Here is a 144,179-nt window from a genome sequence, read left to right on the forward strand (position 1 = left end):
TTAACTGCGGAGGCAAGGGCCATATAGCTAAAGACTGTACTAGTGCTCCGAGATATGGTCCAGCTCCTACTACAGCCGAGGGATCTATTCAGAGTCCTGCTCCCAGAGGTTCACAGTCTGTTGGCAGAGGTAGAGGCAGAGGTAGAGGCACTACTTGAGCGATCGGCACGCGATTGGTCGATCAGGACAAGGAAGTGCTTCAACCAGAATCTACACAATGAGACAGCGAGAAGAGGCTGAGACTTCTGATGTGGTAGCTGGTACATTCTCTATCTCTGATCAAGAAGTATTTGTGTTGTTTGATCCGGGTTCAACCCATTCATATGTTAGTGCTAGCATAGTTAGTTCACTTGCTGTTCCATGTGTGCAAATGGATTTTGAAGTGCTAGTAACTAGTCCGTTAGGACAAGAGGTTCAGGTCAACAGAATTTATAGAGACTGTCCTTTAGTGATCCAAGGACATGTTTTCCTGTCAGACTTGATTGAAATTCCCTTCAGAGAGTATGATATCATCTTGGGCATGGATTGGTTAGCCAGGCATCATGCCATGATTGACTGTAGACTGAAGACAGTCACTTTTGGTCTCCCTTTATACGGTGATGTGGTAATACATGGCGAGAGGCATTTACTGCCATCAAACATCATTTCAGCTGCATTAGCAAGAAGGATGATCAGAAAGGGGTGTGAAGCATACTTAGCACATGTGATAGACACCTAAGTGGGGAGTCCAGCACTAAGGGACATCCCTACTGTATGTGATTTTCCGGATATATTTCCTGATGAATTGCCAAGATTACCTCCAGAAAGAGAGGTGCAGTTTGAAATTGATGTTATGCCTGGTGTGGACCCAATCTCCATAACACCATATAGAATGGCACCTGCAGAATTAAAAGAGTTGAAAGTACAATTGCAAGAGTTGCTTGACAAGGGCTTTATCCGCCCTAGTGTGTCACCTTGGGGAGCGCCAGTATTGTTTGTAAAGAAGAAAGATGGCACTCTCCGTTTGTGTATTGATTATCGGCAGTTGAATAAGGTGACAATAAAGAATAGATATCCATTACCCCGCATTGATGACTTGTTTGATCAGTTAAGGGGTGCAGCTGTGTTCTCCAAAATTGACCTGAGATCAGGCTATTATCAGCTGAAAGTACAAGAGCAAAGTATTTCTAAAACTGCCTTCAGAACCCGCTATGGCCATTATGAGTTCTTGGTCATGCCATTTGGGTTAACTAATGCTCCGGCTGCTTTTATGGATCTGATGAACACTTTCTTCAGACCATACCTCGACCAGTTTGTTGTGGTATTCATAGATGATATATTGGTCTATTCGAGGAATGCAAAAGAGCATGATAGACATCTGCGGATTGTACTACAGACTTTGAGAGAGAAACAGCTATATGCTAAATTGTCGAAGTGTGAATTTTGGCTGAAGGAGATATCCTTTTTGGGGCATGTAGTATCAGAAGAGGGCATTAAGGTAGATCCAAGTAAGATTGAAGCTGTCCTTAATTGGAGGCCACCCAGAAATGTCACAGAGATTCTCAGTTTTCTGGGTTTAGTTGGATACTACCGTAGATTTGTGAAGGGATTCTCCATGTTCGCATCTCCATTGACCAAGCTGCTTAGAAAAGATGTAAAATTTCAGTGGACGGATAAATGCCAACATAGTTTTGATGAATTGAAGAGATGTTTGACAGAGGCTCCAGTCCTGACTTTACCCACACTGGGTAAAGAATATACAGTTTACAGCGATGCTTCTCACAACGGGTTAGGTTGTGTGTTGATGCAAGATTGAAATGTCATTGCCTATGCATCACGCCAGCTAAAACCGCATGAGAGGAATTATCCGACACATGATTTGGAGCTTGCAGCTATCGTGTTTGCTCTTAAGATCTGGAGACACTATTTATATGGGGAAAAGTGTTACATCTATACAGATCATAAGAGTTTGAAGTATTTGGGCACCCAGAAAGAGCTGAATTTGAGACAGAGGAGATGGTTAGAGTTGATAAAAGACTACGATTGTCTGATAGACTATCAGCCAGGGAAAGCTAATGTTGTGGCTGACGCCCTAAGTCGCAAGACTATGGCAAGTCTACGGGTTACTCCTTTGTCTTTGGTACATGAGTTAAGATCATTGCATGCCAGCTTAGAGATTAATGATGATGGGCAGACAGCAGTTGCATGGCATGTACAGCCAGTGTTGATTGATCAGATTAGAATGGCTGCTCAGAATGATCAGAAGTATCAGAAGTTGATGGAAGAAGTCGAGCAGGCAAGAAACCGTAATTCTCAATCGAGATGATACCATCTTTGCTACACCAGGCGAATATGTGTTCCCAATGATGTTGAATTGAGGAAGATCATTTTGAAGGAAGCACATGAGTCTCCTTTTGCCATGCACCCTGGTGGCACAAAAATGTATAGGGGGCTAAAGGAGCATTACTGGTGGATGGGTATGAAACGAGATGTGGCAGAGTTTGTATCCAAATGCCTAACTTGTCAACAAGTAAAGGCAGAGCATCAAGTACCCACTGGGTTGTTACATCCACTACCAGTGCCTGAATGGAAATGGGAAAGAATAACGATGGATTTTGTGATGGGACTTCCAAGGACACAGAAGAGTCATGATGCAGTATGGGTCATTGTCGACAGACTAACTAAGTCTGCTCATTTTCTGCCAGTCCGGATGGATTATAGTTTGGAAAGATTGGCCAAGGTATACATCGTTGAGATTGTGAGACTGCATGGAGTGCCAGTATCCATCGTGTCAGACAGAGATCCTAGGTTCACTTCTAGATTCTGGGGTAGTCTTCAGAGAACCCTAGGAACTAGATTGAACTTCGATCGCATTCCACCCACGCATGATGGCCACCGAGAGGGTAATTCAGATCTTGGAGGACATGCTACGGGCTTGTGTGATTGAGTTTGAGGGCAGTTGGGATACACACTTGCCTTTGATTGAGTTTGCTTACAACAACAGCTACCAATCAAGCATTGGGATGCCTCCATATGAAGCTTTGTATGGCAGGAAATGTAGAACCCCGTTGTGTTGGGATGACGTGGGTGAAAGAAAGATGATTGGACCTGAAATCGTTCAGCAAACTGAAGAGAAAATCAGGGTGATTAGAGGTCGACTTAAGACTGCATCAGACCGTCAGAAGTCCTACATTGATTTGAAAAGAAGGGATATTCAGTATGCAGTGGGTGAGAAAGTTTTCCTCAAGGTTTCTCCTTGGAAGAGAATTATGAGATTCGGCAGAAAGGGGAAACTGAGTCCTCGTTTCATTGGGCCATATGAGGTTCTGGAAAGAGTGGGTCTTTTGGCATATCGTTTGGCACTACCTCCAGAGTTGGAGAAGATACATAATGTCTTCCATGTGTCGATGTTGAGGAGGTATCGATCTGACCCATCTCATGTACTATCAGTAGAAGAAATTGAAGTAAATCCAGACCTCACATATGAAGAAGAACCCATAAAAATTCTGGCTTATGAGGTGAAGCAGCTACGGAACAAGCAGATACCATTGGTAAAAGTGCTGTGGAACCATCATTCGGGCCAAGAAGCTACTTAGGAACGAGAGGAGGACATGAGGAGACAACACCCACAGCTATTCAGAGATTAGTACCAAGTAAAATTTCAAGACGAAATTTATTTTAAGGGGGGGAGAATTGTAACACCCCCGTTTGCATAGCCTGGTAGATTTCACTGTTCCGGTGACCGGTGTCGGTCCGGACAATTAAGGGGATTAGAACCACACTTAAGACAACTAGAGAAGCCATAAACACAAATAATTAGTAATGTTTAATTAGTTAACTATAAATAAGAAAAACAGAACATAAGAGGTTAAACGAGCCGAGAGTCACAGCGATGAGTGACCTCCTCGGGAACGACTGCGAAGTCATTTTAAACTCAAATTTTGAACCGTAAAAAGTGACGCTGCGGTCCTTAGGACCCTTATGAACACAGTGGAAAAGAGAAAATCACGAAAAAGAACTATTAAGCCAGTCAAATAATTAGGTCAGGGAGCCGAAAGAAATATGGAATTAATTGCAAACCGGGATGAACCGGCGAGGGGCAATTTGGTCAATTGACCCCGAGAGCTGACTCCTGACCTAACTGTCCAATAAAATCGGAGAAATAAAAATTTTTGAATCAAGGATTAGATTAAAGAACTAATAAGAAATTTAAGAAAATTGAAAAAGAAAAGAAAAAGGTTTATTGCATCATGTGGATGACATCATTGTGATGTCAAAAATCAATTTTAATTTCCCAACTTTTTTGACCAAGTCAAATACATAAAATTTCACTTAAAATACTTAAAAAATTAGAAGGAAAAGTCATTTCTTCTTCTTTAAAAAAATTCAGCCGGCTCCCCTTTCTTTTCTCTTTCTTTTTCTTTTCAATTTCCTCCATTAATAGTCATTTAAGCTTCTTAAACCCTATTATTCCTTCACAAATTTCATACTCACCAAAGTAAGGTCTTGCTCTTTGGCTTTGATAGAGAGATTTGAAATAAGAAGGATCAAAAAGAAGTGAGGATTTGGAATTACAAATTCTACTCAACAAGTAAGTCCCTCTCTCTAACTTAATTTGAGTAAAATGCATAGAAATGAGCTTGAATAAGTAGCAAATTACATAGAAACTCAAGAAATCACTCATGTATGAAGCTTTATGAAAGTTGGTCTGCATGAAATTAATTAGGGTTTGATAGAAATTGTTAGAATTAAAGAGGTACTCATGCTTGATTGAGTAAGTAAGTGAGACTTGTACACTTAGAATTCATGAATTGAGGAAATTGAGGAATTAGGGTTCTTGACCCTTAGGGTTTTGGGAGAAAATTTAAGAAATTGGTAAATGATGACTTTGGTTTATTGTGAGATGAAAAATGGTCAATAATGACCAAAAGAGATGTGTGGGAATTGTTGGAATGAAAACCAAATTCGTAGGTCCAATGGTCATGCTGCTGGCAGCATGACCAAACCCACTTTGAAGGACCAAAACTCAAATTTTACAAGTCCAATTGATATGCCACAAATTGGGGATGAAAATAGACATAAAAGAGCACAATTTTCATTAAGGAACCATGCCCAAAAACTGACCAAAACTGGGTGAACAAATTGACCAAAGTGAAATGAGAGCAGGCTGCCACTGCACCAAACTGACCAAATGAACAGTAACTGTTTATTTGGTCATAACTCGAGCTAGGAAGGTCAAATTGACCTGAAATTTTACCAGCAATTAGATAAGGTATAGATCTAAAACTGTTATGAAGAACACCACCCCAAATTATGCCATTAACTCATTCAAATTATTGAACAAAGTTGAGTTATCAAACCTGCAACTCTGCAGAATTTCTATTGAGCAGTAATGTTTGAAGGGTTATAACTCTCTCTACAAAACTCCGATTTAGGTGATTCTTGAACCGATGCAAACCTAAGACATAGTAGAACATTTCATATGAAGAAATTTAGACCAAATTATGAACTTAACTTAATCAAATTACTGACCAAAGTTGGATCAAAATCTGCCAGAACCCAAAATCTCAGCATGAACAGTGCACGTAAATAGTAATTTCATTTTGGCCATAACTTGAGCTACAAAACTCTGATTGAGTTGATCCAAAAATGAGAATACACTTAAGACAATAAGGAACATTTTCTATGAAGGAAGTTTTGTCAAATTCCAACAGTAGATTGACCAATGGAATAGTGCAACTTAGAACTCCAAAACCGAAAATTGGCAATTTTGCCAAAATGACTTAAGCTTTGAGAAAATGACCAAAACCAACAAGTTTAATGGCCAAAATGTGGTATGTGGGTGAAGTTGGAGTTCCCATACCTATTAAGCCTTAAAAAGTCAACAATTTGACTTGAATAGTGTAGTGAATAGTAACCCGAAATACAAAAGTTTCAAGAACGTCGAAATTAGCACGTTAGAGCTAGGTATAAGTGAAGTTAAATTTATTTTTAGATTTATGTTAAATTATGGTACTGAAACACTATAAAATTGTGTGTTTCAGTGGAAAAGAATACCGGGACAGAACCCGAGGAGACGAATTAAGGCCAAAAAGGCGACTCATTTGAGGTTTGTGCACAACATCACTATGCTTTAAAATTCATTGATAAAGTGAATGAAATATGCATTTTACTTTTGCTTTGAATTGTTAAAAGTTTATTGTGACCTTATTTATGATGTTTGATTTAAATTGTGAAAGTTATTGTGTATATTTGAAATGACAAAGTTTAGCAAATTGTTAAGATAAGTTTTGAAACCACAGTGTCATGATCATATATTTGAACACCTCACTAGCACGACCAGTGAGGGTAATTAGTTTCGAATTTTGATTCCTTCTCCGGAGAAGTGTTGAGGTGTGCCAGTAGAAGAGGATGTGAATGGATATCCATATATTTGATGTCACACCCTACCCCTCTGTAAGGCATAACATGATCCCGTAGTATACTTAATGAATTACCAACTCCGTCTACTGATAACCCATTAAATACACTACAAGGGATTTTAAAATTTTCTCTTACTTCTTTTACAGTGGTGAGCACTATTTACAGGTGTTAAAAACTTTTGTGAACTGAAGTGAAACAATTAACTCATTTGATTTATTTGGAATTTCTGTAAAAATTTTGGCAGAGTGCCATCTGTATTTTGGATAAAACAGTTCTTCAGAAAACCTGTAAAAAGACACTTCAATAATTTTCCAAATCTCAACTCCAATACATTTCTCAACACAATAATTTATCAACTCAATTCCATAGAAATTTTTCAAAGTCTGAGATAAGGAAATATAATACAATTTTTACAAGTCAAATAACTCATAATTAATTTACAACTTCAAGGTACAATTTGAATTTACAGCTGCTCAAAACAAAAAAAAAAAACAATATGTACATACAGTGGTCATACATTACAGTACAAAATGCAAAAAGTGGTATACTCGTTATACCCGAAAATCTCTTGCTGGAGGTATATGCAGCCTAGTCTGCTGTCCTGTCCGTCTCTCTACCTGCGACAGCAATAAAAAGCTATCGCTGAGACAATGTCTCAGTGGTGCACAACATTAACCAAATACAATTTAAATCACAATTCATAAGTCATGTAAATAGTGGATACTTAAAATTATAGTTAAATTCAAGACAATAAATGTCAACAAGAATTTAAACTCCATTTCTCAATATCACAATAGATTTCCATAAGTTAGATCATGTTTGAATTCAAAAGACAATATATGTCAATAAGAGTTTAAATCCATTTCACAATCTCACAATACACATCAATAAATCACACACAGCTTAATCATGATTCATAGTTCAATTCGTCCCAAAAGCCAATGGCTAATGAGGTATTCAATTCGTCCCAAAAGTCGATGACTAATGAGGAATAACATAGCTAGCTAGCAAAAATATGAGTACTCATCCAATTAGTCCTCAACAGGCACACACCTCAACACTTCAGCTAGAGAGGGAATTCAATTCGTCCCACTAGACAAGCTAATGAGGAATACAATCAATATACATGATAGCTGTGGTTTCAAACCATTTCCAATGCTTTTAAATCAATAAGTATCCATCAATGTCATTCAAACAATTTCTCACAGTTTCAAATCATTTACAATGTTTTTCAAGCAATAAATATTCATTCAAATACATTTCCACAATTTAAAACAATAATATACAAATAGTCAATATTTATTTCAATTGAAAATAATTCAAAAGAAATAGTTGTTGTGCACAAACCTCTGATATTTGTCTCCTGGTCTTGACTCAGTATTTCTTTCCCTTTTGCTGAGTCCTTGTTAACTGAGAAACACAATTTGAAGTGTTTCAGTGCTAAATTAATTTGCCTCTAACGATAATGTTCGATAAACAATTCACTGAATACCTTTATTTGCTTAATCACCTAATATACCGACCCTCGATGTTTTCTAGGTAAATTAAGTTTTAGTGTCCTTTATATGTCATATTCGATAGGGTTTTAGGGTTGGTACGTGTTACCAAACTCAATTCTATGTATATTGCGTTTTCTTGCATTTCATTGCAAATTGCTGGATTTCGGGATACTAGTTTGACCTAGCCGGACGATCTAGTTCCCTCGGTTTTCGGGTTTCAGTCAAAACTACAAACTTGTAGATCTATGTCTTATGGACAGCGGTGCAAAATTTTAGGTTATTCCGAGTTAAGTAGACCGAGTTATGGTCATTATACTATTGCTGGTCAAATGGTATCAAATTAGGTCAATTTTAGGTCAATTTGGTCAACTCTGGTTCGGCCAGTTTTTGGACCCGAACTTGTGCAAGTTGTTTGACTTGCTTATGGTCATTTCTGGGTTTTGGTGTCTTCATAAGACTTGTAGGTATGGGTCTTAACTATTCTTGGTTAAAATTTCAGGTCAACTGGACCTGTTTTGAGTGAGTTATGGCCTAAACACTCACTGCTGCCCAATTGGTCATTTTTCAGGTCCTAATTGTACCTAATCCGAATTGGTCATTTTCTTAGGTCACCTTGCAAGCAGAATTTTGGTATGCTTTCTCAATGAAAGTTGGCACATTTTGTGCCTAGTTCCACCTCCAATTGGTCTCATACCAATTGATGTTACAGATTTAAACTTATTGGCTAAAATGTACACTACCCTTAGTTACCTTGCTTAAACACACATCAATCACACACTTACCTTGCAAATATGTTTACTTCCCTACCAAATCTGTTTTGGTACATTACCAAAAACATATTCCACTTTACATTAACATTACTTTGGGCAGATTACAATTATCCTCAACACACCAAATATAATTCTAATTTCCAAAGTCCAAATACAATTACACATACACATAAACATTACTAGTTTTTACATACACTTTACACAACAATTTCATATACATATCCATCTATCCTTAATGCCACAATTCTGCCCATATCTTCATGAACACATATACTTATCCAAGAGTTCCAAGGCTGCCGAAAATGTCCCTCAACACCAAAGTGTCCTACAATTCATCAATTTCCATTCTAAATGCAAAATCACCATATACATATGAAGTAATTCACTAAGTTATTAAATCACCATAACCATCATCATTTCCCCTCAAATATATGCACAATTATCTCATCAAATACATGACTACATGGCTGCCCAAAAATGGATATCTCAATAACTCTTCAACTTAAAAATTTCCTTCACAAATTCAACACCTATAACATGCACACAAAGTTTAACAAAGCTATCTTCAAAAATGCTAACTTACCTTATGGTTGGAACTTGCTAAACCTTCACCAAACTTCTTGATTTTAGTATCAAACCCTTCCTTGTGATGTGTAGACAATTTTTCATGAAGCTACTTAAGTGATTGGAGTTGAAATGGAGGAGTTAAGAGAGCTTGCATGAAAACGCCAATGGAGGTTTCCTCTCACCTTCAATTCGGCTGGTTTTATGGAAATGGAGAAGATGAAGTATTCAGCTGCATATTAGGTGTACACATGTCCCACTTCATGTTTATTTATTTCATTAGTGGACCACTTACTTAATTAATTCATATTATAAGTTAATTGTTCATTTATCCCACATTAACCCATGATTTTAGCTATTTACTTTAGGTACCACCAAATTAATTTTTCATTTTATTTTCTAAGTGTAATACTATTTATTTTTAGTGGACATTTAGGTCAAAAGACAATTCGGGATGTCAAATGACCATAATGCCCCTGTTCGGGTTGCATTCCCGATTTTTCGATAACACCGGGTTTTGTCTGTTTTTCGATTTCTCACTTTTCTTTGTACTAATTATTTAATTTTTCTTTGATCTTTCTAATGATATTTATTCTTCAATAAGGGTCTATTTAAGTCCTAAAAATGTTTTCCAGGGTTCCCCTCAGTCCAGGGCTAGTCAACGGTCCACGCCGTGACTTCCCGGTGCGGTCACCCATCGCTAGGGTTCTCGGCTCGCTTAATTTGGTTACCTTTCTTTGCTATTATTTTTTCTTTATTTTTCTTGTATTTTCTTTTCTTGTATTTTATTATTTTATGTCTCCTCCCTCATGTCAAAGTGTAGTTCTAGGCATCCTAGCTGTCCGGACAACACTGGTCACCGGAGCAGCAGAACGCACTACCGAACTTAGGGGTGTTACATTTGAGCTAGCTAGCCTTGTGATATGATTTCTCTTTAGCCTCTGGCTATTGAGATTCTATTTGTTTCGAATGACATGATCTAACTGTGGGTTTTATGAAATGTGTTTTGATACTTTGAAATGAACTTGGTTTGCATTAAAATCTCATAATTCATGTTTTGTGTTTAATGCTCATGTTTAGTCAAATTTTTGAATAAATGTGATTTTATTTTTGCATAAAGATTATTTTAGTATGTTGTGTACTACTGAGTCCTAGTACTCAGCGATAGCTTCTATTCTTTGTCAGATCTGAGAGACTAGAAGAAGCGGATGAGTCTTGAGTGTGAGGAGCTATCATCTTGAAGTCTTCTGGTATAATTTATACGCTGCCTGTAAATATTTATTTTAATGTATGTATTGCATATAAAGGTATGGACATGTAAATGGGTCTTGAGCAGCTTGTACAAAATTTGTATGAAGTTTGTAATAAAATTTAGTTTGTATTTCTTTTGATGTGAATTTTGTAAGGATGTATATAAATTGTTTTGTCTCAAATGAAATGATTGTGGAATTGTTGAAATTGATAGAGTTTGATTGTGAAATTGAAGTTGTGGTTGAGAAAAATTTTTAGAAGTGCTTTTTACAGGTATTTGAAGAACGGTTTTCTCAAAATACAGAAGAAACTCTGTCAAAATTTTTATAAAATTTGCGGAAAAATAAAATGGGCCAAAATTTCCAACTAGCTTTTCACTTAAGTACATGTTTTAAATACTTATTAGAAATGCTCACCACTTACCAAAAGTAAGAAATTGTTTTAAAATCCCTTGTAGGGTGCTTAATGAGTTATCGGTAGGTGAAGTTCGGTAGTTCATTAAGTATTCTATGGGATCATGTTATGCCTTACAGAGGGGTAAGGTGTGGCAAAGCTTTAGTGTAAAGGTTAAGAAGAAGAGTCAGGTTATTGATTTTGATTTTATAGCCTTTACTTTAAACCTTCCTAATGATGGGAATACGATTGGGACTTTCAAAGAATCTAAGAAGTTTGAAGGGTATAATGAAAAGGTATTTCAATTGTCTATATTTCCAGAGGGTACACCTGAAAATGACATGACTAACATTAGTCTAGTTCCTCAAAATTTTAGGATTTGGCAATCCATCATTAGATACTTGCTCAATCCTAGAAGTGGTAGTTCTTCATATGCAAATAGTCTTGATTTATGCATCATGTGGCAATTGGTTAACAAAATCAAATTTAATTTGACATATTTGATTTTCAAAGTGATTGCCAAGTCTAGTAAGCATTGAAAATTGCAATACGCTATGCCTTTAACTCTTTTATTTCAAGCTATGGGAGTTGATTTAAGCAAAGAGAATAAGTATAGCATCCCTATTCCTATTAAGGAGATCCTTAAGGCTGATGATGTTAGGAAAAGAAGTAAGAAAGGAGAGAAAAAGTAAGATGAAGAAACTGATATTGAAGTTGAATCTGAATCAAAATCAGACTCTGAAATGGAATCTAATATTCCAGTAAGTAAGTTGAAAGAAAGAGGTTCTAAGATAGATGAAGGGGAGAGTTCTAAGAAGGAAAAGAAAAAGAAATTGAAAATTTCAAATTTTGTGAAAATGGCTAAGGTAAATTTGGATATGATGAAGGAAATCAAAGAAATTAGTGTATTGAGTTTGACTATTTTAGAAAAATCTCAGGAATTACAGCAAGAGATTATGGTTGAGCAAAATGCCAAGATGGATATGTTGATTAACAAAATGGATAGGTGGGAATGGTTCATAAAGAAGGTTGCCCAAAAGTTATTTGGTGAATCTTTTGGAAAGTTTAGAGACTTTGAAAGCTACCCATATGGTACTACTGGTACTAGCAATGCAAAGGAGGCTAGTTCAAGTGGAGTAAAAATTTCTAAAATAAAAGAAGAAGAAGAAGAAGAAGAAGAAGAAGAAGAAGAAGAAGAAGAAGAAGAAAAAGAATAAGAGAATGTAGCAACTGATAAGAAGGGAAAGAAAGAAAGAAAACAAGCATGCCGAGGTTGAAGAAAAAGAGAATAATGATGAGAAGGGGGATACTGCAAAAGAAAAATTAAAAGAAGAAAAAGAATCTAATGAGGAAAAATCAAATGAAACTTCCTCATCTCATACTAAAGCATCAATAGCAGTGAGAATGGGGAAAGTGGAAGCAGAAATGGTTCCAGTTAAGAGGAGGAGAAAGGAGATGATGGCAACAAGAAAGATGAACATAGAATGAGGAAAGTGGAAGCAGAAATGGTTCCAGTCAAAAGGAGGAGAAAGGAGTTGATGGCAATAATAAAGATGAGTAGTCACAAGACCCATCTTCTGATCAACCAAACCCTGCTCCTACTAGTTCTCAATGAGCACCTGAATCCTCTCTTTCTTTACCTATGTAATACGGTCCTAGAAGAACCAAAGTGCAAGCCAGAAAATCAGTTTTACCTATTCCTCCAAGAATCCAATGACCATACCTGAAAAAGCTCCTCTAAAAAAAAAGAAACAGCCCAAAGTTGTTGACCCTACTTAACTTAGGAGGAGTGGTAGGATCCCTGGCAGCAAAGATAAGTCTTTAGATCTTTAAGGATGTTTTATGTCTTTTGGTTTCAACATTTACTTTATGTCTTTCAAAATTGTGTTCTTTTGTTTTCTTTCCTGTTTCTTTTTGTTTATGTCAAAAAGGGGGAGAAAATAGGAAAAATATGGGAGAAAGTTTATATGTATTTAACTAATAGTATGTTTTTTAGTTAACTGGATGCGTTTTTAGTTAACTAATTTTGTTCAGTGGTTATATAGTTCACATTCTGATATGGATATTTTGAACACTTTTATATTTATATTTTTAGAAAGTAAATGAAATTATGATACTGATATTTTATAATTGACTTGTGATTGATATGTGACTTGTTTATATGAGTTGAACATTAAATTGAGGGGGAGCTATTTTGTAGTTCCTCAACTTTGTTGCATTGTGAATGATTGTGTGCATACATATAGGGGGAGCTTGTCTCAAAGCAAGTTCTTACATACATAACATATGTAAATAGTTATACAATTTAATTTTTATGATCTTCATAGATTCATTAAGTTTTGACATCATAAAAAATGGTGAGATTGTAGGCCCCGTAAGATATAATGAGTTTGATTTTAATAATAGCAAAACTTAATGAAATATACTTTAACCCTTTATGCATAATATTTAAAGTGATCTTATAGGTGATGACATACAAAGACATTAATGGAAAGACTATTCTTTTGAAATGGTTGATCTAAAAGGAGACTATCATCTTGTATAACACAAGATGAATCAAAGTCCATGAAAAAATAAGATAAAAATTAAGTTCTTAGATCAATTATATATTATTAGAGAGATTATACCATTTAGGACCTAAAATCAATTTTGTTTTTATATTTAAGGGTTTAGAAAGTGTTTTTACATCATTTCTAAGGTTTTTAAATAATCAAAATAATTTTTACAACTTTCCTTCAAAAACTCAAATTTTCAAAATTCAAATCAGACAATAGCTAAATTGGTTAACTAGTTCTGTTGGCTAAATTTTTTTATCTTACTAAACTAATTAACCTGTAAAAATTTTAGTTAACTATTTTTATGCTCCGACCTGACACAACTCTGCTACACGACTGGCTAGTTTTTTAAAATTTAAAGAACCATTAGACACACTCTCTAGTAGACATTTTGGCCATAAAAAGCACCTATAAAAAGGCCCCATTTACTACAATTTAACCTAATGAAAGTGCTCTTATTCATTGAGAATTTATTGTGCTAATTTTACAAACTTTCATTCAAAACTCTTGAGCTTGAGTGGCAGATCATCTCTCTCAATATTTTAGCATTTATTTTAGTATTTGAGAGTTATTGAGAGTAATTTCATCCATGCCAAAAACCTATTTAAGGTTATGTAAGTGTGAGGGAACACTTGTGAAATGTTTTCAAGTATATAGTGAAGCTTGTAGTCATTTGTGAGAAACAAAGACATTGTAAAAGTTTCAAGCACCTAAGAAGCTTGCTAAGATTGTTAAGGATTTGAATCTTGCCTGTTAAAAAATATCAAATAGTAGAGTAACTCTCAAAATGAGATTTTAAGAACAGTGGATGTAGGCCAAGAAAGTCGAACCATTATAAATATTGTGTTTGATAATCTTTTTCCCTTAACTATGTAATTTCTAGCACTTTATTACTCTATTATATATTGAATATGTTGAAAATTTATTTTATTGAATTAATATTGAGCTTGAATGATCAGCCTGCATATTTTGAACTATATGTAAAAAGAAATAATTAATATTAAGTTATCATCTTGTGATTCAGTTACTATTTGAGCATAACTTATTAGATCACTTAGATTACACTTTGAAAATAGAGTTATACACATTTTTAAGTGTTTAGCCACAATTTTTTATTAAATTTTGAGCACCTAAAAAATTACTTAAATATTCAATTCATCCCATTTTGATCACTTTCTTTGAGACAACAATATATATATATATATATATATATATATATATATATATATATATATATATATTAATTTCCAAAATTAGGCACCGAGCATCTGAAAGTAAATTGTCATGTACCTAATGCAAAAAAATAAAAAGAAGTAAAAACAAAAAGAATCATGGACTGTCTGGACCGCATGGTCATGATTCAAACACAGCGTACACCGCACTCCACACGATCCCTACCCCACTCTCCTAACCGAGTAACCGTTGACTCGTCTGGAGTACGACTTGTTCTCCAACGACTCTCTTCATCTTCCTTGAAAAATCCTTCGCACAACCCTTTAATGGCGGCTTCCTAATCAATCCCTAATTTTCCATTCTCTCTCTCTCATTTTCTTCCAAAATGAACTCTACCCTTCAATCTGTTCTTGCCGCCGCTGCTAGTTTCTTCTTCATCTCTGCTTTCTTCGCTTTCATCTGCCTCATCTGCAAATCCTCCAAAAATCGCACGCGTCGCTACAACCTCCACCATCCCCAACACCAAACACTCGGATTGAACGGTATCCGAACTGTGCCCAATCCTCACCTCTCTTCCATAACCATCGATGAAAGTGCCACTTTTGACCCCAGTTTGAACCGGGTCTCCATGGATGAGCTAAAAATCGCTACTAAGAATTTCTCCGCTGACTTGATTGTCGGCGACGGCAGTTTCGGGTTCGTATATAAAGCCAGTCTCTCCGACGGCGTCACCGTGGCCATCAAGAAGCTCGACCCCAACGCCTTTCAAGGTTTTCGGGAGTTCCGAGCAGAGATGGAAACCTTAGGTAAGCTACAACACCCAAATATTGTGAGAATTCTTGGGTACTGCGTGTCCGGGCTCGATAGGGTGTTAATTTACGAGTTCATTGAGAAAGGCAACCTGGACCAATGGCTGCACTACGCGTCGCCGGGAAGCGAACAGTTAGGGAATTTACCGTTATCTTGGGAGACGAGGATTAAGGTAGTGAAAGGCATAGCAAATGGGCTTGCATATCTGCACCAGTTGGAGACTCCAATTATACACAGAGATATCAAGGCCAGTAATGTCTTATTGGACTCGGAATTCGAAGCCCATATTGCCGATTTTGGGTTGGCACGGGCGATCGACGGACCACATTCGCATGTGTCAACGCAGGTGGCCGGAACAATGGGGTACATGCCACCGGAGTACAAAGAGGGAGTGACAGCGGCTACGGTGAAAGCAGATGTTTATAGTTTTGGAATATTAATGATCGAAATCGCGACAGGTGAAAGGCCTAATTTGCCAATGGTTTTAGATGGGAAGGAGGTGGGGTTGATAGTATGGGCAAGGAAAATGGTGGAGCAAAATAGGCATATGGAAATGTTGGATTCAAAAATGGCAAAGGAAGGGTTAAGGGAAGAAAGAGTAAAGGAATACTTTGGAATTGCTTCAATGTGTACTAACGAAATAATGATGGATAGGCCACTTGCGAGTGAGGTTGTTCATTTGTTGAATGGGCTCGCCACATGAGTGGGGGATGTTGCTATGCTATTGCTAATTGCTACAACTGATGTAAATAGCTCTTTGCATAAGAATGTAGGTAGAAAAAAATAGTTGTTAGAATTCTCAAGTGGTGAGCTCAAAATTATGCTTTGTTTCTTCAAGATTATTGTTTTTTACCAGGTGGTGTATGAGTTTACTGAGATTTCAAGAATGTTTTTTTCATCATAATGAGAAGAAGGTCCTAAATGACCATTTTATAAATTTGATTGTACTGTTGTTGGTAAATTTATTGTTGCAGCTTCTAGCACATCTTATTCAAGCAATTTGCCACTTTTATCTCATCATATGCTTAAAATGTTCAAAAGAAACAGCAATCTTAACCGTTCAAAAACAGCTTGTGAATTCAGTCTTAAAACTAAGGGTGTGTTTGTTATGGCTGCAGTTTCTTGTTTTTTATTTATTTTTTTTAAATTAAATAAAAAATTTGTTCGGTTGCTTGTTTCCATCTCATTTTTTACCTCTTTTCTTAAAACGTTTTAAAAGCAAGAAACAAAAGATGGTTCGCACTTCTTTATTGACAGTTTTCACGAGAACCCACTTTTGTCTTTACCCCTTTTTTGATCCTTTTAATTCTTTCCTATGAATTTCTTATCATTATCTATTAAAATCATACTTTTTACATCTTAAACTTGTATCCTTTCTCATATTCTAGAGAGCTCTTATAATGGTTGCATACTGAGTTCTACCATCGAAAAGTCATTGTTCTTCATCAGTGTATTCACCTTGCTATAGATGATTAACATCTCTTTCTACCATCGAAAAGTCATTGATCTTTATCAGTGTATTCACCTTGCTATAGATGATTAACATCTCTTTACTATCTTTATCTTTTTTCCCCCTAATTTTTCTGCTTTTTATTTTTGAAGGTTTTATTCTCTTTCCAAAGATGGCCAGAAAATTTATAACATCTATTTATTCATTCCCTTTTTCTGGACTGCAATGCCAAAGAAATTAGTTCAATTATTTCTTTCTTGTAAATGATTTTTCAATCCCATCTCCACCATTAAGACATTATCTCATCGCTGAATAATATTAGTACGCAGAATTTGATTTTGTAGTTTGAAAATAATTTGTGATGGCCATTTTGGATTTCATTTTCTATGACAACTATAAGAAAAATTGATGATGCTTTATAGAGAGAAAAAAAAAAAAAAAAAAAAAAAAAAAAAAAAAAAAAAAAAAAAAAAACCTTATAAGAAAGTAAGAAACAAAAAAAGAAAGTAGTTTTTGGTTTTCTAGAAATGAAAAACCAAAAACCTACAATGATAACAAACACACCCTAAGCTTTATGGGAAATTGTTGAATGATAAACAGTCAAGTAAATCATTGTCCCTATCATCAAAATAACAATTCAACATGGCAATGAGCTTCAACTTAGTTGTACTACGGACAGCTAAAAGTCTCAATTCAACTTCCAGAAGGAGCTATGAATAAAAAAACATAACAATTCAAACCCATAAGAAGGAGCAGCATATTTAAAGCAATAAAAGTCATTTCATAAACATTTACCCTACAATATTACACCTATTGCACTTTAACACCATGATTTTTGTTAATTGTATATTAAATACAATCTAAATTGAGAGTACAAATAAAAACAAATGTTTCTCTAGTCTAATAGACAATAAAACTCGAAAATGGAAGTAAAATAAACTCTAAGTTTGTGATTCTTTGGTGGGAACAACACTCTTGACTTTTGCTGCACCCTTCAGAAAATTAGCTGAATTTGATGAAAATCTCGAGTATTTTAGCACAACAAATACATACAAGGTTGACAAAAATTCAAATGTCAGTACATCCAGAGTTTTTAGACAGCTAGAACCTGGCGAGAGGGAGGAGAATCTTCTCTCTTTGACCAATTAACGTTTATATAGTTTTAAGGAATTGAATCTCCGCATATTCAAAATCCCAGGTACTTCACCTCGTTATCATTGTCTACGACCTCAGAAGGTTGGGCTCGGTCAATTCCCCGTCGAGGAGCACAGGCAACATTTTTGATAATGGAGGAATAAAGATCAAATTCTGCCTTCAATTTTAGGCAGCATACTTCTATCCACTTCTCCGCTACGCTGGTAGCTACACTATCCTGGTTATCCCTCTCATGCTCCTCAATTGCAGGCCTTATTTCATTGTATAAGGAAGAAAGCTGGGAGGATGCGTCATTCTTCACTTCCTGCATAGTAATTCAATCCCAAAAAAAGTTGCAATAAGTATGTTGAGAGAGAGAGAGAGAGAGAGAGAGAGAGAGCTGTGGTATTGAAACACGCGGATGATGTTCCAACAAAATTGAAGATAAGCAAGCCAGAGGTTGATTTCTTCACCATAGTTGGATAGCCATCTTTATGGTGGAAGATCAGTCTAAGTCATCCAAGCAACACATAAAACGAAACATATAGAAAGAGAGAGATATCTTTGACAATGAAAAATGTGGATTATGTTGCACCAAAAATGAAGATAAATAATCCAGAGATTGATTTCTTCAGCATAGTTGGATAGCCATCTTTACAGTGATTATGGTCAGTCTAGGTCATCTAACCAATGTATAGAATGAAATATATGGGATATCATCATCATCATCATTATTATTATTTGTAAAAAACAACCATGAGTTGCCACAATTTGCAAAGTTGAATCTAAGTTTTGTATGAAATATTTAGCCTGCTTTAATACTGTGATTTTGCAATATGCATACATATTGTTCAACTCACAATCCTTTAGATTCATTTAGATTTAGCTTTTAAAGTTAAGACATTCCACATTGATATAGAAAAGACAACTGCAGAGCAAATAAAAGCTACCGTTTATCAAGACATAACTACTTGGAAAGATAATGCTGCTATTGTAATTATAGCCATGGGTTCAGCTTTTAAAATTTTCATTTCAATAAGGAACCAAAAAAAAAATTTGCTTCAATCAAATTTGAAACAATAGAGATGAATGCAAAACTAAATATAATATCCAGCTAAGCTTGCATAAACTAGTCTATCTACAAAAGTGCACAAAAATGTATACAAGCAGTGTTTACCTCATATGTGAGCACTTCCTTTTGTGCCTCTTTCGTTGCTAAGAGTTTGGCAACAAGTTTTGCATCAACTTGCTTTTGCGGGGGTTGTTTCAACTTTACATTAGAATAATGCTTTGAACGTTTCTTTGGCATAGGGCCTTGTCCCATGTGATAATTCCCACATGTACTATTACCTCCAATGAAGGATATCATTGTCCTCTTTTGTGCAAAGGCCTGTTGAGCATCTTGGGAGTACAAATTCATCTCTTCACTGGCTTCTATTTTTACTGGATTCATAATTGCACCTTGCGTTGAAACTGAATCAAGTGGCTTTACAACAAGAGCAGCAGACTCCACATGGTGCTCAGATCCCGCATTAAAATTTGTCATTTCAGAACATTCAACATTCATGCCACTATCATACTCAGAATTGGATGAGTTGGCAATTTTTAGGAGCTTAGAGAAAGGCTCATCTTCTGCAGAATCATATAGTGGAATTTTTTCAACGGAATACCTGTATTAGAAAATGTTGTTTGAGACAAATATCGTAGCATTAGGAATATACTATCACAAAGGTACAGTTCATACTGCAGCTTAGCAAACAACACAGATTTGCAGTAAGTGCAGGGCTTTGGATCCCATACACACGTAGTTTCAATTCATCCAAATGTCTTTAATATTGACCTTTCTGGAGATAGAATCTTATTTTCTGTTGGCATTTGCTGGCAACAACCTGAGTGCATGCTTCCAAAGAAACAATTTGATACAGAATTTTCAGCAATTAAAGATAATAAATAACTATTATCTTTAATTAGCATCTACCCTTCTTAAGGGATTGTAAGATCCAGTTAAGTGTGTAAAAAGTGGCCAAGTCAAGCCAGCCATATCAGATAGCTTTAACATTTCATGACAAGCAACAGGGAATATATTCTAAGAGCAGCATCCCAATGCAAGGAGAGCCCTTGCATACAATAACATCACACCCAATAAATTTTGATAGGAACAATGGGCAACTGATTGTCCCATTATGTAATTTTATTCTCTTGTGCTGTGTTTGGGAAAGTGGGGAAGGGGAGGGGAGAGAAAATGGGCTGCAGAGCCCACAATTTGTTCCTTGACATGTGGACCCCAAAGCCCCATTTTACCTCCCCTCCACTTCCCCCTGAACACAGACTAGAATATTAATATTTTCTCCGATCTAAATCAGTAAGAAAGTAACAAAGGAAAGGAGTGAAGTCTCACCAACTACTATTTGCTAAGTGCGGTGGGTCTGAGTGCAAGAGATATTTTTGTGAGTGAGGCTTTAAGCTAGTGTCATTGTGCAACTGTGTCATGTCCAAGCATTTCTCTAGTAAAAGTTGGTTATTTTATCATTGAAAATGCCAAAAATATTTATCATATAGGACATTTAGAAATGAAAAAAAAAAAAAAAGCAAAAAAAACTTCAACATAAATAATGCATAAAAAATATAAGGGATAAACATCACCTGTCATCATCGTCTTCCCACAGGTAAGTATCCTCCTGTAACAAGAAGTAACATGAAATGAGGAAGATAAAAGACTATAAAAGGCCGATTCAGATTGACAGTAGCATATGCATCTATCACAATATTTTGCAAACCGAATTTTATATTTTAAAACTGTAATTTTCAAGTGAAAAACAAAGTCAAGCATGTTTTTTCCCTTCTTCAGATTTAGATTCAGAACTACTATAACTATTCAAAATTTTACCTGGAAACCTCGAGATTTTGCTCCCAGAAATCCAGAACAGCTGGTTGCACCGCAGAGGCAGCGAACCTTAGCACCACCGTACCATTCAAAATTATAATCATATGCCAGTTCAGTTCCAATTGAAATATCCTGTTTTGCAAATATTCCAACTCTTATTTCCCCCAAAACATTCCACTTTCTTGTCTCACAATTAGGCTGGCTACAATATTTAACTAATGATCAATGTAAAAACTTGACAAACACAAGTATATGAGAGAGTGCAATGCGTCCATAACTTCTGATTAGAGAGTCTCACCATGAATGATTAATAAATCTAGCTAAGCTGCCCTTTTTAGTGGCATCAATGGATTCAGAGGAGTTGAGTGAAATGATAAATGCATCTTTTAGACCTGTATCAAGCCACATGAAAAGATAAAAATGCTCTCCATAAAAAGGGAATGCAGGAATATAAAATCATCAAATTATATGTTACCTTGATTTTCATAGGCTTGGGATCTTCTCCTTGCTTCTTTCCATGATATTACTTCTCCACAGTACTCAACAATAAACCGTCCAGCCTGCATTATTTAGAACAAAAAATCGCTTGCTCAAATAAATAATAATCATAACAACTCCATATTTGGCGGTAACATAATAAGTAAGGCAGATGTCAAGTGGGCATTCAGGCCCAATTTGTCATTGCTTTTAGTTTTTCCATTTCTTTTTTATTTTGTATTTATTTTTCCAAGCTGCCTGTCCAACAGTAGCAGATCCATAAAATTTTCAAAGTGGGGTACATATAATATAAATTAAAATTATAAAATATAATAAAAATTAATATAAAGAAAAATTTAGAGTACATAATACTTTTATCATTCAAGAAAATTTTATAACTACTCAGGACAATTCTTTTATATCTTAAAAATAACACTTTTTTTTTTACTATTTTGGAGGGGGGGTGGGGCGTCCAATCCTAGCAAGCCTCACCTTTACCACTAAGCTAAGGGACCAATTCATAATCAAATAATTAAAAACATTATCAAATACATCTTTCTGTATGGAGACAAAATTTTCCAAAAATAATTACTACTTTTATTCCACAAATTACTAGAGAAAATTGCATCTGCAAGATATGAAGTACACAAGTTTCTTGTCTTGTCCTTATAAAAGCTAATCGCAAATCATCTAAAAATTGGGTAGCATTACCAGAGATTTCACTCAACCAATGAATGTTCAATGTATGATCAAAAAAGTTCATGTGAAGGGATTACTGTTACCTTTATGTCCTCATCAGCAAGGAGACCCCACCCACAGCCTTCAGTTCTAAATAACTTTGTCTTAGCATACTCACATTTCTGAAATCTCTGTTGACAGAAGACATTGCACATAACAGAAACGTTAAAATGTTAGTTTCAGTAGTACTTAAACAAGAAAACTCAAAGGTTCAAATAAGTTTGAACTCCTAATGATATGATATCATGCGAGGAAAAGACAACAGAAACTTGTCCAACAAAAACTAAAAATGTTTCTGCATGAGAATAAGTGCAAAACAAAAAACATAAGTTGAGTTATAGAGTGTGTCCGAATTGTGCAGAAGCATATACTTCTACACTGAAGTGGTTTGTATACACAAACACTAATCTTTTCTCTTTTTTTGAGTTGTTTACATAGAAAAAAAAATAAAGAAATCAACATAAAAAATTTTGACCACAAAAAAAAGGTGAAAAGACAGTAGAAAGTCGCAACAAAATCACATAAAACTGCAAGTAAGATAGACCGCTGACACATATGCATTATTTGGCCCATTACCTTGTAAAACACCGAAAGGTCTATAATAAGGAAGAAGAATATGATTTAAGTATTTTAACTCGCACGCTCACAAAGAGTATTTGAAATTGAAAGTAATCATCTTAAACTCTAGTTCATAAAAATAAAAATACATGAACATGAATTGGTTTATATTAACCTGATTCTTGCAATAGACACCAGAAGGGCAATAACCAGGGGTGCACTCTGTGCTAGTTAGAACATTCAAGCACCTCTCCCCACATGCACTCTCAGGATCACTGGCATCAAATTTGCATTCGCAGATGGCAATGTCCTCTTCTTTTTGCTTTCTGTGTCTAGAATGCCAAAAGAAACAAATAAAAGCATCTTAAAGAGATTACACCTAAAATTCAAAGCCAGACTGCAGGCAAGAATTATAATTTCCAAACCAAAAATTAAAAAAAAAAAAAAAAGTCTAATGAGTCTTAAAATGCTGAACTTAATGTGTTTTTCCAATTGTATTATATGCCTTCATAAATTTATTCATAAGTTATTGATTTTGTTTCAATTGTATCCAACTGGTATAGAAAATATGTGCTGCTAATGTGGCACTAAGATGGGATTCCAAAACTGAAAAAAATTGCTAAGTCAGGTGAAATGGGGCTGTCCGAAATCTTAAAGGTCACTAAATGGTGGCTTTTTGCAAAATATGGATACCTAAAAGTATTTTGAAGTTAACAGCTTCATGAGGGCTGAGGAGGGACAAATTTACAGAAAGCTATAATTTAGCAGCTCTTACTGCTATGAAGAGACCTATTACGTCTAAATCAACCAGTTCTAGATACAACTGAAAAACACAATCAGTAACTGTAGGATAAAATTAAACTCGTACAAATATCAGATTGTTCTGATCATTGACCAAAAAAATAATCCTTGTTAACTACATTGATAAAATTTAAAAGGATATGATCCAATTGAAAATGGATAGTTCAGATTGTTCTGAGCATTAGCCAAACAAACCCTACTTAAGATGGATAAAAGATACAAAATTGGGGAAGTTTTTAAGATAACGAAAAACTCAGGAAAAAAAAAAAAAAGAAGAAAAGGGTTTCTTACTTTCGATATGAAAAATCATTTTGCTGAATATGCTCATATTGCGGCACTGCTTCAATCCACTGATCCTTCAGATAAAAAATAACCTCTCCTACCATAAAGCAGGAAAACCAAATAAATGCGAAATGAATTTTGAATTAAAGTAGCACACAAACCATTTGAGTAATTGAGAAATTTAAACCCAATTACCAGATGACAGCATTCTACGCAATTAAGCAAATTCACTCGATATCTGCCCTACTTGAAACGGGAAAAAAAAATACTTCAATTAGAACACTCAAGAAATCGAGAAATAAAAAAACAAATAAAGAATTTCGTTGACATATGGTATGAGATTAAACTAACGCAATCTAGGATGCGCCAGGGTTTATGTGAGTTCCAACTTCCGACTGAGGCTCACGAAGAAGGAAGGAGATCAGGAACAAGCATAAAAACGACGCCGTTCGGACACTTAAAGTGTCAAATGCACCACTGCAAGGGCCTGCCGAGCCCTTCCAATGCCTACTGAAAATCTATTTGGGCAAAAGCCCATGTGCATCGGCACCAGAAGTAAATATAAATATTTTTTTTATTCGATCTAATACGTTTTAAATTAATTAATTAATAATATTGTTTAATTTTACAGCTGAGTTGTTTAATAAAATTATATTTGATCATTATTGTTTAATGATATATAAAATGATTAATAAAATTATATATCATATTATTTATTTTATTTTATATATATATAATTATTAATTTATTATATAATATATATATAAGTATTAAAAATATAATTACACCAAAAAGAATATAATTACTTTTTATAAATAAATTTTTTATCATATAATAATGAATATTATTAGTAGTAATTATTATTTATCATATTTATTAATTATTTCTTGTAATTATAAGTAATTTATTAATATAAAAAAATAATTTAAAGACATAAAAATTATACAATTAATAAATTAAAAAAAATATAATCTAAATAAAAAATAAAATAAAATCAATTGTCAACCAATAAAAAAATTATTTTAAAGCTGATACACTCTATATCTAATAAATAATCTATCAGTTTTAAATTACAATTTTAATAATATCAAATAAATTAATTAAATTATTTAAATTTTTGTTAATTATTAGTTGTATTCTGTACATGAGATTTGATTAGTTGTAATAATTTAATTAGTCAATATTATACAAAAAATGCTAATTATGTCTTAGAAGTTTAAAGAGGTAAGTGTCGATGGATTCCCTCATTGTCTAAAAGCAGCCACGTAAGCCAAAAGCATCAATGGCACGCTTCTCACTTTTTTTTTTAATAAATATGCATGTGAAATATTCTTGTAAAGATACATACAAATCATCATGCCATTTTGTTTTTTTCAAAAAAATTACTTAAAATAAAATAATTAAATATATTTATATAATTGAATGCTTATCATTATATCACAAACTTAAATACTTAATAAATATACAATTCTAATTTTTTTTTATATTGAAACAACTCAGGCTCCATGTATAGAAAATATTTAGACATTAAATTCTCACTATTCAATGCCAATTAATTCCCAACACTTATCAGATATTTAAATTCATGATATTTGCTTTAATACTAATTATAGGATCAAATACTTACCATCATGCCAAAAGTTTAGGCTGTTAGTAGGTGTACAACTTTAACTTCTTATAACATAATAACTTAAATACTATAAATTGAAATTTTAATAATATTTTTTTAAATGATGAAATTTGAATCTCATGTTAAAATTGAGACGATAGACGACTAAACTGTCTTCCTCGTTTTCCTTTGCCCATGAGTATTCATATGTTTCTCTAATAAAATTTTGAAGAAAGGATTAAAATGATTACAACTTTCTTTTAAAGGTGTTTGAATTATTACTCAAAATCTTAATGGGATTTTGAGATAGATATTTTTTCAATTTGAATGAGAGAAATATTCCTTAATAGGATAGAGGAATATTTCCTATATAAAGTATAACTCTTATTTTAGTGTTATTCATAAATCGAGTGAGATTCCTAATCAGATTATGATTGAGGGAATTAACACTATAAATAGGAGAATGGTGGAAAGTGTTATTTGGCTTTCAGCTCATGGAGTGAGACTGTTGCTCATTGTAGCCCATTGTAGAGAGGGGCCTTGCCAATTACTGCGGATTTGGCACTGCTCATTGATGAGGGGTTTTTACCCATTGCAATAGAGAGAGGTTTCGGCCTAAGATGGAAAAATGATATAGAATTCAAGAGGAATGGATTATTGTCTATTAGTGAGTCGGCTTTTGTCCATATAATTGAATGCACTTTTTTTGGTGTAATATTGTAATAATAAATATATTGAGTTATGTCTAGAGGAGACTGAGAGGGACTAACTAATATATTTACTATAAGCAGTTTGATATTGTATAGGTTTTCTTGGGTGTAATTGGATTTATAAGTAGTATAGTTATGGGCTTGTAATGATGATTTATTATTGTTGATAGTGGAAAATGACATGTAGATGTAGCCCTATGTTGAAAGGATGAATAATGTAAATATTGGTATTTTGTATGTTTGTTTTATTTCTTTGCAGTTTACATACTTTCACAGTATACAACAAATTGGTATCAGAGCATGAGATATCTGAGTGAATTTGATTGAAGGTGGAGCTGTTGCGATATGTAAAAATTTGCACATGCAACAATGGAGGTGGTGGAGAGTTGAAATTAAGGTGGAGTTCTTGATGCAAAATCAAGAATATGACATGAAATTTTTTTGAAGAAATAAGCAAGTTACACCCAAGATAAAAATTGGAGAGATTGATGATTTAAAGGGGGTTCAAGCTCAAGCACAAATATGTGATGATTGAAGGCACCCAAGAATTTGAGGAATGCAATGGTTGATGGATTTTGAGTCAATGTGGAGATTGTTAGAATTATGACTCAAAATTATAATGAGGTTTGGAAATAAATCTTTTCATAATTTAAGTGGGAAAAATATTATTTAATACGATAGAGGAATATTTTCTATATAAAGTACAACTCTTATTTTAGTGTTATTTATAAATTGAGTGAAACTCCTAATCAGATTATGATTTAGGAAATTAACACTATAAATAGGAGAATGGTGAGAATGGTTATTTGGCTTTTCAGCTCATGGAGTGAGGCTGTCGCCAATTGTAGAGAGGGGCCTTGCCAATTACTGCGGATTTGACACTGCTCATTGATGAGGGGTTTTTGCCTATTGTAGTAGAGAGAGGCTTCAACCTAAAGTGGAGAAATGACATAGAATTCAAGAGGAAATTATTCTTGTCCATTGGTGAAAGTATTTTTGCCCATATAGTTGAAAGCACCATTTGTGATGTAGTGTTGTAATAGTAAATATATTGTATTATGTTTAGAGAAGACTGAGAGAGAATAACTAATATATTTACTATAAGTAGTTTGATGTTATATAGGTTTAAGGTTCTCTTGGGTGTAATTGGGTTTATGAATAGTATACTTATGAGCTTGTAATGATAATTTATTATTGTTAATAGTGAAAAAATGGCATGTTTGTGGATATAGTCCTATGTTGAAAGGATGAACCACGTAAATATTGGTGTTTTATATGCTTACTTTATTTTTTTACAGTTTACATGCTTTCGCATTGCACAACAAAAGGATCACGTCTTTCTTGTAAATTTTTATATGAAATTTTTAACTCAATAATATTAATTTTTTTAAATTATGAGATTTTAAGTTTAAATTTTAAAATAAATTATACTTAATCTTGTTTATTTTATAGAAAATATTTTATTAAAAATATTTTTTACACTTTATAATATTTAGGGCTTTTAAAAAAATTGATAAATTAAAAAAAATTTTTTTAATTAAAGAGAAAATTAAATTATTTTTATTTTTTAGACTCTAATAATTTTATTTAAATGTAAAAAAAAATATATAAATAAATTATGTAAACATATATTATTAATTTGATACTATAATTAAATAATAAAAAATATTGTTATACAGTTTTTTTTTATTTGTTCATTTCATCTTGTCGTTTTCTTTAAATTATTGCTTCGTTTCCTCAAAAAGGACAAAGGCTTAAATCACAATCATTTATCTATTACAACAGAATATTAATCAGAATATCGTGTACTCCATTATTTAATATTCTCGAAAGTTTTTGTCTCAGCAAGATAAATTCAAAGTAGTGACATACAAGTTTGTCCACGTTACTGAATAATGTACTAAGCCATACCTAATATAATTTTTGAGTTTATATGAAAATAAATTTAATAATTTTTAAATTAAATATTTATATTAAAATATATATATATATAATAAATACATGAAACTAAATATAAGTATTTAATTATTTTAATAGTTGTTTAACTCATCTCTAACCAGTTCGAGTTTTTTATATTTACAACCATTACTAATTTATAATTTAACATATATTAATTTATTGAGTTAATTTCTGCTCTAAAACTTTTTGAAATATATGAATTTAATTAATTATTTTGTGTGATTAATTGCTAACTGTTGTTGAATTTTTTTACTTGTGAAGTTAACGTTGATATTAATAATTACAATTGCAAGTGTTAAAAAAAAAATATATATTTTAAAAATTATGAAAACTTTAAATGGAAGATTAATTATATTTTTTATTGTATATATTGTGATAAATATATTTAATAGCATTGATAATAAAGTAATTATGAAAGTTGAGGATAATTATAAATTTAAAATTATTGTTACAATTTAATATTTTTGAAATTATTTTTTTATTTAATTAATATACATATTAAAAATTTACATTCAATGTTTTATTTTTTCTTTTTCAATAAATAGTTTATTGTATATATAATTTTTTTTTACCCACTAATTTATTTATTTATTTATTTTTTGGACTCCATCACTACTTTGGAGTCTTACATTAATTTTAAGAGCGACTGAAAAAAATCGAAGGCGAGAAAAAGAAAACATTGTACATAAACGACATGTAGTCTCAACATTGAACAAAATATATTTATAAGATAAAATAAAATGTAAAATTCAAAAACTAACCGCCTTTTTTTAATTTTCTTTTTTATTTTAACTTTTTGAGGTGATCATCTTTCATCCATAAGTACTTTTTTTTTATTATAAAATTTCAATAATTTTTAAGTTTGTATCATTTTAGAACATATTTATATTTATTCTGATTTATTCTTATTGATAAATTTGAGTTTTTTTTTTCTCATTTTAGATAATTTAGTGTCTCTTCTTTTGTTAGAATTTAGTATTTTCTCTTTGTGAAGATTTACTATTTTATTCATTGCGATAATTTATTTTTCTTTTTTATCATTATTTTGGTATAAGTGCATCGATAAAAAGTTTAGATTTTCTCTTTATAAATATATTAAAATTTAATGATTTCTAAATCAGGTTTGTATAAAAATTATGGAGTCAAAAGATATTGATTTCTAGTGAGTGAAGCGTGATTTCTACTAAATGATTAAATCAAATACTCTGTCAATAATATTAAGTTATTTAAATTAAAATTAATTATATTATATAAAAATAAGTGACTTATATGAAATTATAATAGTGTGAAATTTTATATTTTATATTTATATTCCATCTCCATTTAAAGAAAGTTCTATATTTTATTTTCTAAAAAAAATTGCTTGATAATTAAATTTAATTTCAATATGCATAAATTATTTAAATTTATAGAAATTTATGTTTATTATTTTAATATTTAATTATTATAATATTTTTTGATTTTTTAAAATATTATTTCTTATAAAGAGTAAAATGTATGAACAATTATATTTAAAAATTATATATTTAAATAATTAAAAATATTTTTAAAATAGTAACTATTGCACTTTATTTTTATTAATTTTTTAAACTTTAGATCATAAAAATGAATATCTGAATTTCACTTTATTGTGAAACATAACTACAACTACAAATTTAATTTGTGCTTCAAATTTATAGAAAAATAAAATTAATTAAATTATCGATTATTATTTAATATTTACATTTTATTTATTGCAACATCCTCAAAATGATACAGTCAAATTTGGAGCCACTTTTTTTTTTTTTCCTAGATTTCCACGCACGCACCGTGTGAAAATCTTCGAAAATCAAAATGCCACGTGTTGAAGGAATAATGCGAGTAGAAAAGTAGAGGAGGACCGCGAATGCGAGTATCCCGCCGGTGATACACAGTGGAAGTTTGACTTACAAGTGGCAATAAAAAAAAGGGGGCAGATGAGAACGGATAAATCACTTCTAGTGGACGACCCATGCGTAGTGCGCACTCTTGGTGATTATAGGCTATGGAGTACGCGTCCCAGAGGGCCAGGGAATCATTTTAAAGCTCAAAATGCGCTTCTCACTGTAGCGTTCCCCCACGATTACGCCATCTCATCAGAATATCACCATGTGAGGATTATTTTCCGCTTGCCCTTTTTTTGGGTAATTTATTATTAATATCTAAAATAAATTAATATTTAATATCTAAATATTATATTTATTTATAATTTCATCAATCAATTTTATAATTATTTACCTTTTTTTTTTCACCTTTTTCCTTTGTTTCTATTTTTTTTATATCTCTTAATCCTTAATTATGCACCAAAAATTAACAAAAATTATGCAAAAAAAATAAAAGAAAATAAATCTATTTTCCTTAATATTTGGATGAATTATTAAAATATGAAAGAAATATAATAAAATGGTGAAAAATATTTATTGTAATTTTATTTATTTTTATATTAATATTTATTTACTTATATACCCTTATTTAATATAAGGGTTGGTTTTGCCTTTTAGATTTAATTAATGTTTTTAGCTAATATCATTGCAAAGATAGAGATATAACATACCATGAAGATCAATTCATATTACTAAAAAAATCTCACATTTATAGTGTTGTTTTCTACATGCACTTTTCTTTTACCATGTGAATCAACTTGACTCTTTGCTATAACTCAAGTGGTGCCTTTTCTATAGCAAAGATGAACAAAAAAAATAAAAGAAGTGAGAGGCATGATTTTCCTATTAAAGTAATTGAAGGGCATTGGAATAATTTTTACATAAATAACAATAATTTTTTTTCTATTCTCTTCTAATTTGAATAGAATTTTTTTTGAGCAGATGTAATGAAGTGAGAAGTGCATTTTTTCCGTGATTGTCTCTTTAAATTGATGTACAAACACAATAATTGAAAAGGAAAAATCAAAGTTCACTTATATTTATTGAGAAAAAATATAAAATATTTAATTTAGTTTTTATATTTATTGAAAAAGTTTAATTTAATTTATTTTTAATTTTTTATCTAATTTAATATAAAATTTTAATTTAATCTCAATTTAGCCCAAAATTAAAATTTACTTGATTAAATTTATTAATTTTTTGATTTAAATAAAAAATAAGAAGTTCAATTTATTGATTTTGAGACTAAATTTCTTAATTTATTGATTTAAGCTCAAAATTTAAGGATTTAATTTTTTTGATTTTTTTTATTTTTAATTCTAAATTAAGTTCAAACTGAAATTTATAAATTAAATTAGATAAAAAATTGAAAATAAGATAAATTAATCTTTTTCAATAAAAATACAGGATTAAAAAAAAATCATAAGTTCAATAATTATAAACTAATTTTTAAAATTATAAAAATTTTAAAATCAAATCATAATCAAGTCAATTATATTAAAAAATTACACAAACCAAGAGAGAGTAAATTTAAATATAATTGCACGATAGTTTGATAATTATATTATTATACAGTTTAAACTATTAGGTTAAAATAAATTATATATAGATAAATAAAAAATGTGAGAAATTTAAATTTAAATTTATAAATAATAATATATTCATATAAATCAATATACAGATGAAGTTTTTTAGATAAAATTAATAAATTTTACATAATATATAATTTTTAATATATATTTTGATATGTATGTGTTTTTTTAATAAAAAAAATAAAAAAAATATAAGTTCTGAGTGTAACACGCAATAAATCCACTCAACGGCCAAGTTGGAACCAACATGACGAAATCGAAAGTCCAGCAACATACAACGGTTCAATCCAAAAGGGCGGCTCTATCAAACTTTCTGTACCCCGGTGGCGCACGATAGCATGGCCCGTCAGCCTTTAAACCGGTTAAAACGCTCCCACAGTATGCGGACACGTGTCGAACATCTCTTAAAGACTCGAGCCAAGCCTACTGTGGAGGGCGCACCACCTGGTTCCACCCGGCGGACTTCCCTTCCTTCACTTTTGGAAAGACACGCACACACACACACACACCTATATAATATATATATAACAGAAAAAATAGGAAAACAAAACGAAAAAAACCCTAATATTGGCTCGCCGCCTTTGATGTTTCCAGTAAAAGGAGCATAACTACGCGATCACAAGTAAGTTTGACCTCAATTAGTTCATAATTTGTGGATTAATATATGTAATTATGTACGTATAAGTGTATGTTGTAGGAGAAATTTGAGTTTTAGCTTGAGTACGTGAAATAGAATTGATTGAGTTTTTGTCTGTCAGAATTTTGATGCGAATTTAATCAGTGAAAATTGGAATTTTTTTTTTTAAATATTCTTTGCATTTTTTTATCTGTTGCTGGTTCTGCGTAGATTGTTTTTGAATTTGCGTTGTGAGTTTTGCAAAATTTTGAAGTTCCAGAATCAGAAGGATGGCAGATGGCTAGTGTCTTGGAGTTTTTATTCGTCAAGGATTAGTATTTCTGGATACGGTATTGAATTTGGAGGGGTTATCAAGGATTTTAATTTGAAAATTTTTAGTGGGTGTTGTTAGCTGGACAGATTGTGGTTTTCATTATTGCAAATGGCAGATGATGGCATGAGGGTAGGTGGGCTTTTATCTGGCTTGGCCGTAATATTGAATGGTGAGGATGGGAAGGAGAGTTCGTCGAAAACCCATCTGGTTTCATATTGTGATGATTTTGGTGATCAGCCTGTGGAGCGAGCTCTTGAGCACATTTTTGATCTCCCTAACAAATCAGTTGGTCCATTGCCTGGTCCAGTTGACAGTGATTTAGTACGCTCTATTATCAAGAATGAGTTCTCAAAATTTCATATGAATTCTGACTCATTGGCTAGCAATAGGGAAGGAATTTTTATTTTTGACAATGGCTGTCAGCCTCACAAAGTTGGGCTTGAAGAATTAAGCATTTGTGGTGAGATTAGAATTGTGAAGCCTCCTTTGCTTCTAGAGAGCTTAGCAATGTTCAGTAGCATCAGGGCTAATGTTTGTGTGTGGAAAGGAAAATGGATGTATGAAGTTATATTAGAAACTTCTGGTGTACAACAGCTTGGATGGGCAACCCTATCTTGCCCTTTCACTGACCATAAGGGTGTAGGTGATGCAGATGATTCTTATGCATTTGATGGGAAAAGGGTTAGAAAGTGGAATAAGGAGGCTGAGCCTTATGGCCAGTCATGGGTTGCTGGTGATGTCATTGGCTGTTGCATTGATCTGGACCATGATGAGATATTGTTTTACAGAAATGGTGTATCTCTTGGGGTGGCCTTTCGTGGTATTCACAAGAAGGGACCTGGATTTGGATATTACCCTGCAGTCTCTATTTCTCAAGGTGAACGCTGTGAATTAAATTTTGGGGCTCGACCCTTCAAATACCCCATTCAGGGCTTCCTTCCACTTCAAGAACCTCCCTCAGTAAACCTGTTGGCTACTCAGTTGCTTCGATGCTTATCCAAGTTGTTTAATCTGCAGTGTATTGAGCGCGCCGATAGTTCTTCAGTTGGGAAATTAAGAAGATTAAAGAGGTTTGTGTCACTTGAGGAACTATTTTACCCTGTTTGTCACAGTATATGTGAGGAATTGTTCTGTATACTTGAGACAGATGCAAGGAACGCAGAGTATGTAGCTTGGGGTCCACTTCTTTCATTCATGATGAAGGTCTTCAGATTGCAGCCAGCACATGACTATTCTAGTTTGGACAGATTTATAGATGTGTTTCTGGAGTTTCGGGAATCCTGTCTAATATTTGAGTATATCATCAGTGCCCTTTCAAGTTGCTGCAAAACAGCATCATTGGTTTTAAATGAATGCCCTTACTCAGGATCTTATTCTTATCTTGCATTGGTATGCCATATTTTAAGAAGGGAAGAGTTAATGGTGCTTTGGTGGAAGTCACCGGATTTTGAATTCTTGTTTGAAGGTTTTCTATCGCAAAAGAGTCCAAGCAAGCTGGACCTTCATAGCTTGATGCCTTCAGTTTGGTGGCCTGGTTCATGTGATGATATTTCCTATGGATCTAGCCTGTTGTTGACAACTACAGCTTTATCTGAAGCAGTCAGCAAGGTATAGCCATTGTGGATCAATGATTCTCCTAGTTAGATATGTTAAATTTGAGAGCTTTGTTATTGTTGTATATCTGAAGTTTGAAGTAAGATGAGGGAAAAAAGAATTGAAGGCCTTCAAAATCAATTTTCATATGAAATTGCTAACTTTCAGAGTTAAATAAATGTTTGAAGTTTGTCAAAATTAAGGGGCCAAAGTTGACTTATGTGGGTGAAAAGTTTTTACCATAAGTGTTTCGACCAACTGAAGTTGTGAATTTGAGAACTATAAATTGAAGTTAGTGTTGGGTGTAGACACTGTATAAAGGAATTCTTTTAGTCTAAATAAAAAAATTCCAAGTTTGATGTCGTCATATGCATTTTAGCTTATTTTGTGTGTAATGAACAAAAGATTAATAGATAAGCTTAAGGTTACTTTTAAATCAAATTCTATTATATGCTAAAGTTGGTGAGCGAGTCTCTGTTCTTGGAACAATGCTTGTGTGTTAAGTTCAACATAATTTGCTGCCCTTGTTTTTCGTCTTTTTGCATTTCTTTTGCTCAGGCTATCTAGCTATGTGGCATTGTGCTTAATGTTTTTGTAATTTATTTATATATATATATATTTAAATTATTCGTCTATTTCATTATCATACTTATAAATATAACTTATTTTTCTCCATTTACCAAATGTTGTTTGATTATTAGGGTGGGATGGGATTAAGTGAGAAAGAGGTTTATTTATATCTGCTGGATCTTCCAATAGACAGGGATAAAAAAATCCTCATCTATTTGACAACAGTCTAAGAGCAATATTGTTTTATGATCAAGTTTTCTTAAATATTTTCTTGCATAGTATTAATTTTGTAGCTCGTTCAATGTATTATTTCAATTCATAATTTTGTACTTTGATCTCTAATACTTTAACTCCTAATCTGCATATATAAGTAATTCATAATATTATAATACTTATATTGCTTAGTTTAGGCTAGAACACTGTCAAATATTTTTGTGTAGAAGATTGCAATAGAAAATTGAACTGGTTTCAATGTAATCAATTTATTTACTATTTTATAATTACTATTGTTTTCTTATTTAAGTTTATAATTATAATCGTTTTGATTCATATCATGAAAGTGTATTATATTAGTCTATTGTTTTAATATTATAATAAAAAAAATTAATTTAGAACGTGAATTTAGAATGATTAAGTTTTCTATCATGAATGTATATAAAAATGTTATAATTTACAATAGTTATATCATACCAACTTTATTAAATGTGAAAATATTTGAAATTTTCAGGTTTAAATTATTTTTAAATACTGTATTAGACTAAGAACTTTTCAACTCAACTCAACTAAGCCTTTATCTTAAAAATTTGGGGTCGGCTATATGGATTCGCTTTTTCCACTCTGAACGATTTTGGGTTAAATCCTCAGAAATGTGTAATGCTTCTAAGTCATGCTGTACTACTCTCCTCCAAGTCAATTTAGGTCTACCCCTTTTTTTCTTTCTATCCTCTAACCTAATGTGCTCTACTTGTCTAACTGGAGCCTCCGTATGTCTACGCTTCACATGACCAAACCACCTCAATCTCCCTTCTCTCAACTTATCTTCAATTGGCACCACTCCTACCTTTTCTCTAAGACTTTCATTACGGACTTTATCTAGTCTAGTATGGCCACTCATCCACCTTAACATTCTCATCTCTGCAACTCTTATCTTAGATGCATACGACTCTTTCAGTGCCCAACACTCACTACCATATAACATAGCCGGTCGTATGGCTGTACGGTAAAATTTTCCTTTTAATCTATTGGGAATCTTACGATCACGTAAAACTCCCGTGGCACGTCTCCACTTCAACCATCCGGCTTTAATCCTATGACTAACATCCTCCTCACATCCCCCATCTACTTGAAGGACTGAGCCTAGATATTTAAAGTGATTACTTTGGAACAGTACCACTCCGTTCAAACTAACTCCTTCCCTATCACCAGTTTGGCCTTCACTGAACTTGCAATGCATGTATTCTGTCTTCGTTCTACTTAACTTGAAACCCTTTGACTCTGAGTACTTCTCCAAAGTTCTAGCTTCCTATTGACTCCTTCTCGTGTCTCATCTATCAGAACAATATCATCCGCAAACATCATGCACCAAGGAATACTTTCTTGTATATGTTTCGTCAGTTCATCTAAAACTAATGTAAAAAGGTAAGGGCTTATGGCTGATCCTTGGTGTAATCCAATTGAGATCGGAAAATCTCTTGTGTCCCCTCCCACTGTGCGCACAATAGTAGTTGCTCCTTCATACATATCTTTCAATACTTGTATGTACCTAATAGATACCCTCTTTTGTTCTAACACATTCTATAAGACCTCTCTTGGAACACTATCGTAAGCCTTCTCCAAATCAATAAAAACCATGTGTAGATCTTTCTTCACATCTCTATATTTCTCCATCAAGCTTCTAATGAGAAAGATCGCTTCCATAGTTGAACGACCGGGCATGAAACCAAATTGATTGAGAGAGATAGAAGTATCATGACGTAGTCGATGCACCACAACTCTCTCCCACAACTTCATAGTATGGCTCATGAGTTTAATTCCCCTATAGTTTGAGCAACTCTGTATGTCTTCCTTATTTTTAAAAATAGGTACTAAAATACTCTTCCTCCATTCATCAGGCATTTTCTTTGAGTTTAGAATCTTATTAAATAATTTAGTTAACCATGCCACTCCCATATCTCCCAAATACTTCCACACTTCAATTGGTATTTCATCGGGTCCACAGGCTTTACCCACTTTCATTCTCTTAAGTGCTTCCTTTACTTCTAAAGATCTAATTCTTCTAGTATAATTTACATTCTTTTCTATTGTTCTATAATCTATATTCACGCTATTTCCATTTTGACTATTATTAAAGAGATCATTAAAATAATTTCTCCATCTTTCTTTAATGTCCTCATCTTTCACCAACACTTTTCCTTTTTTATCCTTAATGCACCTAACTTGATTGAGATCTTGACATTTCCTTTCTCTACTCCTTGCTAATCTATAAATATCTTTCTCCCCTTCTTTAGTTCCAAGTTTCTCATATAACTTTTCAAAGGCCTGTGCTCTTGCTTGTCTAACTGCCTTTTTTTGCCTCTTTCTTTGCTATCTTGTACTGTTCATATGCCTCATTATTATCACATTTAGGTAATTTTTTATACCATTCCCTTTTTCTCTTCACTGCCTTTTGTACTTCCTCATTCCACCACCATCTCTCTTTTGAGGGTGGTCCATGTCCTTTAGACTCTCCAAGTACTTTTCTAGCTACTTCTCTAATCTTAGACTAAGAACTTTTCATTAGAAAAAAATTATGCTACAATATGTTTGCAGCTAACTGGTTTCAATGTAATCAATTTATTTACTATTTTATAATTACTATTGTTTTCTTATTTAAGTTTAGAATTATAATCGTTTTGATTCATATCATGAAAGTGTATTATATTAGTCTATTGTTTTAATGTTATAATAAAAAAAAATTAATTTAGAACGTGAATTTAGAATGATTAAGTTTTCTATCATGAATGTATATAAAAATATTACAATTTACAATAGTTATATCATACCAACTTTATTAAATGTGAAAATATTTGAAATTTTCAGGTTTATATTATTTTTAAATACTGTATTAGACTAAGAACTTTTCATTTGAAAAAAATTATGCTACAATATGTTTGCAGCTATGCACATCAATGCTGCTTGGATTGACATAATTTTATCTTCATGGAGTATGGTATGTTTTTACTGATATGATGTTATGAAAAGTGCCTATATGTCCACATATGTTTGAGTATTAGATATATCTTGACATCTTTTTATTTTTTTAATACTTAGTACTTAGATTGTCAAGCATCACACTCATTCTTATTCCATTAATCTTTTTGAATTATTAATTCTATGATTTGGCTGAGCAGGAAACTTTTGCAATGTGAGGCTGCCTTACAAATAAACATTATGTGATAAAAATTCACTTATGAAACTCACAAGTAAAAGTTCTAATAGCTGTTTTCAACAAATATATATTTTTCTAATTTAATTTCAGAGAGCATTTCTTTTCCAGTGATTTATTGTGATGCTTATATTTAATGGAAATTACTTTTTACTGGAATTTCTATATTTTATTTCTCTATTGTTGTTGCTGTGGAGAACATTAATTGAATATATCTTTTGCATTGGGTTGGGTGCTACTTTTGATTATTTCTGTACTGATCAATAGCCTTGTAAATACTAGTATCTTTTTCTTTGTAGATTGAGGAGAAGCATAGGGACCTTTGTCTTTTGGTCATACAGTTTATACCACCCACAACTCCTTCCCAGTTACCTGGTTCAGTGTTTAGGACATTTTTGCAGAGTCTTTTGTTGAAGAATAGGGGTGCAGATCGCAATGTGCCACCTCCTGGAGTTTCAAGCAACTCTGTTCTTGTTTCTTTGTATACAGTCATACTTCATTTTCTATCCGAAGGATTTGCTATGAGGGACATTGGTGGTTGGTTGAAGAGCTGTGAAACAAAAAATCACAATGTTGGATTTCTTCATAGAGGTGGTGAACATAGTTTCCCTGTAGATTTATTTCTGAAAAATGATTCTTATCAAACTGATATTTCAAGGCTTGGGGGATCATTTAGTCATCTATCAAAATCTCATCCAGTACATGATCAGGAAGTGGAAGTAGTTCGGTGGGAAGAAGGCTGTACAGATGATGAAGAAACCAGAGTAACACACAAAACCACACAGAAACCATGTTGTTGTTCAAGTTATGATGTTGAATTGTCAAAAATGTCAAAGCATCCAATTAGATATACAGCAAAAGCTTCTCGTGTCCATTGTACCCCTATTCCAGAGAGGTCTGCTCATGTTGCTGCAGAATGCAGTGCAGGAAGTTTGAATGATGAGATTGCAGACAAGCCTAGCACCAGTGATCATTCTGAATCAGAGTTTGGTTATTGCCCAATGTGGGATATGAGGATTGTGCCAAGGGAGAGTGACATCACTTCAGCTACACTGAGAGAAGAAGAACTTCTAGATACTTTGCTGCTGTTGTATCACATAGGTGTTGCACCAAACTTTAAACAGGTAAAGACATATTTTGGGCCGAAAGTTTCGCTTAGAAGTGGCAATCTGTCTTAAATGAAATCCCCAGTGTTTTTATGATTTATTTTCCTTTAATTGGAGGTTTGTTTACCCAGTATTTGTCTTGATCTTGTTTTTTGTGAATTTTTTTTGTTTTCTGAAAATCATTAATTGTTTTTTTTGTCTTAAAAATTTTTGAAAGAAATGCAGTGTTGTAGCAGTGGTGCACTAAAATTAATAATATGTTTGTCCCCTTTTAATGACCATGCTGACTGAAATTGCCTGCACTCTGATAATAATTGAAATGTTGAAATATGGTCCTTGTAGAAGTTTGCCTAACTTGAGGTTTTAATAGGTTGTTGATAGTTTTTGTTGTGCTGATTTTCCTGTCAAACTATAGAAAATGAAACTATAGTTGAATTGTTAAGTACGCTTTAGTTCTTCATGTTATATTATTTGTGCTTACTTGTTTAGTAATGTTTGTGTCTTGTGCTGCTCAACTATGAACCTTATTTTTCCTTTTTACATTGACCTGCTCTCTTGCTCTTAAAATAATGCATATTCCTGAGTGCTTACCAGCTTGGTAGACCTAGACTGATGCTTGTTGACATGGTTAAAACAATATTTGTTTCCTGAATAGCTTGCTGTTTATTGTGCATTGCAGAGAATAGTATGTAGGAAGGGGATTCATGTAAGCAGCCCCAACTAACTAGTATGGAATTAGGATTCTACTTTGAGTTAATTTGTGTTTTTGAGTTTCAAATCTCCATGCCTCAGATCTTTTATGTGAAGACTTGCTTCATACTGATGAGTTTAACCATTTACTGTTCATCTATCTATTTTTTCTCTCTTCGTCTCTGTTTTTGGTGAATGTTGTATCTAAAATGGTTCTTTGATTGTAGGCATCATACTACATGTCTCATCAGTCACAGTCAATATCACTTCTCGAAGAAACTGATAAGCAAATAAGAGAAAGAGGTTGTAGTGAACAAATACGGCGTTTGAAGGAAGTTCGTAATGATTATCGAGAAGAAGTCATCGATTGTGTCAGACATTGTGCATGGTACGCTGACCATGAATGATAGCTTTTGAAGCTATCTTTTACTTTGACTTTCTTGGTCTTATTCTACTTTGATTTGCATGATTCCAAAATTTTGTAGTCCATCATTCTTTTCTATTTCTTGTGGATTGCAACTTCTTTACAGATGACAGTTATTGCAATTTTTGTATCATTGTTTATCGTTAATGAATGACTATTTGGTGTTGTGTGGCTAAGTAATTTGTAGTGAAGTTAGAAGGGGTTACATGTTATTTATGTGCATTGCTAACTTTATTTTAGTAGTTTGCTTCCTTGTATGTCTGAGTTTTATTGGCCTTTCTGTTATGCATTGCAGGTATCGCATCTCCCTTTTCTCTCGTTGGAAGCAGAGAGGAATGTATGCAACATGCATGTGGATAGTCCAATTGCTTCTGGTTCTTAGCAAAGTGGATTCTTTATTCATTTATATCCCTGAATTCTATCTTGAAACCCTGGTAAATGAATTCTTTCTCAAAACCATTAGCAATGATGACATTACAGTACAAGTGTATCTTCTTTGATCATAGATAGACATAAGTTGCTTATGTTATGGCCTCTGTTTGCAGTATATGGTCTATTTCAACATTTTTTAAAATGCGGGCGTATATATCTCTTTGGTATCATCACAATCTTTTTCACATCTTTTGGTGTTATTGCAAATGTTATTAAATTCTCTTGTCAATTTGGTAAATATCTGCGTTCTCTTGGTGTTATAAATTGCTTTTTGTTTGTGCTCTGGATTCCTTATGAGATCATAATGTTGCTTATTGAAACTGGGTTTTATCCAATTCTAGCATGAAAACTCTTAACTTCTCATTTTAAAATCTATCTTTAAAATATCTCTGCAATGGTTGGCTTTTGACATACTATTCTTAGTATTCTAGTGAATTATTCTAGCTATATGGGTGTGGATCATTGGTTTGTTGTCTTGAGGAGTTGATTTCTTCCTGTTAGGAATATGAATTGCAGACTATCTCTTTCTGTAGCTATTGGTGTATGTATAATTGATGCTCTTTTGATATGAGGCATTAGAGTTTTTAGACTTGCAACATGTAGCCACAAATTGTAATTCAATTACTTTGCGTGTTTAATGCTTTCAGGGATTTCTTCCTCCCTTATAATTGTATGATCACATTCCTAGTAGTTATTGAATTCAATTTAATGTTGTCACAGGTTGACTGTTTTCATGTGTTGCGCAAGAGTGATCCTCCATTTGTTCCTCCTACAATATTTATTAAGCAAGGACTCGCCTCATTTGTAAGTGTGGCCTTTATATCTTCTTTTCATTGCTCTTCTTTTTCTTCCAATAACTATATTGTTTGCTTCAATATATTTTTGTTTTATAGAAAAGTTTGTTCAATCTCTTCGAGGTTTTTTACTTTGGTTTAAATGATTTTGACAACTTGGTTAGCTATTATTATTATTATTATTATTATTGTTATTATTATTATTAATCTTGAATTCTAAGGATATAAATTTAGAAAAGTGCGTTTTATATGAGATGATTACTATGTGATGTGAAATTGTAGTTGTGCTACTTGAGCATTTAGGTCATTAACACGCAAATTGTTCTAAAGAACATAGTTATAGTTCTAGGACTAAGCGATTATTTATTTTCTTAATTGCTTTTTCCATGTTGAATCCATTATTCACTAGAGGGATAGAGAATATTATAGATCTTTCACTTTTATTTTATGTGTAAAATCCATTGTCTATAACCTTCTTCTTTTGTTTTGCATGGGGATTGGGGAGGGGAGATATAAGAGTAAGCAGGGTAGAGATGACGGGAATTACAACAATATGTGGCTCTTATGCTACATCAAAGAAACAAAGGGTAATATAAAGAGAACTGTTACCAGAAATACATGAATTTGGATGCTCGATCCAAGTATCTCTGAACAAGAATCCCCCAACCCTTCAATGATTCCATGGATGTGGAGTTCCAACCTGTATTGAAATTGTAATTCTTAGTCTTAATGTGGAAAGGAGTGGACTATTCATGCATATTTCTTCTACCCATATTATAGAATCTTTTATCCTGTAATGAAGGCGATTGATCGGTAAGCTTTGACTTATGTCTAGTATGAGGTTGGTTTTTTTTATTTGACTAATATCTACAATAGGTAGTTTGTGCCACTTGACTGCTGCTGCTAGAGGATAGGCATATGCTTTCTGTTACTTTTTAAAACTTCTACTTATGACATGCATATTTTCTATTGAATGTGTAAATCTAAAATTATACTTTGATCATTGTGGTATTTATCCAATGGATATATAGAATTGATTGTTTTTACTTGTTTACTAGGTTACTTTCATAGTTACCCATTTCAATGATCCAAGGATATTGAGCGCAGATCTAAAGGATCTTCTTCTCCAATCTATATCAGTGTTGGTACAATATAAGGAAATATTTGGCAGTTTTTGATAATGGAGGAATAAAGATCAAATTCTGCCTTCAATTTTAGGCAGCATACTTCTATCCACTTCTCCGCTACGCTGGTAGCTACACTATCCTGGTTATCCCTCTCATGCCCCTCAATTGCAGGCCTTATTTCATTGTATAAGGAAGAAAGCTGGGAGGATGCGTCATTCTTCACTTCCTGCATAGTAATTCAATCCCAAAAAAAGTTGCAATAAGTATGTTGAGAGAGAGAGAGAGAGAGCTGTGGTATTGAAACACGCGGATGATGTTCCAACAAAAATGAAGATAAGCAAGCCAGAGGTTGATTTCTTCACCATAGTTGGATAGCCATCTTTATGGTGGAAGATCAGTCTAAGTCATCCAAGCAACACATAAAACGAAACATATAGAAAGAGAGAGATATCTTTGACAATGAAAAATGTGGATTATGTTCCACCAAAAATGAAGATAAATAATCCAGAGATTGATTTCTTCAGCATAGTTGGATAGCCATCTTTACAGTGATTATGGTCAGTCTAGGTCATCTAACCGATGTATAGAATGAAATATATGGGATATCATCGTCGTCATCATTATTATTATTTGTAAAAAACAACCATGAGTTGCCACAATTTGCAAAGTTGAATCTAAGTTTTGTATGAAATATTTAGCCTGCTTTAATACTGTGATTTTGCAATATGCATACTTATTGTTCAACTCACAATCCTTTAGATTCATTTAGATTTAGCTTTTAAAGTTAAGACATTCCACAGTGATATAGAAAAGACAACTGCAGAGCAAATAAAAGCTACCGTTTATCAAGGCATAACTACTTGGAAAGATAATGCTGCTATTGTAATTATAGCCATGGGTTCAGCTTTTAAAATTTTCATTTCAATAAGGAACCAAAAAAAAAATTTGCTTCAATCAAATTTTAAACAATAGAGATGAATGCAAAACTAAATATAATATCCAGCTAAGCTTGCATAAACTAGTCTATCTACAAAAGTGCACATAAATGTATACAAGCAGTGTTTACCTCATATGCGAGCACTTCCTCTTGTGCCTCTTTCGTTGCTAAGAGTTTGGCAACAAGTTTTGCATCAACTTGCTTTTGCGGGGGTTGTTTCAACTTTACATTAGAATAATGCTTTGAACGTTTCTTTGGCATAGGGCCTTGTCCCATGTGATAATTCCCACATGTACTATTACCTCCAATGAAGGATATCATTGTCCTCTTTTGTGCAAAGGCCTGTTGAGCATCTTGGGAGTACAAATTCATCTCTTCACTGGCTTCTATTTTTACTGGATTCATAATTGCACCTTGCGTTGAAACTGAATCAAGTGGCTTTACAACAAGAGCAGCAGACTCCACATGGTGCTCAGATCCCGTATTAAAATTTGTTATTTCAGAGTATTCAACATTCATGCCACTATCATACTCAGAATTGGATGAGTTGGCAATTTTTAGGAGCTTAGAGAAAGGCTCATCTTCTGCAGAATCATATAGTGGAATTTTTTCAACGGAATACCTGTATTAGAAAATGTTGTTTGAGACAAATATCGTAGCATTAGGAATATACTATCACAAAGGTACAGTTCACACTGCAGCTTAGCAAACAACACAGATTTGCAGTAAGTGCAGGGCTTTGGATCCCATACACACGTAGTTTCAATTCATCCAAATGTCTTTAATATTGACCTTTCTGGAGATAGAATCTTATTTTCTGTTGGCATTTGCTGGCAACAACCTGAGTGCATGCTTCCAAAGAAACAATTTGATACAGAATTTTCAGCAATTAAAGATAATAAATAACTATTATCTTTAATTAGCATCTACCCTTCTTAAGGGATTGTAAGATCCAGTTAAGTGTGTGATAAGTGGCCAAGTCAAGCCAGCCATATCAGATAGCTTTAACATTTCATGACAAGCAACAGGGAATATATTCTAAGAGCAGCATCCCAATACAAGGAGAGCCCTTGCATACAATAACATCACACCCAATAAATTTTGATAGGAACAATGGGCAACTGATTGTCCCATTATGTAATTTTATTCTCTTATGCTGTGTTTGGGAAAGTGGGGAAGGGGAGGGGAGAGAAAATGGGCTGCAGGGCCCACAATTTGTTCCTTGACATGTGGACCCCACAGCCCCATTTTACCTCCCCTCCACTTCCCCCTGAACACAGACTAGAATATTAATATTTTCTCTGATCTAAATCAGTAAGAAAGTAACAAAGGAGTGAATCTCACCAACTACTATTTGCTAAGTGCGGTGGGTCTGAGTGCAAGAGATATTTTTGTAAGTGAGGCTTTAAGCTAGTGTCATTGTGCTACTGTGTCATGTCCAAGCATTTCTCTAGTAAAAGTTGGTTATTGTATCATTCAAAATGCCAAAAATATTTATCATATAGGACATTCAGAAATGAAAAAAAAAAAAAAAAGCAAAAAAAACTTCAACACAAATAATGCATAAAAAATATAAGGGATAAACATCACCTGTCATCATCGTCTTCCCACAGGTAAGTATCCTCCTGTAACAAGAAGTAAAATGAAATGAGGAAGATAAAAGACTATAAAAGGCCGATTCAGATTGACAGTAGCATATGCATCTATCACAATATTTTGCAAACCAGATTTTATATTTTAAAACTGTAATTTTCAAGTGAAAAACAAAGTCAAACATGTTTTTTCCCTTCTTCAGATTTAGATTCAGAACTACTATAACTATTCAAAATTTTACCTGGAAACCTCGAGATTTTGCTCCCAGAAATCCAGAACAGCTGGTTGCACCGCAGAGGCAGCGAACCTTAGCACCACCGTACCATTCAAAATTATAATCATATGCCAGTTCAGTTCCAATTGAAATATCCTGTTTTGCAAATATTCCAACTCTTATTTCCGCCAAAACATTCCACTTTCTTGTCTCAAAATTAGGCTGGCTACAATATTTAACTAATGATCAATGTAAAAACTTGACAAACACAAGTATATGAGAAAGTGCAATGCCTCCATAACTTCTGATTAGAGAGTCTCACCATGAATGATTAATAAATCTAGCTAAGCTGCCCTTTTTAGTGGCATCAATGGATTCAGAGGAGTTGAGTGAAATGATAAATGCATCTTTTAGACCTGTATCAAGCCACATGAAAAGATAAAAATGCTCTCCATAAAAAGGGAATGCAGGAACATAAAATCATCAAATTATATGTTACCTTGATTTTCATAGGCTTGGGATCTTCTCCTTGCTTCTTTCCATGATATTACTTCTCCACAGTACTCAATAATAAACCGTCCAGCCTGCATTATTTAGAACAAAAAATCGCTTGCTCAAATAAACAATAATCATAACAACTCCATATTTGGCGGTAACATAATAAGTAAGGCAGATGTCAAGTGGGCATTCAGGCCCAATTTGTCATTGCTTTTAGTTTTTCCATTTCTTTTTTATTTTGTATTTATTTTTCCAAGCTGCCTGTCCAACAGTAGCAGATCCATAAAATTTTCAAAGTGGGGTACATATAATATAAATTAAAATTATAAAATATAATAAAAATTAATATAAAGAAAAATTTAGAGTACATAATACTTTTATCATTCAAGAAAATTTTATAACTACTCAGGACAATTCTTTTATATCTTAAAAATAACACTTTTTTTTTACTATTTTGGAGAGGGGGGGGGGGGGGGGGGGTGGTTTTTACGTTGATGAGATTTAAACCTTGGCGTCCAATCCTAGCAAGCCTCACCTTTACCACTAAGCTAAGGGACCAATTCATAATCAAATAATTAAAAACATTATCAAATACATCTTTCTCTATGGAGACAAAATTTTCCAAAAATAATTACTACTTTTATTCCACAAATTACTAGAGACACTTGCATCTGCAAGATATGAAGTACACAAGTTTCTTGTCTTGTCCTTGAAAAAGCTAATCGCAAATCATCTAAAAATTGGGTAGCATTACCAGAGATTCCACTCAACTAATGAATGTTCAATGTATGATCGAAAAAGTTCATGTGAAGGGATTACTGTTACTTTTATGTCCTCATCAGCAAGAAGACCCCACCCACGGCCTTCAGTTTTAAATAACTTTGTCTTAGCGTACTCACATTTCTGAAATCTCTGTTGACAGAAGACATTGCACATAACAGAAACGTTAAAATGTTAGTTTCAGTAGTACTTAAACAAGAAACCTCAAAGGTTCAAATAAGTTTGAACTCCTAATGATATGATATCATGCGAGGAAAAGACAACAGAAACTTGTCCAACAAAAACTAAAAATGTTTCTGCATGAGAATAAGTGCAAAACGAAAAACATAAATTGAGTTATAGAGTGTGTCCGAATTGTGCAGAAGCATATACTTCTACACTGAAGTGGTTTGTATACACAAACACTAATCTTTTCTCCTTTTTTCAGTTGTTTACATAGAAAAAAAATAAAGAAATCAACATAAAAAATTTTGACCACAAAAAAAAGGGGAAAAGACAGTAGAAAGTCGCAACAAAATCACATAAAACTGCAAGTAAGATAGACCGCTGACACATATGCATTATTTGGCCCATTACCTTGAAAAACACCGAAAGGTCTATAATAAGGAAGAAGAATATGATTTAAGTATTTTAACTCGCATGCTCACAAAGAGTATTTGAAATTGAAAGTAATCATCTTAAACTCTAGTTCATAAAAATAAAAATACATGAACATGTATTGGTTTATATTAACCTGATTCTTGCAATAGACACCAGAAGGGCAATAACCAGGGGTGCACTCTGTGCTAGTTAGAACATTCAAGCACCTCTCCCCACATGCACTCTCAGGATCACTGGCATCAAATTTGCATTCGCAGATGGCAATGTCGTCTTCTTTTTGCTTTCTGTGTCTAGAATGCCAAAAGAAACAAATAAAAGCATCTTAAAGAGATTACACCTAAAATTCAAAGCCAGACTGCAGGCAAGAATTATAATTTCCAAACCAAAAAAAAAAAAAAAAAAAGTCTAATGAGTCTTAAAATGCTGAACTTAATGTGTTTTTCCAATTGTATTACATGCCTTCATAAATTTATTCATAAGTTATTGATTTTGTTTCAATTGTATCCAACTGGTATAGAAAATATGTGCTGCTAATGTGGCACAAAGATGGGATTCCAAAACTGAAAAAAATTGCTAAGTCAGGTGAAATGGGGCTGTCCTAAATCTTAAAGGTCACAAAATGGTGGCTTTTTGCAAAATATGGATACCTAAAAGTATTTTGAAGTTAACAGCTTCATGAGGGCTGAGGAGGGACAAATTTACAGAAAGCTATCATTTAGCAGCTCTTACTGCTATGAAGAGACCTATTTCTTCTAAATCAACCAGTTCTAGATACAACTGAAAAACACAATCAGTAACTGAAGGATAAAATTGAAACTCGTACAAATATCAGATTGTTCTGATCATTGACCAAAAAAAAAATCCTTGTGAACTACATTGATAAAATTTAAAAGGGTATGATCCAATTGAAAATGGATAGTTCAGATTGTTCTGAGCATTAGCCAAACAAACCCTACTTAAGATGGATAAAAGATACAAAATTGGGGAAGTTTTTAAGATAACGAAAAACTCAGAAAAAAAAAAAAAAAGAAGAAAAGGGTTTCTTACTTTCGATATGAAAAATCATTTTGTTGAATATGCTCATATTGCGGCACTGCTTCAATCCACTGATCCTTCAGATAAAACATAACCTCTCCTACCATAAAGCAGGAAAACCAAATAAATGCGAAATGAATTTTGAATTAAAGTAGCACACAAACCATTTGAGTAATTGAGAAATTTAAACCCAATTACCAGATGACAGCATTCTACGCAATTAAGCAAATTCACTCGATATCTGCCCTACTTGAAACGGGAAAAAAAAATACTTCAATTAGAACACTCAAGAAATCGAGAAATAAAAAAACAAATAAAGAATTTCGTAGACATATGGTATGAGATTAAACTAACGCAATCTAGGATGCGCCAGGGTTTATGTGAGTTCCAACTTCCGACTGAGGCTCACGAAGAAGGAAGGAGATCAGGAACAAGCATAGAAACGACGCCGTTCGGACACCTAAAGTGTCAAATGCACCACTGCAACTGCAAGGGCCTGCTGAGCCCTTCCAATGCCTACTGAAAATCTATTTGGGCAAAAGCCCATGTGTATCGGCACCAGAAGTAAATATAAATATATTTTTTATTCGATCTAATACGTTTTAAATTAATTAATTAATAATATTGTTTAATTTTACAGCTGAGTTGTTTAATAAAATTATATTTGATCATTGTTGTTTAATGATATATTAAATGATTAATAAAATTATATATCATATCATTTATTTTATTTTATATGTATAATTATTAATTTATTATATAATATATATAAGTATTAAAAATATAATTATACCAAAAAGAATATAATTACTTTTTATATATAAATTTTTTATCATATAATAATGAATATTATTAGTAGTAATTATTATTTATCATATTTATTAATTTTTTCTTATAATTATAAGTAATTTATTAATATAAAAAAATAATTTAAAGACATAAAAATTGTACAATTAATAAATTAAAAAAAATATATAATTTAAATAAAAAATAAACTAAAATCAATTGTCAACCAATGAAAAAAAATTATTTTAAAGCTGATACACTCTATATCTAATAAATAATCTATCAGTTTTAAATTACAATTTTAATAATATCAAATAAATTGGTTAAGTTGTTTAAATTTTTATTAATTATTAGTTATATTCTGTACATGAGATTTGGTTAGTTGTAGTAATTTAATTAGTCAATATTATACAAAAAATGCTAATTATGTCTTAGAAGTTTAAAGGGGAAAGTGTCGATGGATTCCCACATTGTCTAAAAGCAGCCACGTAAGCCAAAAGCATCAATGGCACGCTTCTAACTTTTTTTTTTAATAAATATGCATGTGAAATATTCTTATAAAGATGCATACAAATCATCATGTCATTTTGTTTTTTTCAAAAAAATTACTTAAAATAAAATAATTAAATATATTTATATAATTGAACGCTTATCATCATATCACAAGTTTAAATAGTTTATAAATATACAATTCTAATTTTTTTTTATATTATAACAATTCAGGCTTCATGCATTAAAAAGATTTAAACAGGATGCTGACCAAATTAAATTCTCGCTATTCAATGCAAATTAATTCTCAACACTTATTAGATATACACTTATCAGATATTCAAATTCATAATATTGGCTTTAATACTAATTATATGATCAAATACTTACCATTATGCCAAAAAGTTTAGATTGTTAGTGGGTGTACAACTTTAACTTATTGTAACATAATATCTTAAATACCATGAATTGAAATTTTAATAATATTTTTTTTTTGAATGATGAAATTTGAGTCTCACATTAAAATTGAGGCTAATATTTTTTTTTTGAATGATGAAATTTGAATCTCACATTAAAATTGAGGCGATAGACAACTAAACTGTCTTCCTCGTTTTCCTTCGCCCATGAGTATCATATGTTTCTCCAATAAAAATTTGAAGAAAGGATTAAAATGATTACAACTTTTCTTTTAAAGGTGTTTGAATTATTACTCAAAATCCTAATGGGATTTTGAGATAAATCTTTTTCCTAATTTGAGTGGGAGAAATATTCCTTAATAGCATAGAGGAATATTTCCTATATAAAGTTATTTCAGTGTTATTCCTAAATTGAGTGGGACTCCTAATCAGATTATGATTGAGGGAATTAACACTATAAATAGGAGAATGGTAGAAAGGGTTATTTGACTTTCAGCTCATGGAGTGAGGCTGTTACCCATTGTAGAGAGAGGCAATACCAATTGCTGCAGATTTGGCACTGCCCATTGATGAGGGGCTTTTGCCCATTGCAATGGAGAGAGGCTTCGGCCTAAGGTGGAAAAGCCTAAGGTAGAGAAAGGACATAGAATTCAAGAGGAAGGGATTCTTGTCAATTAGTGAGACGGCTTTTGTCTATATAGTTGAAGGCACTCTTTTGTAGTGTAGTGTTGTAATAGTAAATATATTGAGTTATGTATAGAAGAAACTGAGAGGAACTAACAATATATTTACTATAAGCAGCTTGATATTGTATGGGTTCTCTTGGGTGTAATTGGGTTTATGATTTATTATTATTGATAGTGGAAGATGGCATGCCCGTAGATGTAGCCCTATGTTGAGAGGGTGAACCATGTAAATATTAGTGTTTTATGTGTTTGCTTTATTTCTTTGCAGTTTACATGCTTCCGCAGTGCACAACAAATTGGTATCAGAGCATGAGATGATTTGAGTGAATTTGGCTGAAGGTGGAGCTGTTGCGATATGTAGAAATTTGCACATGCAACAATGGTGGTGGTGAAGAGTTGAAATTAAGGTGGAGCTCTTTATGCAAAATCAAGAGGATGACGTGAAATTTTTTTGAAGAAAGAAACAAGTTACACCCAAGATAAAGATTGAAGAGATTGATACTTTGAAGAGTTCAAGCTCAAGCATAGATATGTGATGATTGAAGGCGCCCAAGAATTTGAGGTATGCAATAATTGATGGATTTTGAGTCAAGGTAGAGATTGTTAGAATTATAACTTAAAATCTTAATGGGATTTGGAGATAGATCTTTTCCTAATTTGAGTGGGATAAATATTATTTAATATGATAGATGAATATTTCTTATATAAAGTATAACTCTTATTTTAGTGTTATTCATAAATTGAGTGGGACTCCTAATCATATTAGGATTGAGGAAATTAAAACTATATATAGGAGAATGGTGGAAATGGTTATTTGGCTTCCAACTCATGGAGTGAGGCTATCGCCCAGTGTAGAGAGGGGCCTTGCCAATTGCTACGGATTTGGCACTGCCCATTATTGAGGGGCTTTTGCCCATTGTAGTAGAGAGAGGCTTCGGCCTAAGATGGAGAAAGGATATAGAATTCAAGAGGAAATGATTATTGTCCATTGGTGAGAGGGCTTTTGCCTATATAGTTGAAAGCACCATTTGTGGTGTAGTATTGTAATAGTAAATATATTGGATTATGTCTATATAAGACTATGAGAGACTAACTAACATATTTACTATAAGCAGTTTGATGTTATATGAGTTCTCTTGGGTGTAATTGGGTTTATGAGTAGTATAGTTATGAACTTGTAATGATAATTTATTATTGTTGATAGTAGAAAATGACATGCCCGTGGATATAGTCCTATGTTGAGAGGGTAAACCACGTAAATATTGGTGTTTTATATGTTTGCTTTGTTTCTTTATAATTTATACGCTTCTACAGTGCACAACAAAATGATTACGTGTTTCTTGTAAATTTTTATATGAAATTTTTTAACTCAATAATATTAATTTTTTTAAATTATGAGATTTTAAGTTTAAATTTTAAAATAAATTATACTTAAGTTTGTTTATTTTATAGAAAATATTTTATTAAAAATATTTTTTACACTTTATAATATTCAGGGCTTTTAAAAAAATAGATAAATCAAAAATATTTTTTTTTAATCAAAGAGAAAACTAAGTTATTTTTATTTTTTAGACTCTAATAATTTTATTTAAATATAAAAAATATATATAAATATATTATATAAACATATATTATTAATTTGATATTATAATTAAATAATAAAAAATATTTTTATACAGTTTTTTTTTTTATTTATTCATTTCATCTTGTCGTTTTCTTTAAATTATTGCTTCGCTTCCTCTAAAAGGACAAAGGCTTAAATCATAATCATTTATCTATTACAACATAATATTAATCAAATATCGTGTACTCTATTATTTAATATTCTCGAAAGTTTTTATCTCAGCGAGATAAATTCAAAGTCGTGATACACAAGTTTGTCCACGTTACTTAATAATACACTAAGCCATACCTAATATAATTTTTGAGTTTATATGAAAATAATTTTGATAATTTTTAAATTAAATATTTATATTAAAATTTATATATATATATAATAAATATATGAAACTAAATATAAATATTTAATTATTTTAATGGTTGTTTAACTCATTTCTAGCGAGTTCGAGTTTTTTATATTTACAATCATTACTAATTTATAATTTCACTTACATTAATTTATTGAGTTAATTTCTACTCTAAAACTTTTTGAAATATATGAATTTAATTAATTATCTTGTGTGATTAATTGCTAAATGTTGTTGAATTTTTTTATTAAAATTAAATTTTCATATTAGTTATGTGATTTAAATTTAATTTATAAAAATATATTTAAACAATAGTCTTCAACATGTGAAATATATTAAAAATTAGTACAAAGGGATTCAAGGGTTTTAGACTCTATATCATGCATGCATGTTTAAGTTTACTACAAATTTTGGGCATGAAGAACTAGGTTTAGGTGAGCGGAGTTAATTGACCCATTTAATTAAAATATATATATTAAATTATATTTTTTATCGCACTAAAAGTTATTAAATATTATTATACAACTCAACTCAACTCAACTCAACTAAGCCTTTATCCCAAAAATTTGGGGTCGACTATATAGATTCATTTTCTCCACTCTAAACGATTTTTGGTTAAATCCTCAGAAATGTGTAATGCTTCTAGGTCATGTTGTACTACTCTCCTCCAAGTCAATTTAGGTCTACTTATTTTTTTTCTTTCTATCCTCTAACCTAATGTGCTCTACTTGTCTAACTGAAGCCTCCGTATGTCTACGCTTCACATGACCAAACCACCTCAATCTCCCTCCTCTCAACTTATCTTCAATTGGCACCACTCCTACCTTTTCTCTAATACTCTCATTACGGACTTTATCTAGTATAGTATGGCCACTCATCCACCTTAACATTCTCATCTCTGCAACTCTTATCTTAGACGCATATGACTCTTTCAGTGCCCAACACTCACTACCATATAACATAGCCGGTCGTATGGCTGTACAGTGAAATTTTCCTTTCAACTTATTGGGAATCTTACGATCACATAAAACTCCCGTGGCACGTCTCCACTTCAACCATCCGGCTTTAATCCTATGACTAACATCCTCCTCACATCCCCCATCTACTTGAAGGACTGAGCCTAGATATTTAAAGTGATTACTTTGGGACAGTACCACTCAATTCAAACTAACTCCTTCCTTATCACCAGTTTGGCCTTCACTGAACTTGCAATGCATGTATTCTGTTTTTGTTCTACTTAACTTAAAACCCTTTGACTCTAGAGCACTTCTCCAAAGCTCTAGCTTTCTATTGACTCCTTCTCGTGTCTCATCTATCAGAACAATATCATCCGCAAACATCATGCACCGAGGAATACTCTTTTGTATATGTTTCGTCAATTCATCTAAAACTAATGTAAAAAGGTAAGGGCTTATGGCTGATCCTTGGTGTAATCCAATTGAGATCGTAAAATCTCTTGTGTCCCCTCCCACCGTGCGCACAATAGTAGTTGCTCATTCATACATATCTTTCAACACTTGTATGTACTTAATAGATACTCTATTTTGTTCTAACACGTTCCATAAGACATCTCTTTGAACACTATCATAAGCCTTCTCCAAATCAATAAAAACCATGTGTAGATTTTTCTTCACATCTCTATATTTCTCCATCAAGCTTCTAATGAGAAAAATCGCTTTCATAGTTGAACGATCGGGCATGAAACCAAATTGATTGAGAGAGATAGAAGTATCATGACGTAGTCGATGCTCCACAACTCTCTCCCACAACTTCATAGTATGGCTCATGAGTTTAATTCCCCTATAGTTTGAATAACTCTGTATGTCTCCCTTATTTTTAAAAATAGGTACTAAGATACTCCTCCTCCATTCATCAATCATTTTCTTTAAATTTAGAATCTTATTAAATAATTTAGTTAATCATGCCACTCTCATATCTCCCAAACATTTCTACACTTCAATTGGTATTTCATCGGGTCCACAGGCTTTACCCACTTTCATTCTCTTAAGTGCTTCATTTACTTCTAAAGATCTAATCCTTCTAGTATAATTCACATTCTTTTATATTGTTCTATAATCTATATTCACGCTATTACCATTTTGACTATTATTAAATAGATCATTAAAATAATTTCTTCATATTTCTTTAATGTCCTCATCTTTCACCAACACTTTTCCTTCTTTATCCTTAATGCACCTAATTTGATTGAGATCTTGACATTTCCTTTCTCTCCTCCTTGCTAATCTATAAATATATTTCTCTCATTCTTTAGTTCTAAGTTTCTCATATAACTTTTCAAAGGCCTGTGCTCTTATTTGACTAACTGCCTTTTTTGCCTCTTTCTTTGCTATCTTACACTGTTCAACTCTCTTTTAATTTTTTTTTCTAACTTTCATTTTTTATTCTTCTCCTATTTATAGAAATACAATTTTTTTTCATGAATTCCTCTCATTATGGTCATTTTCATATTGTGTTAACAAAACTAGTGTACAAACACGTTTCCATAAAGTAAATTAAGGAAATTGGTGGTTTCCCTTAAAAGCTATTAAAAAAAAAAATCTAATGCATCTATTGATTTACTTGTGAAGTTAACGTTGATATTAATAATTACAATTGCAAGTGTTAAAAAATATATATTTTAAAAATTATGAAAACTTTAAATGGAAGATTAATTATATTTTTTATTGTATATATTGTGATAAATATATTTAATAGCATTGATAATAAAGTAATTATGCAAGTTGAGGATAATTATAAATTTAAAATTATTGTTACAATTTAATATTTTTGAAATTATTTTTTTTATTTAATTAATATACATATTAAAAATTTGCATTCAATGTTTTATTTTTTCTTTTTCAATAAATAGTTTATTGTATATATAATTTTTTTTTACCCACTAATTTATTTATTTATTTATTTTTTGGACTCCATCCCTACTTTGGAGTCTTACGTTAAATTTAGGAGCAACTGAAAAAATCGAAGGCGAGAAAAAGAAAACATTGTACATAAATGACATGTAGTCTCAACATTGAACAAAATATATTTATAAGATAAAATAAAATATAAAATTCAAACACTAACCGCGTTTTTTTAATTTTCTTTTTTTTTTTTTTAACTTTTTGAGGTGATCACCAATGAGCATTTTCATCCATAATTTTTTTTTATTATAAAATTTCAATAATTTTTAGGTTTGTATCATTTTATAACATATCTATATTTGCTCTGATTTATTCTTATTAATAAATTTGAGTTTTTTTTTTTTGCCTCATTTTATATGATTTAGTGTCTCTTATTTTGTTAGAATTTAGTATTTTCTCTTTGTGAAGATTTACCATTTTATTCATTACGATAATTTATTTTTCTTTTTTATCAAGTGTGTGTTTTGTTATTTTGGTATAAGTGCAACGATAGAAAATTTAAATTTTCTCTTCATGAATATATTAAAAATTATGGAGTCAAACGATATTGATTTCTAATGAGTGAAGCGTGATTCTTACTAAATGATCAAATCAAATACTCTGTCAATAATATTAGGTTCTTTAAATTAAAATTATTAATATTATATTTTGTATAAATAACTTATATAAAATATAATAGTGTGAAATTTTATATTTTATATTTATATTCCATCTCCATTTAAAGAAAGTTCTATATTTTATTTTCTAAAAAAAATTGCTTAATAAATAAATTTAATTTCAATATGGGTAAATTATTTAAATTGATAGAAATTTATTTTTATTATTTAAATATTTAATTATTATAATATTTTTTGATTTTTTAAAATATTCTTCCTTATAAAGAGTAAAATGTATGAACAATTATATTTAAAAATTATATATTTAAATAATTAAAAAATAAAAATATTTTTAAAATAATAACTATTGCACTTTATTTTTATTATTATTATTATTTTTTTAACTTTGGATCATAAAAATGAATATCTGAATTTCACTTTATTTTAAAACATAACTATAACTACAAATTTAATTTGTGCTTCAAATTTATTGAAAAATAAAATTAATTAAATTATCGATTATTATTTGATATTTGCATTTTATTTATTGCAACATCCTCAAAATGATACAGTCAAATTTAGAGCCATCTTTTTTTTTTCCCCTCGATTTGCACGCACGCACGCACCGTGTGAAAGTCTTCGAAAATCAAAAAGCCACGTGTTGAACTAATAATGCGAGTAGAAAAGTAGAGGAGGACCGCGAATGCGAGTATACCGCGGGTGATACACAGTTGAAGTTTGACTTACAAGTGGCAATAAAAAAAAGGGGGCAGAAGAGAACGGATAAATCATGAATAAAACGACGATAGCGGAAATGTAAAGAGTAGCCACTTCTAGTGGACGGCCGATGCGTAGTGCGCACTCTTGGTGATTATAGGCTATGGAGTACGCGTCCCAGAGGGCCAGGGAATCATTTTAAAGCCCAAAATGCGCATCTCACTGTAGCGTTCCCCCATGATTATGATATCTCATCAGAATATCACCATGTGAGGATTACTTTTCTCTTGCCTTTTTTTTGGGTAATTTATTATTAATATCTAAAATAAATTAATATTTAATATCTAAATATTATATTTATTTATAATTCCATCAATCAATTTTGTAATTATTTACTTTCTTTTTCAACCTTTTTCCTTTGTTTCTATTTTTTTTTTTTATCTCTTAATCCTTAATTATGCACCAAAAATTAACAAAAATTATGTAAAGAAAATAAAATAAAATAAATCTATTTTCCTTAATATTTGGATGAATTATTAAAATATGAAAGAAATATAATAAAATGGTGAAAAATATTTATTGTAATTTTATTTATTTTTATATTAATATTTATTTACTTATATACCCTTATTTAATATAAGGGTTGGCTTTGCCTTTGAGGTTTAATTAATGTTTTTAGCTAATACCATTGCAAAGATAGAAATAAAACATTCCTTGAAGATCAATTAATATTACTAAAAATATCTCACATTTATAGTGTTGTTTTCTACATGCACTTTTCTTTAACCATGTGAATCAACTTGACTCTTTGCTATAACTTAAGTGGTGCCTCTAGCTCATTGCTCTTCTATACTTTTCTATAGGAAAGATGAACAAAAAAAATGAAAGAGATGAGAGACATGATTTTCCCATTAAAGTAATTGGAGGGCATTGAAATAATTTTTACATAAATAACAATAATTTTTTTCTATTCCCTTCTAATTTGAATATAGAAATTTTTTGAAGCAGATGTAATGAAGTGAGAAGTGCATTTTCTCTGTGATTGTCTTTTTAAATTGATGTGTAAACATAATAATTGAAGGAAAAATCGAAGTTCACTTATATTTATTGAGAAAAAAGGTAAAATATTAAATTTAACTTTTATATTTATTGGAAAAGTTTAATTTAATTTATTTTTAATTTTTTTATCTAATTTAATATAAAAATTTTAATTTAATCTCAATTTAGCTAAAAATTAAAATTTACTTGGCTAAATTTCTTAATTTTTTAATTTAAATAAAAAATAAGAAGTTCAATTTATTGATTTTGAGACTAAATTTCTTAATTTATTGATTTAAGCTCAAAAATTAAGGAGTTTAATTTCTTGATTTTTTTTATAATTTTTATGCTAAATTAAGTTCAAACTGAAATTTATAAATTAAATTAGATAAAAAATTGAGAATAAGATAAATTAATATTTTTCAATAAAAATACAGGATATAAAAAAAATCATAAGTTCAATAATTATAAACTAATTTTTAAAATTATAAAAATTTTAAAATCAAATCATAATCAAGTCAATTATATTAAAAAATTACACAAACCAAGAGAGAGTAAATTTAAATATAATTGCACGATAGTTTGATAATTATATTATTATACAGTTTAAACTATTAGGTTAAAATAAATTATATATAGATAAATAAAAAATGTGAGAAATTTAAATTTAAATTTATAAATAATAATATATTCATATAAATCAATATACAGATGAAGTTTTTTAGATAAAATTAATAAATTTTACATAATATATAATTTTTAATATATATTTTGATATGTATGTGTTTTTTTAATAAAAAAAATAAAAAAAATATAAGTTCTGAGTGTAACACGCAATAAATCCACTCAACGGCCAAGTTGGAACCAACATGACGAAATCGAAAGTCCAGCAACATACAACGGTTCAATCCAAAAGGGCGGCTCTATCAAACTTTCTGTACCCCGGTGGCGCACGATAGCATGGCCCGTCAGCCTTTAAACCGGTTAAAACGCTCCCACAGTATGCGGACACGTGTCGAACATCTCTTAAAGACTCGAGCCAAGCCTACTGTGGAGGGCGCACCACCTGGTTCCACCCGGCGGACTTCCCTTCCTTCACTTTTGGAAAGACACGCACACACACACACACACCTATATAATATATATATAACAGAAAAAATAGGAAAACAAAACGAAAAAAACCCTAATATTGGCTCGCCGCCTTTGATGTTTCCAGTAAAAGGAGCATAACTACGCGATCACAAGTAAGTTTGACCTCAATTAGTTCATAATTTGTGGATTAGTATATGTAATTATGTACGTATAAGTGTATGTTGTAGGAGAAATTTGAGTTTTAGCTTGAGTACGTGAAATAGAATTGATTGAGTTTTTGTCTGTCAGAATTTTGATGCGAATTTAATCAGTGAAAATTGGATTTTTTTTTTAAATATTCTTTGCATTTTTTTATCCGTTGCTGGTTCTGCGTAGATTGTTTTTGAATTTGCGTTGTGAGTTTTGCAAAATTTTGAAGTTCCAGAATCAGAAGGATGGCAGATGGCTAGTGTCTTGGAGTTTTTATTCGTCAAGGATTAGTATTTCTGGATACAGTATTGAATTTGGAGGGGTTATCAAGGATTTTAATTTGAAAATTTTTAGTGGGTGTTGTTAGCTGGACAGATTGTGGTTTTCATTATTGCAAATGGCAGATGATGGCATGAGGGTAGGTGGGCTTTTATCTGGCTTGGCCGTAATATTGAATGGTGAGGATGGGAAGGAGAGTTCGTCGAAAACCCATCTGGTTTCATATTGTGATGATTTTGGTGATCAGCCTGTGGAGCGAGCTCTTGAGCACATTTTTGATCTCCCTAACAAATCAGTTGGTCCATTGCCTGGTCCAGTTGACAGTGATTTAGTCCGCTCTATTATCAAGAATGAGTTCTCAAAATTTCATATGAATTCTGACTCATTGGCTAGCAATAGGGAAGGAATTTTTATTTTTGACAATGGCTGTCAGCCTCACAAAGTTGGGCTTGAAGAATTAAGCATTTGTGGTGAGATTAGAATTGTGAAGCCTCCTTTGCTTCTAGAGAGCTTAGCAATGTTCAGTAGCATCAGGGCTAATGTTTGTGTGTGGAAAGGAAAATGGATGTATGAAGTTATATTAGAAACTTCTGGTGTACAACAGCTTGGATGGGCAACCCTATCTTGCCCGTTCACTGACCATAAGGGTGTAGGTGATGCAGATGATTCTTATGCATTTGATGGGAAAAGGGTTAGAAAGTGGAATAAGGAGGCTGAGCCTTATGGCCAGTCATGGGTTGCTGGTGATGTCATTGGGTGTTGCATTGATCTGGACCATGATGAGATATTGTTTTACAGAAATGGTGTATCTCTTGGGGTGGCCTTTCGTGGTATTCACAAGAAGGGACCTGGATTTGGATATTACCCTGCAGTCTCTATTTCTCAAGGTGAACGCTGTGAATTAAATTTTGGGGCTCGACCCTTCAAATACCCCATTCAGGGCTTCCTTCCACTTCAAGAACCTCCCTCAGTAAACCTGTTGGCTACTCAGTTACTTCGATGCTTATCCAAGTTGTTTAATCTGCAGTGTATTGAGCGCGCCGATAGTTCTTCAGTTGGGAAATTAAGAAGATTAAAGAGGTTTGTGTCACTTGAGGAACTATTTTACCCTGTTTGTCACAGTATATGTGAGGAATTGTTCTGTATACTTGAGACAGATGCAAGGAACATGAGTATGTAGCTTGGGGTCCACTTCTTTCATTCATGATGAAGGTCTTCAGATTGCAGCCAGCACATGACTATTCTAGTTTGGACAGATTTATAGATGTGTTTCTGGAGTTTCGGGAATCCTGTCTAATATTTGAGTATATCATCAGTGCCCTTTCAAGTTGCTGCAAAACAGCATCATTGGTTTTAAATGAATGCCCTTACTCAGGATCTTATTCTTATCTTGCATTGGTATGCCATATTTTAAGAAGGGAAGAGTTAATGGTGCTTTGGTGGAAGTCACCGGATTTTGAATTCTTGTTTGAAGGTTTTCTATCGCAAAAGAGTCCAAGCAAGCTGGACCTTCATAGCTTGATGCCTTCAGTTTGGTGGCCTGGTTCATGTGATGATATTTCCTATGGATCTAGCATGTTGTTGACAACTACAGCTTTATCTGAAGCAGTCAGCAAGGTATAGCCATTGTGGATCAATAATTCTCCGAGTTAGATATGTTAAATTTGAGAGCTTTGTTATTGTTGTATATCTGAAGTTTGAAGTAAGATGAGGGAAAAAAGAATTAAAGGCCTTCAAAATCAATTTTCATGTGAAATTGCTAACTTTCAGAGTTAAATAAATGTTTTGAAGTTTGTCAAAATTAAGGGGCCAAAGTTGACTTATGTGGGTGAAAAGTTTTTACCATAAGTGTTTCGACCACCTGAAGTTGTGAATTTGAGAACTATAAATTGAAGTTAGTGTTGGGTGTAGACACTGTATAAAGGAATTCTTTTAGTCTAAATAAAAAAATTCCAAGTTTGATGTCGTCATATGCATTTTAGCTTATTTTGTGTGTAATGAACAAAAGATTAATAGATAAGCTTAAGGTTACTTTTAAATCAAATTCTATTATATGCTAAAGTTGGTGAGCGAGGCTCTGTTCTTGGAACAATGCTTGTGTGTTAAGTTCAACATAATTTGCTGCACTTGTTTTTCGTCTTTTTGCATTTCTTTTGCTCAGGCTATCTAGCTATGTGGCATTGTGCTTAATGTTTTTGTAATTTATATATATATATATATATATATATATATATATATATATATATTTAAATTATTCATCTATTTCATTATCATACTTATAAATATAACTTATTTTTCTCCATTTACCAAATGTTGTTTGATTATTAGGGTGGGATGGGATTAAGTGAGAAAGAGGTTTATTTATATCTGCTGGATCTTCCAATAGACGGATAAAAAATCCTCATCTATTTGACAACAGTCTAAGAGCAATATTGTTTTATGATCAAGTTTCCTTAAATATTTTCTTGCATAGTATTAATTTTGTAGCTCGTTCAATGTATTATTTCAATTCATAATTTTGTACTTTGATCTCTAATACTTTAACTCCTAATCTGCATATATAAGTAATTCATAATATTATAATACTTATATTGCTTAGTTTAGGCTAGAACACTGTCAAATATTTTTGTGTAGAAGATTGCAATAGAAAATTGAACTGGTTTCAATGTAATCAATTTATTTACTATTTTATAATTACTATTGTTTTCTTATTTAAGTTTATAATTATAATCGTTTTGATTCATATCATGAAAGTGTATTATATTAGTCTATTGTTTTAATATTATAATAAAAAAAAATTAATTTAGAACGTGAATTTAGAATGATTAAGTTTTCTATCATGAATGTATATAAAAATGTTACAATTTACAATAGTTATATCATACCAACTTTATTAAATGTGAAAATATTTGAAATTTTCAGGTTTATATTATTTTTAAATACTGTATTAGACTAAGAACTTTTCATTAGAAAAAAATTATGCTACAATATGTTTGCAGCTAACTGGTTTCAATGTAATCAATTTATTTACTATTTTATAATTACTATTGTTTTCTTATTTAAGTTTATAATTGTAATCGTTTTGATTCATATCATGAAAGTGTATTATATTAGTCTATTGTTTTAATGTTATAATTAAAAAAATTAATTTAGAACGTGAATTTAGAATGATTAAGTTTTCTATCATGAATGTATATAAAAATGTTACAATTTACAATAGTTATATCATACCAACTTTATTAAATGTGAAAATATTTGAAATTTTCAGGTTTATATTATTTTTAAATACTGTATTAGACTAAGAACTTTTCATTTGAAAAAAATTATGCTACAATATGTTTGCAGCTATGCACATCAATGCTGCTTGGATTGACATAATTTTATCTTCATGGAGTATGGTATGTTTTTACTGATATGATGTTATGAAAAGTGCCTATATGTCCACATATGTTTGAGTATTAGATATATCTTGACATCTTTTTATTTTTTTAATACTTAGTACTTATATTGTCAAGCATCACACTCATTCTTATTCCATTAATCTTTTTGAATTATTAATTCTATGATTTGGCTGAGCAGGAAACTTTTGCAATGTGAGGCTGGCCTTTACAAATAAACATTATGTGATAAAAATTCACTTATGAAACTCACAAGTAAAAGTTCTAATAGCTGTTTTCAACAAATATATATTTTTCTAATTTAATTTCAGAGAGCATTTCTTTTCCAGTGATTTATTGTGATGCTTATATTTAATGGAAATTACTTTTTACTGGAATTTCTATATTTTATTTCTCTATTGTTGTTGCTGTGGAGAACATTAATTGAATATATCTTTTGCATTGGGTTGGGTGCTACTTTTGATTATTTCTGTACTGATCAATAGCCTTGTAAATACTAGTATCTTTTTCTTTGTAGATTGAGGAGAAGCATAGGGACCTTTGTCTTTTGGTCATACAGTTTATACCACCCACAACTCCTTCCCAGTTACCTGGTTCAGTGTTTAGGACATTTTTGCAGAGTCTTTTGTTGAAGAATAGGGGTGCAGATCGCAATGTGCCACCTCCTGGAGTTTCAAGCAACTCTGTTCTTGTTTCTTTGTATACAGTCATACTTCATTTTCTATCCGAAGGATTTGCTATGAGGGACATTGGTGGTTGGTTGAAGAGCTGTGAAACAAAAAATCACAATGTTGGATTTCTTCATAGAGGTGGTGAACATAGTTTCCCTGTAGATTTATTTCTGAAAAATGATTCTTATCAAACTGATATTTCAAGGCTTGGGGGATCATTTAGTCATCTATCAAAATCTCATCCAGTACATGATCAGGAAGTGGAAGTAGTTCGGTGGGAAGAAGGCTGTACAGATGATGAAGAAACCAGAGTGACACACAAAACCACACAGAAACCATGTTGTTGTTCAAGTTATGATGTTGAATTGTCAAAAATGTCAAAGCATCCAATTAGATATACAGCAAAAGCTTCTCGTGTCCATTGTACCCCTATTCCAGAGAGGTCTGCTCATGTTGCTGCAGAATGCAGTGCAGGAAGTTTGAATGATGAGATTGCAGACAAGCCTAGCACCAGTGATCATTCTGAATCAGAGTTTGGTTATTGCCCAATGTGGGATATGAGGATTGTGCCAAGGGAGAGTGACATCACTTCAGCTACACTGAGAGAAGAAGAACTTCTAGATACTTTGCTGCTGTTGTATCACATAGGTGTTGCACCAAACTTTAAACAGGTAAAGGGATATTTTGGGCCGAAAGTTTCGCTTAGAAGTGGCAATCTGTCTTAAATGAAATCCCCAGTGTTTTTATGATTTATTTTCCTTTAATTGGAGGTTTGTTTACCCAGTATTTGTCTTGATCTTGTTTTTTGTGAATTTTTTTTGTTTTCTGAAAATCATTAATTTTTTTTTTGTCTTAAAAATTTTTAAAAGAAATGCACTGTTGTAGCAGTGGTGCACTAAAATTAATAATATGTTTGTCCCCTTTTAATGACCATGCTGACTGAAATTGCCTGCACTCTGATAATAATTGAAATGTTGAAATATGGTCCTTGTAGAAGTTTGCCTAACTTGAGGTTTTAATAGGTTGTTGATAGTTTTTGTTGTGCTGATTTTCCTGTCAAACTATAGAAAATGAAACTATAGTTGAATTGTTAAGTACGCTTTAGTTCTTCATGTTATATTATTTGTGCTTACTTGTTTAGTAATGTTTGTGTCTTGTGCTGCTCAACTATGAACCTTATTTTTCCTTTTTACATTGACCTGCTCTCTTGCTCTTAAAATAATGCATATTCCTGAGTGCTTACCAGCTTGGTAGACCTAGACTGATGCTTGTTGACATGGTTAAAACAATATTTGTTTCCTGAATAGCTTGCTGTTTATTGTGCATTGCAGAGAATAGTATGTAGGAAGGGGATTCATGTAAGCAGCCCCAACTAACTAGTATGGAATTAGGATTCTACTTTGAGTTAATTTGTGTTTTTGAGTTTCAACTCTCCATGCCTCAGATCTTTTATGTGAAGACTTGCTTCATACTGATGAGTTTAACCATTTACTGTTCATCTATCTATTTTTTCTCTCTTCGTCTCTGTTTTTGGTGAATGTTGTATCTAAAATGGTTCTTTGATTGTAGGCATCATACTACATGTCTCATCAGTCACAGTCAATATCACTTCTCGAAGAAACTGATAAGCAAATAAGAGAAAGAGGTTGTAGTGAACAATTACGGCGTTTGAAGGAAGTTCGTAATGATTATCGAGAAGAAGTTATCGATTGTGTCAGACATTGTGCATGGTACGCTGACCATGAATGATAGCTTTTGAAGCTATCTTTTACTTTGACTTTCTTGGTCTTATTCTACTTTGATTTGCATGATTCCAAAATTTTGTAGTCCATCATTCTTTTCTATTTCTTGTGGATTGCAACTTCTTTACAGATGACTGTTATTGCAATTTTTGTATCATTGTTTATCATTAATGAATGACTATTTGGTGTTGTGTGGCTAAGTAATTTGTAGTGAAGTTAGAAGGGGTTACATGTTATTTATGTGCATTGCTAACTTTATTTTAGTAGTTTGCTTCCTTGTATGTCTGAGTTTTATTGGCCTTTCTGTTATGCATTGCAGGTATCGCATCTCCCTTTTCTCTCATTGGAAGCAGAGAGGAATGTATGCAACATGCATGTGGATAGTCCAATTGCTTCTGGTTCTTAGCAAAGTGGATTCTTTATTCATTTATATCCCTGAATTCTATCTTGAAACCCTGGTAAATGAATTCTTTCTCAAAACCATTAGCAATGATGACATTACAGTACAAGTGTATCTTCTTTGATCATAGATAGACATAAGTTGCTTATGTTATGGCCTCTGTTTGCAGTATATGGTCTATTTCAACATTTTTTAACATGCGGGCATATATATCTCTTTGGTATCATCACAATCTTTTTCACATCTTTTGGTGTTATTGCAAATGTTATTAAATTCTCTTGTCAATTTGGTAAATATCTGCGTTCTCTTGGTGTTATAAATTGTTTTTTGTTTGTGCTCTGGATTCCTTATGAGATCATAATGTTGCTTATTGAAACTGGGTTTTATCCAATTCTAGCATGAAAACTCTTAACTTCTCATTTTAAAATCTATCTTTAAAATATCTCTGCAATGGTTGGCTTTTGACATACTATTCTTAGTATTCTAGTGAATTATTCTAGCTATATGGGTGTGGATCATTGGTTTGTTGTCTTGAGGAGTTGATTTCTTCCTGTTAGGAATATGAATTGCAGACTATCTCTTTCTGTAGCTATTGGTGTATGTATAATTGATGCTCTTTTGATATGAGGCATTAGAGTTTTTAGACTTGCAACATGTAGCCACAAATTGTAATTCAATTACTTTGCGTGTTTAATGCTTTTAGGGATTTCTTCCTCCCTTATAATTGTATGATCACATTCCTAGTAGTTATTGAATTCAATTTAATGTTGTAACAGGTTGACTGTTTTCATGTGTTGCGCAAGAGTGATCCTCCATTTGTTCCTCCTACAATATTTATTAAGCAAGGACTCGCCTCATTTGTAAGTGTGGCCTTTATATCTTCTTTTCATTGCTCTTCTTTTTCTTCCAATAACTATATTGTTTGCTTCAATATATTTTTGTTTTATAGAAAAGTTTGTTCAATCTCTTCGAGGTTTTTTACTTTGGTTTAAATGATTTTGACAACTTGGTTAGCTATTATTATTATTATTATTATTATTATTGTTGTTATTATTATTATTAATCTTGAATTCTAAGGATATAAATTTAGAAAAGTGTGTTTTATATGAGATGATTACTATGTGATGTGAAATTGTAGTTGTGCTACTTGAGCATTTAGGTCATTAACATGCAAATTGTTCTAAAGAACATAGTTGTAGTTCTAGGACTAAGTGATTATTTATTTTCTTAATTGCTTTTTCCATGTTGAATCCATTATTCACTAGAGGGATAGAGAATATTATAGATCTTTCACTTTTATTTTATGTGTAAAATCCATTGTCTATAACCTTCTTCTTTTGTTTTGCGTGGGGATTGGGGAGGGGAGATATAAGAGTAAGCAGGGTAGAGATGACGGGAATTACAACAATATGTGGCTCTTATGCTACATCAAAGAAACAAAGGGTAATATAAAGAGAACTGTTACCAGAAATACATGAATTTGGATGCTCGATCCAAGTATCTCTGAACAAGAATCCCCCAACCCTTCAATGATTCCATGGATGTGGAGTTCCAACCTGTATTGAAATTGTAATTCTTAGTCTTAATGTGGAAAGGAGTGGACTATTCATGCATATTTCTTCTACCCATATTATAGAATCTTTTATCCTGTAATGAAGGCGATTGATCGGTAAGCTTTGACTTATGTCTAGTATGAGGTTGGTTTTTTTTATTTGACTAATATCTACAATAGGTAGTTTGTGCCACTTGACTGCTGCTGCTAGAGGATAGGCATATGCTTTCTGTTACTTTTTAAAACTTCTATTTATGACATCCATATTTTCTATTGAATGTGTAAATCTAAAATTATACTTTGATCATTGTGGTATTTATCCAATGGATATATAGAATTAATTGTTTTTACTTGTTTACTAGGTTACTTTCATAGTTACCCATTTCAATGATCCAAGGATATTGAGCGCAGATCTAAAGGATCTTCTTCTCCAATCTATATCAGTGTTGGTACAATATAAGGAATATTTGGCAGTTTTTGACGGCAATGAAGCAGCCACACAGAGAATGCCAAAAGCATTACTGTCGGCATTTGATAACAGATCTTGGATTCCAGTCACCAACATTCTTCTGCGTTTGTGCAAGGGTTCTCGCTTTGGTTCTTCAAAGCAAGGAGAATCATCATCATCATCATCATCATCGGTTGTTTTTCAGGTGAATTGATAAATTTAGTTGGCTTCATTTTGTAACTCTCTTCTCCCTGGTTAACTAGTGGCCATAAATTTGAATTTGTTTGGTCTCTTAATTTACGTAGAACTTGTTGCGGGAAGCTTGCATCAATGATGAAGAATTGTTCTCAGCCTTTCTGAATCGCCTATTTAATACTCTTAGCTGGACAATGACAGAGTTCTCTGTTTCTATTCGGGAAATGCAAGAAAAATACCAGGTACAAATGATCTTCTTGATTCTTAGTTGGGGAGTCTTGCTAATATGAATTTTGACAAAAAAAGAAAAAGACATATCAATAACAAGCATTCTTTAGTTGCAACTGATTGTAATCCAAGTGATCCTTCCGTAGGTTGAATGACTCAGGGTTTCATGCTCAGTTTGTTGAAACACCTTTTCTTTTACAGCATACATTGTTACAATGAAGGAAAGAGAAGTTGTTTTAGTGGGAGGGAAGGAGAGAATTATTGCCAATGGTGTATTTGGAAAGCTGAAAATTGTGTGGGAGGGGAAGGTGCATAAATGCTTTTATCTTATTTGGATAGAGGGGAAGGGAAGCCAGATAAGTAAATTTTTATCAGAAATATATCTACTTAGAAACATATGAACACAAAATTTGTATACAAGTTTAAATTGCTGTAAGTAGATTCCTTCCCAATTTAATGTGTTGTCTTTTTTCATGTACGCAAGTGTGCATGCCCATAAGAATTGATTGTTTCACTTTTGTGTATTAATTGTGCTGTTGACTTCTATTACTAGTATGAGTGTAATGCAGATTAACAATTATTTTACCTGGGGTTTAATTTTTTTGAGTCTTCCTTTTCTTGTTTATTTGATTTTAATCCCATTCTTTTGGATTGTAGGTATTGGAGTTTCAGCAAAGAAAATGTTGTGTAATATTTGATCTCTCATGCAACCTTACAAGGCTTTTGGAGTTCTATACCCGTGAGATTCCTCAAGCGTTTCTATCAGGAACTGATACAAACCTCCGGAGGTTAACTGAATTAATTGTCTTCATTCTTAACCACATAACTTCAGCTGCAGATGCTGAGTTTTTTGACTTGTAAGTTTCTGTGCTAGTGAATTGAATTCGTATTATTTTCTCCTTGTCATTTTTTTGTTGTCCTACATTTAAATTAATTGTTCATTTGTATGATAGGACTACATTGTGTCCTTAGAGATGCCACTTATGATTTCCTATAGAGAAGTTGCATTAAAGGAAATTGGTAAAGTGATATTCTGACTTTTAGGAAATCATTTGTGTTGTATTTATATTGTGATAGAATCATGTAGATATTGCACTTTATTTTTGACGCACTGTAAAGCTCAAATAGAACTCTCCACACAATACACAAGTATTTAGAGAAAACTCTATAGAATTTTATTAATTAAATCTTAGAACTAATAGAAGAATAAATCTACTTTTTAGGAAGTTTAGATAAACCTAAATACTTTAGAAATTCTAGATAAATATATAACTTATCCTAATTAAAATAGGAAAACTGAAAACAAATCCTAACGGAATAGGAAAATCCATTAAAATCCTAAATAGAATAGGAAGCTAAAATGGAGTAGGAACATACTAAAATAAAATCCTAATTGGAATAGGAAACACTAAAACTGGAAAATTCAGCTCTGCTTCATACTCCCTCATTTAAAAAACTCGTCCTTGAGTTAGAATAGCTTGCAACGATCCGACAATGTTGTACCGACAATTCACATACCATTCTCTCCCACTTAGAACTTTTCCTCGGATTTTGAGGTGTTGAAGAATAAAAAACTTTATAGGATCAATACACCACATTGCCTTTGTAAAGTTTTTTGAAAGAAAGAAGAAAGGAGAAAGGTAACAATAGAATAATTTATGTGATTTGGCTGCGAAGAGCCTAAATCCACAGGCACAAAACCACAAAAAGACTACATAGATATATCGCTCATGTATAGGAATTGGTTGATAAATAGGGTCACCATGAGCTACATCATCTCCTAGACTTCTTTGGTCAACTCAATTCTTGTTTATTTGATTTCCCAAAGCATCAAGATGATTTGCAATTTCTTCGAAGTGTCTACATGTACACTCAGATGTTGAGATCCATTTGTTGCTCCAGACGTTGCTTCAATCGTTGTAATGCGTTGTCTCTGTGGTTGAGGGCTCAAGTTCCTCAATCACCGTCACGAGAACCACTATTATCACCACCTCCTCAAGGTTATTTATGTTGATTGGGGCGATTTCCCTTCTTTGACATCACCTGATGCAGCGTAAAGTTCAAATAGAACACTTTCTACACAATACATAATTATTGAGAGAAAAACTCTACTGAATTTTATTAATTAAAGCTCTAAAACTAATACGAAAACAAATCTACTTTCTAGGAAACTAAAATGGAATAGGAAAACAATAAAATAAAATCTTAATTAGAATAGGAAACATTAAAACTGAAAAATCCAGCTCTGAATCAATTTTTCAGAAAAGTTTGTTTCATGAGAAAATTAATTTTTTCAGCAGTCTTCTGGTTGGGGAAATATCATACTCTTTGCGAGTGTACATTTTTAAGGTTGCTTCTTGATTCTTGTAGCTCATTTATTTTTAAAAATTTATTAACTAATGCTTCACCTTGCTATGAGTTAATTAGAAAAATGGAGTTGAATTGTTGTGATCAATTAATCATATATTATGCTTTTATCATCCCTCATTGTCTGCCATTGTAATTGCAGGTCACTTAGACGACATGGTCAATCGTTGGAAAAAGTAAATCGAGGCATGATATTAGCACCTCTTGTGGGGATCATTTTGAATTTGTTGGATGCAAGGGTGGCGACAGAATGTGGAGGGCAAAATGATGTTGTAGATGTTTTTGCTAGCATGGACTGCCCCAGTACCATGCATTGTGGATTCCAGTATCTTTTGGAGTATAACTGGGTTAGTTTTTTTGGCTTTAATTTCTTTCGGTGTACTTTGCTGTAGATAAACTGTCTGCTGTAGATAACAGGCTTATTGTTGATTCCACTTTTCGTACAAACCATCAAAGTCAGAAGGTTTATGTAATTTTTGCATGTTGGTAAGAGGCTTGAAGTTGAGCCATCTCATTTCAAGCTGCTTATGCTGAGATGATCTGATTTTAAATTTTTTATTTTATCTATAAATGACATTAATGCAGTTCATAGCTTCATATGTTTAGATTCTTTGATGTAGAAATCATAGGGTTAAAGATGCATAATGGATAGTGTCTTCTGTAGTTATTTGATTTCATATAAAGTAAAATTACTTTATTACAAAAATAAGTTGATTTAACATAAATTTATAATTTATCTTATAAGATTTTTGTGGAACAATACATTTTTCTATTAAGTAATTAATTACAAAAATTTATCAACTTAACGGAAAAAGTAAAATTTGGTAAAAAAACACATAATATTTTAATAATATTAAAAATTTTTAATTATAGATAACACTAAATAAGGTATATTCATTTAACATACACATTTAAAATATATGATTTTAACTAAAATTTAAGATATTGTCGAAAATATGATACTTTAACATAATTTTAAAAATCACCTCACAATATTTTTGTAAAGTGATATTCTTTTTTGTAAAGTAATTAATTATGAAAAATTTATTAACTTAACGAAAAAAAATTACTATACGAAGGAAAAAAAGACACATGTAAGACTTCTTTTTAGAAATACTATGAAGTAAATATAAGCTAAAGATAATAATAAAATAAGATATAATAATTTAAGGTATCATATTTAAAATCTACAATTTTAATTAAAATTATAAAAGTTTATAAAAAATTTAAGATATTACCAAAAATATGATATTGTAACCCGACTTTGCAACTCACCTCATAGCATTTTTTAGAATAATATTATTTTCTGTAAAGTAATTAATTATGAAAAATTTAGTAATTTAACAGAAAAAAGGCTTTCCTATATAAAAAAAAATTAAACATTTTACGATAAAAATTTATTAGTTAATACTCAACTCAACTAAGCCTTTATCCCAAAAATTTGGGGTCGGTTATATAGATTCTCTTTTTCCACTTTAATTAAAATTACCACTTTATAAAAAAATTAAAATTTTATGAAAAATATGATGACTTAAAATAATTTTACGACTAATATTATATTATTTTCATAAAATGTAATATTAGTACTATTTAATTATTTAATTTTTCCTATAATGAATGGGTCTTCTGCTACATTTAGTGGTTAATCTATTAGTGTAGATAAATATAATTTATATTTATAATTTTTTAATAAAATTTGCCACAATTTATTTATTAGATTTTCTTAAAAAATATCATTGTTTTAGTATGTGAAGAAACTGTATTTTTTTCGTTAAGTTAATAAATTTTTTGTAATTAATTATTTTATGAAAAAAGTCATTTTACAAAAATACTAGGAGATGAATTGTGAAATTTTGGTAAATCATCTTACTTTCTGTAATAAAGTGATTTTATCTTATAATAAAACCAAGTAATCATAGAATACACCATTACGGATGTATTATGTATATGATATTTTTTTTCTTGGTTTGACTTTGTGAACAATTTACAGATCTGATAGATGTGACATGTCAAAAATAAGCAGAATGTAAATCATCTTCTTAGTTGTTCAGTGAATGGGATTGGTGGTTCTTGGATTTTGGTTAGTTTGAATTCAATTGAGTGGTTGCATCCTCTAGAGGAGTTACTTGAAGGGTGGCAGCACAGCCATTCAAGAGGTGAAGAAAAAACTTTAGAGAATGTTCCTATGCTTTGGTTCTCTCATAATTTAGGGACGGGAGTAGATGAATTTTTAATGTGGTAGACAATACTGTGTAAATTAAGAGAGGTTTTATTGAGAACTTTGTGGTGTTGAGAGAGAGACAAAATATTAGTTTTATTGTTAGCAGAAGAAATGAGTTGTAAATAGAAGTATAGCTTATTTTCTCTTTTTGTATAGCACTTGTATACAGGGGGCTTTGCCTTTATTTCGGCACTTGTGAATGGTATTTCATCTTGGAGAAAGTATTGGATATTCCTTAGGAAAAGCATATGCAAAGATAATCAGAACTAGTTCATGTTTTACCATCTTTGCAATCTAGTTCAAAATCCAACTATGGACTAATGATTTATTATTTCTGTTTTTAAGTGTGGGCATGTTGTGCGTGTTTACTAGTAAAGATTGGTTTTATCTATACATGAAATTGTTCACCAAACTTGTTTGTTATGCATTCGTTGGTCTGTCTTTCCTTGTATTCCTAGCAATTGTGGATTTTGCTTGTTTATGATTGTCATAAAGAAACTAAATCAGCTAGTTAGATTAAGACTGTATGTGCATGCACTTGTATATTGGTGGTGGCATAGCATGTGTTTGTTATGTTTCTGGTTTTAAAGTTGTTGAACAAGCACTGCACATGTGATTGATGTAGAGATTCTTTCAGAATTTAGCTGCTTCTCTTCTCCTTTATTTTTTATATTCTATGGTTAGTCTATTTAACTTCCCTCATCATTGTACCAGGCTGGTTCCCTCAGAGGGGATGCTAATCTAGGAAAACTTGGGCAGCTAGAGAACTTCTCGAGCCTCCTTATCAGCCGAATCAAGGTGCAACAAATTGAAAGGATGGGATGTGGAGGAGAAACAGATGCTGATGATGGCATCTGCTGCATTTGTTATACTTGCGAAGCAGATGCACAGTTTGCCCCTTGTTCCCATAAGTCTTGCTATGGCTGCATAACAAGACATCTTTTGAATTGCCATAGATGTTTCTTTTGCAATGCAACAGTGTTGGAGGTTACTAAGATTGGTGAAAAGAGAATGTAAGATCTATGGTCTTGTATTTTCTTGTTGCCTGGAATGTCTCGCTGGCATGGCATGGTATGTTGGCTGGTCATTGATTTGTCAGGGCTTTTGAACCCCAATTTTCTGGTGTCCTGGACCGTCATGGCAGCCGACATATTGTCTTCTCAGCGCTTGCGCGGCCTAGGTTTGTAAACCACTGGCACAGAAGCTGAAAAAGGAAGAAAAATGGGTGATAATATGAAATTATGAATATATACGTAACTGCTTGTACCTAGGCATTCACTTCTCAAGGTGAAAAAGTGGATGGGAGTTGGGAAGAAAATTCTCATAGGTTGATTAAGAATTTTGTTGGGAAATCGAGGGCATTATTCTGTAAATATGAGTTGTAAATGGCAATGAAAATATGTTGGTCTCTGTCTGTGTCTCTCATTTGTTTATTTTAATTATCTCATTATTCTTTAATTTTAAGCATAAGCACAATACTGTTCACTACATTTCCTTATTAATTAATGGATCCAATCTACCTGTCTGGTCATGTCACTGGGTTGCAATTAAGTGGAGTAAATCCATGTGCTATGACTCATTTAGGAAACTTCAACTTGAGATTTACTCTCACAATAAATAGATTAAAAATTCATTGAATTAAATATTAAAAATTAATTAATTAAATATTAAAAACATATTAATAATTATAGCCTAATTTAATATCAAAAAGTTATTTACTTGAAAAAAAAAATAGCAGATGAATTAAATTAGAAGCTCAAATGAGTGAGATTTTGTAGAGAATTTCACATGAAAATGAATGATAGATCACTGCCCTCTTGTATACCCGAATGTAGGTAATAATCTCCCGTTGGTTGGTACTTGGAGGAGGGCCCAAAGCCCTATCTTTCTACCCGTCTTTTCCTTCTGGCAGTGGCGGAGAGATTGGAGATTTCAACACCAAAATGTGTACTGCTTTGAAATTGCGCCTCGCTAATCCCAAATTCACCTCCTACTCCTCTCTCGGATCTGTCCCCCGTCGCTGCCTCTACCATCTCCGCCTTCCAATTCGACTCCACCCATGCCTGGCCGTTCACTCGCACTATGATTCTGCCGGGCCACCACAAGAATCAGAACCCTCCTCAATTTCATCACAATATATTGCGTCCGTCGGAATTTCACCGTTTCCTCATTCTACGCTTCAGCTCTCTCAGTGGAATTTTACCCAACGCCACATACTCATTCTCAATGTCATTGCTTGCGCGGTATAATTTCTCTTTTTAAGTAAAAAAAAAAGGAATTTTTCTTGTTGCTGAAAGATATTTTGTGGCTAATTTGAGATGAAATTGTGATTGTTTTGTAGGTGGCAGTCTCAGCAACTTGGCTTTTTTTCTCCGCAATTCCAACTCTTCTTGTATGCAATTTTCCCCCCTCTCTGGTACTTATTTGATATGCTTTCCCAGTGGATTTTTCCTTCTCAATTCCAATTTTTTTGTGGGTACAATTTGTAGGCTTTCAAGAGAGCAGCGGAATCCCTTGAGAAGCTGATGGATGCCACAAGGGAAGAGCTTCCTGATACAATGGCTGCCATTCGTTTATCTGGCATGGAGATTAGTGACCTAACGATGGAGCTAAGTGATCTTGGGTCAGTATATTTTCTCCAGGAAATCTTATTCATGTCGTTTCAACCATAAATTCTTTCTCAAATTAAATGGAAATTTTCATTTCATTCTTAATCATCTGTTTGCATAGACAAGAGATAACTCAAGGCGTTAGAAGCTCCACTAGAGCTGTTCGCTTAGCTGAGGAGAGACTTCGCAGTTTGACAAACATGGCGCCACCAGGTTACATACTCTTCTTTTGCTTTTGACTCATTAATGTCATTTCTAAAAAGGGTTTCATGCATTGAATTTTACCTATTTTTACTTGTTTAGCTTCATTGCAGAGGGTAACCAGTCCGAAAACTGAGACAGGAGGGCCAGCCTTGGCTAGGAGTGCAAGGGGCATGAGGGAAAGCATCGTAAAAGGTCGATCAATCTTGCAAATGTTTTTCACCATCGTTCATTTTTCCAGGATGGCCTTCAACTATTTTGCAAAACGAGCTAAGCAGAAGAGCCAAAGCCCAAATGCATGACTCTTCTGGTGAGAATTTCAAATTTGCTTTCTGTACATATCCATTTTTGCATCTAACTTTTGATATTCCAGTTGGGTTGCTGATGAATTTTACTATTTTGGGGTGTGAGGCAATGAGACAATATGGGCCTGCTAGGTGAAGGAGAAATTGATAGAATAGGCTTCTTGGTTTCCTCTTATGTTGTGTTTGCATGTGATTCACATTAGCTTTGTCTTAGATGTACCCACAGAACTTGGTCACCGAGAGAAATTTTCCTTCAGGTGTTTCTCGTCTGTGAAATAACATTTCAGTTGAATGAAAGCTATACAGATGGTTTTGAAGGTTTTGGATGCTCAAAGACTAATTATTTATGCTTGCAAGATTGATTGGTCTGGCAGGCCGTAGCATTTAGAACCAAATGCAGTTACAAAATCTTGTCTGAATTAATTAAAAGCTGAAAAGGCTTGAATAACTGAAACTTATGATTAAACTACTAACAGAAATGAAAGGTCCTTTTGTAACTGAGTTCTAATTTGCTGATAACACAGGGTGTAGACTTGCTCTTCTTGGCTTTGGTGGTACTGTAGAAAAGTGAATGAGTAGTCCAGGTTTTAATGAAGAGATGGCAACAATCATGAGCATCAACATGGGCCAAAATGGGATAGAATGATACCAATAGTCCTTGAATTCTGTTTTTCCGGATTGATGAAGAACAAAATGGGCCAGAGAGATGTTACCTTGTAGGTTCATCTTGGTAAGCTGTAATCTTGTGATTAAGCCGAAATCTGAAATTCAATTGCAAAGATTGAAGAGGACTAGTCAGTCTGCCATAGGAATCGGCTTCCATTATTTAACATTGGAAGCCGAGATTGGCTTAATGGCTGCGAGTGATGCCTCTGATGGAGCAGTCACACACGAAAATCATCAACTTCCCACTTCCCTTCCGAGTGAAATGAAGTTGGAGGTGGTCGAGTAATTTTGGTTTTCTATGCATGTGGCCTTCTCAGGTATTCATCCAAGGAGCAAAGGGCTTATTTATTGATAGAGAATAGAGAAGATTGTAGTTGAAATAGGCAAAAGTAGAATCTTCACAGCAACACAAGAAGATGAAGATGAAGATGAAGATGAAGATGAAGAGAGACAAAATCGATTTTTGGAATAGCAGACTTACCGACTCTCATGACAAATGAAAGATGACAAACTATCACTTGCTTTCACGTTGCCACCGCCCCACGCAGCCAGATTTTGGTCCTTTCCCTTTGACGTTCAGATCAAAATTAATTAAATTTAAATTAAAAATAATTTTAATTATTTAAAAAATCTTATTATAAAAAAAAATCTTATTATTTCAGCACAAATACAAGAATAAGAATTTATATTCACCCTAACAGAATTATCTAGTGCCTTGATGTTGAGTTGGTACGCCAAATATGCCGAATAATTAAATTTAGCATAACAGTAAATATACCAGCATGCATTTTTTCCAACGGTTTTTCAAAATCAAATATTATTTTTTTTATATTTGAATTTTTATGAAATTTAATAATTTAATCTTTTATACGTTAAACTAAAAAAAAAAAATTGATAACTTAGTTTAAGTCAAAACAGGGTAATTTTTATAATATTTAAAGATTGAAATATTTTGTTTTAACAATGTGTGTGCAAGGCCAAATTTAATCTCAGATGGTCATGATGGATAAATGTTCTATGAAAAAACAATTAATAGAGGAAACAATTGTCCACTACAGAAAGTAGCATTAGAAAACGTCTAACATAAGATATATATATATATATACACACGCACACGCACGGGGGGACATTTGTTCACTGTTAATTATGCAGGAGCATAGTTGATTTTACCACCTCCCCCAGAGCTTACAGGTGGTGGTTGTGGCTTGTTTGCTAATTTTATTACTACCCTTGTGGACTGGACTGCAGCTGCTCTCTCTTCCTGCATTATTAATTATTCAACACAATTAACACATTTGTATGTACACATATATAAGATAGAAAGGAGAGAAAGAGGGTACATTGATTTTCATTCCTCTTTCTGGCTCATCATGAGAAGGAATTAGATGAGCAGCTTCTTCATCTTCTGTTGTTGATGAGTCTGAGTCATAGCCCAAGCACTTGAGGATGGAGCTTATAAGCTTTTGACAGAAATAGCAGGGGCTGTACATATTATTTTGTCTTTCTTCTCTTCTTCTCTGCTCCTCTATTGTTGAACTTTCCATAGCTCTCTACTTCCTTTGCCTGTTCTCTAAGTTGGTAGCTATTGCAACTTCTGCCATTTTTTTCTTCAATTGCTTCCCAAGAGACACCTGCACATGAGACAGTGGGCCTGGGAAAAGAAAATATTGCCACGGGCCCGTTCAGTTTTGAGTCCAACATCAAAAAGTCAAAACTACTGGTTTGAATGGTTTTTGGGTTCAGTTCGACTTGGGTTGGTCTGATTTCGATTCAGCCCTAGATATTATCAAATTATAATAAAATTTTTAAATATCATTTATTTAACTTTTAATATAAAAAAATTAAAAAGACTCAAATATATATATAAACTCAATATAAATTAAAAAAATAAAATAAATTAGACCAATTTCAATTTGAACCGACTAGTTTCTGTACTGATTTAAGGTCTATAATAAACTCTCAACTCCGATTCAGGACCAATTCAAAGTTCAAAACTGTTGACTTGGACCGTACCGACCCTTCGCCGGGTCTAGCCCATATTATCACAGGTATATTCAATTAAAATTCTCTATTATAAACTGTTGACTAACTTTAGTCATTAGTTATAATATTATAAATGTTCTATTACATTTTAATTATTAATATTTTAAATTAAAAAATTGGATTTTACAAGCTAAATTATTATATTATTATTTGATTTCACTTTGTCATCTTTCAATTGAAACAAAAAATAGATAAAAATTAAAAATGACTACAAATTCAAGGATATGTAGAATTATTAGGTCGCCATTTTTCATTCCTCGGACAAATTTGCCATGATAAGCTTATTGATGTGGATGCTAAGTTGTGGGGTTCATATATATACATTTATAATGTAAAATAATTTTATGACATTTTAATTTCAGAGTCTCAACTTTATCTTATTTAATTTTACCATTAAATTAAAATGCCTCATTGGGGAACCACTTTCAAATCAATAAATCATATAGTTTGTTTAATTAATTATTAGTATATATTTTTTTTATAAAATTCTTAAATAACTAAAAAACTATTACAATAGAACAGAGGAAGTATATTCCAAAAGATGGAGTCCACATTGCTTGAGCTCACAATTCAACTAAGAGAAATGCTTTATACCGTGTAAAATTTATATTCTATAATGAAAATTCCTAATATATAGCATTGGGTTTCAATAATATGAGTGTAAAAACATACATGTGAGTATGAACAACTCATGTCCTTTTCCTTTTAGAGGAGAGAAATGATTGAGATGAAAGAAGCCAAAAACTAAAGGAGATTTCATGCCCAAACAAGACAATAGAGGCCATGACTCATCCCAATGCCATATCAATTCACATGGAGAGTTGAAGAGATTGCAACTATATAGTATAACCCATTTTGGTTTAATTCCGAATTTAAATTCACGATTTTAATTTGAGGTTAATTTGCCATTTGATATAATATAATTAAAGTTATTGCATTTAATTTAACGTTGATTTTTTTTTAATTTTAATAATTTGAAATTGAAATATGTATGCAAGATTTCTAATTGTTATGGAATTTTTTTTGAGGGAAATTTTTTTCTTATTTAATAAAGTTATTATATTTTCTTATATTACATTTTCTTACAAGATAACATTATTTTTTTATTATTTTTTCCTACTTAATAAAAATATATGAAAAATTTCTTTTTATTTATTTATTTATTTAACATAGAGGATATTTATCTTAATTTATAAATTCTAAATATAAGTTGACATGTTTATTCATAATAATTTTTGAATTTATAAGTTAAACTTGTAAATTGAAAATATAAATTAGGAGGATTTGACTTTTCATTTTAGTGCTTATAAATTATTTTGATCAAATGTTTTATTATATTATTCTTATTCAATTTTTTAAAATTCATAATAAATTTTATTTAATATTTTTTAATTATTTTAATAATAAATATATTTATAAATTATTTTTTACTAAACACATTAACTGTTTATTAGTAATTTATAAATATTTTATTTAAACACATAACTTATAAGTTCAAATTAGCTTATAAACAAATTTCATTGGATTTCATAAATTAAGATAAACACCCTCGTAATATATGAAAATGTTTTTCCCATAGAAGTTTTGATTGCATGGTTGTATAGAACTAGAACTATTATTTAAATGGATAATTAATGAGTAAAATATTATAATAAATATTTAAAATAATATAAATATTTAAAAGAATAAAAATTAATTAACAATAAGAAAAAATTCTTAGAATAAATATATTTTTCATATAATAAAATTTGAATTTAAATAGAAAATTAATCTAACTAATTAAATTAAAAAAAATTTTAAATATTAATAAATTCCTATATTAATTTATAATTAATCAAAGTAAATCTGAATTTTTACTTATAAATTCAGATCAATTTAATATGATTCATCTACCAGTCTCACAAACTGACATGATACGAATTTAATGACGATAGTTGAAACTTATGGCGTTGAAAAATTTAATTTATGGGTAGCGACGTGGTAATAGACATGAATGGTAATAGACATGAATTTGATAAGACTATCCACAATGCCAAACCTTCTTCTTATCGAAAATTCAAACTCCTCTGCCTCTTTATGTTTTGTGTCTTCAAATATTTTTCTTTTAAAACTTTAATGAGATTTTTTTATCGATAAATTCAAGCGCATAAACAAATCAATGACAAAAGAATAAACTACTGTTAAAATCATAATAATTTTAATAGAATTATCAATTCATTTGAAATATTATAAATAAAATGGTGTGGTATTTAATGTTATGTGGTTTTTAGAATCAAATAAATAAAACATTATAATTTTTTAATTTAAACAAAATATGCTTAAATTTTAATAGGAAAAATTTCATAGAAATAAAAATTATATATGAATAATGGGATGAGAACAATTGCTTAAAAATAAAGGATTTATTAGAAAATCTGAAAAGGAAAAGTGGGCCTACTCCAGATCTACCACTGTTGCCATTTCAACTTGTCAATTTGTTGTTCTTCTGTCTTTGTACAATAATTTACACAATAATAGCTTGCAGTGCAGATTGAAGAGCAAATAATTTACACTAGAAAAATTATAAGATGATGTACTCATGAATACACGTGTATTATCTCTCATAATTATATAAAATTTATTTTTTATATTTAAAAGAGGATTTATTTTTTTTAAAGAGATAAAATATCATTTTTATGTGTAACAAGAATATTCTATAATCTTACTTTGCACTAAACCCATGCAAAGGCAATTTTTCCTATCAATCAAATCAGGTGATATTAAGATTTAAAAAAAAATTATTTTCCTTTTCCAGTCATTTCAAAAAACTATGTATGGAAATGGAATATTAAGTTGTTTTTGGAAATTTGAAAAAGAAATTTTACAAGATAGAAGCCAAAAGGAGATTTTACAAGAGCCTAGAACTCCAAGACAACCCTGATGCAGATCAGTTGATTGAATTTCTTGCGAAAGCTTATGATCTGTGTAAAATATACACATGAAATTCTTGGAATCAGCTTTGCTCCAATCAATTTTGATCTGCTTCAGTGAATGAAATTGGATTTTTAACTTAAAAATGAGGACTCCAAGGATCATGAATGGTTAGCTTTAGTAATTCACCTTGGATTGAGTCACAATCTCTGACCTGCTTTCCATTCCATTGAGTTTGATCACTTTGGCTGTAGATTATAATAGCTGATAGCTGAATCTTTGCTTCTGCCTAGCGACGTGGGCTACAAATTCTCTGCAAGGTAGACTATCTTTCCTTTTTCCTGTCACAGCTCGGAGAATTATCAGAGGATGTGTCTAACCCCAAGCACTTGAGAAATGCAAGCTTGGCAAGCCTAAAATAGTTGCAGGGATGGAGATTAATAATGGAGTTTGCTGAAATGCCTTGGCTTTCTGTGTCCTCTTCTGTCACCATTCTTGTACTTGTGCTTGTTGCTATCTCTCCTTTTATACTTTGGCTCTCTCCTATCTGCAAAAACCATCTTTCAAATTCTTACACATCTCTCTTGGTGCAAAAGTAAGCTTATCTTTTACACTAGGAGAGAGAGAGATTGAACCAATTCTTACTACTTCACCGAATAAAAATTTTAGAAACATCCTAAATTTTACTGAGATTTCTATAATTACATGAAATAATATAATTAAAAAAATAATAGATATTATTAATTAATAATAAGAGATATTATAAATTAAAAATATATCATATTCTTGTGTGCATTGTATCTAAACCGACAGAATTAATAATTATAATTGACAGAGTTTTTGGTGAAATATTTTAATAGATGAATGATGCAGCAGCATCTTTAATTGAAAAGAATAATGCACTAGCACTTCTGCTAAGTAATAATTAAATAGAAGCCGGTGGGATAAAAAGAAAACACAAATACAGGTACGGGTTGGCATCTGATTATAATTATCACAAAATTATGCAAATGGGTGGAGACTTCAATTTCTTTTTTTTTTTTTTACATCAATCATGACCAGACATTATATATTTCTTTTTTCACTCTTCTTTTTCTGTAGAAAAAAAAAAAGGAATTCAGAAAAATTAAAATATATTAAATTTAATTTTAAATTAATTTTTAATATTCTTTATTTTTCTCAATAACAACTCTAAACTTCTATTGATAAAGAAAAATTGATTTACACAGCAATATTAAAAAAAAAAAAAAGTGTTGAAACAGTATGCAATATAAATTTATTGTCTCAAAGGCTATTTATCAACAGATAAAAATCATGATTCATGAAAGGGCTAGACTCAATCAAGGGAGTTTTCTTGATGCAATTTACAAGAAGTTAGAGCTTTAAATCATAAATTTTTTTTTCTTATTTAAAAATTTTTAATATAAATTTTTTTACCCAATTGATTTCATTTAACTGGAAAATGTTTGGCAACTATGAAAAAGCATTTAAATATATCCGCCATATAGTATACGCATATATAATGTAACGTGCAGTCTCTATCAACGAAAACGTCAAACGAAATGAAGAATCCATCCATTGAATAAGCACTTAGCAAATAGCTTTCCGAGGCTTCAACATGCTCAAGAATTTCAAAGACATTTTTTAATTTTTTTTTTAATTTCAATATTTTTGTTTTCAAAGGAAGGGCTGCAACTGAAAGAAGAAATCCCATAAGAACCCTTGAGGTTTTGGTACAATATTTAATGGCAGCATTCACCAGTAAGGTTAAATTTGGGCCCTGAATAATGAAAACATCATTGATATCAATTACGAACAAATTCATCAATGCCCAACACAAAAATATATATATATAATTATGAGAAAAATACAAAAACCCAGAAACCCAGGAAGAGGTTACACTTCAGAATAATGAACCAAACAACTAGATTTGAGCAAACAAACAAGGTTGAGGTAAAAGAGATGAGGAAAAGAAAGAGGCTCCATAGGAGGACATTAAGCCAAGGAAATCGTACCTGGTTATGCTGCAAGCGATTCGCGAGAGTTGTAGTAGTACTGTGGTTGAGAAGAGGGTTGTTTAAATAAGTAGAAGCGGATGCTGAAGCTAAGGAAGAAGGAGAGGTAGAAGAGGAAGGGGTTTTGGTGTTGTAGTGCGAAAGATCTGAAGTAAAAACACTGAAACAACAGAGAAGAAAGATGAGGAGGAAGAAGATTAGGATTTGGATCCAAATAAGCCATGGGATTCTATAGGTTTCTATTGTAAATTCATCTCCATAATCAAACATGGGATCCTTTTACCAAAGAAGAAGAAAGAAATGGTAGGTGAAGAAATGTAGATTGTAGAAGTGGAGAAGAAATATGGAAAAGAGAAGGCATTTTTTCGTTGGACCGACCAGGGAAATTCACACGAGGATTGGCAACTTTTTATTGCGAATTCTCACGCGATTGCCTAAGCGCGTCCTTTAATTCTCTTATAAACAAAGCGTAGGAGGTTGCGTTTGGTTTAACTTAACCATTTTTATTTCTTCTTGTTGCTTTACTCCTTCTCAACATTACTGGGTGGTTGTGCTGTGCTGAGATATTCGTTCAGTATGAGAGATCCCTGTTTTTGTCTTTGATTTTTAGTTTTATTTTTTGTATTGCTTGATTATTGTAGCCGGCGTGTTGATCACGTACCATTGACTAGCGTGGGTTTACGGTCGGATCAGATGCATGTGCTCGTGACCATGGTAAGAGACACATGCAATGCATGTCACGATGACGTGGCAACAAATCCAATGGTGTATAGCCAGTTAGATTTGGATGTGGTTTGCACATGAACGTAGGGGATCATTCGATCGGTTTGGTATCAAATTAAACTGAATACTAAAAATTAAAAAATTAAATCGCTTAAAAATATAAATCAAACTTAACTTATCATCTAAGGAGAATTGAATCGAATCAAATTAAAAAATATTGATTCGGTTCGGTTCTATTGCATTAAACCAAAAATATTAGAATTTTTATTTTTTTGGGCTGGATTATGCATCTTAAGTTGAAAAATTATTTGGGTCATTTTACTATTCGATTTAATCGGTTTTATCGGTTTTAACCGATAAAAAATTAAACCAAACTAAAAACTAAATATGTTTAAATTTTCAAATCGAATCGAATTGATAAAATTAAAAAACTAAACCAATTGAACCAAAATAGCTCAGTTTAATTCAATTTTTCGGTTCATACCGAAAACTGCACAGCCTTACATGAACGCCTATCACGCATTTGACCATTTTCTTTATAAATTTTTATATTTTAAATAAATAAATTTTCAATATTTTATATAGTTATTATAATTTTAAAATATAAATTATTAATAAAAAATATTTATTGAAAATTTATTATTTTAAATATTAAAAATAAATTTTTTAAGAAAAACGATTTAAATGTTTTTGAATTTCTATGACTAAGAAATATTAAATTTAATTAAATTTTTTTTTAGTATTTGACAATTAACATATTTAAACAGATTTTTAATATCAAATAAATTCACTGACTTGATTTATATATTTGTTATGCTAAAATAATGTTTGGATTGATTTCATTCCCTTCAATCAATTCATATTTTTCAAATGAATTTAAAAAGTACAATTTTAATTAAAAATAATAATAATCACTTTAATTTACAGCTGAGATTTTGATTAGCTAGGCATATAATATGAGACTATGTACTTAAAATTTAGTAAAAAAAAAAAATCATAAATGAATGAATAATTTTAAGAGTTCAAATTCTATTTTTGGTATTTGGCCTTTTCTAGTTTTAAAATTTTTTATTATGACGCATGAAATTTTAATTTTTTTATTATTTATTACTCAAGTTTTTTTTTCTTAAATACCAAAATAATATTATTTAAAATTTAATATATACATTTTGCACTTCATAATAAGGCATGCAAAATCTATTTACCCTGCTTCATTGTAATTTATGTTTTCCCATAAATTTCTTTACTTCATTTAGGATTTATTTGATATTAATATTAAAATTATTGTTAAGAAAAATATTTTTTAAATGTATTAAAAATTAATTTAAATAAAATTTAACATTTTCAATTATAAAAATTCAAAATAATGAAATAATTTTATTCAAATAATCTTTAAATAATATATAGAATAATATTTTTCTGAAAAGTATTTTTTGTTAATTGTATAATCTAAATACCAAATGGTACTTTGCACTGCTTCTGAACGTGCAAATGACGGCCCATATTTAAGGCCCAGAAAAACCCATCCTTCTCAAATATTCAAATCCCACAAAAAGCAGGATTGCAAAAATTTTCGAATTTGGTCTGACTCGTCCCAACCTAATCAGTTTTTCTCAAGTTTGATATGTGCAACGTGAGGATGGAAAGACCTCCTCCTTTCCCTACATTTTCATATTTGGTCTCATATAGTAATATATTATTATTTTTTATTAAAATATATTTTATTTATATATTTAAATATGATAATTTTAAAAAAATATATAAATATATTTTATATTTTAATAAATGAAAATATATTTTATATTAATAAATTAAAATTAAAAAAATAAAAAGAACTCCTCGCAAGAAAACTCGTCCCGTTCTGCTCTCGGTGAGGAAATCTCTGCTCCGATCTTAAACTCCTGTGGCGCGAGAATGAGATTGAAAAAGGGTATTATTAACAAGAATAATGAGACAAGGCTTTCCTTGCAACATCACTTTATGTAAAGAAGATTAGAGGTGTGGTAGCACTTTGATAAATCACTGAAAATTCTATATAATGAGTCAATTCAGGAGCTTTAATGAGTTAAATATTATAAAGTTTGAGTTTAACTTATTTTTTTAATGAATTGAATTGAGCAAAACTTTTATCTAAGTTTCGAACAGGCTGCAAATAGCTTTGTTCACATAGGCGTAGATAGTTTTTATTGCAATTTTTTTTGGACGCAAGAAGGAATTGTGCATTTGTTTCAGAGATGACTAGCTCCACTAGACGTGAACATTGTCTTGCAATTACCAAGGAAGTTATGCTAATGCTCTAATTCTTTATTTTATTATTATTATTTGTTATAAAAGAGTGGAGAAATCGACTTGATTATACAGCCATTGGTCGACAAAGTTAGGCTAGCCCACTAATTTTTATCTAAGTATACGGTGGTTATAATTTGAGAAATAAATTCACCAATTGCTCACTCAGACTAACTCTTCTAATTATTATTTGTTTTAAAGTATATATTATTTAATATTTTATTTTTTTAAAAGGATGAATATATAAATTATATGAGCTATATTTAGCCATATCAAGTGTTAAAGCATAAAACCTGGTATCAACCCCAAAACATAGGATCATTGACCAAAATCCAATGGCCACCTTACCCACCCCTTTCCCATACCATTACCTATTGAAACCAACACTCACGCACACACACACAGACTCTCTCTCTCTCTCTGATGGCAGTCTCCCCTCCCCTGGTTCATCGAAGTCCATTAAGAGGGGAGCCAATGCCTCCAAGTGGCTCTGCTTCCTCAAACGACTCACCTAAATCGTCAACACCACCATTATCACCACCACTGTCGCGTGGAACCTTACAACTCATCCATCCATCTGAGAAAAAGAAAAAGCACAAACTTGTTCGCGCCTTTCGCTCAGTTTTCCGATCTTTTCCCATCATAAACCCTGTATGCAAGATTCCAGTCCTCCAAGGTACCTCACCGGACAGTCAGCGTAGCTACGTAACAGGTCATCGGGTCACCGGAACTTTATTTGGCTATCGTAAAGGTAAGGTAAGCTTGTCCATACAAGAAAATTCGAAGTGCTATCCTTCTGTAATCGTTGAGCTAGCAATACAAACCAACGTATTACAGAAGGAGCTAGGTTCAGGGATGGTCAGGATTGCCCTGGAATGCGAAAAAAGACATGATAAAAATAAGGTTAGGCTATTAGATGAAACGGTATGGGCCATGTTTTGCAATGGGAAAAAGAACGGTTATGGAATGAAAAGAGATGCCACAGATGAGGATCTCAGGGTGATGGAGCTCCTAAGGGCTGTGTCCATGGGGGCTGGAGTTTTGCCGGGGAATTCTGAGATTGAGGGTCCTGATGGGGACCTTGCCTACATCAGGGCCCATTTCGATCGGGTGGTAGGCTCTAAGGATTCGGAGACTCTGTACATGATCAGCCCAGAAGGGAACAATGGGCCTGAGCTCAGTATCTTCTTCATCAGGGTTTGAAGTATGCGTGTATATCATCAGTTCCTACAGGTTTTGTTAGTTGGGGTAGATATAGAAGATGAAGGGGGGAGGGGTTATTGGGCAGTGCCGATTCTAACTAGAAGTTGAGGCTTTGAGGGATGAACTTTTCTCGCCATTTGATGGTTTAGGACAGAAATTGATCAAAAGTGATCAGAGGCATTGCTGATTATCCATTCTTGTAATGATTCATTTTAGTTGTTTATGTAAGCAATAGCCTGTTTTCTTTTCTTTACAATTGTTTGCTTCCTCTTCAATCTTCCATGTTCTTTAGCTAGATCACTTCATAATTATTTTGGTTTTCCATATTACTTCATAATTTCACATCATTCTAATATCACTAAATAATATAATTTCACAAGAATTTAATTTAATTAATTTTTATATTTAAAATAATAAAATTTAATTTTTTATTTAAAATAATATTTTTAAAAAAATTAAATCAAATATAATTATTTAAAAATTTAATTAAATTCTTTCCTGATAAATAGTTTATTCTAAATAAAACCATTAAAAGAGAAAAATTACAACTAATATCAACTTTAATGTTTACTTAATTACTGAACATTCTCATTTTTTATTAGTATTTTTTTTTAATTAAGATTCTCATTTTAATTACAATGTGAAATTGTATCCAATAAATACAATTCCATTATCACTATTTAAAGGTCATTGATTTTCTTTATAATTCTCTAATTAGTAAGCAAAGACCGAAATTGCATTGGTCGGCAATCGAGTACTCTCAGTTACGCTGATCTACTCTCACGCTCTCAGTGCTTCCATCCAGAAACAAAGTGGATTAGTATAGAATTCTATACAGCTAAGCATATGGCGGTGTGTCACCGACAGATCACTTCAAGCACCAAACGAGCTGTATAAGAGTTGATGACATCTGCCGCAAAAACCCAAAAGAGAGATTTCAATGGAGAAATTTGCTGAAGATCTGAATAATCGATTTCTCAGCATGCCTGAAGCCATCAAAGGAAGCAAATCATCATCTGCAGGTAAAACCTTATTATTCAAGTGCGTTTTCATAATTGATGCAGATCATCTAACATGCCATTTATTTTTTTTACGATTCCAGGAAATGAAGATGGAGAAGAAGCCAAGTCTGAATCTATGGAGGTTTTGTAATGAAAGTGCTTTGTTTTTGCTTAATTGAAATAGGAAATTGGTATTCATGTAGAGATCTACCATGTTTGATTTGCAGAAAGTAAGTGTAGAAGAAAAGGCCATCAACGACGCCAGAGGTCCGACACGCCCGACTCCACCCAAAGGTCCACCTCCGCAGACTGCTTGAACAATTTTATTTTGTTGTTTTTTATTTTTAATTTTCAGAAAACTATTTCGTTGAATTTAAATTTTTATTTCATTGGAGAGAGAAAGAGAGAGCTAAATATATTAAACCAAATTAAAAAATCCTAACAAAACTCTTAATTTAGCTTTACTCTGGTAATAAACATTAAGACTTCAAAATTAAAAAAATGTGAAATTTAATTTTCATGTCTATTTATTTATTATTATTATTTATATTATTTCTTAGAAAATAATTATTATTATAATTTTGCTTTACATTTAAGAGTCAACTGACTTGACTGCTGTGGCATCAGCGACGCGATTCGGTTCGAAAATCAGATCTTTTCTTTTTAGAATAAAATCAGATCAATTCAAATCAACTTTAAATTAAAATCAGATTAATATTGATTAAGCCTAAACTGGTAAAACAACGAGAAGAAGATTAAAATCAAGTTGATGCTGAACGATCTGCTTTGATTTCAGATTAAAAACAGTTTTTAAAATTTTTTAATTGTTAAATTTAATTTAAAATTCATATTTTTTTTGCCAAATTAAAATATTAAATTAAGATTAAATTGTAATTAAAATTAGTATGACAATTTGATTCAATTTAGAGCAATTTCGACTCTAAATGGACTCAGATAAAATCAAATCATTAAAATTGAGATTGAATAAACTCTTTGATCCATTCTCAATTAACCGAAAATTCCTAATCCTTAAACCAGATTCAGACTGCCCGCCTAGCATTAGAGGACAAACCAGCGCACACGATACGACTCGCCCTCTTTAACATTCCTGGAACCCACAGCACCCACCTCGTCCTTCGCTTTTGTTAAGGCCAAAACGGCAAACGCAGTTCTAAGATTCCATCAGCCTTTATAATAAAGCGACAGGTCGTTGAACACAAAGACCCACTCAATTATTGACACGCTATTTCATCTTCTGAAAACGACGCCACTGAACGAAAGAGTTGCCACGTAAGCACTGGACCCTCACGCGTGACCTTCACCATCTCACAAAAAAGACACAGACGTGGATTCAAAGGCCGCCACCACAGTTCTAACTTGTAATGAAACATATAATCTCAGAGATTCAAAGAATCAGCCAAACAATACCTTGTAACAATTTCTACCTCTTTCTGTGAATGGCCACGGTGGCGCGTGCAATTCACTGCGAGCTCGGTGCGCAGAAACCTGCCGTTTTGAGGAGAGAGACTCCGGTTTCGGTTCAGGTTCCTGCTCCAAAGATAAAGCTGGGGGAAACGGATCAAAACGCGAAGATTATATTGCAGCCAAGGCTGTGTACGCTGAGATCGTACGGTGAGGATCGTTTTGCGGTGGTGAAGACCAGAAAGGACGGCGGAGATGAGGTGTCGCCGTTTTTTGAGACTTTATCGGAGTATATCGAAAGCTCTAAGAAGAGTCACGATTTCGAGATCATTTCTGGTCGGCTAGCCATGGTAAGAAATCTCTTCATCTACTATAGTATAACGTTTGAATGATTCTTTATAGCTGACTGCGGTTATCGTATGAGTGGTGTGCTGAGAGCAATCAGGACTGTGTGATTGGTTTACTTTTCCATTGTATTTTGTTCACTTTTTTCCGTTTAGAATGTAAAATTTTAGGAGAATTCAATTGTCAATTCTCATATATGGAAAATAAAAATAAGCATATTACATAAGGGTTCATTTAACAAAAAGATTGGGGAAAAATAATTTGCAGTTCATTGAATTTGAAGACAAAACCAGCAATAATTAAGAATCAAGGATGTACAAAATATGATTCGATAGAAATCCATGATTCCTTTTATCGTGAAAAATTGTGTTTAATTGTAATCAAGATGGGTTATATTTCCTGCAGATTGTGTTTGCTGCAACTGTAGGAACAGAATTGGTGACTGGAAACTCAGTTTTCAGAAAGATGGATTTACAAGGGATTGCTGAAGCAGGTGGTGTGTGCTTAGGAGCAGTGACCTGCGCTGCAATTTTCGCTTGGTTCTCCAGTGCTCGCAATAGAGTAGGCCGTATCTTCACCACAAGTTGCAATACATTCATTGATTCACTGATTGATGAGATTGTGGATGGCCTATTCTACGAAAGTGAGATTAGTGATTGGACTGATGATATCTGAACTCTCTGAAAAAACATAAACCCAAATTGTAGTAGCTATATATTAAAAAGGTAGAGAAAGCATGGCATCCATGCGAGGATTCAGGTTCACCTTTTCAAGAGTGGCATGAATATGTTACTGAAATTAGCCATTGCCCCATGTACACTATACTATCAAAACAACTGGTATCATCTAAAATGATCCCAGTCCAATGTTTTGTAAAACTAATTGCCCTATATATAGATTAAACTGAGATTATAGTTTTAGTCCATTGTTACTCTAACATCAATAAGCTTTTAATTGTTTAAGATATACCATGAAAAGCTGTTTTTGCCGTATGGGTTATTATTTAATCCGATGGTTATAAAATTTATTCTTATATGAGATGAATTTATAATATTTATGTTAAAATTCATGTATAAATAATTTTAAAATTGATTGAACATAAGAAATTACGTCATTTCATTCTTTCTCAATATAAATTCAGGAAGGCCTAAAGAAGTTTTAAAGAATTAGATTAAATGGTTTGAATTTTTTTTTTTTAGAACAAGTAGTTTGAAAGATAGCACACCATCATTAGTATTTTTTTTTTATGAATTAAATTATTACAGAATAACGTTAAAAATATTTAATAATTTAAAATTAATAAATTGAGATAACTTTAAAAATTTTTAAATAAGAAAATTTTTTTATTCCTTTTTCCACTTTTGAAACCATTTTTATAATTTTTTAATTGAAAATAATCACTACAAGAAAAAAAATGAGATTTAAAACCGAATATTCGATTTCAAATTGGGGAAAATCGGTTTCTAAATGAATTTAGAAACCGATTTCAAACCAAAATATTCAGTTTCAAATCTGCATGTTTCTAAATAAATTAGAAACGGAATATGATGTTTGTTTCAAATTCTGAAACTGTTTTGAAACCGATATTGCGTTTCAAAATTTACAAACCACATTATTTCGATTTCAAAATCCATTTCAATTTAGAAATTGATACTTTCAGTTTCAATTTATCTGAAACAGATTTCCGTTTTCAATCGGTTTCTAAATTATAAATTCAAATGAAACACTTTTTAAAATCGAAATTCATTCAGTTTTTAAATAGAAACGAAAATTTCGTTTCAAATCCGTTTCAAATTACTAGAAAATTTTTTATTTTTTTTATTTAATACATTATTTCCTACATTGAAGTATATAATATAATATTAATTTTAAATGCTAAATATCACAATATTTACAATATCAGGCTACCAAATATCAAAATATCCGTCAATATTATATATAGATATGACAGTGATGGGTTATAAAAATAATGTACTATATGAAAAAATAAAATATCATAATAACAAAAAAACAAGCTACTTGTTATCAATAATATCATCACTCATCACCACTATCAGCCTCTCTACCATCATCCTGATGCGTTGCATTTGGAGCTAGGCCTGTAAACTACGAACCTTGCATCATTTGTAGGAGAGAACATTCGGTCAGTTTGATTCCGAACCGAACCAAATATCAAAAACCAAAAAATCGAATCGGTTAAAAATATAAACCGAACCGAACTGATCACCTAAGGAGTACCGAACAGTATCAAACCGAAAAATATCGATTCGGTTCATCAATAATATCATCACTCATCACCACTATCAGCCTCTCTACCATCATCCTGATGCGTTGCATTTGGAGCTAGGCCTGTAAACTACGAACCTTGCATCATTTGTAGGAGAGTGCATTCGGTCGGTTTGGTTCCGAACCGAACCAAATATCAAAAACCGAAAAATCGAATCGCTTAAAAATATAAACCGAACCGAACTGATCACCTAAGGAGTACCGAACAGTATCAAACCGAAAAATATCGATTCGGTTCGGTTCCGTTGCATTAAACCAAAAATATTAGAATTTTTATTTTTTTGGGCCGAGTTATGCATCTTGGGCTGAAAATTTATTTGGGTCATTTTACTATTCAGTTTAATTAGTTTTATCAGTTTTAATCAATAAAAAATTGAACCAAACTGAAAATCGAATATGTTCAAATTTTCAAATCGAACCGAACCGATAAAACTAAAAAACCAAACTAATTGAACCGAAATGGCTAAGTTCTGTTCGATTGAAAACTGCACAGCCCTAATCATTTGTTCCATCATGTTTTGTATCATTTGTTGCATGCGCTCCTTCAGTGTTTGCTCGCGTTGTCAGTATCTCTCCTTCAACATCAGCTCGCACTGTCGGTCTCTCTCCTCCATTATAGCCAGACTATCTTTTAGCGTTGCGGTAGTCTGATGCAATTGTTTAATCTCTTCCTCCATTACCTTCGACTGAGCGCAATGGGATGCAGTAGAAGATGATCCATGCGATGAGCTAGGGTAGAAAATTGATGCTTGGGATCCAATGCCATAAACCCTGTTCTTCTTCTCCCCCCTACAACTTTATAATATAGTGCCACCTCATCCATAGTAGGAGGGTCGCTGCACCCCTCTTGTGGTTGAGACGACTGCTCCTTAAGCGCCAAAAATGCATTCTGCATAAAGTCAAAACACATGTTTTAAACACATTTATTTTGGCAATTGCATAAACAAACTCAATTATTCATTATTTTCCTACAATTGAAAGACAAGTAAAATACTTGTTTACTACCTTAATTGATTGCGCTTATGCATTAACCATATCAGAGGTGCCCTTCCTAATGTGGGTCTTATGGAAAAGCGTATAGGGAAAAGGTCTTCAGCCAAGCTGGGCTTCCTAAAAAGATAGAGGAGAAGGAGACCACAATGACAAGCATAACCCTAACAAAGAAGGGAACTTATTTATCGTCAGCACCAATCGGATGCTGCACTTAGGTTCACCCTTCTTAAATCTAGGTGCACAAGTGATAGTAAATGAGAAAGCTAATGGAATTAATCCCTCAAATCCTGCTTCAGAAAGATTAAGATATGTCAAACTCACCAGAGAATCGATGGAGCTGGGAATTGGAATTCCTCCAAAGTCATTGTACCCCAAATCCAAGTCACTCAGATGCTTCAAATTGAGAAACAAAACACTTATACTGCCCATAACTTTGATGTTTTGCATGCGTCACCCTCTGCTTGGTTATCAAGGTGGAGCTCTTAGACATGGCCAGTTAACTTATAGAAGATAAATCCAATCCACAAGCAACAATCCTCTTCAGAAGTAGCCCAATATGATAATCAGTTTGAAGGATCTTTTGAAATCGAAAGCAATCGGTTTCTAAGCCTAATAAAATTAGAAATCAACAGGAATCCGTTTCTATTTTGACTTTAAAATTTAGTAAATAAAATAGAAATTATATTACTTTTAAAACCGATACAAATTGGTTTCTAAATATAATTGAATGGCAATTTAATTCTTGAAACCGATAATAATCTGTAACACTCCTTACCCTTATACAGTGTAGCCGAGCAAGGGGTGTTACATTTATTAGTATCTGAGTCGGATGCTCCCCCAGTACGACGCATCGAGCGAGAACGCTCGAGTCTTAAGGAGGAGGAGAGGCCGTCATGAAAGACCCATTGGTACACCACAGAAGTGATAGACTCTCGCTTAGGATAGATGGGAGGCCCGTCCCACATAGGAATGAGAGCAGAAAGTAATGATATATAAAATGGGAGAACTAATTACTAGAGGCGCCTTATGGTGGAATGGCCTGAAGAGTTGGAAGAACTCCAGGGTTAAGCGTGCTCGCTTGAGAGAAATCCCAAGATGGGTGACCTCATGAGAAATTCTACATTCCACATATGGGATAAAATCGTGAGGCTTATGGCCAAAGCGGACAATTCCTCTAGTAGTTAGAGCCTGGCTATTACATAATCGGTTTCTAAATAACTTAAGAAATTAGAAACCGATGTGAATCGATTCCTAATTTGACCATAAAATTTCATAAATAAAATTGACAATATATTTATTTTGAAATCGAAACAAATCGGTTTCTAAATATAACTAAGGGAAATAGAAACTAATAAAAATCGGTTTCTAAGTTTATAAAGAAATTTGCAATCGAAAGAAATCGGTTTCTATTTTCACTTTAAAATTTAGTAAATAAAATAGAAATTATATTACTTTTGAAATCGATATGAATCGGTTTCTAAATGTAATTGGATAAAAATTTTATTTTTGAAACTGAATATAATTGGTTTCTAAATAACTTGAGAAATTAGAAACCAATATAGATCTGTTCCTAATTTGTCTTTAAATTTTGATAAATAAAATTAATAATAAATTTATTTTGAAACCGACATAAATTAGTTTCTAAATATAACAAAGGAAAATTAAAACCAACACGAATTGGTTTCTAGCTTGACTTAAAAATTGATTAAATAAAATATAGAATAGATAAATTTTGAAACTGAAAGCTATCGGTTTCTAAGTGTAAATGAAGAAATTAGAAACCAACAGGAATCAGATTCTATGCTAACTTTAATTTTTAGTAAATAAAATAAAAATTATATTAATTTTAAAACCGATACAAATTAGTTTCTAAATATAAATAGATTATACTTTTATTTTGAAATCGAATGCAATCGGTTTCTAAATTAAATATAAAGAAATTAGGAACCAACGGTATTCGGCTTCTAATATGACTTAATTATAGTAAAACTAGCTTTAAGCCTTTAAATTAGAAACGAAAAATGGTTCGGTTTCAAATATCGATTTGTAATCGATTTCTAAATAGATGCTAAATTTAGCGCCAAATTGCACCGCGTAATTTAGAAACTGATGTGTTTCCATTTCAAATTTCGGTTTCAAATCGGTTGTTAATTGGTTTCTGATATATTTAGCGATTCCACTCAATTTTCGTTTCAAAAACCGTTTTAAATTACAAACCGAAATTAGTCCGTTTCAATCTCATCCCTGACCTCCTCTCAAGACCAAGCGCAGTCCACCTTATCAGCTCTATTTCTACTCTGCCACTCATTTTCATGGCTAGCTCATCAAACACACCTAGCTCTCTTGTTCCTCCCCCAAATAGCTTTCCACTTGGAAGTTCACCATCCATGACTCCTGCAGAACTTCAAACTTATGTCAAGAACCACCTATTTTATTTTCAAAATTCAAGGAATGTCCTCAAAAACATCATTCCCCCCATGTTTCTTATTTCCTGCCAGATTATCCCTTTCTCACCTGCATTAGCCTTCATCCTGAAACGGACATGATCCTTGAAAAACTCTGGTTTCTCTGGTGTTTAACCACCCTGTACTCTGTAGCCATTGAATTTCCCACCTTGGGTCTTTATTATTGTCTCCAAAACTGCACATCAAGGACACTACTCTTAAGATTCCTAGAATAGTTTCAGCCCCTATCCACTTGGGCTTACACACTCAGAAGACTCATAAACTCTCATGGTATTGAAGACAGGCCTCCAACCCAACAAAACACAGTCTAGTCCATTTTCATTTTCCATCGGCCTTTTTCCAGAAGACTTGACGGCTTGCTTTGGTCACAGAACCATAATTATGAGTGGAGGACTTTTGAAGGAACCATTATTGATAAGGACCACATGGGACCTCTGAGACGCCAACTGGCACACCATTTGTGTGAAATCAATAATTATAGACCAACCTCGGATACTTCAGTCACATGCACCTCCCTAGGCAACAGCCCCATTGACTGGTCCGATCCTATCTTTCAAGACTCATAGGACCTGATGGATATTGAAGCCAGTGAAGCTATAGCAAGTGCTGTCCCCTCCTCATTTGAAGAAAGAGGGCCCTAGTACTATGGCTTTTATGGTGATGTTGACTCTGATAGCTCAGACTACAGGAACTATAACCTGTCCAGATCTCCATAAAACTATATGTGCCCATGAACTTCATCACTGTTGGCTTGTCCCTACTTTAAGTGTGTCGGTATGCATTATTTAAAGTGTGTTTGTGACGCCTCTGATGGAGCGGAAGCATGAAAAACATAAGTTTAGATCATTGAATTCAAAAATTTTTCATCTAGGGTCACATGCATCATGCAAGATTTATTTTTATCTATTTGATTTCAATGATAAACAGCATATTAAAACTCTTTTAATATATTTTTGGATCTACATTTGCCATTTAAGATTTTAGAATTAATAGATTAATTCATTAGAACCCTAGATTAGATCAAGAACAAGTGCATTAACCTTTTGATGCATTGCAGTTTTGTTTGGCATCTTTGGGATGCGCCTAGGACACTAGATGTTGTCCCTCTAGCTTGTCCACACCAAGATCACCAATGGCAGCCCCTTGAACAGCTTCTAAAGCTTTTCCAATCAATTAGAAAATAAAGTTTTGCCTTTTGAGAGATTACAGATGTATACAAGACACTATAAACGATTTCTAATATTTTTAATTCAAGAGAATGTTGGCTATTCTCTTTGAATTGATGAGAGATGAAGAAGAAGAGAGGAAGAAGTAACCAAGGGTGGCGGCACAAAATGATAAAGAGCAAATTGTAATTTTTCTTTTTCATTTTTTCCCTTATATAGCTAGGTCACCACTTAAAACCCTTGCCACATAGCACGTTCTAATTGGCTCTAGGTTTAATTGACCCAATCACATTGTGCCAAGTGTCAAACCTATATTTAATCTTGACTTTGATCATCTTACATGATTAAAAGACATATGGCAAGCTTATGTGTAGTGCTATGTGTCACCATCTCATGGTGCCACATATCACCCTGTGAAATGACCAAAATATCCCTGTGTCTTAATTTTGAATTCTCAACCCAAAATAATTATTTCTCCTATTTTAACCAATTTATATCAAATATAAATTAATTAATTAATCTCTATTAATTAATTTCTCATAATTAAATTCATATTTAAATATTTTAAATATAAATTTAACTTGTACTATACATCCAATAACCTAGATTTGGTTTCAAGCCATGCTAGGGATTTTGCAATTTAATTGCAAACCAAACCTATTTAATTAATCAATTAAACTCTTTAATTAATTAATTAAATCATATTTAATTTGGTGATTACTTATGTATGTGTGTGACTTACTAGGCTCATCACTAATTGGCAATGAGACATGATATCAACTCTAAATATCATCAAAACATTTTATTACCATAAATAATTTCTCTAAATCATTTTATACACCTCATAGACCATGGTTAACACCTAGCATAGCATGCCATGGCCACCCAATTAGTAATAAGGTTTACCTTAAATGAACCTATAATCTATGTTACCATGCACTAGAATTTCTCTGTTATAAAATCCCAATTCAAGCTGGAGTCATGGTTTATGTCAAACCCCATTTGCTATGAATATTATGTTCTCTTTTAATTCCAGTTATTGATTAAAAAGATTTTCTCATCAGAAACTCTTTTCTAATTAAATCTATCTGTCCTGGCTAGGAACTTGAAACATCAAGAATAATTAAATGAACATAGGATTTTATCCCTATTTACTTAGAGTAACAGATTCCATCTTGATCAACACCTACCTCCATATATAACTAGTAGGAGCCAATACATGCCCATATACCCATACATAGTACAAGTATGAAAGCAGTATCAAACTCAAACCACCTATATACAAGATAACTGTGCTATCTTAGGTCTAAAGATTATATGAACTGATATGATTTATGATAATACATTGACAAGAGTAAATTCCATGTGCTTGTCATAAATGTCACTAGTTCGGCCTACTTATCATGTATAAGTGCCTATCATGTTTGTTATATGGCATGAGACTCACCATTCCATCTTATTTATATCTCATATAAATAATTTGGGAACAAACATGATTATAATCTTTCTGGATAAGTCATGTCCTTATTGTGAAGTATTCTCTATTGTGAACCAATTTATGATACTTTGTGCTAGAAATACTGTCACTCATATTCTTAATAACTTAAGAATAGAATTTCTAACAAAATATCAATGGACCTTTTCTATTACACATAAATATATTATGTAAACGGAAAAGTGAAAATGCCTTTTATTAATAAAACATATACAAGATACATGATATGCTATAGAACATACTACTAATAGCCCCTCACTCGTCTACAGTGTAGCCAAGCAAGGTATGCCACATTTGGTGCCGGAACACCTTATCTTATCTTGTCGTGTCCATTGTTAATTTTAAACTTATTAGAAAATATGTGATAATAATTTTTTTTTCTTTTATCACAATTTATCTCTGTGGAAACCCGGGCAGAGCCTCCTCTGTTTTGTTGGCATTTGGCGGGTTCCAATAGTTACTTGTCAAAAATAATTTCGTATTATATCTGTTCTATTCATCTTGTCATATAACATATCATATCATATCTGTTCATTCAATTTTAAGATAATAATATTTTTCATTCATTCATTCATATGGAAATTATACACAAAAGTTCATACGCTTATTTTACAGTCTCAAAAATATTATTACAATTTATTTACATCACAACTGTAATTACATATGATCCAAAATACTAGTCTATTCAGGGGCCCTACTAAAATACAAAAGACTGATGAGGTGAACTCTGGACTGTATGCAGATCTGGTCAACTACGGTCAGAACACTACTGTGGTGGCTACTGTTGTGGTGACTGCTGATCTCCAGTATCTACACGATGGAAAAACTAACGCGCTAAGCAAATTGCTTAGTGGTGCATAATTTTAAAGAATAATAACTGAATAATTAAAAGTAATAGCTCTATGTAGAATTTTGCACTTCTAGGTCAATTATATATTTTATTGCACTTTGGGAATAATTTACTTATCAAGATCTTATCTGTGCATATATTTCATTTTAGTCTCCTTAAACTCATATCAGTGAAATTGTCATCAATTCTAAGACATTTATAAATTTTTTACACTTTGGGAATAGTTAGATTTAACAGTATCTTTTCTTTTCATTTCTTATATAGTCTAAGTCATTGATGACTTTTCTGTACTTTGGAACTAAATTAATTATCAGTATCTTATCCATTCATTGGTTTCATTCTCAGTCTTTTAAAATTATATCAATGCTCAAGTAACCTATAACAGACTATAATGCTAGATACACGGGAGTATACTGGTTAAACAGTCGTATGTCTGTCTCATATACATCTGTCATGTCAGGCACAAGGCCAGTGGGTAGGCTGTTGAAGCCAGAAATATAATTATGCACAATGGCATCTATCATGTCAGGCACAAGGGCAGTGGGCAGGCATATACCTGTAGATCAATGATTATCCATGTAGGCTTATGCATGTGGGCTTATTCATGTAGGCCTATCTATGTAGGCTTATTCATGTAGGCCTATCTATGTAGGCTTATTCATGTAGGCAGTACTGCTATCTGTATTATCTAATTGGTATACCAATCGATCCAATTATATATATATGCCTAGGTTTACTGTGGGCAATTAAGCATTAATAATTATTTATCAAAATTTTCATGTTCATGTATTGTGGGACAATGGGTCACACATTTCTGTTTCATGTAATTTAGTGTATAGTGATAACATAATTTTCATGTCAATGTATAGTGGGAAAGTGAATCCCACATACCCATTTCATGTAATTTAGCATGTAGTGACTTATTAGGGATAAGTCAATAAGTTATTTCAAGAACCTTTCTTTAGGTTTAGCTTTACTGTTTTGTTTTTACATATTAAATTGAGCAACTTGTGGCTACTATTTGGCCATACTTCCTTAATGGAAGTTGTTCTTCTATGTCTTGTCTTTATTTTCCTTTTTGAATCATGTCATTTGGATTTTTATAACTCAATTTATGGTCAAATAACCATAGCTAGGTCAATTTTGAATTTTTGTTCCCTTACTAGGCAATTTTGATAATATTCTTTGCTAATTTTATTTGAGTAGGTTGCTGCCATATTTAGGTCTACTATTCTCATAGAATATGTTGCCCTATTTCTTATGGTCACTCAAAATTTTTTATGGTGATTTTTCAAGTCTTTTAAAATTATTTATAGTCAAATTATTGACCTAGACTCAAGTTTCTTGTAGTAACTGGATTTCAATTAGGTCAGTAGACTTGACCCAATATTTAAGCTTCTTACATTCATAAGTTGAGGAAAATATCTAAAACAAAGTTGAAGGTCTATTTCTTAACTTTCCAACATGGTATGGCTCATTTCAATTGAGGATTTCTAGTGGGAGATATGCTTAAAAGTCTATGCTGAAGTCAATGGTTACCTATGTACATTTCCAGAATTTATGCACTAACTTGGCCTAGCCAATTGACCTATTTCTCTTGATTTCTGGATTTTGGTCAAAATACCAATCTTGTAGGTCTATGTCTTACTGAAATTTTGGCACTGGTTTCAGGGCATTTGGAGTTCTATGGACTAAGTTATGGCTTCTTTGCCAAAACTGGTCAAGTTGACTAGACAAAGGCAATTCTGAGCTATTTTGATACTGGATAGTTTTGGTGTCCCAAATTGTGCAAGCAATTTGACTTGGTTAATGGCATTTCTAGGTTTTGTGTTCTTCACAAAAGTTGTAGCCCTATGTCTAAGCTTTCCAATGGTATAAATTTCAGGTCATTTGGACTTATCTACAGTGAGATATGACCAAATGAATGAACACTATTCATTTTGTCAAAATTTCGGGTATGCAATTGGCAATCCGGATTAGGTCCATAAATTGGTTACTTTCTAGACAAAATTTTGGCAAGGTTTCTACATGAAATTTGGTCCAATTTAGGTCTAGTTTTACCTCCAATTAGTCTCATACCAATTTGGGTCACACAAATTAGGTTATGGCTCAATTTACACACTGCCCTCAATAATTACACAACCTGCACAAAAATTGCACTTTTAATTTTCAATCCTCCTTCTCCCAAACTACAATTTGCATACATAGCACTTCTAATTAGCATCAATCACATTTCAATTTGGTCAAATGTCCAGCAACAACTCAATTTGATCAAATGTCTAGCAATTACACATTCACTCAATTCAATTAAGTCAAATGTCCAACAATTATACAAGTCTCTAATAACCAACTCCAAACCCTAATTCAATTGATCAAAATCAACCATACATATTCCATTAAATTTCTGATATATCAATACCATTAATTAACATTGACATACATGAAATTAATGCTCTTTTAAGTACATCAGGGCTGCCTAAATTAACATTTGCACAAACCTTCAAAATTTACTTCAAAACTCTACTTCAAAGTATCAATTTCAAACTTACACATAATATCAAATTGCTAATACATGTAATTAGCCTAATCAACTTCATTACCTATCAATTACATGTAAAAATTAAACAATCTTCTAAACTTTTCATGGCTGCCAAAGTGAGGAATTTTACAAGTCTCCAATAATCATTTCAAACCCTAATTTAAATTATTAATCTCCAACATACACATGAATTAATTTGCTAGGACACCTAATTACCTTAATCAACATCGCTACCCATCATTTGCCTATAAAAAAATAAATCAAACTTCTCACATTTCCATGGCTGCCGAATTCATGGCTCCCTAATACTCATCAATTTCCTCAATTTTTCTTAGCAATTCAACTTATCCCAAGCTTAAAACAAAAATTAATAAGGTAAAATGGGAAAGTTTAGCACTAACCTTAAACCAAGGATTTTCCAACCTTGTAAATCTTCAAAATTCCTTCTTCCTTTTGTTGCCTATATACTTCCCATGAGGTAAGGATCAATTCTTGTGAAGAGAGTTGCAAGAATTATGGCTTGAAGATGGATAGATTAAAGCTTGCATGGTGGCCGGCCATGGTGGTTTTAGAGAGAGAATTCAATTCAGCCAAGAAAAGAGAATGAAGAAGAAGAAGTGAAAATGAAGTGGTGGACTTGCCCTCTTGTGCTTTTATATGTCCACTAACCTTAGTTTAATTAGTTTAATAATCAAAATTTAATTATTCGAATTTATACCCCTCATTTTTCATTAGTTGCATTACATATATAATTGTATATTTTTATGGGATTTTCAAAATTTAATATCATTTATTTTTAATGGACAGTTAGGTCAAAAGTTAACTCTAGGTGTCAAATGATCAAAATGCCCCTCTTCGGGTTGTATTTCGAATTTTTCGGTAACACCGATTTAATCTTTGATCAGTCTTTTTCTTTAATTTTCATTTTCGTCTGTACCGATTAACTAAATTTTTCTTTGATATTTTCAATATCATTTATATCTCTATAGACCTTTAATTAAGTCTCGAAAATTATTTTTTAGGGTTCCTTGTGGTCCTGGGGTCGGCAATTGTCTTCGCCGTAACTTCTCGATATGGTCACCAATCGCTACGGTTCCGGTTCGTTTAACCTAGTTACATTTCATCTCTTTTATTTTCTCTTAATTTTTCTTGTATTTTTCTTATCATTATTTCATCATTTATATCTCCTCACTATCATTTAAGTATAGTTTCAGACATTCTAACTGTCCGCATAGACGTTAATCGTCGGAACAGTAGAAAATACAGACTACCTACGGTGAGGGTGTTACAGTGTTACTTTATTTAAAGTTGGTAATCAACTTTCTTTTTGAAAGCTTGTCTGTATAATTATTCTTGTTTATCGTGCTCTTAAGGTCTCTCCTCTATATAAGAGAGCCTCTTCTAGTTGTAACTTAAGAACCATCTTAGAGAAATAAAATCCTGTGTGTTTCTCTCAATGGCTTTCTAAATTTCTCTCTTCTCCTCTAAAACTCCAAGAATGTATGCTATTTCTTATAACTCAATTGTATGTATGCTCTGCACTCGCCTCATATGAGGATCTTGTGTACCAAAAATGCATATATTTTGATCCAGTAAGTTACGGTCCTCATACTACATGCTGCATATGAGTACAAAATGGCCCCAGCCAGATAGTACCAAAGGTGGGAAGAGACATGAGGCATGAGTATAAGTGTACAGAAGGCCTAAGTGGGCATAAGATGGGTTACAAATAGGATTTGCTGGCAAGGATTACAAATAAATGATTCATCCTTAAGAGCTATGGAGCTAGACTATGGCCAGCTTTGTTACAAAATCTTCTAATAAAGGAGAAGGAAGATTCAATACAATTTGAGAGCAACTTGATATTGTTAAGAATGTCTTGTATTTCTAACGGGAGTAATTATATGCTATTTCATATAAAATAATTTATATAAAATAATAAATTAATTATACAATAATAAATTAATAGTAATGAATCTCATAAAATATTTTTTTTATGTATTAAAAATAATTTTTTAAAAAATTAAAATTATTATTTTTTATTTAATTATCATATTATAATTAATTATTATTCCATGTGTTAATCATCAACGGTCGGATGAGACTCTCATAATTAAGCGCTTTGATTACCACCTGTTCAATAATAACCTTGTTGAAACTTTTTGTCTTTGCCAAGATAATTGCTTCTTGCAATTATAATCTTAATAATTTAGATACCCCAGCGCGAATGACATATATGTACACAGGTAAATTGAAATTTATTTTATTATTTTAATTTTCATTATTATTTAAATTAAAAATAATTAAATTGAAAATTAAAATTAAAATTGAGTTTACGAATTATTTTTAAGTGAATTTAATATAAATTTAATTTTATATAAAAGAAAATTTATCAAATTAACTTATAGTAAAATTTATATAAAAATAATAAATATATAATTTCTAAAAAACTAATGAGCATATAAATTCTAATATAAATATTTACTTATTCTTTTATAATCAAATGTAATTTTCATATTATATGCATTGATAAGAAAATTTTCCCCAAGTCCTTTTGGAGGGAGTTTTCACTATTCTCATTTCCCTGTTTGTGAAATTAGTTCGCTTCTTTACTTTAACGAGGCCTTTTCCTGCCTCCTTTTAGTGTAGGGATTGGCAAGTTTCTTACCTGGAGGTATGGATTTTGTTTCTCCCTATGCTTTGAGTAGGTTAGTATGAAGAAATAATATTTTTTTGAGCAATAAATTTTATGCGCAAAGAAAAGGGAGTCATTCTAATTTGCCTGTTTGTTTGATGCTTGCATGCAGGTGGTTTGAGTGCCTTTAGAACTTTGAGGAATGGAGCTTCATCAGATGGGTTTGAAGAAGAGAGATTTTTAGGGTATTAGTGTTTATTAAATCATCTTTGGATAGTCGCCTCCTCCTCCAGCTAAAAGAGATTGAAAAGCCTCGAGGACTCTCTCTCTCTCTCTCTCTCTTTCTTTCTATTTTTTTTCTCCCTCGAGTGATGCTGCTCGTTCCATGGTCATGAACTTTCCCTGTTTGGCCATGCACGGCTCTAGTGCTTTAGTTGATATTTCTTCCTCCTTGATGATAAAAGTCTGATGAAAGAGAGGCTTGGTCTTGGGTGCTTTCTTCATCACCGCTGCAATCTCTTTGTATTGGGTCTTTGTTTTCGTATCCCTCCATCAAGCATATCTAAGGTTTCTCTTATGAAAAATATGTTTTGTGACGGAAACTGAGTTTGTTTGATGCCCTTTATTGTAAGATTATGTGCCTCTTTAGTTATGGCCTTTAAGCCCTGCTTTAATGTCATTTGTTTTTGAATGTGAGCCTCATTTATACCGGGCTTCAAATCCCATTTATTATCAATAAATTTTATTATCTTCAAAAAAAAAATAATGTTTCATTTTTACCTATAAGATAGGACTATTGGTAAAAAAAGCTGAACCTTATATGTTCGATAAATTTATTTAATCCTTTAAAACTTGATAAAAATATCATAAATTTAAATTTCGTAAAAGTTGTAGTTAATTTTTCAAATGGATCAAAAAGGTTAAGTGATGTAAAAATAGTTACAATTTTTATAAAATTTGAATTTTTGGTCATTCTTATCAAGTTTTAAAGGATTAGATAAATTTAGACTTTTTTCTATCAAAAACTCTACAAAATATAATTTATGATAACTAATTTTTAGGTCCTATTCGATAATAATTTTAAGATAATATTTAATATTTTAATTATACCTCCCTTATTTATATTATTTAGTGATATAATATTTATATTATTATTTAAAATTACTGAGATGATTCATAAAAAATATCATTCTTAACTTTTAAATTATGAGCATGCATTTTAATTAAAATTAATAAAATTATATCATAATTTTTATATTTAATTATTAATTTAATAATTATTTTTATTCAACACTTATATTTTAATAATTATATAAATTATTAACCACTATCTATTAATATTTAACTATTAATTATTAGTATAGTATTTTAATTTTTTTTATAATTTTTAAATGTATTACTTAATTTCAATATATAATTTCAAAATAGCGCTCTCTTGGATCTGATGCTTCCTCTTTTTTCGTCGTTTCTTAGCAAAAACAGTAATACTCTCTCCCTCTGTTTTTAAGCTAACTCGCCTCCCTCATCCATCCACTGCAACTCCTGCTCCCTCTCTCTCTTTCTCTTCCATTTATCTACATGCCAATCCATGGCGGTCCTTAGCTCTCGCTCCCTCCTTTCTCCTTCTTCTTCTCTTTTCTATCTCGTAAAGCTCAATCCCTCCTCTTCTCTCCCTTCTTCAATTTCCTTTCCTCTCTTCAACTCCCAACCCAAGCTCCACACCTCAAATCTCATTTTCAAAACCGAAGCCGTGTCTTCATCATCTATCGTCGGCGTCGGCGTCGGCGAGGACTTGCCCGCCGATTACGACGAATGGTTTCCCAAACCTGATCCTATCCATAGGAGGAGAGCCGGCATTTTGCTCCATCCGACGTCGTTCCAAGGGCCATACGGCATTGGAGATCTCGGAGACGAGGCTTTTCGTTTCATTGATTGGCTTCATGACGCTGGTTGCTCTGTTTGGCAGGTCCATTCATAGCAAAATTAGAAATTTTTAAAAAAGATTTAGCATTTATTATTTTTTAAAGTTCTTATTATTAATTTTATTATGTAGGTTCTTCCTCTTGTGCCTCCAGGAAGAAAGGCTAATGAAGAAGGATCACCATACTCAGGGCAGGTGACATTTCTTTTCAACAAGTGAAATTACTGTGTTTTGAGCATTTTAAAGTATAATATCGAAATCTGCAATCCCTCGAAGCACTATTGATGGGTTATTGTCAGCTTGTAAAAGTGTAAAAAAATCGACTTAAAACATTAGTCTGGAATGCAACACTAAGTGGATAATTCTGAAAACTAGTTGGTTACATAGTTCTTCGAATGTTTGTTTCATAGATGGTGCTTATCATTAATGGTAAGTTGTTTTCAGGATGCAAATTGTGGTAATACGCTCTTAATTTCTCTGGAAGAGCTTGTAAAGGATGGATTGTTGACAAAGGATGAGCTTCCAGATCCAGTGTGAGGAATTTTGATTCATATGTCTTATAAGTATCATTTACTTGAGCTCGCTCAATGACATGTTGTTTTCTGTATTTTCCTAATTAGTTAATGTTGTGATTTTCATGCAGAATCTCTGATCGTGTGAACTTTTCTGCTGTTAGTAAGCTAAAGGATCCCTTGGTAGCTAAGGTAAATTAAGTTGTTGGAGGTTTTCTGGTACATTGTCCTGTATATTCAGAGAGGTCTGCTGCTAAGTTAAAGGACAGTTGCGTATGTGCTGATAAGCTAAAGGATAACTTTAAAAAGAATGCTATGATATGGTATATATACCTTTGTTTGAATGTTTAATTGTAGGATTATCTGTCTAGTCTTCTGAAGCTGCTATTTTCACTATGTTACTCCTTTTTTGGAGGTTTTTGAGCCTGTTTACTTGTTAAAAATAATTTTTTATTTTTCATATTTCATTTTTTTAAGAAAACTCTAGTTTTCATTTTTTATGAAAAAAAGGGAAAAACATGGGATTATTTTCTAATTAAAAAAAAAGTATTTATATCTTTCAAAATAAAAAAATAAATTATTATAAAATATATTTTAAAACTTATATTATTTAATTTTTTTTAACATTTGTTATTCATTTATTTTATAATAATATGATTAATTTTTATCATTATAAATAAATATTTTTCTAAATAATTATTCAATTTTAGTTATAAAAAATTATAATATAATTTTGGTTATCAAAAGTCATTGTTTTATATTTGGAAAACAATCGGAAACCATAACTTTTGTTATAAATAAAAATAGTGAAAAACAACTTAAATTTTGGAAAACTAGCAAATCTAAACATGAAACTCTGTTTTCCAATTTTCCTCGAAAATTTTTTCAGAAAACCACTCAAATTTTCCACAAGTGAACATACCCTCTGTTTCTTCGTTTTTGGGGGAGTGGAAAAAGGGTGTTGTCTGATTGTCAATCTTTCTTTTTGGATATCTCCAAAATTATATATGGGAAAAAATTTTCAGCAAAAGGGAAAAATAGTATTGAACATTTAACCAAATTGGTTTTGTTTAGATATTTTAATAGTTGGTCTCAATTTTGCTATCTATTTCTTACATTCTTAAGCCATAAATATCTTATATCAGTCCTTTCTTAGGCTGCAGAGAGGCTTATTCAGAGTGGTGGTCAGCTTAAAAGTCAGCTTGAAGATTTCCGCAAAGACCCTAGAATATCAGGTAATATTCATATAGTCTACAATTATCTTTCATTCTTGCTCATAGAATTCTAATTACTAATTAATCATATATGTTTTTATTTTTGGTATTATTTTTAATGTACTTTACTTCAGTTTGGGATTTGATGGTTCAAAAATTAAGAAATTGCACAAGTGTACAAACTTTATAATTCTAGATCCCTCTCTCTTTCGTTCTATCCTTTTTTACAATTTGAGAAAAGCATTATGTTTTTGAATTTATAGATTCCTTACAAAGTAAATAGGTCAGCTTTGTAATTGGTTTGCACTGCCTTGGTTCTAATTACTTGAATCATGTTATAATAGAATAGGCAAGAACATATTCAATTTAATGATCTACTCTCTTTGTTTTATGTGACTGCTTTATACTGCCTCTTTAATGCTTACTTCTGTAATTTTTACTGCTATTTGTGCTCTTATAGGTTGGCTTGAAGATGCAGCTTATTTTGCTGCTATTGATGATACTTTAAATACATTGAATTGGTACGATTGGCCTGAACCTTTAAAAAACCGCCATCTTGCAGCCTTGGAGGAAATTTATCAAAGCAAAAAGGATTTTGTGAGATCTGAATGACAACTTTTCTCTCTTCCATATTGCAACTCCTTGTTCACAACATTCATACCTGTGTCCTTACAGTTACCCACTTGTGCTGTGCAGATAGAGATTTTCATCGCCCAACAGTTCTTGTTCCAGAGGCAATGGCAGAAAGTGCGCAACTATGCATGGGAGAAGGGAATTAGTATAATGGGGGACATGCCCATTTATGTAGGTTATCACAGTGCTGATGTTTGGGCAAATAAGAAACATTTTTTGTTGGTAAGCAAGTACTTTGCCGATTTCAGAAATTGTTGCTTATATTACATGTATTTCCTTACCTTTCTAATCTTGCTAAGTAATCTTGCAGGCAACTGCAATGATGAGTTTACTAATATTATATTTATCTGCCAGAACAGGAATGGCTTTCCTCTTCTAGTCAGTGGTGTTCCTCCTGATGCCTTCAGTGATACAGGTCAATTGTGGGGCAGGTTTGTGCTAAAAAAAATATTAACAAGGAAACACACCTGATTTTATGATGAAATAATGCATCACTCATCAACTGCAAATGTTAATCTTATTTAGTTACTTATAATCTGTAGAATCATGCCAGATATGACTTTGCTAGTGCAATTGTGTTTGTTTCTATGTTGACAAAATGTTTGCGTAGTACACTATTCCATATGCTTTCATCTTTTTATTAGACTCCTATGATATACTTTGAATGCTGTTAATAGTTTCCATTTTTAGTTCTTTCTAGTGTTGGTAGATTTGCACCAAATGCTCAGAGTGATAGTTGTACCTCTGAAAGGTCTTCTGACCCGTGAATCATATATGTTTGTTAACTTGTTATCCAACAATCACTATGTCTGAAATTGGATTTATAGTGTTGTTATGCACCTGGATAGAATTTCCTATTATTTCAACTGTCAGGCAAATGGGTGTCTGATATTTAAGTTACTCTATGTTTCTTCATGTCACAATGCTCTTTCTTGAACATACACTGTTTATCAAAATTTTAGCTGATTATATGGGGCAATTAACCAATAAATTTTATTTGACGTGAAGCCCTCTCTATAATTGGAAAGCCATGGAGAAAGATGGATATTCATGGTGGATACGCCGCATACAACGAGCTCAAGATCTGTATGATGAATTTAGGATTGACCATTTTAGAGGTTTTGCTGGATTTTGGGCTGTTCCTTCTGGTGAGTTAAATCTTCAATTGAATTAGATTGACTTGATTTTTGTTGAATACATGAAGTCATTTATAATAAATGCAATTACTGTGCAGATGCAAAAATTGCAATGGTTGGAAACTGGAAGGTCTGGTTTCTGTAATTCTCATTAAAGTGTAATTTTTGTAAATTTTCCTGTTATCCAATCTAGATATTATTTTGATGACAGTAGGCTGGACCTGGGAAATCCGTCTTTGATGCCATCTCCAGAGCTGTAGGAAAGATCAGCATCATAGCAGAAGATTTGGTATGTTTTACCAGATAGGATACAAAGAAATTTCTGTTTCACTTGTCTTATGGGATAGTTAAGGTGGAATTATATCTCTTGCTAGTTGCTAAACTTACTAAAATGCTAAATTGTGGACACATGTTTAGTTCAACTTTTACTTGTCATGGAGATATTTTATTTAACTTGCATAGATTGCCACCTGTCTCTAATAAATTTTTCTTTCAATATCCATGTTTGATATTGAAGAAATAGCACTTCACATAACAGAGCAATGGAAGTATTTATTTATGTATTTTTTTTTTATCTATATCATTATCATGAATGCACCACTTAAAACATAGATCATATTTGCAAAGATTTGATCATTTGAAGTTAAATAATTGACCTGATTTTCATTACTCATTCATCAAATTTTGGGTTGTTGATGTACATAGTTTCCTTGTTTGAACCATGCAAGTTAAACACAAAGAAAAATAACGAATGCATGGTATATGAATGATTGAATGGTTGAACTTAATTGGTTATACTTGAATTATATACAAGAATATAATTTGATGAAGAGTATGGGATAAATTTGTGGAACGAAACATTTCATTTACATATCCATTTTACTTTCTTCTCGAGTTCTTATTGATATGCAACAATCTTTTGTACCGTGACATTACAGGGAGTTATTACTGAGGATGTAGTGCAGCTTAGGAAATCTATTGGTGCTCCGGGAATGGCTGTCCTTCAGTTTGGTAATCAGTTGCTTCTGATTTTAATGCAATTAGTCATCATAAATGTATGTGAGACCATGATATTCTTGTTCTGTGGTCTAGTAGTTATGTTCTGAATTTTCTTGGTTTAGGTTTTGGAAGTGATGCAGATAACCCTCATTTACCTCATAACCATGAAGCCAATCAAGTTGTATACACTGGAACTCATGATAATGAAACGGTAAAAATTGCCAATGCCCTTGGAATTCTCTGTTGATGTGACTTTGTCTCTGCTACTGACTTTGGGCCATCTTTATACAATCATGTAGATGCCTTTTCCAATTTTTGTTGACTTGTTAATTTTTAGACAGTAAATGATATCTAGGAAGTGATGCTTAACTGTTGAAAAATGAAAATAGCAGTATATCCAATTCCTTCATTTGACTTGAAAAGTCTCTTTCAAATGTTAAAAACTATGGTCAGTTAACAGTTGTTTGCTTATGTAATTGTAACAGATCCGAGGTTGGTGGGATGTTGTAGAGCAAGAGGAGAAGTCAAATGTGAGTGTTTTTTGGTATTATGGCTCACTTATTGCCATGTGAAGTCTCTCATTTAGACATATAACAAAAGGGTTTGTGGTTCACTATTATGGTTGTCTATTTATCATAGTGATATTGCTAATTCAGGTACTGAAGTATCTTTCAATTACTGAAGAAGATGACATATCATGGGCACTCATCCAAGCTGTATTTGCATCAGTGGCCCAAACTGCTGTAATACCCCTGCAAGATATTCTTGGACTTGGGAGTTCTGCCAGGATGAACATTCCTGCTACTCAGGTAAAGAATATCTTGATAGATAGATAGACAGGTGCACAGCGGCTCCATTGTCCACTAGTGTCTAGTCCAGGGGCTCCATTGTCCACTAGTGTCTAGTCCACTTGAAAATTTCTAGGACCTACACAATGCTTCCAGATTCCACCCATGCATTGGCCACTGCTAGATTAGATATTGTAAATTCTATTGTGCTTTCTAGGACTTACACAATGCTTCCAGATTCCAGCCATGCATTGGCCACTGCTAGATTAGATATTGTAAATTCTATTGTGCTTTAGCTACATGCACCTAAATTAAATTTTTTATGAACCGCTCACCATACATTGGGGCTAACCTGATTCACCTTATTCAATATGTCACCGTCTTTCTAGGCCTCTAATCTGTATATTTGACCCTTCTTCTTCCTATTCTGGTCATATTATTGACTTGGCAAATCTCAGCCTGGTCCCTGGTTAGTCCGTCCACCTCCAGATTACGAAGCATCCTTTATTACACCAATTCCCATGGGATTGAGATTACTTGAGATGATATAATGACTTGTTTTTCAACTGTTGAATTTTAACTAAAACTCATGAAAGTTTTCCACATAATTTGGGCATTTGGCTCTTTGATGTACCTATTTTAATGATTTGGATGCAGTCTGGAAACTGGAGTTGGAGGATACCTAGTTCCATAAGTTTCAATCAAATGGAGAAAGAAGCAGCAAGACTAAGGGATTTGCTTTCAATGTATGGGCGGGTGTAGATGAAGACAGCAAATGCATTCTTAGAGGCTACACTTGGATTTTGCTTCCGCAAGTTTCAATGAACCTTATAGTTTAGCGCTTAGGCCACCTCAGAGGCTACTCTCTCTCTCTTTTTTCTTTTTTTTTTTTTTTTCTGAAATAAGGCTACACTTAATTATTGATAAGTCATCTTCTTGTAGAATTATTTTGAACATGCACGAATAAATCCTTGCACGGTTGCTTGTCGAATCAATAAACCAGCTGACTTGATTTCAGAGTTTTTACTAGTCTAATAAACATTTTCATTTTCATTTAGCATCTCACTCCTTCCCATTGCTTCCATTTCTTTTTCCTATCTTGCATACAACAATACATCATGGCTTGCAGAGTGCTTATTTGCATTCAATAAAAGCCTTTTTCACAAACTTTTGTAGAGTGCCAATGAAATATGGATGAGATACGTACACAAACATGTCCTCTGATTTCTTGTCCTTCACAGAATGAATGGTTTTGCGGCCGAGTTGGACTGAGATTGCAACAAAATCACCTAATTTCTATATTTATAAATTAAGAGAATGATTGGCAAGTATAAAAGGGGGAAAAAGGAACTTGTTTGGTTGTAGAATTATGCAGCTTTCTCAATCGCTTCGATGCATTCTAATACAGTCATCTTGTTTGACATTGCTTTCATTAGAGCTTCATGAAGGACCTTGTTATTTTTTATGAGAGATCCAGCAAACAGAACCTGCATTAATTGCTCTCAACATTAGCATTCTAATGTTTTCTTGATGTGCACTAACCATTTTTATTATACAGGTTACTTACAGCCCATCTAGTAAGATTTAGTTGCTGGTCTTTGCTAAGTTGTGGTTTGCTCCTATTTATAAATCTCTGCACAAAAGGTAAAATCTGCATTAACTTGCTGTTCTACATTCAACATTGATCTCTCTAAAAACCATGGACTTCTGCTAAGGTATAATTTTAGAGAGATTCATAGATGGATTCAGTCTACTACGTCATCCGTACACTAAACCAATCAAATCACTCCACATCATCCATAAGTTAAGGATCACAAAAATTAAATAACATATTTATCTATAATTATTCAAAATTGAATGATAATTAAAAATTAAATCAGATGTTTATGCGCGATTGTATTGCCATAAAATGATTTCATTGACTTAGTTTAAGATGACATGGTAAAATGAGTGTTCTAAGAAATTCTCATAATTTTAGTCACCTGGAGAGTGAAAAGATCAGCTGATTGACCAACCACTTTGTCATACTGCAGACCCTCTGCAGCAAGTCCAGCCATTGCTACAACAGCCAACCTGAGAAAAAATATATCATGCAGCTTAATCTCCCGTGTGCCACATAAATTTTGAGCAATTTAAGCAAATATGAATTGTTCAGAAGCATTGTAGCTTAGCATAGTAGCACCTATCTAGATCCTTGGTATCAAGCTGTCCACTGTATATCAGCTTTTCCAGGTTTTTATCAATGAGATTGACATGCTCTTTCCCAATATCTAGCGAGTAATCCAGTATAGGAATTCCAAGCAAATAGGCAACTGAAATTCAAAGGCGATTTATAGCATGAATTGATGAAGGAATGAGGAATCTACCAATCATTATATAGTAAATGTAACAAATGTAGTACTCAAAAAATGAGCTGCTTCGTGTCTAGCTATCCGGTCTTGATAATCAGGAAAAAATGACGAAAAGCTACTAATAGCAGCTTGAAGAAGCCTGCAATATATAGCAGATAAAAAGAAGCATACATGAGGAGTTTTGTATTTCTGATCTCCAATTTAATAAAAAGGAGAAGACTCATGAGTTCTGTATAACAAGCTCTTACCCAGGAGAAATGCTCCCCACTGCCAAGACTATCAGAGAAATGCTCCCAATCAAATATGGAACAAAGAAGCCCCAATCCTACAATGAAGATTGAACTAGAATTGTCAGGAACTCAGGATTAATCAAATTTCTTCTCTGCCTATAATACAAACACAGAAAAAAAAAAAGAAAAAAGAAAAAAAAAAAAAGAAAGAAGAATAAATGTTCAATGCTTATTACTCCAGGAAGCTGGCCAGCAAGGACACCCAAAAATCCTGTCGTTCCCACGACTGTGAAAAGAAAAGCCGCCTGTATTACTCAAAGATATTAACCATAGAAATGGCATTTCAAATAAGTATTCAAGCCATTCTGAAAGATTAAAAATTTCAGAATTTCATTAGCAGGGAGAAGCCTCAATTCAATCCACTAAAGGAAAGGAAAACAGAAGAAATAAGGAAAACAAATTGATTCAAAATGGGATTATCCCAGCCAATACTTACATCATTTCTAACGCTCGGAATTGCCAGGTTCTCTGCATTTTTTATTCCAAGAGTTGTTAGTTCCCGGACAGATGTCTGGCACAAAAGGTATAGATAATCAAACAAAGTAAATAAAAAACAACTCGTTAAAAAGAAAATCATTCATAATTCATGTACATGTGTGTAAGGATTTGTAACTGATGCACTATCCCACAACTTGATGCTTGTAATGGAGACGTACTGACCGTACGACGAGAGACATAGGGCTGAGAACTCCACTGCTGAGCCCACCCATCCTCCTTTAGCTGATCAAGTGCCTCTTTAACAGCATTACTGTCTTTCTGCGCCACAAACATTTTCATTAATAGGACTTGAAATCTAAAATACAACAATCACCCAGACATCTTGAAAGTGAATCGTATTCCACGAATATGATATCTATCTAGTGTGATGTATAAAATATATGACAAAGGTGGAGTATTGGAGTATTTCTATTGATCGGTCATATTTGGGGTTAGTTATTCAGCTCTATTAGACACTAGATTTGCCTTAATATCCAAAACGAGTAAATCCTATGATATTATTTTCCTCCGCTTGATCTTAGGCCTCCCCTTCCTTTTCTCACTCTTTCCCCTTGTAACTTATCACACTTTTGTAGCAGATTATTTGATTCTTTGTGTTGTAAGGACTGGCCATCTTAAACGGCTTTCTCTCATTTTTTCTCTAACATGTACTATATGCATTCTTTGACAGATGTGATCACTATTGGAAAGGTAACTGTTAGCTGTCACTTATTTTGCATTTATTTAAGGCATTTGTTTAGGAATTTTTGTGTGCATATCTGTTCTTACCTTTTGTTGTATGATTCTAATACAATTTTGGTAGTTTAGCTTGATTAGAAACCTATTTGTTAGCTATAATTTTTTTATATATATCTTTGATTTCTGGGGCAATAAATATCAAAATTCTTATTCCAAAATTTCTTAGTTCTTTTACATGGTATCAGAGCCATGGCTGATGAAAAGAAAAATGAGAGTTCTGGATCAGGGAAGAAAACTTCTAATTCTTACACACTGAATTCGAATGACAACCTAGGTAACTTGATTACCCAAGTTCAGTTGAAGGGCGAGAATTATGAAGAATGGGCGCGAGCTATGCGGACTGCATTGCGGGCCAAAAAGAAATATGGTTTTATTGATGGATCTGTTAAGCAACCAATAGATGACTCACTGGAACTCAAAGATTGGTGGACGGTTAACTCTATGCTGGTTTCTTGGGTGTTTAACACCATTGAACCGACGCTTCGCTCGACCATCTCTCACATGGAGAATGTAAAGGATCTGTGGGAGGATATTAAACAGAGGTTCTCGATTGGAAATGGTCCACGAATGCAGCAACTGAGATCAGATCTGGCGAATTGTAGGCAAGAAGGTCAACCGATCGTGTTCTATTTCGGAAGACTCAAAACGTTATGGGATGAAATAAACAACTATGATCAGATACCAGTGTGTATCTGTGCAGGCTGCAGATGCAATCTTACCATTAAATTGGAAAGAAAGCGTGAAGAAGAGAGAGTTCATCAGTTTTTGATGGGTTTGGATGAAGAAGGATACGGAACAGTGCGCTCTAATATTTTGAGCACTGAACCCTTGCCCAATTTGAATCGTGTGTATGCTATGGTTGTTCAGCAAGAGCAGGTGCGAACTATGACACGAACCAAGGAAGAAAGAGACAATCCTATGAGTTTTGCAATTCGAGCAGGAAGTCGAAATTCAGGGGGGGATAAAGACAAATCCTCAATTTGTTCTAATTGCAACCGAGAGGGACATGATGCTGAAAGTTGTTTCCAGCTGATAGGTTATCCAGAATGGTGGGGTAATAGACCACGTGGAACTTCTGCTGGACAAGGAGGTGGTCAAAAGCGTGACAATAGAGCAGGATGTAGCAAGGGAGGAGTTGCTCATGCCAACGCCACACAAGCAACTGGAGTTGATGGTGGGCGTGAAATTGTGACAGATTCAGATCGAAAGGGTCTTAGTGGATTAAATGAAGAGCAGTGGGCTGCTTTGCTGGGCATGTTGAATTCTTGTCAGAATGGTGGCAATGAGAGGCTAACAGGTACGCAGAGGGTATTTCCTTGGATTATTGACACAGGAGCTTCCCATCATATGACAGGAACGTTGGCATTTTTTAGTGAATTGCGTGACATTGTGCCATGCTCAGTCGGGTTACCTAATGGAGAAAAGACCTTGGCGATGAAACAAGGAAATGTGTTGCTTGGAGGAGACTTGAAATTGCAACGAGTCCTTTATGTGCCAAATTTGAATTACAATATGATCTATGCATCACAACTACTTGATGATTCAAATTTGGTTATTCAACTCACTAACAAAATTTGTGTTATACAGGACCTAAATTCGAGGAACCTGATTGGAGTGGGTGAGCAACGCGAGGGGCTGTACTTTCTCAAGGGAGTGACATCGGTACATGCTTGCAAGGTAACTGATGTGGGGTCTTTTGAGCTTTGGCATAAGAGAATGGGTCATCCTTCTTATAAGGTGGTAGAGTTAATTCCAAAAACTGGTAGCATAGTTAGAAAAACTAATAAAACTTATGAAGTTTGTTTTAGAGCAAAGCAAACAAGAGAGATTTTCTTTTCTAGTGACAATAAAGCTGATGGTTGTTTTGAATTGATACATTGTGATTTGTGGGGACCTTATAGAGTCCCAACTTCTTGTGGAGCAATTTACTTCTTAACAATTGTTGATGATTACTCTTGTGCTATTTGGATATATTTGCTGAATGGAAAACAAGAAGTAGCTTGTGTTCTTAAGAAATTTGTTGTGATGGTTAAACGCCAATTTGAAAAAAATGTGAAAATTGTCAGAAGTGATAACGGAAGTGAATTTATGTGCTTGAAAGAATATTTTGATGAACAAGGGATGTTGCATCAGACTTCCTGTGTAGGAACAACTCAAAAAAATGGCCGAATGGAAAGAAAACATCGCCATATTCTTAATGTGGCAAAAGCCTTGCGTTTCCAAGCAAATTTACCCATAGAATTTTGAGGAGAATGTGTGCTTGCAGCCGGGTATTTGATTAATAGGACTCCATCTATGTTATTAAATGGTAAAACCCCATATGAGATACTCTTTGAGAAAGTACCTTCTTACAAACACGTTCGGGTTTTTGGTTGTTTGTGCTATGCGCATAATCTGAATCAGGATAAAGATAAATTTGGTAGTAAAAGTCGTAGCTGTGTTTTTGTTGGGCATCCATTTGAAAAGAAGGGATGGAGATTGTATGATTTGGAAACTAAATAATACTTTGTATCAAGAGACTTGGTATTCGCTGAAACAGAATTTCCATATGCAAATGAGAAAACAATGGGTGATGAACTCATTAAAAATGGAGTTGAGGAGTTGGGTGATGAAGTTGATGGTTTAGAGAATAACTTGGGAATGGAGCACGATGAAAGTGTGGGTAGAGAAAGTGAGGTGAATCTTGAAATGGAAGAATTGATCCATGAAAACAGTGAGGGAGTGGATAGAGGTGAAGTTGTTGAAGAGCAACTAGGTAGGGGACAAAGGGCCAAGCAACCTAGTGTTCGTTTGAAGGATTATGTGACAAACGCCATCAAAACAAGCCCCTCGGTATGCTCACCTTCCCAATCTGATTCCTCAGGTACGCCTTACTCTATAGCACATTATGTGGGTTATGATAAATTTTCTACACAACACCGATGTTTTTTGGCAACCATTATTGTAGGACATGAACCAAGCTCTTATGCAGAAGCAGTTAAGGATGAACGGTGGAGAGCGGCTATGAGAAAAGAAATACAGGCTTTGAAGGATAATGGTACATGGACAGTTGAAAATCTGTCATTTGGGAAGAAAGCAATAGGAAGCAAGTGGATATACAAAATTAAATACAATTCTGATGGAAGTGTTGAACGATACAAGGCGCGATTAGTGATATTGGGAAATAATCAAATTGAAGGCATAGATTATTAGGAGACTTTTGCTCCTACAGCAAAAATGGTTACTGTGTGCACCTTTCTTACCGTTGTGACTGCAAAGAATTGGGAACTCCATCAGATGGATGTCCAAAATGCTTTCTTACACGGTGATTTGGAGGAAGAGGTTTACATGAAGATGCCATCTGAATTTGCTTCTCAATCACCAGGGAAGGTTTGTAAACTCCGGAAATCTCTATATGGTTTGCGGTAAGCACCTAGATGTTGGTTTGCAAAATTGGCTGCATCTCTGAAAGCTTATGGATTTCAGCAATCATATTTAGATTACTCTTTGTTCAATTTTTGAGCTGGGACTGTTCAATTGAATGTGCTTATTTATGTGGATGACCTTATTATCTCCAGCAATGATGTTTCCGCTGTACAAAAATTCAAGAACTATTTGAGTCGTTGCTTTCATATGAAAGACTTGGGGAAGCTGAAATTTTTCTTAGAAATTGAAGTAGCCAGAAACTCGAATGGTATTTTCTTGTGTCAACGTAAGTATGCATTGGATGTAATTTCAGAAGTTGGATTACTGGGTTGCAAGCCGGCTAAAACTCTTCTTGAACAAAATTACAAGCTGGCCCTTACTGAGAGTGATGATGTGGATGACCCTGCTCAGTATAGGCATCTAGTGGGACGGCTTATTTATCTAACAATAACTCGGCCTGAGTTGTCTTATTGTGTGCATATTCTTGCTCAGTTTATGCAACAACCGAAGAAAGCTCATTGGGAGCCAGCTGTTAGAGTTGTGCATTATTTGAAAGGAAATCCAGGTACTGCATGCCAATTGTGATCTCAAATTGTCTGCTTACTGTGATTCTGATTGAGCTAGCTGTCCTTTGACGAGACGGTCTTTGACCAGTTATTTTGTTCTTTTGGGTGAATCCCCTATCTCGTGAAAGACTAAAAAGCAACAAACAGTATCTCGCTCATCCGCTGAAACTAAATATCGGTCTATGAGTACTACAACTTGTGAACTTAAATGGTTGAAAGGATTATTGAATTCTCTTGGTGTGGCACATAATGAACATATGAATTTGTATTGTGATAGTCAAGCAGCTCTGCATATAGCTGCTAATCCTGTCTATCATGAATGTACCAAGTATATTGAAGTGGACTGTCATTTTATCCGTGATGAGATATTGAATGGTAACATTCGAACAGATTATGTACGTAGTTCAATGCAACCTGCGGATATCTTCACAAAGGCATTGGGAAAGGATCAGTTTGACTTTCTTCTTCGCAAGTTGGGCATTCGAACAGGTTATTGGAAAGGCAGCTGTTAGCTGCCACTTATTTTGCATTTATATAGGGTATTTATTTAGAAATTTTTGTGTGCATATCTGTTCTTACCTTTTGTTGTATGATTCTTATACAATTTTGATAGTTTAGCTTGATTAGAAACCTATTTGTTAGTTATAATTTTTTATATATATCTTTGATTTCTGGGGCAATAAACATTAGAATTCTTATTCTAAAATTTCTTAGTTCTTTTATAATCACTCCTAATCTTATCCATTCTATTCTCACTGGACATTCCTCTTAACATCCGCATTTCTACCGCACTCTGTGCAACATTCACTCTCATACAACAGTTGGTAACACAATCCTATAAAAGTTAGCTTCTTGAAATCTATGATAATCCATAATTTTTTTCATCAGAATTTTGTGGGCATGTTCTTCTAAATGTACACTCCTTAATTACCAAATGCTCACAGGTAATCGGTATTGACAAGAAGCACACCAAATAGAAATTTAATACGAACTTAATTAGCTTCGGTGATTGCGCCATTAATCCACATCTTAAACCAGTTTTATGCCCTTAATTGCAATCAATCAACTCAAATCCCTTCACACTCGCACCTTTTTCATCTCTAACCAAAACCCATTTAGAAGAAAATAGTCTTGCAATGTATGAAGAATACTACAACTGAATGAATAGATGGTCTGCCTTTGTTGAATTTTGGTAAGCACGTAAAGAAATTTACATACAAGAGAAGAGAAGGGAAGAAACAGAAACAGAAACAGAAACCTTAGAGATAGCAGATTGAAGAGTGTTGAGATCAACACGAGGCGCAGCAGAAGATGCTCTAATTCTGAAGGAGTGATGGTGATAATAAAATGAAGGATTTGAGAGAGAAGAAGCCATCAAAATCAAACTCACCATTTTCAGTTTCGCAGAGACCGTTAGTTAGGTATTGGTTTTGGGATTGTTTATGCAGCTCGAGCACTGGATAAGACTCAGGTTTGGCGCGCGGATCAGTTTCATACACGTCGCTAACCAAATTAAATTATTTTGGTTTTTGTTTAAAAATAAAAAGAAAAAATTTCAACTTTTTGCTTAATTCGTCGTCGTAAAACAGTTTCTATATTGGATAAAATTATTAATTATTTAACTTTTTATTTTAATAAAATTAATTTTTTAATTTTAAAAAATATGAGTTAATTTTTTATTTTATTTTATTTTTATTTTCTTGATATTTAAGTAATAATTTAAGTAGTGTTTGTATTAAGAGGATGTTTAATTTACTTGTTAGATATAACTGATAATTGATAATTAATTTAATTTATTTTTTATTTTGATTATATTATTATTTTTTTATTTAATTTAAAAATTAAAATTATTAATATTTTTATCATTTCTATTTATAATTTTAATATATTTTAATTTAATTAAAATATTTTTTATTAATAATATAAAATATAAAATATTTATTTACATCTAAAAATTTAAAATTAATTATAAATTTTTTTTATTAATAATAATAATTACTTTACTATTTTATCCATATTCTTAAAGATATTTAATTTCTTTTTAAAAAATTAATTATTTTTTTATATTAATAATATAATATATTAATTTAATAATTATATTTTTAATTTAATAATAATATAATATAATAAATTTATAATTTTATATTTATTTAAATAATAAAATAAATTATGTAATATATAATATTATTAATTATTTCATATATCAACAATAAAAGTTAAATATAATTTTATTAAATATTTAATATAAATTAGTTATCGATTAATAATTATTAATTATATTCAACAGCTAAATCAAACATGCTCTAAAAAAATAATTGATGAAAGTTTTATATTTAATTATTATTGTAAATTCGTTTAGTAAAAATATTAAATAGCTGCTGTTTATAACCTAAAAAATTGTTATTATTTCAAAATAAAAATATCACTTTATTATTCTCTTAGGGGGTGTTTGGTTTACTTGTTGGGTGTAGCTGATAGCTGATAGGCACCCAAATAGGTAAATTGTGGTGTTTGGCGAGTTTAAAAAAATAGAGCTGATAGCTGATGGGCAACTGATATGATACCCATCACCAGAATCACTCTATTTTTAGAAATTTTCTACAAATGATAATTAATTTGGTTTTATTTTTTATTTTGACCATATTATCCTTTTTTATTTAACTTAAAAATTAATATTATTAATATTTTTATTTTTTTATTTATAATTTTAATATTTTAATTAATGTATTTCAACTTTGTTAAAATATTTTTTATTAATAACATAAAATATAAAATATTTATTTATATCCAAAAACTTAAAATTAATTATAAATTTTTCTATTAACAATAATAATTATTTTATTATTTTATCTATATTTTTAAAATTATTTAATTATTTTAAAAAATAATTATTTTCTTATTTCAATAATAAAATAAATGATGTAATATAAAAGATTAATAATTATATATTTAATTTAATAATAAAATAAATAATATAATGTAATAAATTTATAATTTTATATTTATTTAAACAATAAAATAAATTATATGATATATACCCTTATTAGTCATTTTACATATTAACAGCAACAGCTAAATATAATTTTACCAAGCTAAATATAATTTTACCAAACACTTAATATAAAATTATCATCACTATCACTAACAAGAATGTACTATCACAATTTATCGATTATATTCAACAGTTAATCCAAACAGGCCCTTATTCTGCATACATCTCTATATTATATAGGAAAAGTATATATATTTTACTGTTACTCATTTTTTTATATTATTTAATTTATATATCTATTTAATAATAAGATAAATAATATAATAAATTAATAATTATATATTCCTTTCAATAATAAAATAAATTATATAATATAATAAATTAATAATTATATATTTATTTTAATAATTAAATAAATTATGTAATATATATTTTTATTAGTTATTTTATATATTAATAATAATAATAAGATATAATTTTATTAAAAATTTAAAATAAATCAACTATCATTAATTATTAATCATCATTCACTAATTAACAGAAATAATTATTTATTATAATTAAACAGATTCTCAATTTTCTTTAATCCGTATAATTGGAAAAACATAACTAAATAGTCCCCTTTATTTCTTAGCTAGTAAACTATTTCTGCAATAGTAATTTATTAATAAAAAACTTGATTTAAACTAAATAGAGTAACAAGAAAGTAAACAGAATAAAAGTTTTTTTTTTTTTGGTTCGCCTAGGGTTTCGATCCACACTCTGCCACAAATTGGCCTTCTATTGTCCTTTAGACAGGGGATGGCTCTCGTTTCCCTAACCTGGCGTGGGTTCCCTCCCACCCTGAGTTGGAATGTATACATTTTGTTTTCTGGTTATGCAGCCTATGATAGTAGTAATTACTTTCTCAAAGATCTGCGAGAAGATGCATCATTTTGACATTTTGAAGGTTATCTCCCAAGTACTTTCCGCCGACTACATGTGCTTGATGATCTAAGGCCCCTTTGTCTTGGAAAGTTGATCCCCATCATTGCCAGTTAAGGGCGTTCTTGGTTTAGCTGGGGAAGCTATTTTTTTGTTCTTCGAGACTAGTTGAATTTCTTCTCCTCGTCTCCTGCAATAGCTAAGGTTACAATTGGTGGGCTTAGGCCAATGTATGGGCAATCTAGCTTGACGGCTTTTTTTTTTATTCTTTTCTGTTGGTGATTTTGGGCTTGAATTTGTAGGATTAGTACTGGCCCTGAACTCGCATTCCATCTTAAACCCAATCTATATATATATATATATATATATATTGTAGTTGGACTGCAAAGAAAGTTTAAGCTTTCTCTGTTGAGTTATATTCTCCTGATCCAAAATTGCCTGCTCTTAATTCCATGCTAATGAAATGAACTATGGGATTAAGGCATGGCAGAAAGGGAAAGCAAAGGTGTTTTTAAGAAGATGACCAAAATAAAATACACACCAAGCTATTTTTCATCACATGCGAGAGTCTTATATATATATATATATAGAGAGAGAGAGAGAGAGAAGCTGGAAAGGAGATCAAAGTTTCAACCTTAAAAGCCATGCTTCATGTTTACTGTATAAATGGATTGCTTTTTAATTAGCTCATATATATATATATATATATATAGAGAGAGAGAGAGAGCAATGAGCCAGAAAATTTTTATTTTTCCTTGAGGGGTCAATATAATAAATAAAATTAGTTTAAAAATAATGAATTACATTCATTGTTTATATATTATGAAAGAGTTATTGATTGGCGACGATTGTTCCCACTCGTCTACTTCTTTTGCCTCTATATATATTTTGATGTTGCTTGTAATTATTGGGTTGAGGTTTCTAGAAAACATGCAATCAAGAAGAAACCTACGGTTGGTAGCCTAAATATTATCGCTCTGACACTTAAATGAGTAAATATTAAAGAATAAAATATAAATATTAAAAAAAAAATAAATTGTGTATGTGTTTATATTATATGTATATAAATGTTACATGCCTTAATAAGATTGTTAGAGTCAATAAAATGACTTTTTCTTTTTTTTTTTAAGTAATTTTTCTTATAATTGACTAAAAATTTTTTTTAATCAAGAGTATATTTTTCATTAATGCATTCTTCTAAGTATATCAAATATTAGAAAATATGAAAAATATTTTTAAAAAATATTTTTTAAAAAACAAATAGAGCCTATAATGCTGAGATATTCGATAGAAAAATAGAGTGTTATCCAAGTATTTTCACGATAATAATATTGACATCATTTCAAGTTTGAATAAGTTACATTTATTAGAGGTATGAAAAAACATTTTCACTTCAATATTTTATATTTAAAAGATAAATTTTATCAGAAATGTCTCCTATATATATATATAAAAGAAGAGGGGTGCCAGAGAAAAAATAAGAAAAAAAAATTATATTTGCGTAAAATATATCTTTTATTTGACTCTTACGTAAACTTATTAACTAATGAAAAGAATCTTACACATCATGAATTAAATAATTGGATTAATTGTGTGAAGTTGATCTCTAATCAGTATTTTTTTTATAAAATTAAAAGTTTAAGTTTTAGAGTCTTAACGAAAATATTACGTATTTAAATCAAAAGAATATATATTTTTTAAGAAATATAAAAAAAATAAATTATTAATTTTATTATAATTTAAATATTAATTCTAACGGCTTCTCTCTTTATTAGTTTCAAATTAAAATTATTTTAGAAAATAATTTTTCAAACTATGCTACTATTTAAATAAAATTTTGTTTGGTTTAAAATCTCTATTTTTAAGTAATATTTTTTTTTTAAAGAGTAACTTACCATATAAAAATAAGTGAATTACTTCCATCAAAGGAAGTTGCTTCGTTTACGCGGAATCAAAATCACAATAAAAAAAAAAAAAAAAATTGAGCTTGTTAACGTCCAAGAAAATTAATGTTTCTAAGTCTATTTACCAAATAACGCCTAAAAGCTTATGTATAGATTGCCATACAATATACGTGTCACACCTTACCCCTCTGTAAGGCATAACATGATCCCGTAGAATACCTAATGAATTACCGAACTTCACCTACCGATAACTCATTAAGTACTCTACAAAGGATTTTAAATCAATTTTCTTACTTTTGTTAAGTGGTGAGCATTGTCTAATAGGCATTTAAAACATTTAGTTAAAATTAAAACTAGTTAATATATATTTGGTCCATTTTAGTTTTCCGCAAATTCTATAAAAATTTTGACAGAGTTTCCTCTGTATTTTGAGAAAACCGTTCTTCAAATACCTATAAAAAGCACTTCTAAAAGTTTTTCTCAACCACTACTTCGGTTTCACAATCAAACTCAATCAATTTCACAATCATTTCAATAAATTTCTCAAGTCAAAATTCAATAGTCCTCAATGTATAGTCAATCAATTTTATACATTCATCATACAAAAATTTACATTAAGAAAATTCAAACTAAAATTTATTACAAATTTTATACAGATTTTGTACAAGCTGCTCAAAACCCATCTTCACATGTCCATACATTTCTGTGCATTACATACATCAAAATAATATTTACGATCAGGGTATAAACTATACCCGATAGCTTCAAAGCAGAACGATCCTCAATCCTCAGCAGCTCAGTCTGCTGCTCCTCTAGTCTCTGTATCTGCGACAGCAATAGAAGCTATCGCTGAGTACTAGGACTCAGTGGTACACAACATACTAAAATAATCTTTATGCAAAACTTAAATCATATTTATTCAAAAATTTGACTAAACATGAGCATTAAACACAAAATATAAATTATGAGATTTTAATGCAAACCAGGTTCATTTCAAAGTATCAAAACACATTTCATAAAACCCACAGTTAGATCATGCCATTCGAAACAAATAGAATCTCAATAGCCAGAGGCTAAAGAGAAATCACATCACAAGGCTAGCTAGCTCAAATATATGGATATCCATTCATCCTCTTCTACTGGCACACCTCAACACTTCTCCAGAGAAGGAATCAAAATTCGAAATTGATTACCCCCACTAGTCATGCTAGTGAGGCGTTCAAATATATGGTCATGACACTGTGGTTTCAAAACTTATCTTAACAATTTGCTAAACATTGCTATTTCAAATATACACAATAACTTTCACAGTTTAAATCAAAACATCATACATAATGTCACAAATAAACTTTCAACAATTCAAAGCAAAAGTAAAATACATATTTCATTCACTTTATCAATAAATTTTAAAGCATAGTGATGTTGTGCACAAACCTCAAACGAATCGTCCCTTAGCCTCGACTCGGTTCCTCGGGTTCCTTCCTGATATTCTTTTCAACTGAAACACACAATTTTACATTGTTTCAGTACTAGAACTTAACACAGATCCAAAATAAATTTAGCTTCACAATTACCTAGCTCTAACGTGCTAAATTCGACGTTCTTTAAATTTTGTGTTTCGGGTTACTATTCACTGTACTATTCAAGTCAAATAGTTGACTTTCTAAGACTTAATAGGTATGGGAACTCCAACTTCACCCACATACCACATTTTGGTCATTAAACTTGTTGGTTTTGGTCATTTTCTCAAAGCTTAGGTCATTTTGGCAAAATTGCCAATTTTCGGTTTTGGTACTTCGAAGTTGCACTGTTTCATTGGTCGGTCTACTGTTGGAATTTGATAAAACTTCCTTCATAGAAAATGTTCCTTATTGTCTTAAGTATATTCTCATTTTTGGATCACCTCAATCGGAGTTTTGTAGCTCAAGTTATGGCCAAAATAAGTTTCTTCATTCCGTGTCTTTATTCATACTGGTATTTTGGGTTCTGGCAAATTTTGATCCAATTTTGGTCAGTAATTTGATTAAGTTAAGTTCATAATTTGGTCTAACTTTCTTCATATGAAATGTTATACTATGTCTTAGGTTTCCATCGGTTCAAGAATCGCCTAAATCCGAGTTTCCTAGAGAGAGTTATAGCCATCCAAACATTACTGCTCAATTGAAAATCTGCAGAGTTGCAGGTTTTGTAACTTAACTTTGCTCAATAATTTGAATGGGTTAATGACATTATTTGGGGTGGTGTTCTTCATGAAAGTTTTATATCTATGTCTCATCTAATCGCTGGTAAAATTTCAGGTCAATTTGACCTGTCTAGCTTGAATTATGACTAAATGAACTGTTCATTTGGTCAGTTTTGGTGTAGGGCAGCCTGCTCTCATTTCACTTTGGTCAATTGTTTCACCAAGTTTTGGTCAGTTTTTGGCCATGGTTCCTTAATGAAAATTGTGCTCTTTTATGTCTATTTTCATCTCCAATTGGTGGCATATCAATTGGACTTGTAAAATTTGAGTTTTGGTCCTTCAAAGTGGGTTTGGTCATGCCACAGATGACCAATTGACCTACGAATTTGGTTTTCTTTCTAACAATTCCCACACAACCTATTTGGTTATAATTGACCATTATTTCATTTTACAATAAGTCACACATGCCATTTATGCATTTCTCTAAATTTTGGTTCATAAACCCTAGCATTGAAAACCCTAACTCATCATTTTCATGCCTTTAACTACTTCTAATGGTTTAATTGTTAATCATTTAACTATGTAAAGTTTCTAAACTCATTCAATTGCATCATATTCATGCAAACCATACTCCTCCCAACCAGGCCAAATTTCAGCAATGGTCATTCTCACATGTTTGTTTCATTTAATTAAGTTCTAAGCTCACTTTCAACCATCACATATGCATTTAAATGGATAAATAAATAGTTTAGCATACTAACCTTTGTGTAGCAATTTTCTTCCTCCTTTCCTTCAAATTTTCCTTCTTTCTTTCTTACTCAATCCTCTTCTCAAGTTGCCTAGATAAGCTTTAACTATGGTGGCTAATTTTTCTATGGTGAAATCTTATGATTTTCAAGCTCAAAATTGAGCTTTAATGGAGTTTGTGGAGAGGGAGAGGGTGAGGGAGAGAGAGTGACGTTTTGGAAGAAGAAGATTTGTGTTTTAATTTTTCTTTTCTTTTCTTTTCTTTAATCTTATCCCCTTTTTGAAGACAAAAAATCCCCAAATTAATAAAATAAATCAATTAAGCCTTTATGACATCATACATGATGTCATCACTTTGACTTTTCTATCTTCTTTCTTTTTTTCTTTTTTTTTTTTATTTTTTTTTCTATTAGTTCTTTAATTTAATTCTCGATTCTAAAATTTTCTTTTCTCCAATTTTATTTGTGATTAAGTCGAGTCACTCTAAGGTCAATTGACCAAATCGCCTCGCCTCATCCGGTTTGCAAATAATCCAATATTTCTTACTCTCTCGACCTAATTATTTGGTAGCTTAACATTCTTTTCGTGATTTTCTTTTTCCACTGTGTTCATAAGGGTCCTAAGGACCGCAGCGTCACTTTTACGGTTGAAATTTGAGTTTAAAAGCGACTTCAGATCATTCCGTGGAGGTCACTCATCGTGACTCGGCTCGTTTAACTTCTTATGTTCTGTTTTCTTATTTATAGTCAACTAATTAAACATTACTAATTATTTGTGTTTATGGCTTCTTAAGTTGTCTTAAGTGTGGTCCTAATCCTTAATTGTCCTGACCACAGGTCCACCGATGAAATCTACTGTGCTATGCAACCGGGGGTGTTACAATACGGAAAACAATGGATAGAATATATGTGAAAATCACTCCACTCACTCAAATCTAATTAATATTATGAAAATTTAAATCTATCTCAAATCTATTTAAAATTTATTTTTAACTATCCGAACTCGTCTCAAATTCAATTATTATTACGTAAAAAAAATTTAAACTCATTTAATTTTATATATTTTAATTAATATTTTATATAAAAATTATTTTAATTAATAATTTAAATTTCATTTTATATAAAATAAAATATATAAAAATTTATAAATATTATTATAAAATATATATATTTTATATTTAATTAAATATTTATGTAAATGAGTTCAAATAATGAATATTCAATATATAAAATTTAAATTCGATTTAAATTTATTATGAGTATTATTTTTTAAACTCAATATAATTATATAATATTTAAATTCATCTTTTTAAAATTTAATTAAATTAAATATTTATAAAAATTTAATTCATTATTATTTTTAATATAATAATTTTATATTTAATTAAATATTTATATAAATAAATTTAAATAATAAATATTTAACATATAAAATTTAATTTTAATTTAAATTTATTTTAAATATTATTTTTTAAATCTAATCTAATTATATAATATTTAAATTTATCTTATTAAAATCTAATGGAATTGAATGCCCATCAAAATTTAGCTGCTTGTCATTCTTGATACACTATCCCTGTCAGGGGGAGAGGAAGGTGTAAGGAAGGGGGGTTTGGAGGTAATTTGGTGTTAGAGAAGGTGGCCCACTCTTTTTGGCAGGGGAACGCGACCACAGAATCACAGTCGCAGATTTTCATTTTTTAATTTTTCCAACATATCAGTACTCATATTCGTTTCTTGTGTAGTTGTGTGCGTCGTCAGGTCAACACACCATCATTCGCCCGCAACTTGTATACATATATATTTATCCTTTTCGATATATATCTCCTTAATAATTATTTTTTCCATTATAAGAAAACAAAACTCAAAGAAATCTTTTTTAATGTTTTAAGAAATTGAAAGGCCAAATTTTATTTTCAGAAACAAAAAAGATTTTAAATATTATTAAAAAAGTTTATAAATTATTTTATTATTTTTATAATTTAATTAAATTTAATTTTAAATTATTTTTAATATTATTTAATTAATATATTTAAAAAAAATTAATTGTAACTTTAACATGCAGTTTTATATTTATTATTAAACAGATTATTAAATACATTTAGTATATATATATTATTTTTTATAATTATATAAAATTTATCTTTTATATTATAAGAAAAATTTATTTTTTTATAAAAAAAATATTATTTTTGTACACATCAAAAATATTTTATAATCTTTTTTACAATCAATTTTTTATATATTTTAAACTCTATTTATAATAATTTTTAAAATAATATTTAATATTTTAATTACAATTAAAATACTTACTATTTAATAACATAATTTTTATAATAATATTTAAAATTTAAAAAAATAATTTATTAAAAATAATTTTTTATAATTTTTAAAAGTTAAATTTTAACTAATATCAATCAAATGATATTATTATTTTATATTTAATAATTAATTTAAAATTATTTTTATTAAATATTTTTATTTTAATTTATTATATAAATAATTAATAATTAATAAATTAATTAAAAATTATTAAAATAATTAATGACCATAAGAATATTTAATATTATCAAATATGATGTTAATCAGTCTACCAAGTAATGATAGGGTGTTTTTAGAGTATGTGCTGTCTTACCGTAGAAAAAATATAAATATCACTTTTTACAAAAACTTAAGAAATATTATTTTTTTACTACTTTAATATATTTAATAATTAACCCTGTCTGTCACTGTGACAATAAATTCAAAACGTCACAGCTCTCAATGCGTTGTTGCTGCAAGTCTGCATGCAGCACCCTCTGAATTACCTCGCCGTTTTTAGCCTCCAATTCTCGAGTCTTCTTATTGAATGCTGGAGCCCATATGCGTTCTACGCTCTTCAAGGTTTTAATAGCTCTTCACCCCCACCACATACTCTTCACATTGCATGCAATTCTTCGCTTCTTTTCTCTCTGTCTCTCCACGTGAATCCCTCCCGTCCTCCCATTTCTTTTTTAAAGAAAATGAAAATTATAACTTGGGTCCTATCTACTAGTACACAACTGCATCTATATAACTCCATACAACCCTCCTCTTCGCCTCAAATCTCTCTCTCTCTCTCTGTCTCTCTCTTTCTTATGTGTCAACTGAGCTCGCTTTTCTTTCTTGGTTGTTGCTTTTAGTGGCTTTTCTTTCTTTCCTTCTTTCTGTATAGAGTTGGCCTTATTTCTTGAACCTTCTTTCTTTAGTATGGACATGGGTTTGGTTGCTAAGGACACCACCTGGTGGGTGTATACCCTCCCAGCATTTCTTGGGCGTAGGAACATCTTAGATGGCTCTATCTTGTTTTCGCTTTTTATGGCGTTTGTCTTTCTTGTTCTTTTTTCTTGGGCTTTTGCTGTTGGTGGTATTGCATGGAAAAATGGAAGAAACCAACGAGGCCCTGTTCCCATTCCTGGGCCTAGAGGTTTACCCATCCTTGGTAGCCTCTTAACTTTGAGCCGTGGCTTGGCTCATCGTTCTTTGGCTACCATGGCGTGGAAGCGGGCTAACACTTCACTCATGGCTTTTAGCCTTGGCTCCACTCCTGTTGTTGTTGCTTCTGACCCTCACACCGCCAGAGAAATTTTAACTTCTATCCACTTCGCTGACCGTCCGATCAAACAGTCAGCTAAGAGTCTCATGTTTAGTCGAGCTATCGGTTTCGCTCCGAACGGCACCTACTGGAGGCTGTTGAGAAAAATTGCTTCCTCACGTCTGTTTGCTCCACGGTCCATAGCCGCCCATAAAACTCTCCGTCAACTAGAATGTGAAACTATGCTACGCAACATAGCCATGGAGCAAAAACAAAAGGGTTGCGTCTCTTTAAGGAAACACCTTCAGTTTGCATCTTTAAATAACATCATGGGCAGTGTGTTTGGCAAGAGATACGATCCTGCGCGCGATGCAGAGGAGCTTGAGGAGCTTAGAGACATGGTTAATGAAGGTTTTGACCTTTTGAGTGCATTTAACTGGTGTGATTATTTACCATGGCTGAATTACTTCTATGACCCATTTCGTATACATGAACGTTGCTTGAAACTTGTTCCTCGAGTTAGGAAACTCGTTGCAGGCATTATTGAAGACCACCGACTCAATAAGTCAAGAAGGAAGTGTGGTAGTTGTGATTTTGTTGACGTTTTGCTCTCTTTGGATGGTGAAGAGAAACTTGAAGAGGATGACATGGTTGCTGTGTTGTGGGTACGTACAGTCTATTATTGTTTTCCCCTTTTGTGTAATGATTTTGAGTTGGTTGGTATTGTTCTTTGCAGGAAATGATTTTTAGAGGGACTGATACAACAGCTTTACTAACCGAGTGGATCATGGCCGAGTTGGTGTTGCACCCGGAGATTCAAGAAAAGCTTCAGAGGGAACTAGACGGAGCTGCGAAAGATGGGAACTTGACAGACTCTGAGGTGGCAAATTTACCTTATTTAAAAGCAGTGGTGAAAGAAACTCTAAGGGTCCACCCACCAGGCCCACTCCTTTCGTGGGCCAGGCTGTCCACGTCAGACGTCCAACTCAACAATGGAATGATAATACCCTGCAATACAACTGCAATGGTCAACATGTGGGCAATAACCCATGACCCTGGCGTCTGGGTGGATCCACTGGTATTCAAGCCAGAGAGATTCTTAAATGGTGATGTGGACGTGAAGGATGGTGATCTGAGGCTTGCACCCTTTGGGGCAGGGCGTAGGATTTGCCCTGGGAAGAATCTAGGGCTAGTGACAGTGATCCTTTGGGTGGCTAAGCTGGTGCACCAGTTCCAGTGGGTTCAGGATTTGGCAAACCCAGTGGATCTCAGTGAGGTCCTAAGGCTGTCTTGTGAAATGAAGAAGCCTCTGCAAGCTGTGGCTTTGCAAAGGACAGGAGTTTCCACTTAGGGTGTTTGTGGGAGAACTATATGACTAGCTTGTATTATTAAGCTACTAAAGTCTACAGGGTTATGCCCTAATTTCCCTTTTTCAAGTTAGTTTTTTTATATTAGTTAAGTGTAGGTGTAGTTAAGGTCTGTAATTTTGTGTATGTGATCATATGTTTTCTTTGAGATATGTATAATTAACTACCACTTCAGTTTCTTGAATCTTGATTGTGTTACCAAGCTACATGCCAGGAACTTAATTCTTCAGTATTGCTGCGCCTAATACATGCATGAGATTCATCCTTGGTATTTCAAGTGTTATAAATTTTATATAATTTAACTGTAAAGTTTATATATTTATTAAAATAAATAGTGTAATTTATTTCTTAAATTTTGTTTTCTCTTAAAATTTTGAAATCTATTGATAAATTATGTAGTACTTGTATTGATTTGTATTGCTAAAGACATTATTTTATGGTTGGTTCTAGTTTAAAATTTGGCATTTATCTTATAAAAATGGGGGATGTGATTTTGTTTGTTTTTTTTTTGAAGGGTCTCGATGTTAATTTTTTGAAGAAAAATATTTTAAGTTTTAGCATCGGTAGTAAAGATGAGAAATTATTTAAGATAAATTATAATTTAATTTTTAAAATTTAGTGAAATTTACATGTTAGGCTTTATATTTTTAAAATATATTTATTTGATGTTAATATTTTAGTAAAATTATATATTTATCTTTATTTAAATGTATATAGATATAAAAAATTTTAAAATTTTTTTATTACAAAATAATACAATATAATAATAAATTTTCTAATTAATTTCTTTAATTCAAATATAAAATACATCTAGAATATTGATAAAATAAATTAATAATATTATAATTAAAATAATAACTATTATAAAATATGGGATTATTTTATAATAAAATGTATATTATAAATTTAAAATATTATTTTGATATTTTTTCAAATAATTAATGACCAATTATATAAAAAATTAGATGAAATAACTATACATATAAATTTATTTAAATATCAATAACTAAATATATATATTTTAAAAATATAAAAATTAATAATAAATTTTACTAAATATTAAAAATTAAATTATAATTTATCTTATTTTTTTTTCTCTTTGCAGATGAGCTCATGCACCTTTTTATTACAACTTAATCTCAGGACTCTACTTAACATATGCTCCATATCACAAAATAATAAATTGTAATTCTGCTTATAAAATATATTATTTGAGTGATATGATAAATTTTTTGAATCAAATTATAATAATTAAAATTTTATTAGTACGAGATGATATATTTTTTAAATACATAATATTTATAAATTTTCCTCTAAATTAATAATTAAAATCGTAACAATCTTTCTCTACAAAACCCTGGCAATCTAATAGGTGTAGTTCCTGATATGAATTAAGCATAGACATGTTAATGGGTAACTGCCTAGCTCCCTGGATTTTTCCAGTATGTATCTTTCTTGCTGAGTTTGCAGAAGGAAACTGAGTTTTGAACCCTGAAATCAGAAAAAATAGAAAAGAATGGAAGAATACGAGTGAGAATTGTAACATTGACAGGCGTCTGAATGAAGCACAAATTGGCCCTTGAATTGATGGCTAGGAAGGATATTTAAATTAAATTCGAATTAGCTTCAATTCAGTTTTATGCAAAAATATAAGATTCGGAAATATGATATTTTATAATTTATTTTCTATATTTTACTTCTAAAATAATAATAATAATAATAATAATAAATTCAACTAAAAATTAAAATAAAACAATAATTTTAATAATAGAAACAAAATTTTTTGTTATTAATTATTAATATTTTGATATTAAAGATGTTTAATCCTGGATTGATCAAATCGTTTGCGTATTACATACATTTTAATATTTTGAGATTTATTTTGAGCTCAGTAATAAATTTTTTTATGAGATTAAATTAATTAATATATAAAATATATATAATTATCGTTAGTAAAAAAAAAAAAAAAAACATGATGGGGACAAATAATTTAGAGGGTGTCGTTTTATGAATGATTAATGCAGAGGAGAAGACAACTGGAAACGAAAGAACACAACTAGGAACCAGGCTAGTTGAAATGGAACCAAATTAAGGAGACATACAGCTAGCGGGACTGTGTGTGTGTGTGTGCCTGGAAGAGGTACTGTAATTTATAGTTTTTGTCACTTCTTTGTCAGTACGTACAATACATGGTTCGGTTCGTACTCCAACTCCACTGTTTGTGTCAGCTCCATCAACTGCTGGCAATGGCATGTTTTGCTCTGTTCAGCATAATTTCCATTTTTATTTAAGAAATATAATTTAAAATAATAAAGGATTTATTATTATTATTTTTTTAAATAAATGAAAGGATCAGAGTGACGTGTGATTTTAGATGTCAGGAGGAACAAAACCACGTGAAAATTTCAATCATTTACTGACCCAAAAAAAAAATCTGCTCGCCACTTGCGTTTCTGTCAATTCACTGCTCTAAGTTTGTTAAACAGTCAGAGTTCTCTCGCTAATTTTAGAGAGAGAAAATTTCTCCTCAAGCTTTCGTTTTCTTTTGACAGAGTACTCTTAAACTAGTTGGCAACTGGCTGTCTCCTGGCATATTTGATTAGGATAAGATCTTTTTTTTTTTAATTATTATATCTATTCATAAATAATAATTATATTTAATTCTTAATTTTATTTAAAAGATTAAATAGAATTATTTTTTTAATTTTATTTTTTATATAAAATATAATAAATATTTATATAATTTTTAAAATTAATATTATTAAATTAAAAAAATAATTAAAAAATTATTAATTTTTTATAAAAATAAGGATATTTAATTATTTTTTTAATTATTATAAAAATTATAAATATAATTATTATTTATAAATAGAGAAAGTATTATTTAATTTTTATATTTTAAAAAATATATTATTTAATTTTTATATTATATTTTTATTAAATTATTAATCTATTCGTTAATTTTTTTACCAATAAATACTTGTAAAATTATTATTTAATTGCTTAATTTTAATAAAAATAATGAGTTAATTTTTATATTTTTAAAAAAATTTATTAATTAATTTCTATAATTTAATTTCATTAACTGTTTAATCTTATAATTGTTTTTTATATTTAAACTACTATGATCCTCCCCTTCATTTTTTTTTTTTTTTTGTCACGACCCAACCTATGTACTAGACCGGCACTAGGATCTGGGCCAGCCTAAAGCCCCCGAGGCCCGTAGTAAGCCTAACTATTCCTTAACCCAACTCTAAGGCCCATTTGGGCCCAATTTCAAGAATTCAACCGGACAGAATCTGGCCATAAAATGGACCTTCAATGGGGAGTTTTTGACTCACCGGACCTGTAAACACAATAAATACTCAATTGGGGAGCTCAGCTCACCCTCCACATACTCAAATATCATAAAATAAATGGGAGCTCAGCTCCCTCATCCAACCCATCAAACATGCATAAAATTAAGCGTTTACAAGTCCAACATGATAATATTATTACAAACCCAAATCAAATAAATACTTCTAACACATGCGAAAAATTGTATGTCACGACCCAACCTATGGGCCGGACCGGCACTAGGACCTGGGCCAGCCTAAAGCCCCCGAGGCCCGTAGTAAGCCTTAACTATTCATTTACCCAACTCTAAGGCCCATTTAGGCCCAATATCAAGAAAACAAACGGACAAAGTCCGGCCATAAAATGGACTTTCCAACGTGGAGTTTTCGACTCACCCGACCTGTAAACATAATAAATACTCAATTGGGGAGCTCAGCTCACCCTCCACATACTCATATCCTCATAAAAATAAATGGGAGCTCAGCTCCCTCATCCAATCCATCAAACATGCATATCATTATACGTTTACAGGTCCAACATGATAATAATATTACAGACCATAATCAAATAAATACTTCTAACACATGCGGAAATTCTAGGAGTAAATAAAATTATACAAATATCGATAATCAACCTGCGAAGGAGAAAAGCAGGTTAACCAAAATAAAATCCTCCGTAGCACGAAAAAATATTGAACAGGAGTGAGCGTTCGACTCAGAGAGTAAAATATCAATTTTAACCATAATCTCTATAACTATCTAAAACTAATGCACCCTGTAGAGTGAAATGCAACATCAACAACATTTTCACATCATAACATCAAAAAGGTAATTTGGAGCACTCACGCACCCTGTAGCATCAATCATAACATATGGGAGCTGATCCCCTATACAGCTCTCTTAAATCCAACCTGGTGCCAGCGAAGAACTCAAGCCGGACTTTCGCTTAATAAACCAAATCGAGGGTCCCAGCGAAGAACTCAAGCCGTGACTACCCCTCGAAGGATCGGGTCCCAGCGAAGAACTCAAGCCGTGACTACCCGTCCTATCCATAGTCCATACCACATCACACGCACGCCAACGCACGCACACTGCTCCAAATTACCACAACAACATCCATGGCACTTTAACAGTTATTAATGCAACATAAATCGTGCCTAGAGTTTAACTACATAAATATATGCATATAAGTGATGCATGGGCATGCTTGAACATATAATAATAGTGAAATTACAATTAAAATTAATATTTTACTCACAGACTTGACGGCAATCACTGTGGCGGCTGGGCGGAGGAAGAAGGCTGTCCCGACTCACCTGACAATTATATTACAATTATTTAATACAAATGACCCAATACAAATCAAGAAAAGACCCAATACGTCCTAAGTCGTGCCGAAAATCCGGCAGAGTCTCCCCTATACTTAAGACCTACCCAACCTGCAAAAGGGCTCAAAACACACTTCTATATCCACAATCCATATATCCACAACTCAATCACATCACACAGCCCCTCCTGGGCCCATCAAATCAATCATTCATCACAATATGTAAAATTTCAATTTAGTCCTTATAATTGATCATTTTTGCAAAAACTGCTCAAATAAGCTCTAAAAATTATAAAACTCTGCCCCGCGGTCCTTAGAAATATTACTAAGCTATTGCAAAAAGAATCGTAATTTTCTAAGCTACCACGAATATTTTATGGATTTTTAATCCTATTTAAGCACTAGAAAATTACGAAAAAGCAAGGTTCGGGTTTATCTTTGCCGATTTCGACTTCGGGAACGCGCTCGGGATGCCTGACAATGGTGGGGTAGCCAAAACCTCGATCCAATTCGGAGACTTTTCCTAGGTGGTCCTGTTCGCCGGAAATTCACAGATCCGGACAACTGTCGAATTTCCGCGAATTGAGGATACCTACACGAAGCCCAATAATAATATATAAAAAATCAGGGGTGTTACATTCTTCCCCCCTTACAGAAAATTTGTCCTCGAATTTTACACAAGGCAGAATAAAGTACATGATTACACATTGAACAGATAAGGGTACTTGCTACGCATGTCCCGTTCTGACTCCCAGGTGCACTCTTCCACTGACTGGCTCCTCCACAAAACCTTAACCATAGGGATCTGTTTTGATCTTAGCTGCCTCACTTGGTAGTCCACTATGGCTCTGAGTTGCTCCTCAAATGTCAAGTTCTTCTTTAGTTCTATTACATCCGATCAGTAGTACATGAGAAGGATCGGGAATGTATTTCCTGAGCATAGAGATGTGAAACACGGGATGAACGTGAGAAAGGTTGGGTGGTAGCTCCAACCGGTAGGCAACTGCTCCAACTCTATCAGTAACCTCAAAAGGTCCAATATACCGAGGTGCCAACTTGCCCTTCTTTCCAAATCTCATGACTCCCTTCATTGGAGAAATCTTCAGGAATACATAGTCGCCCACTGCAAACTCCACATCCCTCCGTCTGGGGTCTGCATAACTCTTCTGCCTACTGAAAGCTGTTTTCAGTCGTTCCCTGATTAAATGAACTATCTCTGAAGTGTACTGCACTAGGTCTACATCATGCACCTTCGCTTCCCCCATTTCCGTCCAACACAGAGGAGACCTATACTTTCTTCCATATAGTGCCTCATAGGGTGGCATCCCTATACTAGAGTGATAACTGTTGTTGTAGGCAAACTCCACCAAAGCTAGCTGCTCATCCCATTGACCTCCAAAATCCAAAACACTCATGCGAAGCATGTCTTCCAGTGTTTGGATTGTCCTTTGACCGTCCCGTCATGCGAGGTGGAAAGCCGTACTGAAGTTCAACTGTGTGCCAAGTGCCTCCTGCAACTTTCTCCAAAACTGAGAAGTGAACTGGGGCCCTCTGTCAGATATTATGGAAGCCGAAACTCCATGCAATCTGACTATTTCTCGAATATAGAGCCGAGCGTACTGTGTCACAGAATATGTAGTCTTCACAGGCAAGAAGTGAGCTGATTTGGTTAGGCGGTCTACAATTACCCATATCGAATCATATCCTCGCGTGGTACGAGGCAACCCAGTCACAAAATCCATAAAAATCATTTCCCACTTCCATTCTGGGATAGGGAGCTCTTGCAACTTCCCTGACGGTCTCTGGTGTTCAAACTTCACCTTCTGACAAGTCAAGCACTTGGACACAAAGTCTGCTATGCCTCTCTTCATGCCATTCCACCAATAGCTATCTCTCACATCATGGTACATCTTGGTGGAACCTGGGTGGACACTGTACAGTGTATAGTGTGCCTCTCGCATGATTTCATTCCTGAGGTTGTCCACATTGGGCACACATATCCTAGAACCTTGCACTAGGGTGCCATCATTGGCAAATCCAAACTCACCACCTTCACCCTGCTGTACTCTTTCTATAATCTTCATTAATTGTTGGTCTCTGTGTTGGGAAACTCTAACTCTATCTCGTAAGTCTGGCCTCACTGAAAAATGAGCCAACAAGACCCCCTCATCTGAAAGATCTAGGATTAAACCTTGATCCATCAACTCATGTACTTTCTGAATCAACGGTCTCTTCTCTCTGTGAAATGTGCGCCAAAGCGCGGAAGATTTTCTCGCTAAAGTATCTGCTACTACATTGGCCTTACCAGGGTGGTACTGGATGGTGAAATCATAGTCTTCCAGAATCTCCATCCATCTCCTCTGTCTCAAGTTTAAATCCCTCTGTTGGAAGATGTACTTCAAACTCTTATAGTCGGTGTATATCTCGCACACTTCACCATACAGTAGTGTCTCCAGTTTTTAGTGCAAAGACTACACCGCCATTTCCAAATCATGGGTGTGATAGTTACGCTCATGCCTCTTGGTGCCTTGAAGCATAAGCCACTACTTTTCCATTCCGCATCAAAACACACCCTAGGCCAACTCAAGGCGTCACGACACGGTGTATCCTTCACCTCATAGGTAGTGTTAACACAGGCGGTGGTTAGACACTCCTTATCCTCATCATTATAAGCGACTCTATCGAGCTCTCTTCTGTCCTTTGGATCTTATCCACTTCCCTTTTCCTATTTTTGGTATTGTTGGTATCTTTTCAACCTGTTGTACTTATTCCTTAATTTTAGTCCTATCTCATCCTTACACCTTTTCCTTCAAAGATGTCTATCCCATCATCAACTTTAACTTTCTTTTTATTTCTTAGTCTTATCTTGATTACTAGTTTCATTACTTCGAGAATTCTAACCCTATGATTTACTCCTACCAGCACATTCTTCACCTTATGTAACACTTATAATTACCCATAGAGAATTTTTTTGTACCCCCTTTTTTCCAACTTAACTATCAGAACATTATCATTCCCTACCAGCCTTAGTAGGAAATTGCTTATCCTGGATGAATATGAGCCCCATAAACTATAAGTTCCATCTGAACTAACACGGCTGTAGGAAATATGTGTCATGCCTTAATTCCAAACAAGATACTTCACGTGTTCATTCTCCTTAATATAATCATATACTGCCCATAGCTTTCTAAACTTCAACCTCAAATTACCCATCAGCAACAATTTCATCTATTGAAACTCATCCATAAATAGTACTTCATCTAGCTCATAGTTTAAAACAGTCGCAAGCCTTAGTAGCTAACTCAATTTAACTCCTGTCATTACTCTGATCGTCCTTTCATACTTAACACTAGGTATGCACTTACTGTCATTCTCATATCAAGAAATTGTATATGAATTGGTGCCTATCAAAATCTCAAATAACTAGGTCTCCTTGCCTCAGTCTCTGCTCCTTATATAACGCTCTGGAATCAAAAACACGAGCTAAACTTGAAAAGAAAGAAAAATATCCTCTATATTCAACTACGCCCGATTGTCCATATAATAATGTTTAACCTATATTTCCTAGTTTTTCTCTTCAAATTTCATCATCTCCTAGCACAATTGTGCTCTACCTATAAGATATCATCTGCATGAACCCTTTACTATACCATCGTCCTTCCTGACATAATATTTTATAATTTATTAACTTTACTTATACTCGACCTATGATTCATATCTATCATCGTTTATATTGTGCCCTTAACCCTTGTTGAATCCTGAAAGATTTCTCTCGCTAATAGATTCTTCAAACACTAATTCCACCCTTATCTATGGTCATTAATTTGATCCTTAAACTTTCTAGTGATTTATTACCATCCATACTTGTCACTTTTTATTCTACCCCTACTGTTGCTCTGTCGTTATTGCGTAACTGCAAAGTGATTCTGTTGATCACACTAAAAATGTTTGCCTGACATTCATAACGAACCTCTAACTACCTTTTCACTATCTCAAAAGTCTAACCTAAAACCTATTTGTCATTATTTATCATTCTTTTCCTCTCATCATACCTATTTGATCCCTTAGACTGACTTTTATTCAACTTACTGCTTACTAACTTCTCTTTCTCTACCTATTTAGGTAGTCCGCAATACCATCGCACACCTTCTAACATTTACTCATTATTATTGTATTCCATACCTCCATCACTTTTCTCACTAATGTGGTCCCATTTTGGGTTTTCCATCCTTGTCATTCTCCTTGCCAAGAATAACACTTAGCCTATCCTATATCTTAACTTTGTTCCTTTTATTATGCGCTCTTTAGGTTGTCCTTTCATTTATTTCCTTTGTCTTACCCAAAATAGAACTTGACTATTCTATCCCTGGTTCCATTCTTCTTCCTAACATAATAGCTATACTTGCTAACTATATCTTTCAGAGTCTCTATCGCGTTACCATATGTCTGTGCTACTCAGATTTGGTCCTTTGACCACTCTAGCTAGTACTTCCACTAGCATTTAGATTATATTGCAACTGCAATCAATTGTCCAAACTTTCATTCTGCACTTTCTTTATCCATTGGCCTTCTGTGATTTATCTTCGCTAATTTATTACTCTTAACACTATTATAATTAGATTATACTATTGTTTTGAATAATTTGAAATTAGAAAGGAACTCAGCAAATTACAGTCATACTTTTATTGTATAATCTCTATTCTTATCCTTTAGCTTACATAATACCCTTACCACCTCGAGAACTGATTCTGTAGTAATTTTATTTATTTGTTATTATTATTATTATCCATGTTTACTCAATTAGCCAAAACTTAAGGTTCCAGGCACCCAAACCCGTCATCCAATTCAAAGGATTTACATCCATCGTGATCTGATTATATATGATTCCTATAATGGAACTTGTATCCTCTCCAAGATACCCGAGCCAACTACTCTCTACCACACTCTACAGTCCCATCTGGGGCACTATTTTGTGGGTCACCATTATTAGTAATAACTTTCGATCCCTTCTGAAAAGATAGGACTATACTCTAACTTGCTGCAACAAAGGTACTATATTTACCACCTTGCCCAAAACCATGTCAAACTAATGTCTCTCTTATCATATCATAGCTCTGTAAATCATATATTCATAGTTTCGACCTTCTCTAGGTAGTAGGGTTGTACTTTATTCCATACTGATACACACAAGGTATACTATTCTCACTAAGCTCTAAGCAAAATGTTTGTCATACTGCAAAAACCATCCAAAATTCCATACCGAAGACTAGATGGTCTCACTCTATAGGTGTCACCTTTACTTTGCAACTCTTACTGTAACTCTAGCTCATGCTAGGGTAACTGGGTCACTGACTCTAGTTACCACCCAACTGTGACCTTCGATATTCTAGCTCTAGATCCGTAACCAGAGTTCCCAACTCCTTTGCGGATATAGAACTGCTCGCATTACTATACCAAAGCAGACCGCTGCAACATCCTCATCATAAGCACTACAGGAAGTACGTAGCTCTACACAATAATCTCATGTCGGCATGTCTGCGACTACGAGCGGACATCGAGAATATTGTATAATTACTACGATACATCCTGACAGACTAGGTCTCCTAATTTCTTATCTCTCCTGAATCTTCTATTATCACAAACTAATTATGACTTGGTCATCTACTGATGACTGCCAGTAGTGGTATCATCATACTTATCTAGGCAACATTTGTACTTTTAAGACTCACTTTTATGTACTCGTGCCTTACACGAAATGGGCACACCATTTAAACCCATACTGACAAAAATATAACATTTCTTGGAGTACGTATCCTCATGATAGACCTCACATGTCTACTAACTCTATTTCATATTTCTGTGTACTCCACGAAAATCAAGACACTAACTGAGGTAATCTTATATTTCCTGAGGTATAACGTAGAATCTAGAAACAAAGAATTACAGGAAAAGACGAAACAGAA

General features: G+C 32.3%; 12 protein-coding genes and 1 long non-coding RNA gene across 24 annotated transcripts; 9 read left to right on the forward strand and 4 right to left on the reverse strand.

Moving 5' to 3' along the window:
* Window positions 1-14,826: 14,826 nt before the first annotated feature.
* Window positions 14,827-16,354, forward strand: LOC110642790 (putative serine/threonine-protein kinase). The gene has a single exon (XM_021794944.2). It carries the CDS (start codon window positions 14,993-14,995, stop codon window positions 16,118-16,120), a length of 1,128 nt encoding a protein of 375 aa, XP_021650636.2. The 5' UTR covers window positions 14,827-14,992; the 3' UTR covers window positions 16,121-16,354.
* Window positions 16,355-17,627: 1,273 nt separating this feature from the next.
* Window positions 17,628-24,263, reverse strand: LOC110642787 (histone-lysine N-methyltransferase ASHH1). 3 transcript variants are annotated; one of them, XM_021794939.2, is made up of 11 exons: window positions 24,093-24,263; window positions 23,937-23,987; window positions 23,751-23,838; window positions 22,834-22,990; window positions 22,145-22,231; window positions 21,361-21,445; window positions 21,184-21,277; window positions 20,889-21,087; window positions 20,645-20,679; window positions 19,179-19,671; window positions 17,628-18,326 (listed from the first exon to the last, which is right to left on the reverse strand). In XM_021794939.2, the coding sequence occupies exons 2-11, from the start codon at window positions 23,947-23,949 to the stop codon at window positions 18,054-18,056; spliced, it is 1,524 nt and encodes a 507-aa protein (XP_021650631.2). In that variant the 5' UTR covers window positions 23,950-23,987; window positions 24,093-24,263; the 3' UTR covers window positions 17,628-18,053. The 3 variants fall into 3 exon arrangements, with proteins under 3 accessions (XP_021650631.2, XP_021650634.2, XP_021650633.2); XM_021794942.2 differs by having other exon boundaries at window positions 23,937-23,979; window positions 24,093-24,246; XM_021794941.2 differs by having other exon boundaries at window positions 23,937-23,984; window positions 24,093-24,246.
* A 7,745-nt stretch (window positions 24,264-32,008) lies between these two features.
* On the forward strand, window positions 32,009-42,687 carry LOC131181586 (E3 ubiquitin-protein ligase RKP-like). 3 transcript variants are annotated; one of them, XM_058150364.1, is made up of 7 exons: window positions 32,009-32,134; window positions 32,409-34,070; window positions 38,349-39,173; window positions 40,073-40,233; window positions 40,565-40,703; window positions 41,422-41,505; window positions 42,554-42,687. In XM_058150364.1, exons 2-7 carry the CDS (start codon window positions 32,571-32,573, stop codon window positions 42,671-42,673), a joined length of 2,829 nt encoding a protein of 942 aa, XP_058006347.1. In that variant the 5' UTR covers window positions 32,009-32,134; window positions 32,409-32,570; the 3' UTR covers window positions 42,674-42,687. The 3 variants fall into 3 exon arrangements, with proteins under 3 accessions (XP_058006347.1, XP_058006346.1, XP_058006345.1); XM_058150363.1 differs by having other exon boundaries at window positions 32,032-32,134; window positions 32,403-34,070; XM_058150362.1 differs by having other exon boundaries at window positions 32,050-32,134; window positions 32,360-34,070.
* Window positions 42,593-48,765, reverse strand: LOC131181587 (histone-lysine N-methyltransferase ASHH1-like). 3 transcript variants are annotated; one of them, XM_058150367.1, is made up of 11 exons: window positions 48,634-48,765; window positions 48,478-48,520; window positions 48,292-48,379; window positions 47,378-47,534; window positions 46,690-46,776; window positions 45,866-45,950; window positions 45,689-45,782; window positions 45,394-45,592; window positions 45,150-45,184; window positions 43,689-44,181; window positions 42,593-42,848 (listed from the first exon to the last, which is right to left on the reverse strand). In XM_058150367.1, the coding sequence occupies exons 2-11, from the start codon at window positions 48,488-48,490 to the stop codon at window positions 42,627-42,629; spliced, it is 1,473 nt and encodes a 490-aa protein (XP_058006350.1). In that variant the 5' UTR covers window positions 48,491-48,520; window positions 48,634-48,765; the 3' UTR covers window positions 42,593-42,626. The 3 variants fall into 3 exon arrangements, with proteins under 3 accessions (XP_058006350.1, XP_058006349.1, XP_058006348.1); XM_058150366.1 differs by having other exon boundaries at window positions 48,478-48,525; XM_058150365.1 differs by having other exon boundaries at window positions 48,478-48,528.
* A 10,587-nt stretch (window positions 48,766-59,352) lies between these two features.
* Window positions 59,353-74,087, forward strand: LOC110642780 (E3 ubiquitin-protein ligase RKP). Its single transcript, XM_058150368.1, is given in 11 exon segments — window positions 59,353-60,618; window positions 60,621-61,072; window positions 63,371-64,195; window positions 65,094-65,254; window positions 65,586-65,724; window positions 66,443-66,526; window positions 67,581-67,871; window positions 67,972-68,103; window positions 68,747-68,946; window positions 70,599-70,803; window positions 73,392-74,087. Coding segments are annotated over 11 exon segments (3,837 nt in total). The 5' UTR covers window positions 59,353-59,573; the 3' UTR covers window positions 73,695-74,087.
* A 399-nt stretch (window positions 74,088-74,486) lies between these two features.
* On the forward strand, window positions 74,487-76,109 carry LOC110642778 (uncharacterized). Of its 3 annotated transcripts, XM_021794919.2 has the most exons (6): window positions 74,487-74,920; window positions 75,019-75,069; window positions 75,167-75,300; window positions 75,408-75,499; window positions 75,590-75,797; window positions 75,899-76,109. In XM_021794919.2, exons 1-5 carry the CDS (start codon window positions 74,621-74,623, stop codon window positions 75,787-75,789), a joined length of 777 nt encoding a protein of 258 aa, XP_021650611.2. In that variant the 5' UTR covers window positions 74,487-74,620; the 3' UTR covers window positions 75,790-75,797; window positions 75,899-76,109. The 3 variants fall into 3 exon arrangements, with proteins under 3 accessions (XP_021650611.2, XP_021650613.2, XP_021650609.2); XM_021794921.2 differs by having other exon boundaries at window positions 74,490-74,920; window positions 75,601-76,109; XM_021794917.2 differs by having other exon boundaries at window positions 74,491-74,920; window positions 75,590-76,109.
* A 5,204-nt stretch (window positions 76,110-81,313) lies between these two features.
* On the reverse strand, window positions 81,314-83,986 carry LOC110642792 (uncharacterized). 2 transcript variants are annotated; one of them, XM_021794946.2, is made up of 2 exons: window positions 83,427-83,986; window positions 81,314-81,958 (listed from the first exon to the last, which is right to left on the reverse strand). In XM_021794946.2, exons 1-2 carry the CDS (start codon window positions 83,694-83,696, stop codon window positions 81,737-81,739), a joined length of 492 nt encoding a protein of 163 aa, XP_021650638.2. In that variant the 5' UTR covers window positions 83,697-83,986; the 3' UTR covers window positions 81,314-81,736. The 2 variants fall into 2 exon arrangements, with proteins under 2 accessions (XP_021650638.2, XP_058006352.1); XM_058150369.1 differs by lacking the exon at window positions 81,314-81,958 and adding an exon at window positions 82,681-83,191 and having other exon boundaries at window positions 83,427-83,910.
* A 2,779-nt stretch (window positions 83,987-86,765) lies between these two features.
* LOC110642788 (protein MIZU-KUSSEI 1) lies at window positions 86,766-87,922 on the forward strand. The gene has a single exon (XM_021794943.2). It carries the CDS (start codon window positions 86,859-86,861, stop codon window positions 87,636-87,638), a length of 780 nt encoding a protein of 259 aa, XP_021650635.2. The 5' UTR covers window positions 86,766-86,858; the 3' UTR covers window positions 87,639-87,922.
* A 380-nt stretch (window positions 87,923-88,302) lies between these two features.
* On the forward strand, window positions 88,303-89,058 carry LOC110642786 (uncharacterized). Its single transcript, XR_002492510.2, has 3 exons — window positions 88,303-88,660; window positions 88,741-88,781; window positions 88,867-89,058. It is a non-coding gene; the product is annotated as an uncharacterized LOC110642786 (long non-coding RNA).
* Window positions 89,059-89,729: 671 nt separating this feature from the next.
* On the forward strand, window positions 89,730-91,326 carry LOC110642791 (stress enhanced protein 2, chloroplastic). The gene is made up of 2 exons (XM_021794945.2): window positions 89,730-90,411; window positions 90,812-91,326. The coding sequence occupies exons 1-2, from the start codon at window positions 90,097-90,099 to the stop codon at window positions 91,079-91,081; spliced, it is 585 nt and encodes a 194-aa protein (XP_021650637.2). The 5' UTR covers window positions 89,730-90,096; the 3' UTR covers window positions 91,082-91,326.
* A 14,946-nt stretch (window positions 91,327-106,272) lies between these two features.
* Window positions 106,273-113,098, forward strand: LOC110642784 (4-alpha-glucanotransferase, chloroplastic/amyloplastic). 2 transcript variants are annotated; one of them, XM_021794933.2, is made up of 16 exons: window positions 106,273-106,801; window positions 106,889-106,951; window positions 107,201-107,289; window positions 107,400-107,460; window positions 108,425-108,503; window positions 108,943-109,079; window positions 109,158-109,337; window positions 109,470-109,546; window positions 110,124-110,263; window positions 110,350-110,381; window positions 110,466-110,540; window positions 111,190-111,262; window positions 111,373-111,461; window positions 111,736-111,780; window positions 111,907-112,059; window positions 112,696-113,098. In XM_021794933.2, exons 1-16 carry the CDS (start codon window positions 106,424-106,426, stop codon window positions 112,798-112,800), a joined length of 1,776 nt encoding a protein of 591 aa, XP_021650625.2. In that variant the 5' UTR covers window positions 106,273-106,423; the 3' UTR covers window positions 112,801-113,098. The 2 variants fall into 2 exon arrangements, with proteins under 2 accessions (XP_021650625.2, XP_021650627.2); XM_021794935.2 differs by having other exon boundaries at window positions 106,275-106,801; window positions 109,179-109,337.
* A 59-nt stretch (window positions 113,099-113,157) lies between these two features.
* On the reverse strand, window positions 113,158-121,389 carry LOC110642785 (uncharacterized). Of its 2 annotated transcripts, none has more exons than XM_021794937.2 (10): window positions 121,277-121,389; window positions 115,340-115,435; window positions 115,116-115,190; window positions 114,856-114,924; window positions 114,638-114,714; window positions 114,440-114,528; window positions 114,221-114,350; window positions 114,021-114,111; window positions 113,606-113,671; window positions 113,158-113,525 (listed from the first exon to the last, which is right to left on the reverse strand). In XM_021794937.2, exons 1-10 carry the CDS (start codon window positions 121,277-121,279, stop codon window positions 113,406-113,408), a joined length of 816 nt encoding a protein of 271 aa, XP_021650629.1. In that variant the 5' UTR covers window positions 121,280-121,389; the 3' UTR covers window positions 113,158-113,405. The 2 variants fall into 2 exon arrangements, with proteins under 2 accessions (XP_021650629.1, XP_021650628.2); XM_021794936.2 differs by having other exon boundaries at window positions 121,145-121,351.
* A 10,202-nt stretch (window positions 121,390-131,591) lies between these two features.
* On the forward strand, window positions 131,592-133,738 carry LOC110652928 (cytochrome P450 78A7). Its single transcript, XM_021808547.2, has 2 exons — window positions 131,592-132,852; window positions 132,924-133,738. The coding sequence occupies exons 1-2, from the start codon at window positions 131,863-131,865 to the stop codon at window positions 133,536-133,538; spliced, it is 1,605 nt and encodes a 534-aa protein (XP_021664239.2). The 5' UTR covers window positions 131,592-131,862; the 3' UTR covers window positions 133,539-133,738.
* Window positions 133,739-144,179: the final 10,441 nt, after the last annotated feature.

Source organism: Hevea brasiliensis, chromosome 7, assembly GCF_030052815.1.
Source record: "Hevea brasiliensis isolate MT/VB/25A 57/8 chromosome 7, ASM3005281v1, whole genome shotgun sequence".
NCBI lineage: Eukaryota > Viridiplantae > Streptophyta > Magnoliopsida > Malpighiales > Euphorbiaceae > Hevea > Hevea brasiliensis.

What these genes read in the sequence shown, in the direction of transcription:
- LOC110642790 (XM_021794944.2), top strand. Translation starts at nt 14,993, where the DNA reads ATGAACTCTACCCTTCAATCTGTTCTTGCCGCCGCTGCTAGTTTCTTC.
- LOC110642787 (XM_021794939.2), bottom strand. An exon ending in AATGATTTTTCATATCGAAA is followed by an intron (nt 22,991 to 23,750) that starts GTAAGAAACCCT and finishes TTGGCATTCTAG; the next exon opens with ACACAGAAAGCAAAAAGAAG. An exon ending in AGGAAGTGCTCACATATGAG is followed by an intron (nt 18,327 to 19,178) that starts GTAAACACTGCT and finishes ATTACTATGCAG; the next exon opens with GAAGTGAAGAATGACGCATC.
- LOC131181586 (XM_058150364.1), top strand. Translation starts at nt 32,571, where the DNA reads ATGGCAGATGATGGCATGAGGGTAGGTGGGCTTTTATCTGGCTTGGCC. An exon ending in AATTCTATCTTGAAACCCTG is followed by an intron (nt 40,704 to 41,421) that starts GTAAATGAATTC and finishes ATGTTGTCACAG; the next exon opens with GTTGACTGTTTTCATGTGTT. An exon ending in AGCAAGGACTCGCCTCATTT is followed by an intron (nt 41,506 to 42,553) that starts GTAAGTGTGGCC and finishes CTTGTTTACTAG; the next exon opens with GTTACTTTCATAGTTACCCA.
- LOC131181587 (XM_058150367.1), bottom strand. An exon ending in GTGTCTATTGCAAGAATCAG is followed by an intron (nt 46,777 to 47,377) that starts GTTAATATAAAC and finishes TTCTGTCAACAG; the next exon opens with AGATTTCAGAAATGTGAGTA. An exon ending in CAAAATCTCGAGGTTTCCAG is followed by an intron (nt 45,185 to 45,393) that starts GTAAAATTTTGA and finishes TTCTTGTTACAG; the next exon opens with GAGGATACTTACCTGTGGGA.
- LOC110642778 (XM_021794919.2), top strand. Translation starts at nt 74,621, where the DNA reads ATGTGTACTGCTTTGAAATTGCGCCTCGCTAATCCCAAATTCACCTCC. An exon ending in TCAATGTCATTGCTTGCGCG is followed by an intron (nt 74,921 to 75,018) that starts GTATAATTTCTC and finishes ATTGTTTTGTAG; the next exon opens with GTGGCAGTCTCAGCAACTTG. An exon ending in GACAAACATGGCGCCACCAG is followed by an intron (nt 75,500 to 75,589) that starts GTTACATACTCT and finishes TTACTTGTTTAG; the next exon opens with CTTCATTGCAGAGGGTAACC.
- LOC110642792 (XM_058150369.1), bottom strand. Translation starts at nt 83,696, where the DNA reads ATGTTTGATTATGGAGATGAATTTACAATAGAAACCTATAGAATCCCA. An exon ending in ATCGCTTGCAGCATAACCAG is followed by an intron (nt 83,192 to 83,426) that starts GTACGATTTCCT and finishes TTCATTATTCAG; the next exon opens with GGCCCAAATTTAACCTTACT.
- LOC110642788 (XM_021794943.2), top strand. Translation starts at nt 86,859, where the DNA reads ATGGCAGTCTCCCCTCCCCTGGTTCATCGAAGTCCATTAAGAGGGGAG.
- LOC110642791 (XM_021794945.2), top strand. Translation starts at nt 90,097, where the DNA reads ATGGCCACGGTGGCGCGTGCAATTCACTGCGAGCTCGGTGCGCAGAAA. An exon ending in TTTCTGGTCGGCTAGCCATG is followed by an intron (nt 90,412 to 90,811) that starts GTAAGAAATCTC and finishes TATTTCCTGCAG; the next exon opens with ATTGTGTTTGCTGCAACTGT.
- LOC110642784 (XM_021794933.2), top strand. Translation starts at nt 106,424, where the DNA reads ATGGCGGTCCTTAGCTCTCGCTCCCTCCTTTCTCCTTCTTCTTCTCTT. An exon ending in CAAAGACCCTAGAATATCAG is followed by an intron (nt 108,504 to 108,942) that starts GTAATATTCATA and finishes GTGCTCTTATAG; the next exon opens with GTTGGCTTGAAGATGCAGCT. An exon ending in GAACTCATGATAATGAAACG is followed by an intron (nt 111,462 to 111,735) that starts GTAAAAATTGCC and finishes TAATTGTAACAG; the next exon opens with ATCCGAGGTTGGTGGGATGT.
- LOC110642785 (XM_021794936.2), bottom strand. Translation starts at nt 121,279, where the DNA reads ATGGTGAGTTTGATTTTGATGGCTTCTTCTCTCTCAAATCCTTCATTT. An exon ending in TTGCTGGCCAGCTTCCTGGA is followed by an intron (nt 114,715 to 114,855) that starts GTAATAAGCATT and finishes TCTTCATTGTAG; the next exon opens with GATTGGGGCTTCTTTGTTCC. An exon ending in GTGGGGAGCATTTCTCCTGG is followed by an intron (nt 114,529 to 114,637) that starts GTAAGAGCTTGT and finishes TATATATTGCAG; the next exon opens with GCTTCTTCAAGCTGCTATTA.
- LOC110652928 (XM_021808547.2), top strand. Translation starts at nt 131,863, where the DNA reads ATGGACATGGGTTTGGTTGCTAAGGACACCACCTGGTGGGTGTATACC. An exon ending in ACATGGTTGCTGTGTTGTGG is followed by an intron (nt 132,853 to 132,923) that starts GTACGTACAGTC and finishes TGTTCTTTGCAG; the next exon opens with GAAATGATTTTTAGAGGGAC.